The sequence below is a fragment of the Acipenser ruthenus genome, chromosome 13 (assembly GCF_902713425.1).
Source record: "Acipenser ruthenus chromosome 13, fAciRut3.2 maternal haplotype, whole genome shotgun sequence".
Classification (NCBI taxonomy): domain Eukaryota; kingdom Metazoa; phylum Chordata; class Actinopteri; order Acipenseriformes; family Acipenseridae; genus Acipenser; species Acipenser ruthenus.
The window spans coordinates 615369-755078 of NC_081201.1; the positions used below are offsets into that span (position 1 = coordinate 615369).

At 42.0% G+C, this 139710-nt stretch overlaps 8 protein-coding genes across 13 annotated transcripts; 2 read left to right on the plus strand and 6 right to left on the minus strand.

Annotated features, from left to right (window-relative positions):
• Nucleotides 1-31082: 31082 nt before the first annotated feature.
• LOC117418625 (transmembrane protein 104-like) lies at nucleotides 31083-45371 on the minus strand. 2 transcript variants are annotated; one of them, XM_059035362.1, is made up of 10 exons: nucleotides 44445-45371; nucleotides 42718-42768; nucleotides 40940-41061; nucleotides 40703-40793; nucleotides 40262-40354; nucleotides 39405-39522; nucleotides 38005-38104; nucleotides 36448-36553; nucleotides 36217-36310; nucleotides 31083-34051 (listed from the first exon to the last, which is right to left on the minus strand). In XM_059035362.1, exons 2-10 carry the CDS (start codon nucleotides 42745-42747, stop codon nucleotides 33297-33299), a joined length of 1509 nt encoding a protein of 502 aa, XP_058891345.1. In that variant the 5' UTR covers nucleotides 42748-42768; nucleotides 44445-45371; the 3' UTR covers nucleotides 31083-33296. The 2 variants fall into 2 exon arrangements, with proteins under 2 accessions (XP_058891345.1, XP_058891344.1); XM_059035361.1 differs by having other exon boundaries at nucleotides 39405-39525.
• A 1287-nt stretch (nucleotides 45372-46658) lies between these two features.
• LOC117417953 (HUWE1-associated protein modifying stress responses) lies at nucleotides 46659-52976 on the minus strand. The gene is made up of 4 exons (XM_034030392.3): nucleotides 52468-52976; nucleotides 51235-51315; nucleotides 49898-50161; nucleotides 46659-48430 (listed from the first exon to the last, which is right to left on the minus strand). The coding sequence occupies exons 1-4, from the start codon at nucleotides 52667-52669 to the stop codon at nucleotides 48189-48191; spliced, it is 789 nt and encodes a 262-aa protein (XP_033886283.1). The 5' UTR covers nucleotides 52670-52976; the 3' UTR covers nucleotides 46659-48188.
• Nucleotides 52977-59397: 6421 nt separating this feature from the next.
• LOC117418244 (ubiquitin carboxyl-terminal hydrolase 7) lies at nucleotides 59398-76526 on the plus strand. Of its 3 annotated transcripts, none has more exons than XM_034031058.3 (31): nucleotides 59398-60383; nucleotides 63467-63571; nucleotides 64364-64562; nucleotides 64654-64792; nucleotides 65605-65693; nucleotides 65821-65929; nucleotides 66261-66391; nucleotides 66544-66598; nucleotides 67495-67575; nucleotides 67674-67764; nucleotides 68285-68367; nucleotides 68618-68727; nucleotides 69066-69234; nucleotides 69516-69660; nucleotides 69967-70097; nucleotides 70247-70381; nucleotides 70805-70906; nucleotides 71212-71317; nucleotides 71505-71597; nucleotides 71688-71755; nucleotides 71855-71955; nucleotides 72042-72195; nucleotides 72346-72413; nucleotides 72640-72742; nucleotides 73016-73093; nucleotides 73363-73463; nucleotides 73781-73880; nucleotides 74209-74328; nucleotides 74411-74482; nucleotides 74720-74810; nucleotides 75130-76526. In XM_034031058.3, the coding sequence occupies exons 1-31, from the start codon at nucleotides 60302-60304 to the stop codon at nucleotides 75234-75236; spliced, it is 3318 nt and encodes a 1105-aa protein (XP_033886949.1). In that variant the 5' UTR covers nucleotides 59398-60301; the 3' UTR covers nucleotides 75237-76526. The 3 variants fall into 3 exon arrangements, with proteins under 3 accessions (XP_033886949.1, XP_033886947.1, XP_033886950.1); XM_034031056.3 differs by having other exon boundaries at nucleotides 59399-60383; nucleotides 72634-72742; XM_034031059.3 differs by having other exon boundaries at nucleotides 59401-60383; nucleotides 69066-69222; nucleotides 72634-72742.
• Nucleotides 76527-77634: 1108 nt separating this feature from the next.
• LOC117418246 (lipopolysaccharide-induced tumor necrosis factor-alpha factor homolog) lies at nucleotides 77635-81593 on the minus strand. 2 transcript variants are annotated; one of them, XM_059035363.1, is made up of 5 exons: nucleotides 81524-81593; nucleotides 80072-80107; nucleotides 79677-79889; nucleotides 78342-78510; nucleotides 77635-77977 (listed from the first exon to the last, which is right to left on the minus strand). In XM_059035363.1, exons 1-5 carry the CDS (start codon nucleotides 81564-81566, stop codon nucleotides 77869-77871), a joined length of 570 nt encoding a protein of 189 aa, XP_058891346.1. In that variant the 5' UTR covers nucleotides 81567-81593; the 3' UTR covers nucleotides 77635-77868. The 2 variants fall into 2 exon arrangements, with proteins under 2 accessions (XP_058891346.1, XP_058891347.1); XM_059035364.1 differs by lacking the exons at nucleotides 80072-80107; nucleotides 81524-81593 and adding an exon at nucleotides 80159-80935.
• A 1411-nt stretch (nucleotides 81594-83004) lies between these two features.
• zgc:136472 (uncharacterized protein LOC678514 homolog) lies at nucleotides 83005-89963 on the minus strand. Its single transcript, XM_059035366.1, has 11 exons — nucleotides 89706-89963; nucleotides 88234-88440; nucleotides 87482-87615; nucleotides 87171-87308; nucleotides 86932-87042; nucleotides 86403-86528; nucleotides 85704-85901; nucleotides 85139-85259; nucleotides 84126-84307; nucleotides 83492-83581; nucleotides 83005-83136 (listed from the first exon to the last, which is right to left on the minus strand). Exons 1-11 carry the CDS (start codon nucleotides 89893-89895, stop codon nucleotides 83071-83073), a joined length of 1563 nt encoding a protein of 520 aa, XP_058891349.1. The 5' UTR covers nucleotides 89896-89963; the 3' UTR covers nucleotides 83005-83070.
• Nucleotides 89964-90501: 538 nt separating this feature from the next.
• pdia2 (protein disulfide isomerase family A, member 2) lies at nucleotides 90502-96857 on the minus strand. The gene is made up of 11 exons (XM_034031680.3): nucleotides 96277-96857; nucleotides 95403-95615; nucleotides 94740-94873; nucleotides 94382-94525; nucleotides 93900-94016; nucleotides 93501-93626; nucleotides 92965-93162; nucleotides 92361-92481; nucleotides 91666-91847; nucleotides 91251-91346; nucleotides 90502-90898 (listed from the first exon to the last, which is right to left on the minus strand). Exons 1-11 carry the CDS (start codon nucleotides 96482-96484, stop codon nucleotides 90848-90850), a joined length of 1590 nt encoding a protein of 529 aa, XP_033887571.3. The 5' UTR covers nucleotides 96485-96857; the 3' UTR covers nucleotides 90502-90847.
• A 907-nt stretch (nucleotides 96858-97764) lies between these two features.
• LOC117418481 (rho GDP-dissociation inhibitor 2) lies at nucleotides 97765-121556 on the minus strand. 2 transcript variants are annotated; one of them, XM_034031585.3, is made up of 6 exons: nucleotides 121402-121556; nucleotides 106704-106877; nucleotides 103792-103875; nucleotides 100201-100277; nucleotides 99221-99284; nucleotides 97765-99102 (listed from the first exon to the last, which is right to left on the minus strand). In XM_034031585.3, exons 2-6 carry the CDS (start codon nucleotides 106870-106872, stop codon nucleotides 98903-98905), a joined length of 594 nt encoding a protein of 197 aa, XP_033887476.1. In that variant the 5' UTR covers nucleotides 106873-106877; nucleotides 121402-121556; the 3' UTR covers nucleotides 97765-98902. The 2 variants fall into 2 exon arrangements, with proteins under 2 accessions (XP_033887476.1, XP_033887475.1); XM_034031584.3 differs by lacking the exon at nucleotides 121402-121556 and adding an exon at nucleotides 111201-111541.
• A 2918-nt stretch (nucleotides 121557-124474) lies between these two features.
• LOC117417616 (regulator of G-protein signaling 11) lies at nucleotides 124475-139492 on the plus strand. Its single transcript, XM_034925813.2, has 17 exons — nucleotides 124475-124587; nucleotides 125536-125632; nucleotides 125842-125892; nucleotides 127648-127754; nucleotides 128200-128251; nucleotides 128782-128840; nucleotides 129790-129866; nucleotides 131045-131126; nucleotides 133151-133219; nucleotides 134165-134188; nucleotides 134744-134805; nucleotides 135377-135490; nucleotides 136055-136170; nucleotides 137005-137092; nucleotides 137203-137341; nucleotides 137537-137619; nucleotides 138406-139492. The coding sequence occupies exons 1-17, from the start codon at nucleotides 124525-124527 to the stop codon at nucleotides 138545-138547; spliced, it is 1425 nt and encodes a 474-aa protein (XP_034781704.2). The 5' UTR covers nucleotides 124475-124524; the 3' UTR covers nucleotides 138548-139492.
• Nucleotides 139493-139710: the final 218 nt, after the last annotated feature.

The window sequence follows — 139710 nt, forward strand, 5'->3', positions numbered from 1 at the left end:
AATATTTCACTAAGAACCGGCACAATTTATTTGAATAATTTACTGTAGAGTATATGCATCCTAAAAGTTTTTTTTTTTTTTCAGCTAGATAAATGTTTCATAAGTGCAGTGAAATTTGAATGCATTTGTTGGTCTAATTCAATCCTTCTATATTGCCCCTAAGCAGCGTATTAACTCAATTTAGTGAAGTCTGTTGCAACATTTAAAAAAAAAAAAAAGTGAATTTAGCATAAGCATAAGAAGCATAAGAAAGTTTACAAACGAGAGGAGGCCATTCAGCCCATCTTGCTCGTTTGGTTGCTAGTAGCTTATTGATCCCAGAATCTCATCAAGCAGCTTCTTGAAGGATCCCAGGGTGTCAGCTTCAACAACATTACTGGGGAGTTGGTTCCAGGCCCTCACAATTCTTGTCCTTGTTTCTTTTTTCAGGTCAAAAAAGTCCCCTGGGTCGACATTGTCTATACCTTTTAGGATTTTGAATGTTTGAATCAGATCGCCGCGTAGTCTTCTTTGTTCAAGACTGAATAGATTCACTTCTTTTAGCCTGTCTGCATACGACATGCCTTTTAAACCCGGGATAATTCTGGTTGCTCTTCTTTGCACTCTTTCTAGAGCAGCAATATCCTTTTTGTAACGAGGTGACCATAACTGAACACAATATTCTAGGTGAGGTCTTACTAATGCATTGTAGAGTTTTAACATTACTTCCCTTGATTTAAATTCAACACTTCTCACAATATATCCGAGCATCTTGTTGGCCTTTTTTATAGCTTCCCCACATTGTCTAGATGAAGACATTTCTGAGTCAACATAAACTCCTAGGTCTTTTTCATAGTTCCCTTCTTTAATTTCAGTGTCTCCCATATGATATTTATAATGCACATTTTTATTGCCTGAATGCAATACGTTACACTTTTCTCTATTAAATGTCATTTGCCATGTGTCTGCCCAGTTCTGAATGCTGTCTAGATCATTTTGAATGACCTTTGCTGCTTCAATAGTGTTTGCCACTCCTCCTATTTTTGTGTCGTCTGCAAATTTAACAAGTTTGCTTACTATACCAGAATCTAAATCATTAATGTAGATTAGGAATAGCAGAGGACCTAATACTGATCCCTGTGGTACACCACGCTCCATTTTGAGGTTTCTCCTCTAATCAGTACTTTCTGTTTTCTACATGTTAACCACTCCATAACACATGTGCATGCATTTCCTTGAATCCTTACTGTGTTCAGTTTGAGAATTAATCTCTTATGCGGGACATTGTCTAAAAATGCATTCTGGAAGTCTAAATAAACCATGTCGTATGCTTTGCAATTATCCATTGTCAATGTTGCATCCTCAAAAAAGTCAAGCAGGTTAGTTAGACATGATCTCCCTTTCCTAAAACCATGCTGACTCTCTCCCAGGATATTGTTACCATATAGGTAACGCTCTGGCTGGTTGAGTGTACAAGGAAATCATGGAGTCCCATGTGAATAAACACCTGAGAAATCTGTCCAGCGCTGTGTACCACAGAGGGAATCTGATTCTCACTGGGAAAGGTGGGCAGCTGCTAACATTGTAATTGTGTGTAAGTACACATGTATTTACTAAGTAACTACTATGTAAATACACAGTAATTACAGACACAATGTAAAGTCTTACCATTTTTTGTAATAGTTACTTTAAAGACTTGTGATAATTTAAGCTTTCTGGATGGGACCTCAAAAACGTGCTTGATCAGTAAGTGAACTGATCCCCAGTTTAATCTGATTGCACATCTCTGGCCCACTAAGCACCGCAGCCCTGCTGTCAAAACGTCAGCTCAAAGAGTTTGAACTGGAAAATGAATGCGTATCATAATGTGTACTGTGGAATCCTCAGTAGGACCAGCACAGATCTACCCTCTGTTTTTGAAGTTGATGGTTTAGGAATGATTTAAAATAACTGATTGCTAACATGAAAGGAGAAACCATAATGCTTTTGTGATTTAAAAACGGTATTTCAGCAGCTCAAAGGTTATGCTGCTTATTAATAATAATAATAAAAAAAGTTCTGGAGAAAGATCACTTATGTATACAATATTAGAACACCCCATTGCTTCTGTAGTTTTGGTTTGTTGTGCATATGAAATCAAACCACTGGAACTGAAAATCCTGGAATATTGGCAACATAGGCAAACTAGTGATTCTCATGCAGATATGCACATTACAGTAGCTTGGAGGGATACAGAAACATTGTAATCACAGTCTGCTAAAGCAATGGAGTGATATACAGAGAGAAAGAGAGAGAGAGAGAGAGAGAGAGAGAGAGAGAGAGAGAGAGAGAGCAATAGAAAAAAGGAACTATTCCTTTTGTTTGCTCATCTGTGAGTCGTAACATTATGATTTCCCGTTAGTTATTTCTCCCCTCTTCTATTAGCCAGATGGGAGCACAGCAAAATGAATTCCTTTTTTTTTTTACCTTTGAGGGTAACAAGCTCTGAGTGGTTGTTGAAGGGAGAACTCAGTGTACAGCACGCGCTTTGTTAAGGGAACGCAAATAGACAGGGTATAATGTGTCTGAGTGCGGTTCCCCGAGGGGAGGTCGGTTTTAAAAATAAATGCGGTTTCTTGTAAAGGGCATTCGCTCCACGACGCATGTGCTTCCTGAAATCAAAAGGCCCGTTTTGAATGTTTAAAGCTTATCATTACGGTACCTTTTGCCCAAAGGAAGACGGTTCTTATTGTCATTCTGGGGGGCGTCACACTCACGTCACATGGAATGTGATTTCGCCAAAACCAGTGTTGATTGCATTGAATTAATGAATGTACTGTTAACACGGCCAAAGTGAGAGTGAGCTGAACACAATGCTTAATGGGAGAGCACGGTAAACAATACAAACTTAACCCAGCCTTGATTATGTCTGGCCTCTGTGACACTAAATGTTTTTTGTAAATATTCAGAGATTTAGCCTTAACAATCTTCCTTTTTTTCACAAACTATTTTACAAATTTAATTGGATGCAGAATAAAACATTTTTGCAATGCTTTAAAGGTGCTTCAGTAGGAGGCTGTGTGGTCCGGTTGGTTAAAGAAAAGGGCTCAAATCCTGGCTCATTCTCTGACTCACTGTGTGACCCTGAGCAAGTCACTTAACCTCCTTGTGCTCCGTCTTTTGGGTGAGACTTTGTTGTAAGTGACTCTGCAGCTGATGCATAGTCCCTTCTCTGGTTTTTATTTGTAGCTTTAAGACCCAGAGAGGCAGGTAAAAGTGGAACCCGCTCATTGATTGGTATTCAGAACACCTCACCACGTGGAGGTCATGGTTTGGTTTGCAAGCCCAGTTGAACCTGCGTGTCCTGTAATTACACATGAAGATGGGAGAGTGGTCTTCAGCAGCATAACATTGTAATTAAGTCTGTTTATCAGCTTCTAAGTGCACTTTCTTAACTGCTGAACATTTGCAATTAGGCTGTAAAGATTTGCGTATTGCATATGGGAGGTGGAGGCTAACCATCTAAAGCATTTTGGAAAATAACAAATATACAGTACAGCACAGCATGCAGAACTCAAAATCATCTTTAAAACCTGTATTCAAGTCCATATGTCACCTATTTCACATTACAAGCCTTGATTTCAAATCTTGACATCTGTGACGTCGCTATGGGCTTTAAAGGGTTAAGTCTGAATGCAACCAGTATAATCTGCCCTCCCCATTCCTACAGAATCTAATTACACAGCAGACCAGTTATATATTGCATTGTTTAAAAAAAACTAAAAACAAAAATAACTAAAAAAACACCATTTATATATTTTCAAAGAAAACAGTGTACAGCACAGCATGAAACTGATTGCAGAAAGAAGAGAGAAATAATAACATGCCTGTGGCTGCCTAGCTGGTCACTGCACCCACTGATAAATGCCTAATAGTCCCTCAGCACCCTGGGGAATGAGCCCTTTGGATATGCTAAAAGATCACTTTCTTCTTAAATAAAGTGTATTCTTCGGGGAACAGCTGTTGGGTAACAGGAGCACTGTGGAACATTTGTCACAGATAAGTCAATTTAATCCCTGCACAATTCTCAATGCCAGTCAATACCCAAGCCTGACAGCAGGTATGATTTATCTCCTGCCAAGAGCTAGTTTTCTGCTCTAGACATCGCTTGATCTTATCATCAGTGCAGGGTTTCTTTATCAGAGAAAAAGCCTCCTCTGTAGCCATTATTAATCACCGACAGTGTCTGTCGTACTTTAAAAAAAAAACTGCATGAACTACTTATTATCTCCTACCCACAGAAGGGGAAAATTCATTGGTGGGCTTTTAGATTTCATTAGTTACTGAGCCAAGGAGGAGCTCCATCCATGGTGCCTAGAGCCAGTCAGTGTGGAATCTTATTCAGATTCCATTACAGAACGCTGCCATGCAGGGGAAAGAACTTGCTTTGGCCGGAGGGACATTAGCATAACTTTGAAATGTTCAAGATGTATTTTGGGTTGAAAAAACGACACTTTCTAGTATAGCAGTACATTGTAATCCAAGGTCAGTGGTGTAATAATGAGGATTTGAACAAAGGCCTATGCTGAGTACAGCATGCTAGGCAAGAGGTGTGGAGTAGTGGTTAGGGCTCTGGACTCTTGACCGGAGGGTTGTGGGTTCAATCCCCAGTGGGGGACACTGCTGTTGTACCCTTGAGCAAGGTACTTTACCTAGATTGCTCCAGTAAAAACCCAACTGTATAAATGGGTAATTGTATGTAAAAATATTGTGATATCTGTATAATGTGAAATAATGTATAATGTGATATGTTGTAACAATTGTAAGTCGCCCTGGATAAGGGCGTCTGCTAAGAAATAAATAATAATAATAATAATAATAATAAGAGAGATGCCTTCATCTGCATCTAGTTAACAAGGTTCAGATTTACTAAAGTGAGAAATAAAGAACAAACATGATTGAAAAACAACGTTAATGTTGGTGACTATGCAAGTATGTATGGATGTATGTTCAGTATTCTTAAAATGAACCAAGGACGTTAACATTACACACAAACACAGACACACACACACACACACACACACATTTTAATGCTTTGTCTCCAAGCGATCCTCATGATTCATTCAACACCCATTGCAGTTGTTAAACCTGTGTCTCTGAATGGTAATGCTGCCCCTGATGAAGAGCTCCTGCTGAGTTTCAGGTTTCGTATTATCAAGTCTGGAATGCAGCAGTGATTTATGCTTTCTTCATATTCAACTGTCGTTACTAAGTAATTACATTGGTATTAATGTGACTTAGGCTGAACCACCCATAGTCTTTATAATGCTTCAGCTTGACATCCTTAAAGTTTGGGTTTCACAGCAGTGATATAGTACCTTTTTGTGATGCTGTTGTCCAATAGTTTACATCATAGTAAACATAAGAAAATAAAAACTAGATCAAGATACCTTTAGTTCAGAAGTTCAAGACCTGTAAAAGAACTGGATCATGAACACGTAGAAAGGAATTTAAAAAAGGAAACCTTTTGATTGCAACATTTTCTAAATCATATTTTTGAAATGCAGAAGTCTAAATTGCTTATTTAGTTCTTTTTTTTCTGCACCTGAATCTAATGATATTAAAAGCAATGTGAGTGTGTGTATAATGAACTATCAGTTACATCTGCTGTGCCGTGACATTTAGAAAACACAGAAGAAAACCTCTGCAAATAAAGACCTGGGAATGGATTTCACCTCCACATCCAAATTACACATTTTTCCCCAAAACGAATTCCCCACAGTCAACTTTAAAATTCATATAAATCATCTAAATGTTCAGGACTATTAAAGGAATGCTGACCAAGGTTATACAATGCATTTCTGCTCTCTCTTACCAGTGCTAGCAACATCATCAGGGGTCTCTTGAAGATCTTTGTTTGTTTCTTTGCTTGGTATTCAGAAGCTGCTGCTTTTTTTTTTTTTCCTTTTTTTCCAACATACTTGTAACAAACTAAAATATATCTTTATATAAACGCATGTCCGGCTGTATTTATGTGTATTACCATTCACTTGTACAGCACAATGGAGCTCTACAAACTCGTCTTTATGTCACAATAGCATCTATTATACACTGGTGTGGATAGCAGGAATGTGCAAGCGATCTTTTCATATATCTTAAACGGTTTCGAAGGAAAGATAATTAACTCCAGGGGCCTCTTTCTGAGCTTGTTTACTTGCAGTACATTTGAGAGCTGTGATAAATAACAATGTCCCTGACCTGCTTCAAATCTAGCAGAACTGTAAACTTAAATGCCTGTCAAACCTAGAAAACTAAATTGGAAAAAGAAAAAAAAAACACTCAATGCTGTGATATACACAGGAAGCAGAGACACAGAGAGAGAGAGGGAGAGAGAGAGAGAGAGAGAGGGAGGGGGGGCGAGGGGGGGGGGGGGGAGGCCGAGAGACTGTCTACAAGGATACAGAATAAAACCAAAACAAGATCCTGCATTTAACACCCTTTTATGTATTATTATTATAATGCAAATATTGTTTAAACTTGATTTGCAGTCAGTTAAATTACTGCAATCCTGCAGTTGCACTGTCTCTGCTAAATGAGATGCAGACACGCTGACTTCTGCAAAGGTGTCAGATAGAAGGGTGGTTATTTTTGTGATTTATACAATTACACATAGCGTTGTTCATATTCATTTTCCTTGAACTGCAAGAGAAAGGCAAGCCAGTTTGAACAGGCTGCTACAGCAGGCAGTGATGAGGGGCTGCTTTAAGGATGGTTAGCCACGCTTGTTTCAGTGCATTGCTCATTTATCCCTTTCCTGCACGGCAGCCTCATATGGGGACAGATACAAAAAACTCTTGATATGGGGACATATGAAAGAAGCAAATGCATGATAGCCTCATTTGAGGATGCCATTTTCCACCCATATAAAGCAATGGAAAAAAATGTGAATTATTTTTTTATGAAAAATATATTTATTATTATGTGTACAAAATGACTTTTCACAGTCAGTGTTTCACAGTATGGGGAGGGGCAGGGGGGGGGGAGGGGGGAGGCATTAACAGGCAGCAATTTCCTTCTCAGCAAACTCCTTCAGCATTTAAAGCAAAGTTTAAAAAAATAAGTAGCCCCTTTGTAACTTTTAATGCCTAAAATGTGCCTTGAATTTGAGTGAGATTTCCTCTATAGACCTTCCTGCTGGAAGATGAAAGGTATGTGAATGACTGTTTGTATTATTATTATTATTATTATTATTATTATTATTATTATTATTATTATTATTATTAAGCTATACTAAAGTATGTATTACGTATATTATGGCCTGATAACGAAACCCTGAAATTGTAAAAGCTTCTCTTCGAATTCCACAAGTAGCTAATGACGCTTCTTTGAAAATGGCTGTCTGTATGGCATGGATGATTCGAGATCGGTCAGTGACGTTTTGGTTCGTCTTTTTTCAGCAGTCAGTCACGTTGATGCTTGTGTATTCGTGCAGTGATGTCTTTGTTGAAAAGCAGCTGAAACCCTCTAAAGAAGATTAGGAGATACTAAATGTATTTTCAGACATCCTTTACAAACAGTATTCAAATCCAGTAACCTCCTCAGCAGTACTGGAGCAGTGCTGTGGACTGGTTTCAATACAATGCGATTCCTTCATAGGTGTATTGCAATGTCTATTTGCATTAATTGTATGTATGCTCACAATCTGTGATTAAATCATTCGGTTAACATGTTTGTGTAATTCTTTGTGTTATGATGTAGTGTTCATATCTGATTCATTACGAAACACAATAAGAACGTTTTCTTTCAGTGCGGTATGTTATGTTTCTTTAAGCTGAGTTTATAAACTCATTTCATGGCTATTAATTGCTGATTGCATTCAGAATGCCTGTGTGCTTTTGATTCTGTTTCCTTATAAATAAACCTCTCCATATTTATCATGGTCCTCCCAAGTGCAGAATTATTCCATCTTCCCTTTTTATGAAGCTGATGCATGCACTCACACATTGTTAATTGCATATTAATTACATTTTAAACACAGAGCCACATGTGCCAACATGTTTGATTTTATTTTGTAATTAGGCATGTTGTTGGGGCGTTTATTTAAAGTTTTACGGCATGCATAGTTACAATGTACTTAATGTGTAATTCTTGTTGCACAGTATAACCCTAACCCTAATCTGATAGATAACTGTGTACTTACACATATCGTGCAAAATGATTTACACAAATCGATGAGACCTGAGATGAAGTTCTTCTGAAAAAGTCTTGTGACAGAATCTATCAGGAGAGATTTCACATCATTTTAAACACATCTTTGACATCAAATAGATGAAACATTTCTTTCCTCTTGGGGGGCGACTATATCTGGCATTTTAAACAAGAAAAGATACAGTAAATTAATAATGTGTTTGTTTCAGTGCCAACAGCAAGCATGGCATTGCTTTTACAGATAAGGAGAAAATAACATCTTCAATAAAACTTGAGTGATATTTGTTTCCGTCAATAATAATCTTACAAAAATGACTCAGTGCTCTGCTTCTGTGAGGGAGAGTAATGTGTTCAGCTCCAGTTTTACCAATGAGTTATTTAAGGTCATTTAATTGAAGCTATGGTTATAGCAATATATATTTAGAGTCGCAGAGCAGGCAAGCATTCGCTACAGAAAATGTCAACAACACTAAAAATCTAAATTAGCCTTCTTTTTAAATCAAATAATTTGTCATTCATTATAAAGGGCTGTGCATAAGTGTCTTCTTCAACCAAGTGTAAGAATGTAAAGTTACATAAGAATCATGCATTTAAAACAATCAGTTATGAAATCCAGTAGCTGTCTATTTTAAACCATTTATTATTAATACATTACCGTAGGTAATGCAAGTCAACCTTTTAAATTGAAGATATGCATTAATCAGTATAGAGCAATCCAGTGTTTTGAAACAAAATACTTTTTGGTCAGTGCAGTACATTCATCACATGTATGCCTGTGCTTGCCTGTGTTACTGCTATGAAGCATTTGTCTTAGAAAGAGTTTAAATAAAAATATTTATATGATCCATGTACAAGGGTCTATTCTGATAAGTCACCCAAATGAGCTTCACAAGACACTAATGACATTCCTTTAATAATGAATCAGTAGCTGCCTAGAAATATGATCAATGCACTTAGGTGGAAAGCCTGTCGTCTTTAATCATGATTCATATTTATGCTTTTTTTTTTTTGTAGACAATAATGTATGGGTGAGTGATCATTTTTATAAAGTTAAAATCTTGATTTATTCATTAGCGGGATATTTAATCTTGCATTCATTTCTTTTGCAAATAAATCACTCATCTATACAGTAAAAGCGAGTTTTATTCCAGCGGGTTGCTTGAGTCATTTGTGTGTTGTCTGCATCCCGTTACAAGGAAAGCCCGCGTTTCAAAAGTTAGCGCTGAAAATGAAGTTTAAACTGAAGAGAAAGAGAAGAACACAAAGTAAGCTACAGCAAATGATTTCTGAAAACAAACTTCTGCCCTCTCCTTATGAGAGTGCAGTCTTCGAATGATGAACACTTCTGCCCATTCCTGAGATACTAAAAAAGGCTGAGCAACGACTCTGCTTTTAAAGCTGCTCGGGCAGCTCCTGTCTGACAGCCACTCAAACTGCTCAATCCTTTTAAAACTCCCCCAAGCAAAGGGCCTTTATCTTCCATCAAGATGATCTGTTAACTGTGTAAAACTTCCCAACTTTTGATAGGGTAGAATAGAACAATAGAATTACTGTAGAAATAAGAGAAAATAAGTGTACATTATTATTACTCAAAGTGGAAAAATATGCTTCCCAGTGTAAGCCTGCACCCTGAGGGTGTCTTCCCCCCCCCAAACTGACGGATAACAGACTCACTGAAATGCACAAAGCTAGTTAGCCAGTGGCAGGTGATCTGTTAAAGCACTTCTGAAGTCGAGTTTAATACATTCTTTATCATGGCAGCGCGACTTCAAATTAGGAGAAGAAAAATAGCCTCTGTTTTTTTATTTGATTTTATATATACAACATGAAGAGCTGGATCCTCAAACTCAATATGGCTGTTAAAAACCGCTCTGCTTCTGCGGACTGCGTATGACCTGCAGTCCTCTGAAACCCCACTTTCGCTAAATAAAACACATCAAGTGATACCGTGCTGGTCTTGAGGTAAAGGGTTGAAATCGCGGAGCATGTTACCATGCAAATCGAGCTGCTGTAAAAAATAGCTTTTCAAAAAAACAACCGTGACTCAGCTCTGTCCCGGCCAGTATTGACGCAGCTAATTCAATCTGATGTTTGTAAGACGTTTAATTAATTAGCGGACAGAAAACACGTCTGGATAAAGGTTACAGTAATGGTAAACACTGTTGACAGATTACTTCACACACACATAGATCTCACTCCCCGGCTTATGAACTGTTTCTCAAGCTCATGACATATGGCTGTTCAGTTTACCTCTGGACAAATACAAGAGGAGGCTAAGCACCTCAGGTCACTGCCCTTCAACTTAATTACATAATTAAAACCCTGCAGTGCTAAATTAAAATCAAGCCCCCCCCCATATAAGTGTTCCCCCACAGTTAAAGCATAGCACAGCGTACTCAAGCTCTGCTGTCAGAGGTTGACACCAAGACAAGCAGAGCTCTTCAGGAGCCAATAGGCTTGATCAGGTTTTTATGGGACCTGGTCCATTGTTTCATCTCTTGCACACAAGTGAGCATAAAAGAAGTAACTTTTAAAATAAAAACAAAACAAACAGGACTCAACCTAAGAGCACTGGTTTTCCTCTATGTCTCTGCTTCCTTCCCTCCGCTGCTCAGTAGCAAGTGCCTCCTGTCACCATTAGGAGCATGAGCTGCTGGCTTTTATACACTTTCTCCCAGTCACATGACCAGGACGCCCCAAACAGAAAAACTGGGGTTTGAAATAAAACATTTTCAAAGTATATTTTCCATTTGTAGAGGCGATACCATATCCCTCCCACTGACTGCAACCCAAACAAAACACAGGGGTTAAAGTGAGCATTGAAATAGGAATAAAGATAAAGCTGATGGAATAAATATACGCATTTATGAACTGTAGAATATGGAAGCGAATGAAAAATAAGTACCAGTACAAAATAATACATTTACACATAAACAAAACCAAAAAAATGACACCAGTGACATGTGAGTGGGTTTCACCCCATCACACTAGTGACAGCATGGTAAAGCACAGAGATGTAAGGAAAAAAAAAAACTTTCCATGGTAAACTTTTATGAGAAGTGTTCTATGATAAGGCATGCATGCCATTTCTATTAGCTTTATAGGCTGTATGTTGCTCATCATGATGTCTCTGGGCTATCCAAATGTATATTCTGATATCTGTGATGAGGGAGGCTGGGGGATGGCATTGCATCTCTGGCAGTAATGTGCAACTCTCTTGAAAGCGCTTACTTTGTTTTGATATAGCATTTCTATTCCCTTTCAAATAAAAAAAATCATTATAGCATACTGGGAGGCAGTGTGGTCCAGTGGTTAAAGTCCAGGGCTTGTAACCAGAAGGTCACTGGTTCAAATCCCACCACTGCCACCGACTGATTCACTGTGTGTGACCCTGAGCAAGTCGCTTAACCTCCTTGTGCTCCGTCCTGCGGATGAGATGTTAAATCAATGTCCTATTGTAAGTGACTCTGCACAGTTCACAGCCTACCTCTGCAAAGCGCTTTGTGATAGTGGTCCTCTATGAAAGGTGCTATATAAAGATATCATTATATTACTCTTTTCTTACGGAGAGGAGACGGGTAAAGTTTGCATCCCAAACTAAGAAACTTGATGTTCCTTATAAAATATACATAGTGTGGTTCAGTGCAAACTACAATTTAAACTTGCTGTCTTTCTTCCCTGCATGTTCCTCTGACTGATGAGCTGAGTGCAGCCGCATCACGGAGTTCAGGGATTTAAGAACAAAGCAAGCACAGGGGGACTGAAACATGAACAAAGAGTGGTTACTAAATAAATGATAAAAGAACAAAAAAAACGCCAGCAAATTCAATTTCAGCTCTTACTTTGTGCCAGCATTTTAATCACTTCACCCTGCGGAAAATCAATGTTAGGAAATTGATTCCAGCTGTAAAATGCTAATAACTGGGCTGTGCATCCAGGTAATCTACTCTGCTTCCTCATGTTGACTTTCCCACGATGCTGAATAACTTACAGACACGATTAGCAGTGGGTTTGGAGGGGTTAGGAAATGTGCAGGGTGTTGAAAAGGAAGTCTGCTTTTGTATGAAGATGTGCAGAAAATACTGGTTTTATGTTCCCTTATTTTTTTGGTCGCTGTTTTATTTTTTAAACAATCAATGTTAGTTTTATTAGTACTGGAGTCATAGAGACACTGCAAACCTACACAAAGGATTAGGACTGACTGGGGTGTATATATGTTGCTGCATCACATCTAATCTCAAACCATAAGGATTGTTGTAAACAGCATATTGTCTGCATTTGTAAGGGAAATAGGTCTCGTAGTCTCCTTACAGTCTCAGGTGTACAGTAGTGTGGGCTTAGAATATAGAGCACTTTGCTGCTGATTTGTGTCAGTGAATCTAATGTACACAAGACAGAATCACACACACCTCAAGGTAACACATCTTGCCCATGCCACCTTTCTTTTTATCATTGATAAAATGTGCTTTAAATATATGCGTATAGTTTTCTTCCTCGGTGAGCCAGGACGATAAGGATTTGGTGAGCCAGCATTTTTTTTGATAAAGAAGGCGGCGAAAGCAATGTTTGAAATAATTATGAAAGCACTTGCATTACAAAATAAAATTAATGACAGGTGATTGGTCATCAGCCAGTCCATTACTGTTCAGCAAAGGAATGTTAAACATGTTTGTGGAATGTTAAACACACTTGTAAAACATTAAACACGCTTGTAGAACATCAAACACACTTGTGGAATGTTAAACACACCTGTGGAATGTTAAACACACCTGTGGAATGTTTTGAAAACAGGTGCTGCCAATAAATGTCTCAATACCCTGAATAGCATCCCACCAATACAATGCATGGTTAAATACAGGAGCTGTTCTGTCACCGGTAAGTGGAATAGCCTGTCAACAGTAAACACAGTTTTCTTTGACATCTGAAGCTTCACTCATTTGGGGATTGTTTTTTGATATCAGAATTAAATACTGCTCTGTGGCAACACATGGATTTGACAGTGAAGACACATCCCAAGAGAACAGTGGAAGGATCTTACAGCAAGGCCATGCTCATAAATGAATAAATGAGACGGGTGTGCTTTCACTGTCAGGTAAAAATAATAAGAGTCCTGTTTCTTATATAACAGCTTGCAAGCATGTGGCTTCAGTGTTAGCTTCCACAGGCAGCCCCCTTAATGGCTACTGTACATTAATGCAGGGTCCCTTCCAGTGGTTCTGGCAATGAGGATCTTATTGTTAGCAGTTAGCTAGATCAGGGTGGACAGACTAGTTCAATGTTAGAGCAGACACTCAGACACAGAGACATGCAGGCAGTCCCTGTCCAGTCAGGAAGACCAGCACGCTTGTGTTGTGATTCCATCTGCATCATTGAATCAGTGTGCAAAACTCAATCTCAGCTCATATCAAACAGGCTTCAGCACCAGCTCCACCTGTAGCCCGCATTCCAATCTGCAAAGGGACGTGGGACGTGGACGCCTTGTTCTGAGCTGGAAGAACTGGTACTGTGTGCACTTATCTGTTCATGTTGGCCAAATCATTTCAAAAGGGCTTAAAAACAGGTGCTGCTTCGTTTGCAATCTCATTGCATTTGATCAGATTCCAGTGTGATTCTTTTTGGACAAATGAAACATGTGTCAGATTTGTAGTAACAAGGGTTTGCAATAAGTAACTCTTTACACTGTGGGTCCTGTCCTCATGCAAGTGAAAAGGCGAGTTATCGGAGAGGTATAAAATCATTGTAATGGTACACAACTAGGGAAAAAAAAACTGCCCGAATAAAAAATAAATGAACTGCTGTCCCTGCAACGGTTATTTCCCTTCTGGTTTACCAATGTTGTCTTATTATTTTCTTTTACTCGCCTTGTACTTAAAGTGGGGACCCATTTACACAGCAGTAAAGCAGGCGGTAGTGTAATTGTAATGCATGTGTAATTGTGTGTAATTGTAATGCATGTATGTGCGTGTTTAATTAAATCTAATTTTGTCATTTACACGCATGCTTCTATATGTACGTTGCATTGAGAGACGCAATGTGCCTCCGTCATTTCATTTACAGTGCCACAGAACGTGACACGCTCGTAAAAACAGGACATAGCGGGCGCGACCCAGGAGGCTGGGGCTTGTTCCTGGGGACTCCCTTCTTTAATTTAGACCCAAGAAGATAAGAAGCTCAATCTAAAACCTTAATTACAAGGTTAATTGGAATCGGAGAGGAAGCGCAGTGCATTATCTGTTTTATCGGCTATTACAGAGCCCTGTGTGGAAGCTCAGTTATTTGGATTACTTGGTTATTTGGGAGCAGGTGGATGGATGGCCGGACTAATAGATAGATATGCAGGCTAACGGTGCCTGGGACTTTATTAGCTGCCTGGTTGTTCCCTGCTTGATCTGTTGATAACTAATGAATGCGTCGGTACGGGTGTTCTCAAATGATAAGACGCTTGTCTTGCAAGTCAAATTGATTTCCCTGCTCTACACGTACAGTACACAGCCCATCAGAATGGCCCATTATTTGTGCATCCTGATCTTTACACCTTTACACAGATACAGTGGGATTTCCAGATAAGCGCCGCATTTCACAGAAGGAAAGATAGATGAGAGCACTTGTCATTGAAATACTGTGAATTAGCATAGGCATGCCTTCATCAGGTTTGCATTTACAGGAACGCTATCGAAATCTACATCAATTCAAGTGCTTCCCTTGAAGCACCGGCAGAGAGTCCAGGCTGCCCTCCCCCAGCAAGCGCGGCTGCCTTTCATTAACGTATATGTTTTAGAAAGGAGAAAATCCCATGCTATTGAGAAACAAAAAACAACTTAAGAATCTTTAAAGGAATGCAAACCAGCTTTTTTAAATTGTATTAGCACCAGCTCTGTTCAAGGTCTTTTGGTTCTTTGTATGTATTTTATACTTTCATTAAAATATATTAATATATAGATAATGTTTCTGTTTCTGTTTCTTCCTGGTACCTAATTACTTCCTTTTGTGTCGCAGTTCAAACTCCCTCCAATGGTCCGGCTGCAGTCAGACCATGTGACCTACAGTCACTGGTACCAGGAAGAAGTTGTTCTATAGCATTGTAGTAATAGGAGAAAGGAAAGCATTTATTTTAAGGATTTGAATACATTCATTATTCTGTGTCTCTGCTGTAACCTTTCACAGACTCTGAAGATAAGAAAGAAAAACTTTAACAAGAACCCTTAATGAAATGGCAGGCAGAGTCCTGTAGCTGGAGACGGGGGAGTTCAGACTAGTTCAGGGAACGGCCAGTGTCTATTCCACCAGATGCTGCTGCCTTGCATGTCTCAGCCCACCTGTGTGCTGGAACAGCCTTTCTAAAAGTGTACTGAAGTCAAAGCACAGGATACCAGTCCTTACCTGATCTGCCGTCTCGCAATCCCACCCACCTGTGTGCTGGAACAGCCTTTCTAAAAGTGTACTGAAGTCAAAGCACAGGATACCAGTCCTTACCTGATCTGCCGTCTCGCAATCCCACCCGCCTGTCGGAGCCCATGAGGCAATATTCATTTGAATCATATCACCGAAGGGTGTAATTTTACAATAGCTAAAGGAATTACTGCCTGGATAATAAGCGTGTGAGACCAGCATATGGGAACTGTGTGTAGTATTATCATGTTCATCATGTAACAATTTGTAATCACTGTAGTCAAGCATCTTCATTTGTACTATAAGAAAATGTAATATTGCTGTTGATGTAAGTCCATTGTGTGTGCAAGAGAAGTAACCAGACAAGATCAAATCTCAAAGCACCCAATTCAGAATTCAGAACAGAGGAATGTTCTCTAAGCACCCGATTCAGAATTCAGAACAGAGGAATATTCTACTGTATAAGCAAGAGATTGGAATTCAGAACAGAGAAGCGGAATGTTCTGTATGAAAGTCTTCCAAAGGGGAGGGTCACTTTCCTCAGAGATAAGCTGAATGGGTTGTTCTTCAGTGGCTGGACAGGCTATTACTGCAGGCTGACGATAAGGAGAAGACAGTGGTGCAGAGGAAGCCTCAGATAGAGCTCTGCTATACCCTGTCAATCTAGGCAGGCTAGAAAAAGATAAGGGAAATAAGGGATTACTTGACTAGTCTGGAATGGACCGCTGGTGGCATAAGGTTACCCTAATTTAACGTGTATAATGAGCACATTTTTATAGTGCCCCTTTTTCATTCTTTTTTTCAGTTGCACTGAATTTGAATGAGGAATAATGTGCATTACACACAGGTGTAGGTCACACATTGCGCCATGCAGGTTACATAGGCCAACATTTTGGTGTGTATGTAAAAGGGCAGAGGCAGGGAGTGAACCAGCATCCTCTGCGCACAGCAAGCGAGCATCTTAATTCAAGAACAGTTCAGCCATGGGGATAGTAAATTGCACATGTACTATATTTAAATATATAAGGACCCTTTATTAATTCACGGTTTCTATTATCTCAGACAACAAATTTGTTTAAGCCAAATTTGTTTCATTTTTTTTTTTCATACGAAAGGATTGCAACAACTTAAATGCTCCATGATGGGAGTTAATGGGAGGTATCCAGCTGGGTGATTAATGCAGATTAAAAAGGGATCTAATTATAGCAGAAATGAAATCTGAATTCATTTTTTAAAAATGAAGGGAGGGAATCATTTTCCGAGGGTCTAACATGAGAGGCCAGTCAGGCATCCAGATGAAACGGCGGATGAGAGAATCGTATTTAAAACAGAACAAGACCTTTCTGCAAAGGAATTCTTTGTTTTCAGCACACTACAGTGCCACTAAACTGTGCTTTAAATCTTGGCATTGCAAAGAGAAACAAATAAATATTTATAATGAGCCACTAACCCAGACCGTATCTGGAAAACCTCCAGATTCCACAGAAGATCAGGGCTAACCATTAACCTTCCCAGTACACCTCCCTGCAAATATAATTAGAAATGCTCAACTTTACTGGATGCGCCACTCGGGATTCCGTAAATGCTCAACTTTTTAAACACTTTGCATGCAGCTTCCCTGAAGTTTACTAAGGCATTCATAATGAATTTCAAGCAGCACAACACGACACAAATGAATGATATTTAATCCCTTCCAGTTTTGCTTCATCAAACAGGAAAAATCTGCAGAACTATTAATCCTCTTAACTCCAGATTTAAAAAAAAAATAATAATTTGATATTTACTATAAATCCTTTTAAAAAAATTATACATAGCAGAGGGGCTGGCCTGGTATAGGCCTGATGGCGAGTCATGCAGTCTGGGGAGCCCATGGAAGTGTCCTGGCTGTGCCAGGTTGATAATCTTGGCTGTGGATCCTATGGGGATTGCTCCAGGCGCTCCCATGGGGTGGGAGAGGTGAAACTGGCAGGGAGTCCTTTCCACACCGCACTAGAGCGGCCCCTTCTACACCAGTCTGTATTAGTAGAGACAGCAATGAATTAGACTCTGTCTGGACATCAATCGAATTTAAAACATTCAGTGCTGTACACACACAGCAACAAACACAAAACTAATTCTAACACATCTTGATTGAACGAACGTGTCGTATGCCTGGAAATGCACCATTTCATTTAATTTCAAGAACAAAAGCCTGAATAATTTAATATTATTTATTTATTTATATATAGCATTATTAATCTTCCCAGAAAAATGCTGGCATTTTACTTCTGCTGTCGTTCTATTGTGGGCCTTTTGCATCGGTTTTAAAGCAACCTTTTATTCCGAGTTCTTACTTTTTCGCCATATGCTTTCTATTATTCTAAGATCTCTCTTTTGCTGTGCTAGTACTGGGGTGTAGCAGGATTGATTGGGGCGAGATTTAGACAAAACCCATCTCTTAAGGGCCATGTTACACCCGAATGTCAAGTAATGAGTATAATAAGTCTATCTATACACTGCGGTGCAAATCAGAGTTTTGTCTTTGCATTAGTATAATTATAATTATTATCACAACCTAAAGAAAAGAAGGCCACTCGAAAGCTAAATTAAGCCTGATGGTGTTTTAATAAAAGAGCACTGGTATGCTATTCTGGGCGGCCCTGTTATTATGAAGGAATAGAATGCACTTTCTATAGAAGGCCTCCTACGTTTATGCTTCATGTTTCCTGTTCTTCAACCAACTGCTCTGCCATTTCCACAGTCACTGAATGCCCAGTAATGCTGTGAGTGGGAGTGCCTCAACGCACAGCCTGCGATGGCATTCTAGTTGATGTACTGTGGCTGACATTATGAAAGTGAAACTGCCAAATTCTCTATTCCCTAAAAATGCATCAGTTAAAACAAACTTTTTAATTAATAGGCATCATAAAAGACTGTCACAAATGCTGGAGGTGAGCCAATGCTGAATCGCCTGGGTATAACCATTGCCTGCCAGCAAAGATCATATTTACAGTAGATGCTCTTGTGAGAGAGAAGAAGTATGGAGTGGGGTATAGGGAGAGGGATTAAAAGACATTCTCAAAGATATTTACTCCAATTTTCCATTAACGCAGTAAAGGAAAATCACAAATTATAAAATGAATAAGAAGGTACCAAGCCCCTGAATGAAATGGTTCAGTTTTCATATTGGCCGTCTTGTGTGGCTGAGACCACCAACTTCTTCACTCACACCTGACCTGATCCCACCGTGGAGCAGAAGAGCCCCTTACAGACAGCTTGGCGAATAGCTGAGTTCAATCCCATCCTCGGGGCTCTTGTTCATGTGTTAGAATGGATGTCTGGAGTTTGACCGACGTTATCGCACACCCCAGGATGCAGCAGCTCATCCATGAAATCCTAAAACGCTGTGGTTGATCCAGAGGTTGTTAAATCCAGCCGGTTTAGAGGAAAACTAACCTTGACATTAACCGCTGACATGCACAGCCACCCCTGGGAGTCACCTGGTCATGGGCTGCCTGCACACAGCCCAGAAGGAGAAGTGGGTTACTGTGTGAGCCGGCATGTCAGAGAGAAGCTCTTCCAACATTCTGCATGAGCAAAGCAAGCGCATTGTCAATACAGGCCACCAGGAGTGCACTACACCCCCTGACGTCTACAGGGGAATGACATGTCTGAACGATCCCATCTGGCAGTGTTTGCTTTCATCGGATTTCAATGCCGCCAGCAATAAACAAACTGACACAACATGAGGGTCAGCTCAGCAGAGATGTGCAATGTCGGGATGCACAACATTGCTGGAGAATCGCGAATACTAGAGGGTACGTGGAGGAAGATATGCAAAGGTAAAAATGTCTGACAGAGATGCTCTGTGATGCACCGCTTGGCCATCGGAGGGCTGGTTAACAATGTCAAGCAGAATTGAAAATAATGCAAAACAACAATGTTGGGTGAATTACGAATCACCCTGTTTTTCAAAGATAGGGCCTCAATTTTTATATTTGACGAATGCCTCACAAAATAAGTATTGATACATTTATAACTATTGATCATTTGCACATTCAGGTTTACTAATGTTTATGCTTTTTTTTTTTACTGTTACTCAGTTTCCTTGCAGTGCAGGGTTTTTTTAAAACATTCTCACATCTGCAGTCCAGTAGGCTGTGCTCTCCTGCTCCCTAGATCACTTACTGACACAAAAGCAAGCCCTTCCCTCAAGAAAGGCTAAATACAAGGAGAGAGGGGTCACGGCTGAGAACACAAGTGCACCACTGAAAGGTGCATTGCAAAATACATCGAGGCAACAAGAAACAAACCTTACATCGCTTAAGCTGAATGTCATTCATCTAAATATCAGGGCAAGACCTAGAAGAGAAATGTCCTCCTCACTCCTCCTGCTATTAAAGACAGGTCATACTATTTGGAAACTAGTTTCCTTGAAACTCAAATGCTTTTGTGCATGTACAGTATAAGGAGTCAAGGCACAATTCTTTTTACTTCTCTTTATTGCTAGCAGTCGTATGCCTAACATCCACAATCCATTAGTAAAGCAACATATTTTTCCAGGCTCTCTCCCAAACTTTAAACTCTCTCTCATTTTGAGTTTTATGGTCTTCGGTTGCTGAGTCAACACTCTGCCGTTGAACTACATGGTTAAAGAAAACCATGAGTTTGAAAAGTCTGTTAACAACATGTGATTAACAGCTGATGAATGAGGCACAATGTGCTTTTGTAGTGAGTCAGGAAACACACAGAGTATAAAACTGTAAAAGACAGCAAACGTAACACACACATTACACACAGCCCCTGCTTGAACTTACAAAACCTTGTAAAGCACATTCAATAAATGAAAAAAGACTAAAAGCATCCAAACATCGAAGCATCTTCATCATCTTATAAGCACATCAAATATTAACACCAACACCAACAACAAGTCTTCAATATATTTGAAGGCGGTTTTCAGCTAGGAATGTAATAAACTGCTCATAGATTTATATTTCACCTGTGCTGCTGTTTCTTTAGGTTACAATCAGAAGTAATATTATATCATCTTTTTGTTAAACACAGGAACACGGGAACGAATGACAGATTGAAGAGCGCAGAGTTATTGGTGTCAGCCTCTCGGTAATGATGTGAACTATTTTTGGTATCGCCATAAAAAATTTAACAGAAATACACAAATTATTCTGTAAGATCTCTGGCCCGGTTTAAGATTAGTGTCATGGTTGCCACCTGCAGGCTAAGGGTCATTAATACCAGATCATTATGAAATGTATTGCAGTGCATTGATTCTTTGCTTAACAGCATAGCATACTAATTGTAATATGGCTATACAGTATTGAAATAAATCACAATACTAGTATGCATCTTGGTTCCTAATAAAAACAAGCATGACCTACAATAGTTTACCAAAAATAAATAGACCATCACTCAGTGTAAAGTTCAAGTCCTTTTTTTAACAGAAATAAATGTTAATCATAGGCTAATATTAATCATAGTTTAAATTGTAGCATCGATATATATATATATATATATATATATATATATATATATATATATATATATATAAATAAAATTGTGGCAACTTATAAACATATTAGTTCATTAGTTGATAACCTAATACAGAACAAAAGTAATATTTACCATATCTGCCAAATTAGAATGTTGCTTTTGATTGTAAGGAAATGCAATTAACTCATCTCTAGTTGTGACTTATATAGGCTCAATCTCAGTTTGCTGTGATGCTGCTGGGTGTGGATGCTGGCTACCTTCAGGGGCTGCGTTCCTACACACAGATTATACAAAGTTATATTGAAAATGTAACTACTCTGTAAAGACACAGTAATTAGAGACTCTTAATGTAACGTGTTATAACCCCTATATAACATGCTTTGCAGTGGCAGTGTTTCCTTGAAATGCTATCGTAACGAGTTACTGTCGTTCCCCGTCAATAACCATCAAAACATTTAATTACATGCTTTTTAAACCACCTATACAATCTTCAAGTCCAGTATTACCTTTATTCAGCACAGACAGGAATGATAAAAACAATCACAAATCATTTTCTGGCTTCCTTCGGCCCATCCTGGTTGGTTGACTTGCTGTTATTTGATGCAGAGAATACATAGAAAACCAACATTTAAAAGTTCAAAGGCTGTGAAGCTTAATATTGGCTTTGAGTAAGAAATCTCACCAAGTTAATCACAAGATATTGCTCATTCTGTTACTGTTTTCGTTGTACATACACGAAACATGAGTGGAAACAATAGCTGTGACGTTTTCTTTAAATGTCTGATAATGACTGCTCTCAAAGTGTACAGCATTTATTTTAATTAATTGCCCATATAATGAAGTCATCCTGCTGCAAGCTGTTTTTGTTTATTCATTTTTAAATTAAAAATACTCATCACAGAAATCCGGTGCCTTCCACTGTCTTTAATTAACTCCAAGTAGATTATTTATTGTTAGTTAATTAGAAGTTTTACAATATTAATGATCTCATAAGAAGGTCAATTCTTTGTTATTCATTTAAAGATGTCTCTTCCCACTCTTATTATCTTAATAATTATTTGAATTTTTTAACCAAATCTTCTCATATTCTCAAATTAGGCTTTTTAAATAATGTTGTAAATCAATTGCTGTTAATAGAAAATATGTGTGTGTGTATATATATATAAAAAAAAATACTATCTCATACCCTGCTCCAATGTTTGCCAATACAAGTACCTCCCTTTGTAAGCAGTGTCTCAGAAAGGTGTTTAGTGCTGTTTGGATAAGGCCGTGTAACAGGGCTGGGGCTGGGCGTGAACCGGTGACCCCACGCACCCCAAGCAAGCGTCTGAACCATAATGCAAACGAGCCGGGCTCCTCTGCATTCATGGTTTTAGAGCTTTTAACCTCCTCTCATCTCACCGACAGGGACATGACAGAATTCATGACAGCAGAGAAAACCAGGGTCAAAAACATTGGTGACGACTACATTTAAAAAAACAAACAAACAAACAAACAAACAAACAAACAAACAAACAAACAAACACAGCTTTGCCATATATGAAGGACACCAATCAATCCAATAGTTAAACATTAATTGGATAATAGCCATAGACATTATTATTATTATTATTATTATTATTATTATTATTATTTATTTCTTAGCAGACGCCCTTATCCAGGGCGACTTACAATCGTAAGCAAAAGTTACAGGTGACAATTCCCACCTGTGATAGCATTTATTAATAGAAAATGATTTTAGAATCAATTGTTAATCCAATGTGTTAATCAAAAAGGTTTGCTTTGCATGAATGCCTTCAGGGGCTGAGGAGGATCTCAATGGTCTTATTAGAATGTTTAAATAAAGACGACAGACAGACAGACTGCAGTAATGATCAGAGCCCTGCACATGCCACGCCCAGCACTGTGGCTCATGTTTCTATTGTTCTCTTGGGTATCTGTCAGCTGCTTCGGGGTAGATAGCGTGCGTGTCAGTGCGTGTTAACAGCTCCCTGAGATACAGTTCTACATTGCCATGCACCTGCAGAGATGCATAACGAGCTGTGGAAGTGCAGAGTCGCTTCCCAAACACGGACACACTATTCACACATTGTATTACACCGTGAGAAGGTTCTGACTATCTGTGAGAAGGTTCCGACATCTGTGATGGGTTCCGACTACCCCCTCCCCTAGTATTTCTTGATAGTGCAGACTTGTGTACTGTTTTAAGAGACATGTAAAGTGCATTGAGATACTGGGTGCGCTAAGTAACTGAGGCGCTCAGAGCAGCTCAGTGAAAGAACCCACTTTAACGGCACTGTGGTATCCAAGGGGAAATTGCACGTGACGTTTTATAATATCCGTCTTGGTTCAACAGGGAGAGGAACAAAGAGGAGAAGAGGAGGAGTGTTTCATCTGTGTGCATTGCATGTGAGCCGGCCGGAATGACACAGCATTGCGTTTGATAGCCTGGCTGTGCAATCGCAGAGGTGCTCCTGAGTAATGTTGGTGTGGTGGCATGTCACTAGTGATGATTCATTTTAGAGCTCACAGCTTTTCCATGTCTGGATCGCTAATTGAATTTGCTTGACTCTTAATTCCCTGGGGTGTAACCTGGGTGGTGTAAAAATATATATTTTTTCTCGTGCTGCAAAAAATTGCCATATGGCTCACTGCTTTCTCTAGCTCTAATGGCTTTTTATACCAACTGTTATTTTCCTCTGTCCCCACCCTCACACAGCTAATCTTGTCTTGCAGCAGTCACCCTCATACCCCTCCTACAAACGTTTCCCATAGTTAAAGCAAAGCAAAGTGTAATAAAGCACAGTGAACACATGGGTAATGCAAACCATTTAGGACACCCCCCGTGGCTCCCCTGCTTGACCTCCTTTGTGAATCTCCATTCATAACCCATCCGTTTATTGTAAGACGGAACCTCTGTCATTATCTGCCCCCAGCAAATTCAACCCTGAGAACATTGTTTTAGTACTGTGTCTATCACCATTCATCTCTAACTCATTTCCAGATCCATTCACCCCTGCCTAACTCTGCCCAGAAATCCAACTCAGTTCAAATTGTATACATTTGTGTTACAAATAAATAAAAGTAATTACCGCGGTGGCTGTTTTAATCAGTTTCACCTCTTGGTTTGACCTCCCTTTGCACCAGCCCCATTGGGAACACTATTCTCCTCTCATCTCCAAGCTGCCTGTCACTTCTCCCTCGCTTGTGTGCTTGTGTTTGCTGTGACACTGGGCAATGCCAGATCTGTATTGATGGGTAGCAGTTGTTCTGTAATACAAACTGACAGCACTGCCCAGTCAGACACTGCCACAGACCATCACTGCCACCTACAGCACAGACAGGCTTTGAAGGAGCTCAGCTCCCTCTGGGCCTTATTAAAAGATTTTAAAGACGCCACAGTTCCACATGCATTGCTTCATTTTCTCTCTGAGCTGATGTGGTGGAGTGACACCAACAGGAATATCTCATTCCTCTATGTTTTTTTGGGGTTTTTTTTGCAGTCAGTATTTCACTCAAAGGTTGTCTTCTGGCTTCAGTGACTATTCTAAATGCAGTATATTGTAAGGGACAAACATTGCAGGTGGAAATTCAATTTGTAACAAATGGTGTTAATCAGGTGTATAAGGCTCCTGCTGCCTGGCAATAGTTAAATGCTTTGCAGTATCTATTTTTCACAGGTGCTGGGAAACTCAGCCTATAGGATTTTGACTCAGTCCAAATAAAGCACTGAAATGCATTTGAAGGAGAGGCAGACATGACGTGCGTTCATGTTGGCAGCCCTGGCCATTTCACAGAGCCTCTCTCTCTCTCTCTCTCTCTCTCTCTCTCTCTCTCTCTCTCTCTTTCTTTCTCTCTCTCTCTCTCTCTCTCTCTCTCTCTCTCTCTCTCTCTCTCTCTTTCTTTCTCTCTCTCTCTCTCTCTCTCTCTCTCTCTCTCTCTCTCTCTCTCTCTCTCTCTCTCTCTCTCTCTCTCTCATATCATGAAGCAATCATCTCCAGTGCTGCACTCGGTGCTGCTTTCATTAAAGCCACTGTAATCTCCACTACATTGGGCAGTAAAGAGCCATACTGACATGGGCAACTGCTTTGAACTTCCCAGGGATGTTACTGGATAAGGATGGTCCCTCGTAGGGGGATGGACCGTGTATCAATCAGAACCAGCAGACTGAGAAACGTGCTCATGAATGGAGGGGTGACAGTGGCACTGGGTATACCTCAGTCCAGACCTGAACTCCCCCCGCCAACCTCCTTGCACTGGAGCGGAGCTGGGTTTGAGCCCAGCCTTCCACAGGTGAAATGCATGGAAAGCTGGTGTATTAGCTGACTACGGCATTTCACATTGCTGTCCTCCTGTGCTCCAAAGTTCCACTCCCAACTTGTTGCATTGCAGCTCATTGCATCAGTTACCTAACCTCCCCCTCCCGGGCTGTGATATGTGAATGCCGTGTTGATTTTGTGCGGCCCCAGCAGCTCGGATGAGGCTGTGCTGTATGAGAGGCTTTCTATACTGGTTTGCTTGGGAGACTGCCTCTTCTGTGCAGTGGTCTTTAGCTGGTGCTAATGCATGTAGAGCTATGATACCCAGGAAAGTAATATTATAACCAGGAGTGCCACCATTCACATTGCAGGATTCCAGACTCTGCACAGTGACTTTAATGGACGGTTGTGGTGATGCAGTCTGGTGCAGCACTGGTGCTTCTAAGGTGCCTGTTTCAGTGTAGGCTGTGCTACGTTGTGCCGTCCGCTTTTTAATTAAAAATCTCATCTGCATAAGGAAAACGTGAGTAGCTGGAGTTGTTAATTGTCTATATGTATCAATACATTTATGCCTTCCTCCTTTTTTTGCTAACTGACTGCTTACATAGTGTGTGGCTGATAGACCGGAGAAGAAACTGGGAAGGAAAGGAGAGGGCAGATCATGTCTTAGACTAAGCTTTGGCATATTTATTACCCATTAAAAGGTTATATAGCCTCAAAAAATGCCATTTAATCTTTGTTTTACCCTTCCATTATGTGCATAGCATGAAAAAAAATGACATCAGAATTTTAATCTGCGTTCTAATTGAGATTCTTTTTAGTGCCACTGAACCATTCTGAGTGTCTTTGCTTCCTGATTCCAGAGACACCTTATCAGCTTGTGACCTTTCAACTCGGCTAGAGTCATTTAAAAATATAGGGAACAGGAAGCCCAAATATGGGCATCCTGTTAAGAGACAGGTGGCTGAGTTGATTGTTTCATTGCGTAATGGCTACCATTCAATTATTATTTATTATTGTGTTATTACATGACTGCGTTCATTTCACCTCCAGTTACTAGTTATCTGTGAAAAAGAAATACTATCCAGAGAGAATGATTTCATCAGGATTGAATCCACCCCTTTTTAGCATTCCGGGACAGAGCCAGGCCACACCGTATTCATTAGCATCAGGAGGCTGATAGCAGGTGTCTCTGGCTCAGCAGTATCCCCACTGCGAGACTCTTCAAGGGGGAGGAGCTGCATTATTATAAATGATAGAAAGCCATGCATTCTGAGGTGTTATCTAGCACCTCAGGACAGATTAATAGGATCTGCACAGCCAGTGCAGCTCATCACAGCACACACATCTGAACAGTGTAGGTACAGAAAGAGCAGCTGCAAAACTGTACCGAGCACATGATGTGCTCGTTCTGTCATGTGTTGGGTGACACTTTACATGGTGTCTCTAATCACTGTGTAGTTACATAGTAGTTACTTAGTAAATACATGCATACTTACACACAGTTACAATGTTATTATGCATAGTTACAATGTACTTAATGTGTACATCTTTTTGCACATGCAACCCTAACCCCAACCCGTTCCTGATACAATTGAGTACATACATAGAACGTGTTGCCTTGTCTTAAAGTCCTAAAAATATAAGTACGGTGATTGACAGGAGGAATAATGAATGGCTTTGCTGGCCTGTGGTTAGACCAGAGAGATAAGTTGAGTGATGCTGATTTAGAGGGACTGTGGGTTAGAGTCCCAGGACAATGCACAGTCGATCACACGGACAACAGCATTGTCACTGCACTGTCACCGCCTAGCATGCTTGTTCTACATTCATCTAGAGGCGAAATGTGATTGCGATAATAGATTTAAACAGTGCAATTACCTTGTTCTCACCTGAGACTGGATGCTTCGCCAGAGAATCTCATATCCACCACTTTAATTTGAAGAGAGAATTCTCTTCAGAAGCTGCCTGCTGTGAGAAACAGAAAGAAAAAAAAAGGTTTAGTTTGGGTTCAGGCTTTGGGTCCCCAAAGTCAAGAGATATCTTAATGATCCTCCTCCAGGATGTATTTTAGTTTCCCATAGTAATCTAAATCAAAACTGACAAATGCACAGGCTCATGAAATTCGGTGAGCTGTTGCAAGAGTGAGAGATAAGAAATACAGACTGACTGTGCAGCTCCTCTTCACAGCCACGCAGTTACATGGCAGTGAGAGTCACTGTAAATGGATATGCCCTTTGGACCCCGTCGTTTACAGCAGTGAGGACGCTGTAACGGAAAACAACAGAGGATCTCATAGCCCTGCTCTGCCATGAACATCTTCCCTTGTGTTTCTATTGTATTCACATAGAATTTACAGAACCAGCAGGACTGATGGAGAGTTCAACAGCAGAGGTATTAAGATCTGTCACAGCTTAGATCATTAAAACAGACCGCACTGCATTGATGTCAAATTAAATTCACATAAATTGGCTCCCAGGACAATTGAATAGTGATATGAGATACAGGCAGTTAAATTGAATCCATTGGATTTGTAGTTTGTTTTTTATATATATATATATTAATTGTGCTGCTGGTGATTAATGGCGTGTGTGTAATGAGTTAAATCCGTCACACATTGCCACGCTCGTTATCTTGCTTGGAAGCAACGTGTTTGTAGTTTGATGATGAGGAGTCTTGCCGCTCTGAGCCCGCGGGGCATTGATTTGATTTGGGCGAGGAGGCAGATGAAGAGCCACCTGCAGAGCCAAGCTGCAAGAATCAAAAACAAGCGCCCACACACCTGCAAGGAGGAACCCACAGGCTCCCTGTGTTCATCATGTAACCTGTGGAAGATAATGAGCATACCAATCACTAATGGTGCTGCAGCAGGCTCCGGAGCGTGCTGCGTATATATATAGAGAGAGAGAGAGAGAGAGAGAGAGAGAGAGAGAGAGAGAGAGAGAGAGAGAGAGAGAGAGAGAGAGCAGATTAGCATCAGCAAACAGAAACGATCTGTGTGCACAAGCCTTGCCATCAGAGAGGCAGGCAGGGCTGGGTTAGACAGGGAGGTTCAGCCGATCGCCCGATCCACAGGTTAAACCAAAGCTTTAGACGCGCTTTCTTGTCTTTCTTCTGTTTGTAATTTACATCTTCTAACACTCTCTAGAAAGGGTTGAGATCAGACAAAGGGGATATGCACCAGGAAGGTAACTTTTCAGTGAGGATTGACTGAATACAGAGACTCCACAGTGACATGTTGAACCCCATGGTACATATTCTTAAAAGACTCATGATTTAATTATTTATAAAGCATCTGTAAAATTCCTGGTAACATTTCACATTAAGTGTCTCTAATGACTGTGTAGTTACTTAGCAAATGCATGTGTACTTACACATAATTTAAATGGTATTATGCAGAGTTACAATGTACTTAATGTGTCAATCTTTTTGCACAATATATCAGAAAAGGGTTAGAGGTAGGTTCAGAGTTAAGGTTAGGGTTAGGGTTATATTGTGCAAGATGTTGCACACATTAAGTATATTACTAAAAAGGCGCTATTGCGTGTTATAATAATGTTATAACATATATTAATTACGTGATTTATATAATGACTTAAATAGTAAATAGAATCGGGTTAATAGCTGTAACCTTTAATACTGTAAAGTGTTAGCTAGTCATTCAAAGTTAACAAACAGTAAGATAAAGCATGACGGTGAAAAACGTTTTCAGCGTCATGCAGACTCTGTTTGCTTGCCTGGCTGATTCCTGAAGGCAGGCATGTCTTTCATACAGAGTGGATAGGACACCAAGCCTGCGGCATCGATAGCAGGCAACATTTGCAAGAGGAGACTGAAGACAAACATTATCAAATCAGGGAGAAGCATTCTGATGATACGCAAAGAACGAGACTGCCACTCATAAAGCAACAGAGCTTCAGCAGCCTGTCCAAAATAAAAAAAATGTGTCACTTTCAATTAACAGTTTTAGGACACATGAGCATAGTTCCTATTGAATTCATTTGAAGAAAGAATTTATACAATTCTTATAGCGTCCCACAGGCAGCATTTTAATATCTCAGCATGTTTCTGATGTTAGCGTGAGTGTTTTGGAATAAAGCAATGATTTAAGTTCAGGGTTTAGGCTGATGTGTAGATGCTCTTGGAAGAGCGTTCGACGGAGGGACACGTAAAGATCTTCTGCATTAAAATCAAACGCAATATCTTAAATCTTTACACAGGCAGAGCAAAAAAAACAAGCCTCATTCATCCACCCAGACTGTAATTATAACAACCCTGTCAGAGAATCAATAATGTACACCCAATCAGGGCTCCGCGATTATCCTCCCAGATGGCTACTCTCATCATCACCCGCATTATTAATTCATCCACAGTGAATTATAACAGCCACCAGTCAGCAGTGTGGGTATTTATATTCACTCAGGACTCAGTGATTCTTACAGGACCTGGTTACATTTATTTAGGGACTTTCTGGAAATACTGACATGTTAATGCCAGGGTTAGTGTTTGCTCTACGGGTACTGTATGGGGGTCCATGTAATATAGGTTAAGGGTGAGGGGGTGGTGAGCGTTTATAATACCAGGGTTAGTGTTGGCTCTACAGGTACTGTATGGGGGTCCATCTATCATGCTATAGGTTAAGTGTGAGGGGGTTGTGAGCATTTATACTAAGATGGCATTTTTTTTTTTTTTTTTTTTTTAATGTATACAGTATTTGTCCAGCTGCATGGTTTTATGGAAATGGCCTTTTTTTTCAACACTATCGTATGCCTTTGTGAGGTTTTTGCTGATGTTAATGTTTCTGTAATATTGTGCTATGTATCATTGGGACCAGTGCTATTAAATCTGCAAGCTCCTGCCAAGACTGAAGAGAGAGCTTTTTGATTTGTAATATCTTCTACTCGCTGCCCCAGTTATTTAGTGGGGCTGTTTTTTTCAGCGAAGGATAAGGTTGCATGGAACCAAATCTCGAGGGACATGCAAGTGACCTTTCTTGACACGGAGCGGGGTGCATCTCGAGGGACATGCAAGTGACCCTTCTTGACACGGAGTGGGGTGCATCTCGTCGTAAACAACAGAGACAGGTACTTCCTCCCTGCAGTCCCACGCCTCTCCTAGAACTTCTATTAAACTTTTGTCTTGCCACCCAGCTAGGGAAGTGGGGGATCATCGGCTTGACAGTTTCCCAAATGCAGATTGGAGTAAATCGAAATATAAGAAGCGGTAACGATGTGCAATCCATAATCCGGTGAATCGTTCCTAACGGGACTGCAGTGCAGTGTGCATTAACTACAGTGAGAGCCTGGCGCAGGCTGCAGAGGCTGGTGGCAATCAGTGAGTGAGCTCTGCAGGGAAACACGTCTTGATTTGGTTTCATTTCTTATTAAATTGAAGCATCTTGTTTAGCACGGTCAGGTTTCTCTGTAAATGTGCTTGACCTGCCCTCTAACACTGCAGCTGACAAGGGTGTTGCAATGAGGAGCAGAAGACGAACGACAATTTAGAACCCTGTTCTAAATTGTTTAATTGAACCTATTAAACATCCATCTAGACCCTGGAGTAGTTCATTATATAATGTTACCTGTTAAACCTGGAGCGGAATGGTGCTCCAGGACTGGGATTGGACACCCCTGCCCAGATTCATAAGGATTCCAGTGGATTAGTTGTTATTCAAATGGTGCTCCAAAATACATATGAGCCATTCAGATGCTATTCTTAGGAATTTCCTTAAAAATACATTCCGGGTAATAGTTTCCAGTTCTTCACTCAGCTGGGATGCTTCTGTTACTCTGCCAGCCTCTGGCTTATGGAGGTGAGGTGCCGTGATTCATAATCCAATTTAACAGATGATCATCCTCGCAAACTGCTTCAGTAAAGACCAAGGCAGCACCTGCCGCACACAGGAACGGCATCAGATACCAAATCACCTGCAGCAAGGAGCGGACTTCAGCCCTGCCCCTGATATTAAAGGTTTATTCAGACGCAGACTCCTACATTGATCACCTTCCAAGGCATGTATTATAAATGCTAGTGCAGTGGGATTCAGCGATTCATGTATCACAGTAATGCATCTTTTAAACATGTTTCAATGGCATTGCAATGGCAGGACTCTGTTTACACAAGGATATATCGAATAACCAAGCATCTGCTTTGAGGTTGCTTTCACGCAGCCACCCTTTTAAAATCAATGGCTCTCGTTCCTTTACTAAGAGAGAAGATGTGCTGAATAAATCATCTTCTGAAATGCACCACGGGGGCTTTCATGCTCCTTACAGATGATCTTTTAAAAGCAGCTCCAGCCCAGTGAATGTTTTACACCACACTGATTTAAACAAGAAGCTCTCCCCGTCTCCTCTGACTGCGGGCCCCTCAGTAACATGGGGGCTTTGCGTCTGCTGTTGTTGTTGTTGTGAGGAGATGGACGATGGACAGGAAGGCAGGTCGTCACGCACAACAAACTCCAGCTGAGCGTTGGGTTTAACAAACAAAATGAAAAGAAGCATTCAGACACAATAAAGGCATTTTATTTCCTTCAGGCAGGCAAACTAGCCTCTGTTGCGGCGCTTGGAACAGCACCTACTGGCAATACAATTTGCTACCTGTCCTCTCTCTCATCTCTTTCTTTCTGCAGCCTCGCTTCTACCCACCAGGTGGATTAATTAAAACAATAATTGATTCATTGATTGATTAGTCAACAGGCCCACCGATCAAGGTGTCCGGTTTCCTCCATTCCAGCTATACTCACAAGGCTGGAATGCATAGGACCAGAGAGATCACAGTAAATTTTAACCCTATCCCTGCCACCAAAACACCTCTTTTTGTTTAATGCTCCAGGGGTAACCTCACCCTTCCACAGTGACGTTTCAGGGTTTCATTTGCAGAACGTTACATCTTCCCTGTTATGGGGAGGGGTCCTATTTCCCTGTTTGAACAATCAAACTTTCCAGGGGTAAGAAATGTATGTGTTTTAAATGATTGAACATTAACACAGCTTTAAGCCATCTGAAGGACAAACTAATGTATAGTTAGTTGAAAATGTCCATATGTTGTATGTTTGAATTTCCTTCCGTGCCCTGACATAGCACTGAAACTGTTGTGTAGACCTAAGTGTCAAACTGCATTTGGCATTTACATGAGATCACTGGTAAGGCTTTGGCTAAAAATATATTCCTCTGTGGCCTATTATGCATTTTTGTAAAAAACTCAAAGCAGACAGGGTGTGCATTTACAACTTGTTATACAGGGTGCGCTGACAAGATGAAAAGAACAGGTAGTGATGTGAGAAGAGAAGGAGACCCATTGTGGAGCACATCTGCAAAGGCAAAGGCACGTGTATACAGGAGATTCAAATCATTGTGACAGCAAGGAGCTGGACAGAAGCAGCGCCTTCCTAAACTCCGTCTCCTCTCTTTCATACCGGTGCAGTCCTCTCATTCCATTGCTCTGGCATCAAAATAGGGCCTGCGGACATTTTTTAAAATGCATTTTCCAAAAAATAAATATATCTGTGTGTTTACATCTTATACCAGCACGTGGCATGTGTATTGTTCAGAAATTATATGGATTAAGAAATATAATTATTTTCATTCCCTAATCCTCTTAATTTAACTGCAGAATCTTAAGCCTTTATACATTTTAATTAAGCCAATCCTTACCAGTGAGTCAAGTGGGGGTTGAGCTTAACTTGGCAAATCTGTATAAACTATAGACGTTTATTATTTACAGTCTTACAGGCTTAATATGGGTTATAATATTCAGATGAGTATTATTATTATTATTATTATTATTATTGTTATTGTAATATTAAGGGACTAAGTTAGGGTTTCATATAGCAAGGAATATGACAGAAGTAGAAAAGGTTCTAGGGATCAGAAAGATTTTACATTATCTTAGAAACTTGTATGATGAAAGTAGCTCCCATCTTTTAACTACATCCCTGATGTTCTTCCATGTAAAACCTGAAAAAAAAAAAAGATTGCGTTCTCCGTGCCGACTTCATGCAAGGCTTTTTACATAGAAAACAGTGGAAACCACCAGCCCCACAGCTGCGTACAGCAGGGCCAGGATTATCCAGAAGCCATGCTGAAACGGGGAAGCATGCTTTATCAGGACATCATCCCCAAACCGTGCCCGCGCCTCCTTCCTGCTCAGGTACACCAGCGCGGATGGGGTGACGTACTGGATGAGGTTCACCGTGTACGAGCCGGTGATCCCCACGATCATCTCGATGTTGTGGGTGCCGTAGGAAATGGCCAGCGGAGGCGCGATCACGGCCAGGGGGAAGAGCAGCCTGTCCACTGGCCACGCGTGAGAGCACTGGAACCCCGCAAACATGGACTTCAGGTTGTCGCTTAACGTGACGCCGTTCAGCGGGAAATTGGCGGACACTTTGATAGTCGTGTAGAGGCCGAGAATGTAGATCACGAAAACCACAGGGACAACGGAGCAGGTTGCAAAATTGACGAGGATCACCGCTTGGATGTCTTTCTCCGGGAACACGAACACCACGAAGACGCACAAGGTGAGGTACAGCAGGGTGACCGTGGCAAACACCACCATCACTCCTTGGCACAGGTAGGTTTTGTTCCGGATCAGCGGGACCACAGTGGGGAGGACAGTGTGGGACACAGCGGCCACTGAGCAGGCCCCAAACACGCTGGGGAAGGCGTTGAAATCCGCCAGGATGGGGGTCCCTCTGCCTCGCCCCCTCGCTAGGATGACGACTGATGTTACAAACATGATGGAGAAAACTGCAAAGTGAAAACAACAACAAACAAAGTGTTGGTTTTAAGAGTGTATGGAAAATACCAGACAATGCAGAAGAAATGGCTGTGTGCTTTACAAGTGAGCGAGGGAATGGATGAAAGCAAAGATCCTTCCACTGTATGTGTGTCTATAAAAGTGCTGACTAATAGCCATGTCCTACTTAAATAGCAGATAATCATGCTGATCAGTAACTGATTTAATGATCTGTTCAAGATTGACTAATGAACCACTAGTTACTCAATACAGACTAGTGTGTGTGTACATGTGTGTGTGTGTGTGCATAGGTGTGCATGTGTATGTATGTATGCATGTATTTCATCCATATAACTAGAAAACATTTAACAGAGCTACATTTGGAAACGTTAAAAGAAACTTAATATATTTAAAGGCTAACGTTTCAGTTGACCTTTATTTTACTTTGCTGAATCCCAGACTTCCCAAAAGACAAAGAGCTAGATTTCTGGTTTGGTAAAATTATTGGATGTGTTTCTCCTTTCTGAATAAAAAGAATAAAAAACTGTGCAAATGGCAATTCAGAGTAAACAGCGTTGAGAATTGAACCCAGTGTCTTTGTCACACGTGCTTCAGATGCTATGTTCTGTTGCATTCCACAGGATACAGAAATGTAACTGATCCATTTTTAAAAGGCACTCAATTAAGGCTACAAGGGAATCAATAATTCAGAACTGTTGCACATAAAGCATTTCCAGTTTGGTGATCTTAAACAAAATGCTTTCCATTAGAGACGACCTCAGAGGGGGGGCTCGAGCCTCTGTGTACGGCGTCTCCAGAAAGAGAACCAGCAGAGTGTAGCCAAGCCATCAGTGATCCCTCGCTACAAAGACAAGCAGGGAGCAGCTTTCTATCAGAGCAGAGCAGCACTTTCATTAAACAGGTTCACGAATATCAAAGCATACATCAGCATGTACTGTAGCTGTAGTTCCAGTGTCAGCAACAATATCAGATACTGTCATCAGATGAGTAGCCTAGAAAACAAAATATCCACTGAATTAGCTGTACCACAATGAATCGATTTGTTTAAATAGGTCAATAGGTTGGTGATTTTAAGTTTTAAATGCTGCAATGCGTTTATGAGAAATGTACCTATTCCTGTCTGAATTGGGAACTAAAGAAATACCATGTAAATGCACTTTTAAAAGCTTGAATTTTAATTCGGCTTTTAATTCCCCCACACGGCAATATTTTGTGAGGGGTAGCTGAGGCAGAGTGGATCCTTTCATATGTTAGGCAGAAACAGGCCGTGCCGGATGGAGCCCAGAGTAGCTGTGTGCCTCTGTGCCGGACTCCAATGCTGCCTGCAAGCACGTTAAGGTAATGTGTGACTGGCTTCTCACAATCAAACTGATTTCTCTGGGGGGCTGTTCATGCCAATTTCTCATAACAATATTAGATCTGAACAAGCGTGAGGAACAAGTATGAAAAACTATATAAAAAGATGTGGAATATCTGCCTTGTGTAGGACGCTGGTCCTCAAAGTGTGGGCATGACAATCAAGGCATGATACTCCTTCTCTTTAGACATTTCACTAACGGTTTATTACAAACCAACACCAATTAAACGTTGAATGACGAATTGGACTAAACAGCTTTGAGAATTTAGCCCTGCATGTTAAGTAATAACACTGTGTGCTTCTGTGTTTTGTGATGACCCCGTACCCACACGTGCAATCCTACTCCAGACAGAGGCACATGTTGAGCTCTGCCATGCTGTAATAAACCCGTCTTAACCCTTTCCGTGCTGGCATTGAGGACTGTGTATATACACTCAGCTAGCACCCTTCAGATTCATTAAGATACATGATCACTGTCCCTCATTGAGTGATGCATCCTGATCACAGCATCCCCTAATCGCTACCTGTAACTGATCTGCGGGTGCAAACAATTCAGACCCTTTAGAGCAATTACAGTTCATGGTAATCATTCATTCCAAATGAAACGCCTTTGAGCTCCAGGCAAGTACTCTCTCTACCAGGCCTCTGTATGCATATCTTCAATCTATAATTTTCCAGCCCAGTGTTTTGAGATGCAGTTGTCAGCATAAAGCCTATCTCAAGAGCCCTGGAATAAATGACCCTATCAGATGGTGTTTAGTGCCATTGAAGGAGAGAATTGTTCACGCTTTTCCTTACCCACGAAGGACATGATGGAGGCGAAGACTTGGATGTATTTATTCTTCTGAACGGAGAAAAACACAAACGGACCGACCAGCAGGATAAACAGGGTCTGTGGAAAGAAAAAGACTAAATATTGTGTGTAAAGCAAAAATAAAAAAATAGATTTGCTTGTACTTTCTTTCCTAAATCACAGTTAAATAAATAATAAAATCAAATCAATAACAGATAATCAATAAGAATGAATACCAGGAAGATTCTGTAGACGCTGATTTTGGTGAGGGGCCCCCAGCAAAGACCTTCATCAGCGATGAAGGAGAAATTGCCGAGTTTGTTGCAGTCTGTTTCAGGTTTGCTACCAAGAGAAAGAAATCTCGTCAAAAGTTTTGCCACAACACTTGTTTCAAGCTGCAGTGTGTACATGTATATTCTAACGAGGCGTACTGTACTGTAAGGCTGGGAGCTTCTACAGTAACTATCGACTGCCCAATAAAGTGGGTCAACCCCGTTGACTCTGCAGAGAGTTGATACATGGTGCTTTTTCAATAAGCAGGGTTTGCATGTGAAGAAGGAGGCTGATTCTGAAGCACAGCAGCGGTGTGTACCAGTCTGTGAGTGAAGAAGAGAAAAGCAGGTCTGCAGTGTCAATGCACAGTGCAATGGTCCTGTACTGAGGTCTGCAGTGGCAATGCACAGTGCAATGGTCCTGTACTGAGGTCTGCAGTGGCAATGCACAGTGCAATGGTCCTGTACTGAGGTCTGCAGTGTCAATGCACAGTGCAATGGTCCTGTACTGAGGTCTGCAGTGTCAATGCACAGTGCAATGGTCCTGTACTGAGGTCTGCAGTGTCAATGCACAGTGCAATGGTCCTGTACTGAGGTCTGCAGTGTCAATGCACAGTGCAATGGTCCTGTACTGAGGTCTGCAGTGGCAATGCACAGAGCAATGGTCATTATCCATATTCTCTGTTATAAAGTAAAAGTTTTTTTCCTTTTGCCCTTCTGTCGACAGATTCAGTGCCTCCCATCTCCCGGGCGAGGTCTGAAATGCAGTCCCAGCATTTATCACTGGGTAGGGGTCTTGCTGAAGCATTAGTGCTTTGATTGTTGAGAGCCGGCGAGGATCTTATCTCCAAATTGCTTTTCCTCTGTGGGCTGCTCTCCTCGCATTCAGAAAACAGATGCCTGTGCTGTAGCACTGCCGCCCTCTGCTGGAGTCACGTGGCAATGCCAGCTGAAACACTGAGCCAGTAGAAGCTTTTGGTTTCTAATTTCAGAAGCACCTTGCCCTGCTGAAAGGCACCTTATCTTTCATTCAGCTGCCCTGGGCATGGCGCGCAGTGCCTGGAGAGATAAAGCGTTGCTATGGTGACTTCCTCAAGAGCGAAACAGACCTAGGCAAGGAAAGCAGCTGTGGATAACGCAGTTTGGGTCGATGTTACTAGACAGTTGAAACAGATTTTCCAAAACCAAAACACAGTGCAGTGACCTGTCATGACAGGGGAGCCTGTGCAGTGAGCTGTCGTGACAGGGGGAGCATTTCCAGTGACCTGTCATGACAGGGGAGCCTTTGCAGTGACCTGTCATGACAGGGGGGCATTTGCAAGCTCTAGTTGTGCATTACCAGAACTATAGCAGGCTCCGCAACACAGCTGCTTGAGCAACAACAAGGGAAACAGTTTGGACCGAAAACAAAACTTCCACGACAATGTATCAGCATCAGCTCGTTCAAGCCCGGCGACGTGGGATCAGAGATGCTGTCTTGTTATTTAAAAGGAAGTGTGAGAGCTGAAGAAGCGTACTAACCACAGGAGGTTTGCTAAGCTGAAGGGCACCATGGTCAAGTACATCAACAGGGAGCCCCAGATCGACAGCAGCAGGACAATGCGACTCAGGATGTCTCCAACTAAAACAAATAACAAAATCAAAACTGCTGCGCCACTGCCAGTGTGCAGCTTTATCTGTGAACAGCCAAGAAGAGGAAGAAGAGGAGGAAGAGGAAGAGGAAGAGGAGGAAGAGGAAGAGGAAGAGGAAGACAAGAAAGAAGAGGAAGAAGAGGAAGAGGAAGAGGAAGAGGAAGAGGAGGACAAGAAAGAAGAGGAAGAGGAAGAGGAAGACAAGAAAGAAGAGGAAGAGGAAGAGGAAGAAGAGGAAGAGGAAGAAGAGGAAGAAGAAGAAGAGGAAGAGGAAGAGGAGGAAGAGGAGGAAGAGGAAGAAGAGGAAGAGGAGGAAGAGGAAGAGGAAGAAGGAGGAAGAGGAAGATGAGGAAGAGGAGGAAGAGGAAGAGGAGGAAGAGGAAGAGGAGGAAGAGGAGGAAGAGGAAGAGGAAGAAGGAGGAAGAGGAAGATGAGGAAGAGGAAGAAGAGGAAGAGGAAGACAAGAAAGAAGAGGAAGAAGAGGAAGAGGAAGAAGAGGAAGAGGAGGAAGAGGAAGAGGAAGAGGAGGAAGAGGAGGAAGAGGAAGAGGAGGAAGAGGAAGAAGAGGAAGAGGAGGAAGAGGAAGAAGAGGAAGAAGAAGAAGAGGAAGAGGAAGAGGAGGAAGAGGAGGAAGAGGAAGAAGAGGAAGAGGAGGAAGAGGAAGAGGAAGAAGGAGGAAGAGGAAGATGAGGAAGAGGAGGAAGAGGAAGAGGAAGAAGAGGAAGAGGAGGAAGAGGAGGAAGAGGAAGAGGAAGAAGGAGGAAGAGGAAGATGAGGAAGAGGAGGAAGAGGAAGAGGAAGAAGAGGAAGAGGAGGAAGAGGAGGAAGAGGAAGAGGAAGAAGGAGGAAGAGGAAGATGAGGAAGAGGAAGAAGAGGAAGAGGAGGAAGAGGAAGAGGAGGAAGAGGAAGACAAGAAAGAAGAGGAAGAAGAGGAAGAGGAGGAAGAGGAGGAAGAGGAAGAAGAGGAAGAGGAGGAAGAGGAAGAGGAAGAAGGAGGAAGAGGAAGATGAGGAAGAGGAGGAAGAGGAAGAGGAAGAAGAGGAAGAGGAGGAAGAGGAGGAAGAGGAAGAGGAAGAAGGAGGAAGAGGAGGAAGAGGAAGAAGAGGAAGACAAGAAAGAAGAGGAAGAAGAGGAAGAGGAAGAAGAGGAAGAGGAGGAAGAGGAAGAGGAAGAGGAGGAAGAGGAGGAAGAGGAGGAAGAGGAAGAGGAGGAAGAGGAGGAAGAGGAAGAAATTGTCTAAGACGTCTGGATAAGTGTCCCACTTCCATTTCCTGTTGTTTCTGCTCACCTGGGTTAAAGTACATCGCTGTCAGATCGGTAAAAGATATTGTTTTGTTTATATCAAAAACACTCGGGCACAAATCTGATTCTGAACCAGATCTGCAGCAGACACAGCCGTCAGGCTCCTTCTGAAAGCACAAAAATACGACATTGAGTGAGATCCAATTGAGGCAGCATTAGCACACACCGTAACTAACAACTAATACAAAAACCTGTTTAACTCATGTCACAAAGACCACAGCCCTTTCTCAAAGAGTTTACATTTAATTGGAGCAACATTTGACAACTGGGTAGAGCACACAGACAGCCTGTATAAATGTAAGCACCACGCAAAGGGACAGAGAGACGTAGAGAGAGGCAGATAGGCACCCATCACTTGACAGGTAACCACTAAACAGACAGCAAGCAAATCAATCAATCGCTGGATAACAGCACCAATGCTTGTAGGAAGCAGCCTGCAGAGATGACCCGGGACGGCTCTGACTGCGCTGGGGTCAGACACGGGGAGGCTTTCTATGGTTTTATGAGACGGAAACGTTTAATCTAACAGTACACTGATGATAACAAAAAGTAGGTCAACAATAAAAAAAAATATATGACTACGAATGAATTCATAATAATAATACAAATAAGCCCATAATAATCACCGTCATCATCATCAATTTATTCTGTAATCCCATCAAGTTTCCAGAGCCCCTCCCTGGAATTGCATCCTCATCTTACATGTGCAGTTCAGATGTACTGCATTCATTATAACAATACTTCACAGGATCAAAACAAACACACACAAAAAAAGATAATAGCAGAACCTGTGAAGTTCTGAAATCCATATTAGCATATCTTTTCTTTACCGGTCCAGCTTACTTCAATAAGAGCTTTCCTCTCTTTCCACTCGTCCGCTCCAGCGTTTTTATCAGCCATGGCAATGTTTTCCTTGACCATGTCAGCAGGAGTAATCTACAGATAAAAACAGTTAACAGTGCTCTGTGTTCAGCTTCTCGTTGGCTTCGGTACGGCAGTCAGTGCCCCGGACGAGAGGAAGCATTCGCTTCCAAACGGCTTTGAAAACACTCACTGTGTGTGGTAACGGCTGAGCCTTGACAACTACGAGTATTTATTTCAAGTATTTTTTTGTATAAACCTCCCAATTCAATGTCATTCTATGTCTGCTTTATAATGAGTTTTTGTTATATTTCGTTTTATATGTTGCATTTTGTTTTATTCCACGTTATTTCGTATTTGCAGAAAACACAGGGCTCTAATTATAACTTCAAATATGAAAACGTTTTTGTTTTTTCAACTCACTCGTTCTTTTCCTTCTCTCGTCTCCTCGCTCCCAGCTGTCTTCCCGCAGGCACAGGCGATCACTTCAATCAGGAATGTCACCGTGACGTAGCTGTGGAGGAAGGGGTTCACAGCCAGTCAGTGCCAGGGCCTCAAACCCAATCAGAAGAGACCATTTCAATATCCTTAAATGACTTTCCTTTTAAAAAAAATCATTCAAAAATGACGGGGCTATACCAGTCCAGTCAGGATCATTACCTCAGTGCTACTGAGGAGAGCAGAGTGACGGTGCTCACTAGCCACCCTCCGCTCGCGAAGGCCCTTGGCAGCGCAAGAATCCCGGTCCCAAACATAGTGTTAAATAAGTACGCCATGCCGACCTGCAAACAGTAATAGAAGAGAGCAATCCGTTAACTCCTGTTCATAACAGCGTGATCCTCCCTCCAAGAACATGCAGAGCAACGCAATGAAGAAGAGAAGGGTTACAGGCGGTGGAGGAAAGATAAGGAAGCACTACCATCAAGAACAGCCACCCACAGCAGTTTGATCCATTCCTGGTTTGACTGTGTGTTTAATCAGACACACCTGAGCTTGTTACCCATACACACTGGGGATGAAACCTGGAACGGGTGAAACTGCTGTGCAATAGGAGTCTTATTCCCATCCCTGAAATGTGCTTTAAAAAGAGACAGATTTTTAAATAATGCTTTCAAGTAGTTTGACAATGAGGAGCTTTTCTAGTTCAGACCCCACTGACTCCCCCCTGAGCACATTCCCACCGGATTCTAGCAGGATCCAACAGAAGCATCTGCAATCCCTGAGACTGGGGCTGTGAGGGAGCCTCTACCTTCCAGAGTGAATGTAGGGGCTGCAGCTGCAGAGCAGACTAACTTCCTGTGCTGGTAGGGCCCCCGGTTCTTCACGTTTGCAAATAGAGCTGCAAGAACTGCAGCTATCTGGCATATTATTGCTGTGGAGCCGCGAGGCTGGTAAGACGAATTATTGAAAGAGTTTTTTTCTTATATTACCTACAGTTTGCAGCTGTGTGTTGCTGTGATGGAGCGGTCGGGGGATGGGGGGGGGGGGGGGGTACAGTACTGTGTAGAAATGTATTTAACTTTAAAGAGGACAAGCAGAATAGAAAGTTTATCTAGAGAGTAGGAGCAAAGAGATCATGCTAAATTTAGCAAAGCCTCGCTTGGGGTATTTCTAGACTCCATCAATCTTGTATACATCTCTGCGCATTGCCCCTGTTTAACATTTCTTTTACGATAACAATTCAGATTCACGTAGTTAATCGTATACCAGAAGCCTAGTGCAGTCATTATCTTACACTTCATCAGGATGGCTGTCTTTAACCCTACCAACAGGACAACCCCAGTATGAACTCCCCTATGTCTCCCTGTATATGTATTGTACTCAGTCTACACTGTATGTAGAGCCCTGAAGCTCGTACCTCTGGAAGCATTGTTATCTTGCACGCCGGCATGCACACTACTGGGGAGATTACCCTTGTAAAGTTTATCACAGTCATTTTGCACAGTAATTGCTATGCTTTGCATTTACCACAGGGAAAGCAGATGAGGGTGCCTCTGGCAGCCTGGCTAAACTTCAATCACAGAGACACCACGGCTTCAGAAGCACAGCCTCAGGTGTGTCTGTCTGCCTGTCTGTCTGTCTGCCTGTCTTAATTGACTTAGTCCCTGAAGGGTAATTCAATATGCAGAGAAAGTAATGCCTTCAACGAGCTGTGCAGTCAGTAGTGTTTGCAATGTAGGTGCAGTTTGTGAACCCGCTTTCACAGCCATCCCTCCCCTGCTATTCTCCTGTGCTGTGTGACCTTCGTGTTTACATATGGTCAGATCTGCAACAAGAAGAAGACGACTTTCAAGTTTTAATTTCAAATGTGTATATTTCATAACGCATTGAATATGTAAGGGGTCTGAGTGATACCGCACCCCAGTCATTCTGCATTGATAGATCTGTCCCAATAATCTCACATCTGCTCCAAAGAAGAATATTGAACACATTCTTACCAGGAGGGAGTACTGGCTGTCACTTTCCATCCTTCAGTCTTTGGTTTGTACCTGTACTTAAAAAAAAATATATATATATATATATATATATATATATATATATATATATATATATATATATATATATATATATATATATATGCATCCATAGATTTTATCACAGTGACATGCCACAGTGTGCCTGTCCCAGCCCTTATCTGGTTCTAGCAGATCTTTGTATTGGATATATTTCTCCAGCAGAGGGTGCCATTGTGCCTGCAATACATTACTGTATAGTTCTTGTTGTGGTTCTATGCCATACTGACTGTTCCAGTAAACAAGGAGTCTAATGCCCAGTTCACATACCTACATGATCAGCATGCTGGGAGGTTTCTCAGCTGAGTTCTAAATGCACTGGCTCGACACAGAAGCACAGGAAAGACCACAGCCCCTTCTTCACTGCTGCTGTCAATGGCCAGTGCAAGAGGGCTGGGTTGTGGCTGGAAATTAGACTTTCCAGAAGGACAACCACAACAACAAAGATTAAACAGTTCATTTATTCCCAGTGGGCTTTAAACAGAAGACCAGTTTGGCTGTAACAGGACACATCGGACGATCGATTTTTCAAACAGCAGGGATGGAAATAAGACTCTCGTTTCACAGCAGTTTGCTCCATTCTCTTAGCTTTATTATGATTCTAATAAGACACACCTGAGCTTGTTACCTAAACACTAGGGCTACTCAAGACATATTAAAAGCTGAAATGGATGAAACTGCTATTTCTATTTCCTATTTCCTATTTCCATCCCTGCCCTGTCCTGCAAACTCAGTTTGATTGCCATGGGGAGGTTTCCTTCCACACCTCTCCTGTTTATAACCCCTGCTTGCTGATCCACTCTGAATCCACTGTAATCCCCACTTGTCTAATACAAGGCTAGATCTCTCCCCAGCCCCATTGCTGTGCTTGTTTTTTGTCTACGCAATGTATCACTCAAGGCTTGTGTGAATGATGACAGATCACATTGCATTAAATGCTGGGGCTGAGCTCCCAGCATGAGTCCTGCAGGCTTGTGCACCTGTCTTCTGAATCTAGCCAGGGGCTCTGTTCCCTACTCCCATCTAATAATGAATGCCTCCAGGTCTGAATCCTAGCCCAGGGTGATACTGTACTGTGATCGCCCCCCAGGTAATATTGCTTGCACCCCTATATAAACAAGCACATGTATTCACACATGTCGCTATTTGACAAATATGCCCAAACCTGGTGTTTTCCAGCACCTAATTCACCCTCCAGTGTGTTCACTGAAAAGCATGACCCACTTAGTCCAAAGCATTTGGATCTGCTGTGTGGCTTTTGTCCCGAGAGTGACATAACTGGTTTGTTATGATTTTGTCTTGCGGAAATGTAGTCCAATTAACAGTTAACAGGTAACAGTTTCTGTTGATTTACTGGTCGGATTGATTAGGATCACTTACATTACTCTGTACATCTCCTATGAACTCGCGTAATAAATTAGCAAACACGACAACAGTGCCTTGACAATCAAATACAATTCCCCATGCTTTTCCCACAGTTTACCGTAGTTTTACATATATATATATATATATATATATATATATATATATATAACCATACCTCTCTGTGCTCTACAATGCTTCACTATGCGCCATTACGATGGGCACGGTTGTTTTTTTTTGGTTTTTTTAAGAGCAATGCTGAAATGAAATAAGTGATCTGCGCTACATACCTGAGTTAACTCCCTCCACACGCCGATCCGTTTTCAGTTCAAATGGGTGCCGTGGCTGCATCCTATTCTCCGAGCCCTCGTTTTAATGTAGTTTGCTTTACATACTTATCGAACGAAGAAGGTGAAGATGAAGCGATAGGAGTAAAAAGGCTCCCTTTGTCAGATATGTAATGGGAGCTCAATTATGCAAATATACACAAAGATTACCGATATTAACACACTCGTCTACTGTTACTGAAAAGGCAAAGTAATTCACGTCATTTCTTCCTAGTTGAATAATGTTACAATTAGGCAAACTAACAACATTGGAAAGTTGATTCAGGAAAAAATAGTTTTCTTTATTAACGAAAGCTCCTAAAACGTGACTCATCTTTCAGAAAGGACTTACACAGTAAAGCTATACTGTACAAGAACAATTTGATCAAGTCATATTAAAAAAACACCCGGTTGTGACAGTTCACGCACCGCCTGCGTCAATGTTTCATTGGAAGTGTTGCAGATTTGCGTTCATGCCACAAGATGGCGCCAGAACCGCATTTTTGTTTTTAATGTATTAATATTGCAGTCTGGCAAACGACCAAAATTACAAAGTGTTACAAAACACTTAGTAATGGAAAAGTTTACCGGTTGTTTTTACTTGATTTATTTGAGAATGTATCAATTTTGGGACATCCAGACCTTTGTATAAAAGCAAAATATTTTACTGAAAGGGCATAATACAGTTGGCCTCCTGTACCATGTATATTGCTGAACTTTGTTTAATAAACAGATCCGATTTCTTGCCGTTTAAAGATTAGTCTCCCCCTCTCTTTTGTTCATATACAGGTAAATCCACCGCAATATTTTATATTTGTAAGAGTTTGGAGGTTCAAGACTCTAATAACACTAGCACTGTTGGCCTACTGCAGACAAAGACCTGGCCTGCACAGCCACATGTTTAATTGATTAAGGGTTCATTGTTTAATTGATCATTGTTTTATTGAGCCAGAATCACCTGACACTAATGTAATTAAGTACATCTAACTGGTTAGTCCGTGTCTATGTGAAGGCTACGGCTGTAGACCTGCCAATATCTGAGCAGGTAGTGTGTAATACTTGGAAAAGTACGTGTTTGTTAGCCCGCCAGTTTATAATTAAATGCCTTGCAAAGTTTAGTTTAGCACTCCTGACAGGAGTTAGGCTTTTGTTTGTTTTGTTTATTTTTAATAAATAAATATACAGGTACCGTCCTGTTTGCAGAATACCTGTGATCCAGTGTTCTTTAATACAAGAACAGTGCCGAAGGGTGGCAAAGACAACCCCTCTTTGACACAAGTCATACCAACTGAGATTAATGAAATGGCATTGCACAATGCAGGCACATCATTGTCGCTTGGTATCTATTCCCCCTCCCTGTAACAAATATTACAGCATGTATCTTTAGATATCTTTATATACATCAGGTGATCTCCATTTCAACATGCTTGCAAACAGGACATTTTGACAATGAAAATGTGTTGAGCTTGATCTTCAGGTCATGTGTTTAAATGTGGTATCTCTGTGGAGATGCTAAATTAGATTGCTTTCTATTTTCAGCAACAAGTCCTGTGTGGGCGAGTACTGTGTTCAACCAGAGACTGGGCTTGTAAACAGCAGCTCCGCCTCCAGCACTCTGGAGAAGCGGATTCATCAGAGAACTGCCATTAATATGATGAAGAGAAGCAAGAGAGGACGCTTTCCTTAGCGCAGTCCAAAAACAACATACTTTACAACTAACTGGGGCTTTTAATAGAAACGGCTTGAAATCTCCCAGTGCCTGCCAGAGCGGGCATGATCGCTGCAGTGCACTTTAACTGGAACTGACAAATTATAATCCCTGAATGTTCTTCAAAACCAACTAATATAGACACACACACACACACACACACACACACTAGACTACACAGCAACGCTTGTGTGCATGTCCTACTGAAAATAGAAACAAGCAAATGTAAGTATGTATTCTAGGAAGTATGGCTTTTGTTGGATCTACATAAAAACCTGGACGGTACACTAGCTAGGGAACCAGCCACAACTATTAGTAATGTAGGCTTACATACAAACTATCTATCGCTCTCTCTCTCTCTCTATACACACACATTTAAAAATAAAAAACAGCTTTTTAAACTTGAATGAGATGCAGGAGTTAATACTTGAAGGGCATATTGTTTACTTTGCATGTTATAAAACACCACACACAATTCTATTTTTTTTTATTATTTTTTTTTTAAATAAAAGTTCAAAACAAACCCATACAGTATTTACATTGATGGAATAGTACACAGTGTGTTTTAGTTTTTTCTTTTTTTTTTTTTTAAATGCAACAACAGGATATATAGGATATATTTAAAAGGTAAATTGTAAATATACAATTGATGTAAACACCTAGACAGGAGTTTGAAATTGCAATCTGACCTCCTCTTCCCACACAGGTCTGCACACTGGTTTCCGTAGTCAGAGCTCTGAAGCCACACTGCAAACAATACAAGCAGATATCGAACAAGAGACATTGCAGGTGATGTATCAACACAAATAGTTTAGGCTCTATTACACTGGCAAGGATTAGTGCTCCATTGAAGTACATGTATTAATACAGGAGGTATAAACTGTGAAGGACTTCATTGGAATACCAAATCAAGAGCAGATTCATTGAACGTTTTAGAAGTGTGGTGACCAAAATCCCACCGATTCAGATAAACGTAAAAGGTGCTGAAGATAGATGCAAGCCTTTCTGAAAGCATGCAGGTGTGTGCACTCAGGAAATCAACCCCACCCCACAATGACCCTGTGGTGGAACTAGTTTGCATTTTTATACCGGCTTCAACCCTTCTTGTGCTCTGGAAAGCCAGATTCGTCCTCTTGCTGAGACATGCATTTCCTGTTTTAAAAGCACATTTGAAGCCACCCAAAGCTAAGCTTAGCTTCTTTAATGCAAACATCATTATTATACACTTTGAGACCAACTATTCAATGGTTTGCATTTTTATACAATATGCACTGCATGTATCAGACCAGCACCTAAATGTTAAGTATATCCATTAGATATTAACAAAACTACTGACAATAGCAAAGGATTCTAAGATTACTCAGGGGCGGGAGTAACATCTGATGATTTTGTCACTTTGGAGCACTAAACACACAGAAGTGAATCCGACAGATTATTGTATTGATTCAGCACTGTACGAAGTATTATTTGCATGACCATCATCGCACCTCTTCACAATTCCACGTTCACCAGCTGCTTCAGACAAACAAACCAGTGGAAGGCTTTGCCATGTTGAAAAAGGACTTTCAGCCATTACCCGGCAATACTGTTGAAGCAAACACTCAACACAGCAGATAAATTAATAATGGCAATAAACACCTAACCAAAGTAACGTCAGGGTTACACAGGACACAAGCAAGGTCAGCCTTAACGGAGAAATGCTCACCTATGATCATCTTGCCAAGTACTAAACGAATAATTGAGATGTCCTCTGTCTCGTGAGTGGAAAACACAAAGCCATTACCACAAGAGAGGCATCTAATGTGATGGTAAATTTTCCTTTATGGCAGTCATTAAATGAATTCACGCATCTTAAGCAATGGAGGGGGGGGGAGGGGGGGGGATTCTGATGGCCCTCTGATTCCTTTCAAAAAAAAAAAAAAAAAAAAAAAAGTGTTGAGGGTTAAGTGGCTTAAGCAACACGGTGCATTTTTTATTTATTTATTTTTAACGAATCGAGTTCAGATCATTCGATTGCGTTTATGAGTTGGGGAGTCTGTGATGACATCACACTGGGCTGAGGTCCGCTTCCTAGTGCCACCATTGTCTAAGTGGAGTGCCATTTCTTCTGATATGAAAGTGTTCAAGTCCACATCGTGAAGCCCGTTCCTCCTGCGGCTGGGATTGGACGCCCCACTCACATGGGTCGGGGACCCTGGAGTACTGGAGCGAACGCTGATGCTGGCCATTGCACCACTGAGACCTAAACAGGACGAAAAACATTTTAAAAAGTAACATTAATATTCGACTTGCCTGTACACTCTGTTTTATTACCAATACACTTAGTACAAACAGCCTCCACACAATGACCCTAGAGTGTGCTAAAAGGTTCATCACAATTGCAGTTCTCCAGTACATCTGTACAGACACCAGTCTCCACCATACCCTCGGGTCAGGGATATCTCAGCAGTCCCAGAAGGCCGGTTTCCAGGAATAAAGAGTCCAAGTCTCAATTAAAATGCACCCTTTTTTAAAAAATAAAAAAAATGCATCAAACGAAAACAGTTCCTCTCGGTGGAATCTCAATTCTGACCAGTGAAGAGCCAGAGAAGTGTCCCTCAATCACAGCAGGTCCAATTAGAGGGAGGTTTCTGTTTACTCTGTTTGGGTTACCCACAGTCGTCTTGTTTTTTCTCAACACAAAGCAAAACAAAGGTCTTGAAAGCAGACCCAATCACCATGGACCTAATTTACACTGGCAACCTCTGGGGCTCTAATAAATCAAGTGTTTAAATCAAATCAATCAATAAATAAACTAAAATAAATAAAATCACACCTCTCCAAAGACGAGCATGGTGCTGGGTTCACAGCGACATGCATTTGCATTTTCATTTTTTGAAAATTGCATGCAAAAAGGAGCAGTTTCTACACATGTGGAAACACAGCTCAACATTAACACTTCGATGCAGATCACAGGGCTTGGAAGAATCAATGGCTCCATTTTACAGGGAGTGAAGTTATTTATGACCCGCCTCAATGAAAATGTGAATGGGGAACAGTTCCGTACACAGCGTTTATAAAAAAAGGTTCGTAAACTAACCATAGGAAGGATGCCACCCATCATTGTGAAGTGGCACCAGAGAACCCGTATCTTTACATTGAGCAACCGGGGATAAAAGCAAAAGGCCAACTTTCTCTATATTAACATTTCTAGACCTAGGAGAGCTCTGCCACTGTTTTCAAATGAAAACTATGATGAAAAGGGTAGCTGCCACTTTAACCCTTCCAGAAAAAGTGCTGGGACCACCTTTATTTCAGCAAAGGGACGGGGGGGGGGGGGGACGGGGGGGGGGGGGGGCGGCTGGTATTTTGCAATACAGTGCTGATACAAAGACTCCATGCATTCCACACAGCAATTGTACCATGTGTGTTTGACAGCCATGGGGTGCAGATATACCAGCTATACATTTGTAAAGCTGCTTTTTAACCAACTGAAAGTCCACTGAAAGCAGGTCTGGGACACAAACACTGTTTCTAAAGACAACAAAAAAATGAAGTACATTGAAATCCCCTGCTCATTCTATCCATGCAGTAACACACTTCCACATCAGGTGTGCAATGGGGCTCCTTCTACTCCAAACAAACCCACAGCCAAAACAAGGGTTTTTTTTTCACACCAATTTAAGATTGTTTTCATTGTATGCTGAAAGTGTAAAGGGTTGGAATTTACCATGCAAAGCTATGGCTTCTCGGAAGGGCTGTAAATCAGTCTCTACAGACGAGCTTGTTTCCGTTGAAGGTGATACTACAGTCAGTCTCGGAGGCGCTCTAGAAGTCCTGGGAGGAGGTGCTTTTCCACACAGGAAGCTGATCAAGTCCTCTCTGCGTATTGTTCTCCGGCGCTTTTTAACCCAAGCCAACACATCCTTATTGCGCCGCTGATAACCGATCTGAATTCCGAGGTCGTAGCTTCTGTGGTGTGCGTCCACGCTTTCTGAGAGCAAAAACACACAGTTAATAACCAATCACATAGCTGCTGTGGTGTGCGTCCACGCTTTCTGAGAGCAAAAACACACAGTTAATAACCAATCACATAGCTGCTGTGGTGTGCGTCCACGCTTTCTGAGAGCAAAAACACACAGTTAATAACCAATCACATAGTTCATCCAGAACAAACAAAGATAATTACATATTGCAATATGAATAGTGATTCTGCATAAGTTTCAGGAAACTGGAAATACAATGTTGTTGAATTCTCTTTTACTGGACTTCATAAAATTGGCCCACACTGTAACGGCTGCTGCCTGCTTCAGTTTGTTTCAAGTTAAATCCAAGTACACTACTACAAAGTACACATCGTTTGCAGAAGTCTGAAACAGCTAGCCTATTCACAGAGAGCCTGGTGCTCTGAGGAAGCAATGCATGAGTCATGCAATTGTTCTTTTTTTTTTTTTGGGGGGGGGGGGGGGGGGTATGCAGACGGCTGCAGTCAAGTACAGTATCCCACATGTAAAATCAACAAATATCAAAGTCACCACAGACTAATCAAACGTAGCGATAGTTTCCTGTGTTTAGCACTAGTCCATTATCCTGCAGTTTAGACCGCTCCTCAAAACCCTGACACTGCTCTCCTGTAATACGCTGAACAGCGCTTGTGGTTCTAGGTGGAGACAGCTCGTCTTCCCGTCTAGGGTTGTTATTACGCTGGCTTGCACTTACTGCACTTCAAGAATGAGCCGTTAATATAACTTATATATATATATATATATATATATATATATATCGAGAACTCCTTTCAATTAACGGTTGTGAAAATACGGTCATATTAAAAAAAAAAAAAAAACACACACACACACCTATCACCAACACACACAAAGCTGCACTCAGTATTATGACGACAATGAAATAGATTGACCCCCAAAAAATAAAAAATTCAATTGTCAAACCAATACAGTTAAGGGGAACACAATGCAAGTGCCAGCTATAGTTAAGGGTACACCAACCATATAATCTGCAAAAGCCAATTGATATTTTATTTTTAAAAAAGAGAGAGATATACTAATGTACCTTTGTAGAGGTTAGTGACAGCCGTTGCAGCGTTCTGGAAAGGTACCCAGAGAGACAGTCCTTGCTGCTGACACACGCGGTCTGGAGGGTGGGGTGAAAAGTTACAAGTTAATAAAAATCAACACTCACTCAGCAAGTATTAACACAGCCATGTTTGATTTCGCCATTTTGTCTCTTCTTAAATGAAGGTAAAAAAAAAATTCTACTTTTATACAGCTGGTTAGCGTTTGGACATTTCTACTTCAGATTTTCCATAAGTTGTGTTTTTATATTTTCTCTTTAAACTACTTTATTTTTTTATTTTTTTTAACCCAGTAAATCGATGTTCAGTGTTTATCGGCGTCCTTCCCTTCGCCATTTTGTTTTGCCCGAGCTCTTGTGTGTTACTCGAGTACATTTTAAATAACATGCACCGGTGTCTGAACCGTTTTAAAAACCAGCCAAGTGTTCACTTTCATATACAACCACTTCAGAAAATAACACTTTTCCTATTTGCGAACTATCAGATCTCCCAGAGTCTTTGGCCACTTCGCCATTTTGTTTTGCGTCTGTGTTAGTTTAGCAAGCCATTTAAAAAAAAAAAAAAATTAGACTGCGATTACGGGTTTCTTAATGAGATGCTAAATGCGTTTTCCACGGTAAAAAATCCACTGCCAGAGAAAACTAATTCAAACACCAATAAAATATCCAAGTTATTTTTATCTCGAGAACTCCTCCCAGGACTTCGCCATTTCGTTCCTTTATACTCTTTCTAGAATCCCCCCAAAAAAAAGACTTCACATTACAAAAGTGTATCTCGTAAACATCTTAAATTGTAGCTAAACCATGACCTCGAAATTAAAACGCGTCTCTAAAGGCGGCCGCTTCGTTTGGTGTCTGATGCAAACTGTCCTCGCCTCGATTATTGTTTCCTTCGCCATTTTGTTTTGCGGTCCTGTTTATATTAATAAAGGTCTGTACAGATTAATACAAACTTGATTAATTCACTACCCTTTCCCCCCCCTGACACAATCCCTGTGACAAATCCTGAACAACGATTGTGTTTATAATCAAAGTCAACGGCTTTTTTTTCTCTCATTTGGTTTGAATTTAAAGTGTTCAGCAGATTGTGTGTGTGTATATATATATATTTCACACACACACACACACACGACACAGGTCTGTGTTGTTAATCTGTATTTGGTAAACGAGTCTGAGTAATACAATCTGAAATGTCCACCGTGCTTGGCGGACCTTTGTAAAGCTGTGCCACGGCGGTAGCGGAGTTCTGGAAGAGGTGCCACAGTTTCTTCTGCTGGCTCCCCTCGGCCTCTTCCTCGCTCGGCTCCTCCCGCTCGGCCTCAGCCAGGCACTGCCGCTCCCATTTCGAGAACCAGTGCTCGGGGCCGTGCTCTTGAATCTCCGACTCCCCGTCCTCCTTCTTCTTCTCCTCCATTACCGAGCTCGGCGGTCTTTTTTTTTTTTTTTTTAAAAAAGGGGGAGAACCTTTTTTTTTTTTTATTTTATTTTGGGGAATCTGACCTGGTGTAAAATAATCGACGAGCTCATTAATGCCTTTTGTTTGACACAACACCACACACACATAGATAAACACTCTCCAGCAGCCGCCAACTTCCTCCGTGGACTCCAAACAAACTGAACCAATTACGCCACCGAACTGACGCTATAATGCAAACGCACTGCAGCCTGCTGGCTTTCACATCCCCGCCCCCTTGGCTAAAGTGAGAGGTTTTTGATTGGTCGCGGGGGTCCCCTTCACGGGCTTTTAAATTTGCATTCGAGACTCGATTGGTGAGGGGGAGGCGTCTATCAAGAACGTCACAATAGAGAACACGAAGGCAGTTTGGCAGACTCGGCAGGGCTGGCACAGTGGAGCGGAGTGCGCAGACTCGGGGTTGTTAGACTTTTGACCCAGTGGAAAAAAAAAAAGCGAGCGCGCTGACGTCATATCGATAGCAGTCAGAGACCCCGCCCAACTGCTCTGGAGTTCGAAACAGTCACGTGTATCCGTGCAGGTAAATCAAACACACCTGAGCATGTATGTACAGACCGTAGAGGCGTCGCATGTTCTTAAACCGAGCCTTAACAGTCATTTTAACTAAAGCAGCTTGAGTTACACAGTGCTCTTGTGAAGAAAATAAGGCATATATATTGCAGAGTCATGGCAAATATCATACAGTTTAGTATTATTAGATACAGCAGGAAGTGATTGAAGGGAGGACATTTGCATGGCATGAACGTTTGCTAATTTTGTAATATTATATTATACCCGTTACATTTTTATTGTTTGGGAACTGGAATGCGTGTTTACTGGTTTACTGTTTATTGAATTGGAAAGTGTGTTTACTGGTTTACTGTTTATTGAATTGGAAAGTGTGTTTACTGGTTTATTGATTATTGAATTGGAACGCGTGTTTACTGGTTTATTGCCTACGTTCCCATCAGCACTCAGCTATACATTTCCAGCAATAAATCATTTTCGTTAACCAGCCTATGGACCTTTTGGACTGCATGTGTGTATAAGCTCTTGCTTCTGTACAGGTTCCAAACCCAGCCGATGTTATGAGTAGGCGTGATGTCCTCAGTATGTGTGCACACTGCTTTATTTACTTATTATTCATGCATTTTACTTCCTCATTTATTTCAATGTATTTATTTCATTTCTATAGCGTCTTTCATAAAGCGCTTTGCATGCCAGTTAAAACAAAAGAATGCAATATCAAGCGGGAGCAAACATTACAAAATAATTCTACCATTTTTGCTGTTTGGTTTGTCAGACAGAGATATCGATATTTCCAGCAGCTGGGTGTGATTTAGTATCAAGCGGACGTCCCAGATCTGTCAATAACAGCGAGAGTGATGTCGCGCCTCCTGTGTGCCAGCAAGTAAAGAGTCTTCAAATGCCAATATATTTGTTATTCTTTTACAATATCCTTATGATTTCATTGGTCATTCTTTTATAATATCGTTATGATTTTATTGGCTTGTCTGAAGTACCGGTACTGAACAGCCTTCTTCATTTCATTCAGATCATACGCTGTTTGAATTGTGACATGTTTATTATTCCCATTGCTGCTGCTAGTCATCCACACATTTTCTAGCCATGTCAGAACCACCCCATATAGCCTTAAACAAAAGGCAATGAGCCATTAATCCAGCAACAATTCATTCACATACCAGTTAACTTACAAATACTGTTACCCTCACCCAAGCTTTCTTTGGTCAGGCTTGGATTTCAGTCTCCACCTGATGATGAAATGCTATTGCGCACTGTGTTCATTAGAATTAGGGTTAGCAGCAGCGTCCTTCAGAAGTAGGGGTTTACTTTAGTGAAGGTAAATAATGAATGAATACCAAGTATTCTTTGTATTTATGCATGTGGCTCTTGCATCTTTTTGACTGTGAGATTCTCTTTCAGATATCTGCCGTAACCCACGTTGATCTCTGACATCAAAAACTCTTTTCATAAACTTGTTGTTATTTTTCATTTCTTTACCTGTACAGTGAAATATTATGGACGTGCAAAAGGCAAAGATATCCTTTGCACTCCCCTTCTCCACCACCAGAGGGAGTGGTGTCTCACGAAAGGGAATGGCGCTGCTCGCTGAGCCCGGTATTGGCAGAGGCTTGAGAGAATGCTGGGATGACAGAATTACATGTGGTGTCATCAGCAGCAGGTTACATACAATCACATGTAGCGCATATGCATATAAATGCAATATGATCAATATTAAAAATACAGATTTAAAATCCCAAACCTAACATGTAATACAAGTTTGCAGCCTAGCAAAGCCAACTGATATATTTCTGTATCCTGGCAAAGTTTTTTCAGATCATTCCCCGGTGCCTGGCTGTGTTCATCTCTGTTTCTGAGCCGGTTTTGCACGTTTGCTTTCAACATTCACAAGTTACTGTGCCATCTTTCCGAGGATAGAGACATCGGGCCTGATTCTCACAGATATATTTACTTCTGAATGTGAAAAAAAACACACACAATTCTAAAAACAAATTAGAAGAAGCAAGTTCAGACAGCTTACACGCCCCTAAATTATTATTATTTATTTCTTAGCAGACGCCCTTATCCAGGGCGACTTACAATTGTTACAAGATATCACATTATACATTATTTCACATTATACAGATATCACATTATTTTACATACAATTATACAGTTGAGTTTTTACTGGAGCAATCTAGGTAAAGTACCTTGCTCAAGGGAACAACAGCAGTGTCCCCCACTGGGGATTGAACCCACAACCCTCTGGGCAAGAGTCCAGAGCCCTAACCACTACTCCACACTGCTTCCCCACAATGAAAGAGCTGTTCTTTTCTGGTTTAGTTCCTTATTGGATATGTTTTTCCTTTCAGAAAGAAATTGCATGAAATTATGATTTGGAGTAAGGAGTTGGTGATCCCGCAGTGTCAGACTGAAACAGCTGGCTGGACTGCACAGTGCTGCGGTCGCACTGTCTTGCGCTTGCTTGCCTGCCTGCCTGCTTGCCTGCCTTCCTGCCTGCCTGCCTGCCTGCCTGCTTGCTTGCTTGCTTCTCTCTCTGTTATACGACGACTGTGTTTAACATTCAAGATGCTCACCACTGGACCTGTTCACTGGTTGAGCTGTACTGCACAATCACCATCTGTGATAAGCACCTAAACAGGAACAAAACACACTTATTTTAACAACACTAAACGGGCAGGGCAAGGCAGGGCAGGGCAGGGCGGGGCAGGGCGGGGCAGGCTGGGGTGGGGACAGTGCCTCTCCTGCATCGCACCCTGCGGCTGGTACAGCATGCTGCAGTATGGATATCACACCGCAGTGCAACTTAGTTTCACTGTTCATTTATCAGTCAGGAATTGCAATTAGATACTGTAGAGTTCAGCACTAATAATGGCTGAGAGACGAATGCAGAGGATTCTCTCTCCTCTCTCTCTCCCTCCCTCTGTGCTTCTCTATGCCCCTCCCTCTCTGTCCATCTCCCTCACCCACCCTCTCCCTCTCCCTTCCTCTCTCCCTGCCCCTCTGGTTCTGATCAGATGAGTCTAGCTTTGTGATCTTCTCTCCTGACCTCTGCCTGCCCTTGCAGTCTCCCAGCCTGCCTCTGCAGACATGCTCTTTCTCTTTCAGGAGTATGGCCAAAGCTTACTGTTTGTTTTCCACATTGGTGAATGTACCGCAATGAGCCACATAGTGTGTGTGTGTGAGGGGGTCAAATGAAATAATAACAACACATTGAAATAAAGTGTAGACATGCTGAACAGAGAAAAAGTCTGTCCGTGTGTTACAGTCAGTTGTGTGCAGTGCAGTGCAATACAATGTTAAGTGGACCTAATAAGCCTTATTAAAGTGTACTGTGGTATAGCATGGTAAAACCACAGTGTAGTGAAAGCAAGGTGAATGGCATGCAAGCCCTTTCTATGAGGCAGGCCAGGCTTGCTTATCCTGTCACGTGAATTCTGCCCTGAGCAAGTCCATACATGAACACGGTTATGCAGTGCATCCTCGGTTTTGCAGACTGATCCCTTTTTTTTCTGTTTCCTTCTTTAATGGTAAAGATTGAACACAATCTAACTTCAGAGAATCCTGTCTGTGTGTCAAGGTAAGAGCTCACCCTGCAAAGTGAACTTGTGAACAGAGAAGAAGAGCTTGGAAAAGGGAAAAACAGTGACGGGCTTCTCCCATTCATTGTGTGTGCTACACTGAAACAGCTGGCAGTTGTGCTGGATGCAGGGTATGTGCACTGCACAGCACTGCGGTCGCACTGTCTGTCTATCTCCACTGTACAGTGACAGCTCGGCCGATGAGTAGGCAGGAAAAAGCAGGAGATGCGTTTTCAAAAATAAAGAACAAAATGCTAATTAAAAAAGAGCATGAAAATACAATAATAATAATAATATTTTGTAAGTTGTGTGTCTTGTTCTTGAAGGTTAGTTTCTGCTTCTGTGAATAGTGAATGGGTGAGCAGCTCACATCCCCGTGAACTGAACAGAAAACAGAAAGGATGCAGCTTTGTTATTATTATTATTATTATTATTATTATTATTATTATTATTATTATTATTATTATTATTATTGCCTTGTTGTACCTACTTTAGGGAATATGAATATGTTTTCAGTTTAATATGCATAGACTTCAATGCAAGTGCAACAGACAGCGTCACCACCAGTAAAAGCACACGAACAGCTCTTTATGAAAAACATCTCAAGACTTGTACTGCACCTCTCTCTCCCTAGATGAATCCCAGCTTCAAAGTAAAAGAATATGTGAATTGCCAATCCTACAAAATGAATAACACTGGAGAGAGAGAGAGAGAGAGAGAGCGAGAGCGAGAGAGAGAGAGAGAGAGAGAGAGATTAGGAAATACTCATTAAAGATGTTACAAAGAGCCGACTTCACAGCGTGTCGTGTGTTTAAAATGCCTTTGTCAAGGGAAAGTGTGTTTGAAAACAAACACTGCAGGTATTTATTGGCTTTTTGATGCCATGGTAACCACACATTTATTTCTGTTTAAATCTAATGTCTTTGTGATGTCATTCTCTATGTCGCTAATGATGTAATGATCTACTGTTCCTTTCTATTTAAACCTGCAGGCATCATGGTAGCTAGTCTATTTATCTGTTCCTTGTAAAGTGCTGAACTATTGCTTCATTTTGTTTTTTTATTTCTTGTATTTGATAGGTGCTTCTGTATTCTTTTATACAATGATGTATTTGTCTCTCCTCTAACACAATACCTTCTTTACCAATATATTATTTATTTCTTAGCAGACGCCCTTATCCAGGGCGACTTACAATTGTTACAAGATATCACATTATTTTTTACACATTATTTTTACATACAATTACCCATTTATACAGCTGGGTTTTTTACTGGAGCAATCTAGGTAAAGTACCTTGCTCAAGGGTACAGCAGCAGTGTTCCCAACCAGGGATTGAACCCACAACCCTCCGGTCAAGAGTCCAGAGCCCTAACCACTACTCCACACTGCTGCCCGTATCTATGATCCCTTTCTCTTTACTGTGGACTAAAACAGCCAAATTTGCTTCTAAAAGCTATGATCAAATTTTTTTTTTTTTTCATTTTTATAAGTATACGTAAATGCTTCCAAACAATTTTTGAAATGTTGGGTAATAATGTAAAATATTAATAGTACTCTCTTAACCCTCTCTTCCCTTTTCAATAATCAAGTCATTCATTCCTATTGAGTTTCTCAATAAACTGTTCTTTACATCCTCTTTTTTTAAGATATATTTTGAATTAATTTCTCTGTTGTTTGTAGTCATTTTCATCAGAGCATGGTTCTTTTTGTGTGGATAGGATGTGAAGATGGCAGCTGTAGGTACTGATGTATATCAGTAGGTTTCGGGTAAAAATCTGTTTATATTAAAGATATACTGTATATATCCAAGAGCATTTAAATGACAGTCACCAGTTGAATTGTGTATCTCTCATTTTTCTATTTGGACTCACTTGATGTGGAGTCATGTCTCACCCTAATACTGTCCACACCCTGCTGTGCCAAAGCCATCAATCATGTATATTGTTGGAGCGTCTGATTATGAAAAAACAAATGCTTTTCCTCCCAAAACAAACGTGTTACACTAAATACATATTTACTTACAAATCACACTGCAGGCTCATTTAACCTGCAATGAGTGCATATTTAATCAAAAGCATTCTGCCCAAGAGAATACCTGAGAAATCTTTAGGGAATTAGTAACTGGTGATATTTACTAAATTACAACCACCCGGGGGGGGGGGGGACCGCAGTTATAGAAACGCAGAGGTAATGTGTATGTATTTGAGAGCTAATGATACGGTTCATTGTGCAACCATCAATGCAAACCACAAAACAGGGTGTCCAGCTGTCACTTAACAAGTCTGGGGGGGGGGGGGGGGGCTATTAGAAATTCTTCTGGGTGGGCGACCTTAATTTATTTATCTCTATTTGTATTGCATCTGAAACCCGGTTATTATTTAAAAAATATATATATATATATATATATATATATATACTTTTCACATGAAACAGCTCAAAATGTACTGATACAATAATGCTGTCCTGAACATGCGGATAAATGCAGGAGGACTCTGCGTGCCGGCTGTGCGGCTGTTGACGGCGCTGGGAGTACCTTGACAGGCGCGCTGCTCTGTGTGTGCGTGTGCGTGTGCGTGTGCGTGTGCGTGTGCGTGTGCGTGTGGGTCTCCATGCGGATGTGACATTTCAGAGAAGAGCGCTGCCGCCATTTTGAGTTTTGCTTCAATCTGAACATCACAAACAGGGTTGAGGGAGAGAGACTCGGACCGGGACCGGGTGCAAAGCATAATAACGACGAACATACGTATTTTAATCTGAAAAAAAAAAATAACAGTGTGTATTTATATTTACACATATACGAGAACAAAATATTCCGGATTCCAGAAAACTAATCCACATGCATTTTTTTGTTTTGTTTTGTTTTTTAAATCCATGAATTATCGCGATTCCAAATTAGAATTGGTTTTGAATGGAAATATATATTTTTTTCGCTCTCCCTGGGGCAATCGGAGAAACAAACCGACTTCAAAAATTGCGAGGAGATACTGACTTTGAATTTGGTATTTGCTAACGTATATATATTTTTTAGAATTAAAAAAATAAAAGACGAATTTATATATTTCGGATTTCTGCAGCTCTCCGGTTGGGGGGTTGCGGTGTGAGGTATATTTCTCACCTCCTCTCCTGCCCCGTTTTCAGGGGTAATTACGTGTTGTGGGGCTTCCAGTCTAGGCGGCTTTTGAACCCCCGCGTCCTCAGCGGCTTGTATCCCCTTTAAGGCGCCGAGATTGGGCGAATAGCGAGCAAATACGTCCGCGTTTCTCTGCCTGCTCACCCACTGGCCTCCCCTCCTCAACCTCCGGCGCTGACAGCAGGAAAGGCCGAGGTCGCTGTCGAGCAGGCCCAGCCTCCAAGGCTCGACCTGTCTGCTCCTCCTCTGCCCCCCCAGCCCCGGACTCAGCCCTCTCCCGAAAACACATTAGGAAAGGTCGAGGGGATCGAAGGCAACGGGCACCATCACGCCGCCGTCATGAACCACCATCAATCGCAACAACAGCAGCAGAAAGCCGGGGAGCAGCAGCTCAGCGAGCCCGAGGACATGGAAATGGAAGGTAAAGCTAAGGCCGCAATAGATGTGACATTTAATATATATATATATATATATGGACACACACACACTGATCCATCAAGGCTGCTGTAGTTTAATATATATATATATGGACACACACACACTGATCCATCAAGGCTGCTGTAGTTTAATATATATATATATGGACACACACACACTGATCCATCAAGGCTGCTGTAGTTTAATATATATATATATGGATACACACACACTGATCCATCAAGGCTGCTGTAGTTTAATATATATATATATGGACACACACACACTGATCCATCAAGGCTGCTGTAGGTTCTGGGGGGCGTAAGGGGATGCATTGGGATTTATTAAGGAGAGTAGGTTGTATTGCTGTATCGTTTGTATATGTTGCTGCGAAGTCGATGGGGGCGGGGATTTCTTTAGATCAAATATTTTGACATCCCAGAAATACCTTCGATGTGAGTTCTTAACTCCCAGAGTTAAATGAACAGAAACCAACTAAACAGACACTGGTGCTGGGAACAAACGCAACAAAAAAAAAACAACGTTGTGTTTACAACGGTGTCGTTGCAGCATGGATGCATGCTGCTACACTGAATCGACATGCTGCGTGCATGACTCTGCAAATGAAAACACGAATATCATCATTAGCCAGTTTAAATGAGGGGGGTTTGTGTGTGGGGGGGGCATGCAGCTACGGAACGGTGTTGATTAAAAGCATTTGGGTTTAATGTTATTTTATCACACACCGACCAATGAAGCAAGCCGGTGAAAATCAAATTACATGCGCGCCCCCGCCCCTCCCCCGAATATTTACCGAACAAAACAATGTGTTGAAATGTTTGTTTTGTAAACAGCCTGTACAATCGGGGTATTCGACTGGCAATAGCGTAATGCAGAACGCATAATCGATTTTTATTTTTAGAGACTGCAAACAATACATGCATGTTTAGGGCATTTGTCATTATCATTGTTGTTGTTGTTTTGAATTTATTAATTTGTTGGAAAGGGGAGGTGTTTGCAAACACAACACTGATGAACGGTGGATGTGAGTCGGCCGAATAATAAATGACTCCAGTCGGTAAGGCCAGGCAGTGCATTGCAGGGGACAGAGATGATACGGTAAACAAAACCATTTTAAAATGGACGCTTTTTCCACCCCTCACCTGACCCCATTTTAATGCTCTTTAACTTTGAAGCGTTAGTTGTGGTTGTGTCCGATTCCTACAAGGCCACAGTGTTGTTTTTTTAATTTAATTTTAAATTATTTATTTATGCGGCGAAATCGTTATTTTCCTTACACTAGCATGTTGCATTTTACGATGCTAGAGTGTCTCTGAATTAGACCCCACGCGCGATTTTTTTTTTTCGCGGAACGCACAGAAAGAAGCGTGGTGTTTATTTTATTGACTGTTATCGAGGCCTGTGTGTGTGTCTGATCGGCTGCGTGTCAGGACCGCGTGTTTGTACCCTAAGCAAGCACAGCGCGGGGTTTGTATCCTGCATTGTCCACAACCAATACGAGCAACCCGCGGAAACTCGCCATTTTTAATTATTCGCTTTTATTTCTTTTTTTTTGTCGCACCTTTTTGCAAAGTAGTTTCTTTTTTGGGTGGAAGATAGATATAGATCGATCTATCTAGCTGCACAGAATATTGTAACTATCTGTTCTATTAAATATCCTATTCGATTCCCACACTGGTTTCATTTTCATGCAAGTCATGCTGGGCTTAAGGAGGGGGGCATGCGTGTTGCTTTTTCAGTAGAGATGACATCTTGGTGTTCATGTGATCTGTCTCTAGATCAGTTGGAAAATGTCCAATGGCTCGGTTATGGACGGTGTAACATGTTTGACTGTTTAGGACTGCATGCAAACACCCCACAGTTTTGGCTAATGCAGTACTGTATGGTTATACCTGCATCTTACAGACAGCAACTACATGGTCATCTGCCCTAGGCTTGACAGCCAGGTAACACAAAACTAGACTCCCCTGAAGTAGGTCGATTTGTCCTTTTTAATGTAAATGCCATGAGCCTGTTTATGCTCATTTGTAACAGATGACCTTTTTAATTTCGTTGTTTAGGTGCTGTAGTGTAAGCACCATTCGTGTTGTTTTATATCCATGATATTGATACCTTCACCAAACAGAGAGTGCTAAACACATGTCTCTTACTGTGTCCCTCATTTTCACGTGGCAGCTAGGGTATTGGATCACTGTTGGATCAGAAAGAGCCTGAGCTTTGATACCGTTGCACAGCTAAATAAAAACATCAGTCTTGGAGGAGTCAAACTCAGCTTCCGCAGTGCTGGCGTTTGGGATTCGTCCTCCCCCCTCGTACACAAGATCTGTTCCGTTTGAACCTAGAAACCCTAAAAGAAACCTAATAAACTAATGTTGGCGTTTCCTTCATTACAGCGATCAGTCATCATTGTCTTTGTGTTATTTTTTTTTAATTCAGTACACAGGATGGAGGTATTGGATTTTTTTTTTTTCATGGATCAGATAATTATATTCAGGGCTATGTTGGCAGCCATGTCTAATAGATTTTTTTGGTGAGGTGGGGAGGTGTCATTTTTCACATTTTATTAAGATTGCAGTAGAAGCCTCATGGTCTAGCTGATTAGGTTGTCAGTACTGTATTTGCTGTCGTCTTAATCAGTGCTTCCCAGCTCCTTTCCAGTCTTGCGTGTACTCGGTTACTCATCAGACCATCACACTACTCGACAATAACGGTAGATAGCCTTTTAATGCTTTAGATTTTGTTTAATGTACATCATGTGGTGTGACCGTTGTGCAATTGTTTTATTTTCTATACTGATCCAAAATACACCAATACATCTGCTTCACGTAGAGATGAGAGCAGGATTTATCTGCTGTTAGTAACAGAGTGGTCTATTATTATTATTATTATTATTATTATTATTATTATTATTATTATTATCCCTGCACCTCCATTTTGAGTTATCTAGAGAACCACTTATCCAATGTCTATGAAAGTTGGTAGTGACATTCTCTAAGCACAAGATGACAGGTGAATCCTATGCCATAGACTGATTTCCTCTTCTTCTTTCTGTTCTTCCTCTCCCAGCTGGGGACACAGATGAGCCCCCGAGAATCACTCCAAATCCAGTCATTAACGGGAACGTAGCCATAGCAGACGGACACAACAACACTGAGGAAGACATGGAAGATGGTAAGATCTTTTACCATTCATAGAAATCCGTGCCAGGTAAAGAGAGTTGTTATGTTACTCAAGCTAAGCACTGAGTTTCTGGCAGTGGTTGTGTTGGTTACACAGCCTTCCTTTACACAGTGCAAGATTAGCCAGCCAGCTTGTCACAGGGAATGCTTGTCTTGCTTTTCCCTGTAAAGTTGGTCAACACTGCCGGCTTTGTACATAATGTACACGTCGTACCCCAGGTGCTTAATCTGGTTGAGGATGTATTATTTTTGTATAATTCGTTTTTTTTTTGCTGCAGTTAAGTCTTTTTTAAGGTTGCTGTAGACCCATAAGCAATGCAGATTGTAGTATCATTTTAGATGGACCAGAATCTGTGCAAAGTAAATTGGTGTTAAACTGAAACTGTTTCAGTCCTGGCTTACGGGATATTTGAAAACCAAAAAAAAAAAAAAAAAAACCTGGCTTTATCCGTGCATTTTTCAACAACACTAGGGTGTATTTTGCAATGGGTGTGGGGAGGTGTACCATTATTAAAGGAAGAGATTGCAAGAATTGCAGCTTGCAGTGCTATAATTTAGAACTGTGAACACCTCAGATGTACAAAAGTCCTGCTGTAAGCTTTGCAGTGCTTCTCTCTGCACACTCACTCCCCATGTTCACAGGGTCTCGAACCCACAAGCATGCTGTACTCTACCCAGGAAAGCTTCCTGTGTTCGTTTGATTCGTAAAAGCCACCCTATAGTGCTCCCATTAAATGGTTTAGACCAAATTTCACTTTTTATTAAACATTTTTTCCCTTCTCAGATACAAGCTGGCGGTCAGAGGCTTCCTTTCGGTTCACTGTGGAGCGATTCAGCAGGCTCAGTGAATCTGTGCTCAGCCCGCCTTGCTTTGTGCGAAACCTACCATGGAAGATTATGGTGATGCCACGCTTTTACCCAGACCGGCCTCATCAGAAGAGTGTGGGGTTTTTCTTGCAGTGCAATGCAGAGTCTGATTCAACGTAAGAGATATTGCTTCATGCATAAGATCATTTTAATGTTCTGCCTGGCTCCAGAATGAAATTTATTTGAATTTCTTTCCCCCCAATGCAGGTCATGGTCATGTCACGCCCAAGCAATGCTGAAGATAATAAATTATAAAGATGATGAAAAGTCCTTCAGCCGAAGGATCAGTCATCTTTTCTTTCATAAGGAAAATGACTGGGGGTTCTCCAATTTTATGTCTTGGAGTGTAAGTAGATATTGTTTCTTCTGTTAGCAAGCACATGGTTTCTGGCCCACTGGGCTAGACCGAAGATATAAATACAAGCTTAACCCTTTAAGGTCCTGTGTCGGACCAGGTCCAACATTACAATTATTACCTTCCGGTCCGATGTCGGACCCTTGCCGACATCATCAAAAATACGTCAAGCACAGGTCTCTAGTAGTTTTATTCTCCGGAAAAAGCCTAGAAAACCTTACAAGATAGCTGCTTCCACATCCAGCGCTCAAAGAATATCACAGACATCTGCAGAGCTTTTTTGAGATGTTATAGTGATAAAAGAATGACTTGGATCGCATTATTGAGGAGATTGGTGATAAAACAAGTGATCAGGAGATGATTTATCGGTATGCACGACTATGAAGAGGTATGTGAAAAATACAGCGAACAAGGGGTGGGGCGGGGCTGGAGATGCAGTACTGAGTGTCCTGTTGATATGCAGTGCCTTTTAAACATGTTTTACTGTAAAAAAAAAAAAAAAAACTTTTAAACCGCACATGTGAAATAAACAGCGCGTGTGAAAATAAATTGGACCTGACGCGCTGAATAAATGGACCGCTAAGGGTTAATCTTGAACAAAACAGGTTATCTTATTAAAACACCTGTTTTAACAATTGAAGTATTATTACACATGTAAGAAGCAAACAAGTTGATTGGAACTGGCAATCATGAGCATCTTCCTGTTTCATATTATGTTGGTTGTGTTATATGTAAAATATAAAGTAAAGCAGCGTTTTTCTTTTACACATTTTTTGGTCCTAATAGTGCGTTCTGTTTTATAGGATGTAACCGATCCAGAAAAGGGGTTTATTGAAGATGATAAGATTTCATTTGATGTCTATGTTCAGGCAGATGCACCACATGGAGTTGCGTAAGTATTGCATTTTAGGATTTATTATTATTATTATTATTATTATTATTATTATTATTATTAAAGGTTTTTATGCTGTAAAAAAAGTATTCTTTAATGAGTGCATCCTGTATTTTGTTTTTTTCAGATGGGATTCAAAGAAGCACACTGGATATGTTGGATTAAAGAACCAAGGAGCAACCTGTTACATGAACAGTTTATTACAGACACTATTCTTTACAAATCAGCTCCGCCGGGTCAGTGTTCTCCTGTTAAACAGCTCTGTGCCGCTAATGCGACTGGCTTTGCTCTGATTCAGTGGTGAAGATGAGTTTTGTTTTGAATCTCTGTTGAATCAGGCTATACTATGCAATAAACTGTTTCTAGATTAATCTAGTCTGCTCTCCAGTGATAAAAGGCTGATTTGTACGTTTTCGATCTGTTTCAATGATCAACAGCAGTCTTGTTTGTTTACAGTTTCTGGGAGTTTTAAATAGATGGTATAACCTGGTTATCTAGTCGGTGTGCTCTAATTTCATAACAGTGCCCCTGCAAAACAATCGCTTAAACCATTCATTTCTCTTTCAGGCAGTATATATGATGCCAACAGAAGGCGACGATTCATCCAAAAGTGTTCCCTTGGCATTGCAAAGGGTGTTTTATGAACTCCAGCACAGTGACAAACCAGTAGGAACGAAAAAGTTAACAAAATCGTTTGGGTAAGTCAACCATGAAGGTATAATAAAACTCTGCACAAAAACTGACTGTGTAATAAAGTAGTTTGCATTTGCTTTCAGCCGTATACTGTGTACTGCTTTGAAATTGCTAACTAGAACCTACAATACAAGTAATATTTATTTTTTGTGTAAAGGTGGGAAACGTTGGACAGCTTCATGCAGCATGATGTACAGGAACTCTGCAGGGTGGTAAGTATGTGTTACTTGACATGCAGAGTCATACACAGTACAGTAAGTGTTACTTCTCATACACAGTACAGTATGGCTTGTCATGCACAGTCATACACAGTACTGTATGTGTTACTTCTCATACACAGTACAGTATGGCTTGTCATGCACAGTCATACACAGTACAGTATGTGTTACTTGTCATACACAGTACAGTATGGCTTGTCATGCACAGTCATACACAGTACAGTAAGTGTTACTTCTCATACACAGTACAGTATGGCTTGTCATGCACAGTCATACACAGTACAGTAAGTGTTACTTCTCATACACGGTACAGTATGGCTTGTCATACACAGTCATACACAGTACAGTATGTTACTTGTCATACACAGTACAGTATGGCTTGTCATGCACAGTCATACACAGTACAGTAAGTGTTACTTCTCATACACAGTACAGTATGGCTTGTCATGCACAGTCATACACAGTACAGTAAGTGTTACTTCTCATACACGGTACAGTATGGCTTGTCATGCACAGTCATACACAGTACAGTATGTTACTTGTCATACACAGTACAGTATGGCTTGTCATGCACAGTCATACACAGTACAGTATGTGTTACTTCTCATACACGGTACAGTATGGCTTGTCATGCACAGACATACACAGTACAGTATGTTACTTGTCATACACAGTACAGTATGGCTTGTCATGCACAGTCATACACAGTACAGTATGTGTTACTTGTCATACACAGTACAGTATGGCTTGTCATGCACAGTCATACACAGTACTGTATGTGTTAATTCTCATACACGGTACAGTATGGCTTGTCATACACGGTGCAGCACACAGCATTCATTTGCCAGTGTCGGCTCCTCTTTCACTCCCTTTTTCTTTTTGTCTCTCAGCTACTTGATAACGTTGAGAATAAAATGAAAGGCACTTGTGTTGAAGGCACTATACCAAAACTGTTCAGAGGGAAGATGGTGGTAAGTTGATATTGCCTGCATTGCATTTGTTGCTGAGTTTTGTTTTTGGATTACTCTCCATTTTCTGAAGATGTCCAACCCTCTTTTCTTCTTCACAGTCCTATATCCAGTGTAAGCATGTAGACTATATATCGGAGAGAATAGAAGATTACTACGACATCCAGCTCAGTATAAAGGGAAAGAAAAACAGTGAGTAGATACAGCATTGGGGTTCTACTTCTTCATGGTGTGAATCACCTGCTACAGCATAAACATGGTCAAGTTCGATTTCTGTTTAACTTTAAAGTGCACAGCGTATTCTGATAGGGCATTTTTAAATTGGTTGGGGGGAAATGCATGTTATATGTATTGTAGTTTTTATTTTGTTACATTTTATAAACACTAAATAATGTAAGCACACAGGATTGGGTCATGGATTCTGAAAGTGCTGCAGGATCTTTGCAGCATTCATCCTTCCCATGTGTGTTGATAGCTTGAAAGATTGATTTATTTGCTCAAGATGCAATTGTTTCCTAATACTATTCTGTTCAGAAAGGGAGGACAAAATCCAAATGTAAGCCTGCGGTATATTGGCACTTATTTATTTTTTTAATAATACAAAGTAAAAAAAAACAATGGCTGCTAGTCGCATTAAACAGACATTATTGGCAAGAGAAAGCATTATTATTCTAACTCCCTTTCTGAATAACCAGTTGTTTCCTCCCTGCAGTATTTGAATCCTTCCAAGACTATGTGGCAGTGGAACAGCTGGATGGGGATAATAAGTACGATGCTGGGGAGCACGGTTTACAGGTATGGAAGACTTGACTTAAACTGAGCTACAACTGTGTTGTGAACAATACAGAAATATGAATGGGTATTTTTAGTTTTTTGGTATTACTCAGTTATGCTGTAAATGTAATGCTAAAGGGGTGCTGGGTTTCATTCATTTCTAACTAGACTACATGAGCAGGGATATATCTATTCAGCTGACTATTCAGTCAGTTTTGAATTTGTCTTTAGTCATGTATGTGTTTGAACTCTCGTCTCCTCTGTTTATTAGGAAGCTGAAAAGGGGGTGAAGTTCTTAACGTTTCCTCCGGTGCTGCACCTGCAGCTCATGCGGTTCATGTATGACCCCCAGACAGACCAGAACATTAAGATCAATGACAGGTAATGAACCAGGAGGTCTGCTGCTGATGCATGAAGTTCAAATTCCGGGACAAAGATACGCGCTTATTTTACAATTACCATCTTTGTAACTTTTTGTCCCACGTGAAAAACGTAGCACTAGTATCTTGCTATTACTAGAAAATGGAAAACTTAATGAATTCAAGTTTGCACCAAAATCAATTTCATATCGCTCTAAACTAATCTGAATCTGTTTCTGTAGTAAAGTAAGAAGCTTTCTTGTGCAGCTTTAGTTATTCCAGTTTCTGCAGCATGTTTCCGTTTTCCCTAACTGTTCATGTTCTGCGCACCTGCCTGACAATGTCCTTGAACTTCTTCAGATTCGAGTTTCCTGAGCAGTTGCCCTTGGATGAGTTTTTGCAGAAGCTAGATTCCAAGGATCCTGCTAACTACATACTCCATGCAGTTTTGGTGCACAGCGGGGATAACCACGGAGGCCATTATGTGGTCTATCTAAACCCCAGGGGAGATGGAAAGGTGGGTACAAAGGTCTGTGTCCTCATTTATATACAGCAGGGAGATTGTTCAAGGATTTCTTACTGTGTCTTGGTAATCAATTTGTCATCGTGTCCGTATCTTTTTGCTACTGCATTAACATTTATGTTTTTTAGTTTTATTTTATTTTTTTATATTTTGAAATGTGAATTATTTAAACCTGTCTTACGATTTACAGTACTATTGCTTAATCATTCAACCCGTTTCTTGTCTCTAAACCCCTGCCACACGATTGGCATGCTGCCTAAGTAACTGTGATTTTGTCGTCCCCTCAGTGGTGCAAGTTTGACGATGACGTGGTATCCAGGTGCACTAAAGAAGAAGCTATTGAACACAACTACGGAGGCCACGATGATGATTTATCTGTGCGTCACTGTACAAATGCATACATGTTGGTGTACATAAGAGAATCCAAACTCAGTAAGCAGACTCTAAATATCTCTCTGAATGCAACTCAAAGTATGTTTATTATGCTAGTCAAGCAAAGCAAAAATAATGAGTTTACTAATGAACAGATGATGGTACTGCTTCATTTTTGCAAAGATAGTATAGACCACTTTTTGCTTTTTTTTTTTTTTTAAAGGAAATATGATTGAGCATGATGCCTGTTGTCCAATATTGCAGTTTGTCTGTACTACAGTAGAACCAGCTGTTTAAGAAGTTGACCCACTGTGAAACCAAGCATGTGGGCAGTTTGCTGTATTTGAGTGCTTTTGTCTTTTGAAGGTGAGGTATTGCTGCCAGTCAATGATGTTGACATCCCACAGCAGCTTGTGGAGCGCCTTCAAGAGGAGAAGAGGGTGGAGGCTCAGAAGAGGAAAGAGAGGCAGGAGGCGCACCTCTACATGCAAGTACAGGTAATGAACAAGTTGCAAGAGGTGACAGATACCAAGTGCTTCCTTTTTACTTCACCTTGCCTGTAGGAGGTGTGATCTGTATTGCATCATTCATGTCAGTTTGTCACTTTTTAAAATATTGTGTTTTTTTTTTAAATATATATATAAAGATCGTTACTGAGGACCAGTTCTGTGGCCATCAGGGAAACGACATGTACGACGAGGAGAAGGTGAAGTACACAGTGTTTAAAGTCCTGAAGAACTCCACGCTTGCTGAGTTTGTGCAGAATCTCTCGCAGACTATGGTGAGTATTCAGGGTGTTCAATATTAGGAATCTCAGCATGGAATGGGAAAGAATGTTGATGAATAAGTTGGTTGGTTGGTTGTGTGTGTGTGTGTTTCAAAATCCTGTTTTTACAATGTAGGAGAGGTGTAGGTTTGAGCATGCTGTACATTTTCTTTCTGATTTTGCACATTTCTCTGTATTTAGTAATGGTTAAATTTAATCCACTTTGTTTTTAAATATGTTTTGATGGGTTAGGACGCCGGATTTGATGAACATATCGAGTAATAAGCGTTTTAACAATAACCTTAAATTCTTGTTAATTGTGAAAGATACTGAATACACATGATTTTTTTTTTTTAATGAAGTGTGTCATTTAGAGCTTTTAAGTGACTCTGCTTTGAATAAGCTTCAGATATTCAGTGTTGTGTTGATCTTGTGCAGGGTTTCCCACAGGATCAGATTCGTTTATGGCCAATGCAAGCAAGAAGCAATGGTACAAAGAGACCAGCAATGTTGGACTATGAAGCGGATTGCAGCAAAACTGTGAGTGTCAAATACAGCACCTCTTCAGAGAATTGAAAGAAACCGATCCATGTGTACATTGTCACTTGGTTTGGATTTTATGATGAACTTGTATCTTTCTGTTAAGGACTATTTTAGTTGCTACTGATTTTTAAAACTGTGTGTCAGTGATTTAGCCCAGTAATGTGCTCTGCTGTACCAGTATGTAGTATGCAGCTGTGTAGCATGCTGCGTCTCCAAGCCCGCTTCGAAAGCTCACATGCACGTATCAGCGCACATGCAGGTGCGCTGATACTGGATCCTCGTGGTTTTCTTCTTCTAAACAGATGATTGAGTTAAGTGACAATGAGAATCCGTGGACAATATTCCTGGAAACTGTAGATCCAGAAATGGCTGCCAGTGGAGCAACGTTGCCCAAGTTTGACAAAGACCGTAAGTGTGTGTGTGTGATCTACTAATGTGACTGTTTGTTTATATATTATTCCCTGTTACATCAGAGTGTGGGTATAATTGGAGGCTTGTGTTTCAACCTTGCATAAAGCTGCAGAACCACCTGCCGCCACCACCAGCCTGCCCATTTCAAACTGATTAAACACAGTACGTTTGTTCTCGTCTACAGATGATGTCATGCTGTTCTTGAAGATGTATGATCCAAAAACTAGAAGCTTAAATTATTGTGGACATATCTACACACCTATATCCTGTAAGATACGTAAGTATGCATATTTTTTTCATGTCTTTCTATATTCAGTTTCCAATGTTTTGCAGTAAGAGACCCTAATGGTGTATTTTCTTGTAACAGGAGACCTGCTGTCAGTAATGTGTGAGAGAGCAGGATTTTCGCAAGGAACTAGCCTTGTCCTCTATGAGGTGAGCAATGGCATGGATATTTCATTTGTCTTTTTTATATTGAACTGTAAAGCTTGCTAATATATTGTATTGGTCTATTTTCTCTACTCCTGTTTGCAGGAAGTAAAGCCGAATTTAACAGAGAGAATCCAGGACTATGACGTGTCCCTAGACAAAGCCCTTGACGAGCTGATGGATGGTGATATAATAGTGTTCCAGAAGTAAGTGGTGTGTCTTATGTTCTCTTTTATACCTAAAGGTAAGTCTTGCTGTTTTACTTCCCGTTTCTATTTTGCTGTGTTTGTAGAGATGACCCAGAAAACGATTCCAGTGAATTACCGACAGCGAAGGATTACTTCAGAGACCTGTACCACCGCGTCGATGTTATCTTCTGTGATAAAACCATTCTCAATGACCCAGGCTTCGTGGTTACGCTTTCTAACAGAATGAACTATTTCCAGGTTAGTTTAATGTCTAGTTAAAATGCATGGTGGTTTAAAATGTCCGGTGGCGGGGGGGAGAGAGAGAGAAGTATGGTGAGGTATAATTACCATTTCCCCTTTTGGCCATTTTCAAAATGCACAAATACCTGTTCTCACTTTATTTTTTAGGTTGCAAAGACAGTTGCACAGAGATTAAACACTGACCCAATGCTACTTCAGTTTTTCAAATCCCAAGGGTAAGTGAATCGTTGATATTTGTGACAAGTTTTATTTTTTTGCATGTATGAATTAACTTCCTGACCTTGTTCATTATCATTCACAACTAAGTTCTGTGATCTACTTTCTCTCTTTTATTTAATTCAGAAATTGTTTAGATTTTCTGTAAACATTGTTTTCCTTGCGTTGATCAGTTGTTCCTTAAATACAAAATGTGTAATACCAATGGCTTTGTTTTAGTTACAGGGATGGTCCAGGGAACCCTCTTAGACACAATTATGAAGGTACTCTGAGGGATCTGCTGCAGTTCTTCAAACCCAGGCAGCCGAAGAAACTGTATTATCAGCAGGTAATGTACATGTTGATGCACAGTAGAATGAACCATGTGTTTGTAGCACTGCATGCAGTTTTAATGTGGATAAACTTTACTATTTGTAAGAGACTTGGTACAGCTACAGGCTTCATATCCCTAGCTGAGGAGTCCTTTTACATGCACATATTTAAACATGGGACAATATTGAACTGTTAACATGCTAATAATGCTGTGTTTCAGTGCTTCAGCATGTTCACTCAGTGTATTTTATTCAGGTGATCTTGAGTAATGTACTTCTTCCTTTTACAGCTGAAAATGAAGATAACAGACTTTGAAAACAGGAGGAGTTTCAAATCCATATGGCTGAACAGTCAGTTTAGAGAAGAGGTAATTTTAAATATTTCCTTTTTGCATATGCAGTACGTGTAATCTCTACAGATTTTTACAACAAGGGTCGATTTGTGTGTAAAACAAATTTGAGCTCTGTACATCAATCAGAGCTGCATTCGATTTCAGGGGAGTTTATTTGAGTGTGTCGCCTTTGAATACAAGCTTTGTTTCCAAAGACGTCTCTCTTTGAATACGTGTGTAAATGTACAGTGTCTGTGTGATGCATTTCTGTCGTTGATTCGTCACACTTCTTTTTAATTGCACAGGAGATAACACTATACCCAGACAAGCATGGCTGTGTGCGAGACTTACTGGAGGAATGTAAAAAATCTGTAGAACTGTCTGATAAAGGGTCAGAGAAGCTAAGGTAAAGCCTGACAGCTTTTTAATGTCTTTAACATTGTATATTTGCAGCAAATGCAGAGTTTTTTGTTTGTTTATTCAACTGTGTTGAAAGTGTGTTCATGCAGGATGATATTGATCAGAATTATAATTATGTACTTAAGAAGGCAAAAGCTATAAATGTCCAGCAGTCTTTAATAGTGAACCAAACTAAGTGTCATGTTTCATACTTTTCTTAAATAACAGTTGGTGCCTTATTCTATGTCCTCTGTGTGTGTGTAGATATATATAGATATATAGAGAGAGATATGCATTTATGATTCTTTTTCCTTGTTGCTTCAGGCTGCTAGAAATTGTAAGCTACAAAATAATTGGGGTCCACCAAGAAGATGAATTACTAGAATGTTTATCTCCTGCAGCGAGTCGCACATTCAGAATAGAGGTGCGTGAAACAAGTTGTCTTTGATCAATGCCTGTCTGTAAACACTTCTCTTAATGAATTTCTACACAATTCTGTTGGCCTTTGCTGTGTATCTGTGTATTCATGGAGTCTGGGTCTAGGCCTTTTTAACTGTGTTTATGGAATGCTTCATTGCACTTGATGGTATCGAATTCTAGTTCGTTTTTTTTTTTTAATCTTATCTCCCAAGTTGAAGTTTATTTCTATTTTGGATAAGTTTGTGTGGGTTGATTCCTCAGTTGTTCATATGATCAAAACAGATGTAATGAAGGTAATGATGGGTAAATGTGGAGTGATTTGATCTTTGTAGGAAATCCCTCTGGACCAGGGAGGCCTTGATAAGGACAATGAGATGCTGATTCCAGTGGCGCATTTCCACAAGGAAGTCTTTGGGACTTTCGGTATCCCGTTTCTGCTGAAAATACGGCAGGTAAAGCTGCTTTTAAAACACAGAAATCAGTCACATTGTGTCCAGTTTACCTTTTCTAACTGCTCCCTTTTAACTGTTCCAGGCAGAACCGTTTCGAGAGGTTATGAAGAGGATTCAGACGATGCTCGAGATCCAGGAAAAGGAGTTTGAAAAGGTAAATTCTGAAGTGTGACTGTTGGTACAGGTGTGGAACCAGTGAAGAACAAAGGAGGACTCTGCTGGTGGCATATTTCATATAGAAAAGTATGAAACACTTGCTTTGACTTCTTTGCTTTTGATTAGTTTTACATTGTTTAAACCTGTACAGCATTTCCCAAACTCGTGGCATTCACTGAACAGCTAATGATTTCATTGTGAACACCTGATTTTAAATAACTTTTTATGTCTTAAGTTTAAGTTTGCTATTGTGATGATGGGTCGGCATCAGTACATCAATGAAGACGAATATGAAGTCAATCTGAAAGACTTCGAGCCTCAGCCAGGTAAGACTGATATCTGCTACGCCACATTAATCATTTTTCTTTCATAGCGGTTGCTTCAAAAATACCATTTTATTTGAATTTGATGCCTCTCTGTAACACAGTACTTTCTATTGTCTTTTGACTCTTGGGCCCCTTGCATGTCTGTTTTCTCACAAAGCACTTCATAATCCATAGTGAAAATGTTAACCACTGTATAACACTCAAGTACTATAGTAATGTAAGGCGTTCTCGATCACAGTGTTATCCACCTGTGCAGGAAATGTAATAATTGTCTTATCTTAATGTGTGTCTTTTTATATAATTTCTTTTTTTTTTTTAGGTAATATGTCACATCCAAGGCCATGGTTAGGGCTTGACCATTTTAATAAAGCCCCAAAGAGAAGCCGCTACACATACCTGGAGAAAGCAATCAAGATTCACAACTGACATCCTCAACGACCTAACCAACTGTACTAAAGACTTAACCAAACCCTTTCTTGTGTGCAGCACTTGTAACAGCAATCCCTGTGTACACATGCACCACGTATGAAGTCTTCAGCAAGGGGATTTGCTGGTCGTGCTACTTTTTTATTTTGTTGAGGCTGTTCAGTTTGGCTTCTCTGTATCTAAATAGACTGCCCATTTTGTCTGGAAAGGAGCCAAAAGAGGTTTTATCGTATTTGGAAAGGCATTGTGAACTGAGTGGGGATTTTTATAAAGACTTGTTCTGGTAAGAAACAGGCTGCATTGGGAGTGAGATGAGATGAGATGGGAAGTAGAACAGAAAAGCTGCCATTCGCAAAAGGTTTCTCATCTTTAGAAAACCAGCCGTTGGCATCGATTTGCTAGTTGCCCATTGCGGTTGTCCTAATAATAAATCCTGGTCCGTTTAGTGCAACTAGTTACATTCATGTTTACACGCTTTTTTTTCCCTTAGTTTGGTTGGAGGAAAATTAAATTTGTTTTTCCACGCTAATCCTATAAAAAAAATAAAAAAATAAAAAAATTAAAAAAATACATTTCAATAAAAACACAGCATCTGTATTTCATTTTGCACGTTGGCACTTAACATCAACGATATTTAACATTTACAATTCAGGTAAATGTTTTCCTTTTGTTTTTATTTGAGTTTCATTTTTTTGTTCATTCAAATCTGCTGTGGGTTTCTTACTCTAACTGCATTCTGTCAGCTGGTTTTCTTCTGCAGTTTTACTGTGCTGTGCGTCGGCACTAAGCTAACAACACTGAACGAGTTGACAGGATGTGAGGGTAAGATGAAACCAGTGTTGCTGAATTAATAACTGAAATACAGCCTTTTTAGCACAGAAGGCATGTTCACTAGCGCTTAGTAAGCTGTTGACTTTGTAAAGAAAGAAAATCAAATTGTATATTTAAAGAATGAAGAGTATACCACTCTTAAGATCATTTTGTTGGGTGCGTCTGCAGATTCATTGATGTTGATATTCATTGTGTGTGTGTAGTTTCATTTCAGTACCAGACTGCTTCTGCTATTTGTTTTTTCTTTTTGTTTGTTTTTCTTCAGCTAATGGCAACAGCGTGTCTAGTTTGAATGCAGTACAAAAAAAAAAAATAGAAATACGCAGATCACAACTTTTATTTAAATTTGTCCTCCATTCTTTAATTTCTCCCTGTAGCAGCATTGTACGACAACTATTCCTGTATATTGCCTTTTTGCTGGAAAATGTTGTATGTTGAATAAAATTTTCTATAAAATGTTTTGCTTTAGTGTACAGTATTGACTTATAAAGTCGGTATTAGGGGGGGATTGTATAAAATCTGAAACTACCTTTTTCGGCTTCTGTATTTTAAGGCTTTGGAAAACAAATGCATTTGAAAGTGATTATATATATATATATATATATATATATATATATATATATATATATATATATATATCTCATGAAATAGTGTATTGATAATCATTTTTATGTAAATGAACCTGAGCATTTTTTGTGGGCTGAAAATTAATTAAATTCTGTGTGGTTAAAGAAGTACTGTTTTTCTAATGTTCCACAAACTTTCTAACCCTATGGAAAAGTTACTTCACCAATTGCTGCTGTTTGGAGAGATCTAGTTTTTCAACATGTATCTATATAGAGTGTTTCAGGTACTGCAGCATTCAGAATGGTTTTGATCAGAATTGTGATTTGCTTGGTCCCCTTAATCAAGGGGGAGTCAACATCAAACTAGCTCATTTATTCCAGAACCACCTCCCTTGTGCCATTATTGGCCTAAATGACAATAATTGGTAATGTGGTACTGCAGTGTGGCGTAGTGGTTAGGGCTCTGGACTCTTGACCGGAAGGTTGTGGGTTCAAATCCCATGTGGGGGGGACACTGCTGCTGAACCCTTGAGCAAGGTACTTTACCTAGATTGCTCCAGTAAAAACCCAACTGTATAAATGGGTAATTGTATGTAAAAATAATGTGATATCTTGTAACAATTGTAAGACGCCCTGGATAAGGGCGTCTGCTAATAAATAACAATACAAATCTTGCATCTCGCACAGATGTCCTCGCATTTTCCAGAGCTGTTCATTACTTGTTTTCATAGAAAGGAAACGGGTCTGCAGTCTGTATTAGAAGATGTGCAGCTGATAGATCAGTCAGTGTGTGGTTTTATGATTCCTGTTATACAAGACTTGTTATAATGCAAACCTTTTGTTAGCTTATTGCAATACTGTTTTATAGAATACATAATGACCGGATTGTTGCTGAAGAATGGCTCTTTTGAAGTCAGGTTTCATCAGGGATGAGCTGGATTTACAACTAATTGATTTGTATAAAAAAAAAAAAAAAAAAAAAAAAAGAATGTTGGCAGGATACTTTCTTTATTCTTTCTTTCTAAATGAAAATGCAAGGCAAAATTCTGAGTCATTATCTTTTAATCTTCCATGCAAGTTGTTTAGTATTACAATTGTTTTAAGATACATAATGCACATACTCCCATGTTAATAGTTAACACAGTTATGACGGAAATGAGAATTAAGAAGAAAACAAAATGAAGTGACATACTTCTGAAGCCAGCATGCTCGCAGAACGAGGCCAGCCTGACCTGCTACAGCCGCTTGTGGACATGCAGGTTCTGATGACAGTTAGGGCAGGAGTGATGCGCATCTTTGAAGCCGTCAGCAAAAAAGGGTATAAGGCAGCACCCCAGAATGCACCTAAACAAGAATAGCAACAAACAGTCAATCAGTTCTCATATTGTGCAACAAGGTTTCCAAATATGTATTTGTTTTTTTTTAAACAAATTCTGACCCATGGTACAAAAGAAGTGTTTTTCCTGTCTCGAGCTGAGCTGTGCTTTGCTCTGTGTGCCCAGAGCCTGCCCTGACTGAGACCTAAATGAACCCATTTGCGGGGGACGGCAATGGCAGTCGATGGAACAGCCCAGTACTCAATGACAATGGTTTCCGAGGCTGGTGGGGTCTACCTACCTTCCTCTTGGCTCTCACTGTGTTTAGTTTGATCTGGCTAGGGAGGGAATCAAATTGTCAACTCTCACTGCATTGGAGAAGAAGGACATACCCAAAGAAAATGAACACAAAGCACATGAGCCAGGCGAACCCTCCGGCTTTGTATTCAACCTTGGTCTGCACCTGCTGCTGACAGTTGGAGCATCTCGTCATGCAGGGGGAGTCTCCGAGATTCGTGTTTATGATAACATAGGGCTGTTGAATCTGAGGAGCCGGGTACCCTGTGAACAGAAACACATGATTTCCTGACTGCAGTGCATGGTGCTGCTTGGCATGAAGTCACTGTTACTGATTCTAAACTGCAGTGCATGGTGCTGCTTGGCATGAAGTCACTGTTACTGATTCTAAACTGCAGTGCCTGGTGCTGCTTGGCATGAAGTCACTGTTACTGATTCTAAACTGCAGTGACTGGTGCTGCTTGGCATGAAGTCACTGTTACTGATTCTAAACTGCAGTGCATGGTGCTGCTTGGCATGAAGTCACTGTTACTGATTCTAAACTGCAGTGCACGGTGCTGCTTGGCATGAAGTCACTGTTACTGATTCTAAACTGCAGTGCCTGGTGCTGCTTGGCATGAAGTCACTGTTACTGACTCTAAACTGCAGTGCCTGGTGCTGCTTGGCATGAAGTCACTGTTACTGATTCTAAACTGCAGTGCATGGTGCTGCTTGGCATGAAGTCACTGTTACTGATTCTAAACTGCAGTGCACGGTGCTGCTTGGCATGAAGTCACTGTTACTGATTCTAAACTGCAGTGCATGGTGCTGCTTGGCATGAAGTCACTGTTACTGATTCTAAACTGCAGTGCACGGTGCTGCTTGGCATGAAGTCACTGTTACTGATTCTAAACTGCAGTGCACGGTGCTGCTTGGCATGAAGTCACTGTTACTGATTCTAAACTGCAGTGCCTGGTGCTGCTTGGCATGAAGTCACTGTTACTGATTCTAAACTGCAGTGCCTGGTGCTGCTTGGCATGAAGTCACTGTTACTGATTCTAAACTGCAGTGCCTGGTGCTGCTTGGCATGAAGTCACTGTTACTGATTCTAAACTGCAGTGCCTGGTGCTGCTTGGCATGAAGTCACTGTTACTGATTCTAAAATGCAGTGCATGGTGCTGCTTGGCATGAAGTCACTGTTACTGATTCTAAACTGCAGTGGGCTGCAGCAGGTCTCTACGACAGGGGTGAAGTTTCATTCAGCAAGGCATGCTGAAAACTTGAAAAACTTGCATATCTCAATTACTGTAAAGTCTAAATAAATAAATAAAAACAAGCAAAGACCCAGAATATCTTTAATACAAGAAAAGGGGGACTGTGTGATAAAGCTGCTCATGCTAATGAGGCAAGAAAAAAGCACTTCAATCGGTGTGTCGAGGACGGCAGCTTACCTTGTTGCATTTGTTGCATCTGCACTATTTGGCCGTGCATTGCTGCAGCTGGCAGGTGTCCCACTGGTTGCATTGGTGCTGGTTGCATTGGTGCCGGTTGCATTGGTGCTGGTTGCACCGGTGCTGCAGGGGGGGACGCATGTACAACAAGGTTGATATTCCCCCCCTGATTTGTTAGCTGGGGTCCATTCTGTGGTTTCATCTCAGGTAGAACTGAAGAGACATGCAATATACTGTATATAAATCCCATCAAGGTATCTGTTTTATATTACCGGGGGATGAACTTTAAAAAATAACTACAATAATGAAAGTGTGATGTATGACTATGGTAAACTAAGATGCACAGCAGCATAACGGTAGCCTGTAAGACAAAAAAACAAAAAAACAACACTTACTTCTTGTTGTCGTGATGGTGGTCTGCTGTTGGAAATCTGTCGGGGGAAGAAAGAAAGAAAGAAATACATAACTGATTTAATACATACCAGCCGTGGTTAAAAAGAAGCTTCTAAAGGCTGAACGCTGATATCCCCCTGGACAGGTACGCATGAGCAGAGTGAGACGTGGACGCCATGAAAGCAGTACAGAAACAAGGTACTGTATTAAAACTCATATCGAACTTCTCGGGTTATAATTTTAATATATTCTAAACTGGATGAAAAAGTTACGGTTTGCAATTATTTTCAAGTTCACTGAATTAAAGTGGACTTAGCTTAACTTTGGCAAACTTGGTTAAAAGTTTTTAGTTTAGCGGCGCCACGTTTGTGAGGGGCAGCAATGCCGAGAGGTCGCCATGTGGAGGCGCGGTTCAGCCTTCATTTTTACCGTATTGTACTTACCGTATTTTCTGGGACTGTACCAATGGGGAAGGAAGCACTTGTTGGTTTTAAAACAAATATTTATACAATGGTAATATGTTTTGGATTGATAAGGTTATTTTAAACACTGTTATTGATATCACTGTTATTTATTATTGCTGTGTGGGATTTTAGAAGGCCACTGTTAAGATTTTAAAGTATATTTGTTAATATTTTGGATTAGTCCTGGGCGGGATTTACCTCAGCTCAGGTATATAAAGCCAGAGCCTGGCTCAGTATGGAGGGAGAGGTTGAAAAAGAAGGTTGTGGCAGAGCTCTGCTTATTGTTAAAAACTAAACCCTGGATAATGAAGACAGGTTATTTACCTCTAGCCTATGTATAGGATATTTGTTTTGTTCATCTTGTTTTTGTTTTTTTTTTGTAATAAGTTATTAACTGTTCAAGTGCTGTATTCTATCTACTGATCAGATTAAGTGCAATCATTAATAAAACACCATCACTTTTTGGATAAATTCAATCTGTCTTTTTGACATTTTCCACCAGACCCTGGGTCACCCTAACTATATTGTGCTGTATCAGACTGTTTTTAATGTAATGGCTTAATTGCTATTTTTGTGAGTGGAGCGCTTTGGGATCCTTGTGATGAAAGACACTCTAGAAATGTGAATTGAATTGGATTGTACTGCACTGTATTGTATTGTACTGTATTGTACTGTATTGTATTGTATTGTGTTGTATTGTATTGTATTGTGTTGTATTGTATTGTATTGTACTGCATTGTATTGTATTGTATTGTACTGTACTGTACTGTACTGTACTGTACTGTACTGTATTGTATTGTATTGTATTGAATTGTATTGTACTGTACTGCATTGTATTGTATTGTATTGAATCATATTGTACTGTACTGTATATTTGGTTGCTTTGTGACGGGCTCCACAGGTTTGTCTTTATTCACTCTGATTTGTATTCTATTGGTTTGAAGCATCCTCAGTGGGAATGCATGAGATTCTAGAATATTTATACCATACCTTCGTGCTCACAATAGGCAGGAGGGCTGGAGGGAGACTGCATTGTGTTCTTTTCTTTTAAAAAAAAGATAATAATCACAATACACTTTAGTGTAACTAGCCAGTTATCATTGCACATGCATTATTAAAATCAAATTAAAACACATAACTTGTGTGTATTGGACCATGTGTAGGGATTCGAAACCAAACACCTGGATGTTAAAAAAACAGCAAATAATCAGTCTGTTTTCATAAAAAAAAAAGCTTTGTAAATATACACATGCACACACACACACACACACACTGCTGTGCACAAGTCTTAGATATGTTGCATTTTTCTACTCTGATGCATTATGGGCATCAACAATTTCCTCAAAGCCTCCACTAGTGTTTTCTACTATGATAACAATCTTGACTTGCATAAAGAAGGAAAAACATTGAGTGAAATAGCTCGCATCGCTCGATTTTCAAGGTGTGGTATCCGAAGCACAGTCAACAAGTACAGAGAAACATCATCTGTAATTGACAAACTCAGGACTGGAAGACCCTAAAAGCTGTCTAACAAGGATGAGCAATACTTGAAAATAATATCTTTCAGGAATAGAAAGAAGACAAGATAGAAAGATAGATAGATAGATAGATAGATAGATAATTAAACCAAAACATAATGCTAAGAGCGATGTTTTTAGTTAAGGTATTTAAAAAAACAACTTAAATAAAGCAGATTGAATAGAATAATAATATAAGCTACAATAGTGTATTAAATAAGCCATTTTCAAATACAATTTTAAGAACGTGCAATTAATGAGCTTATGTTTAAAAACACATTTTATATATGCGTAAAGCTATAATACATTTACATTTTCACAGTAACTGTTGGCAAAATAAACAATTAGAAAATATAAAATAATTCTGAAAAAAGAAAAGAACAATTGATTTGCCAGCTCTTCCTTGTCATTCTGCCTCACCTCAGCAGCTATCTAAAAAAAACCAAAAATTAAATATATATATATATATATATAATCTCCTATTCAACATCAAATGAGCCTAGCTTCCAGTTAAATCAAACAAAGTGAAATGGCAGGTGTTTAAAATGAAGATTGAGGGTTAGGTTTGATTAAATGAGAGTGTGCATCATAATGTAATACTGTTAAGAAAGGGGAGGTGGACATTAAAAGTGTCACATTACCTGTTACACAATCATTCTGGTTTGGCACGTTTTATGGAAATATAACTTCAAGCAGGACCATACCGAAGACTGGTGCCTCCAGTCTCCTCAAGGAGAGCGGCTGCAAGGGGGAGGATGGGGAAGGGGAGGAGATGGAAATAAAGGGGTACAGGGGCACACCCCTGCAGATCTTTGATTACAGACCAGTCAGGTGATTGGTGGGCTTTAAACAAATAAACAATAAGAACATTACATTTGTAATTAGTTGCCTTTAAAACCATCTGCAACACAATTTGCAATATTTTAATAGAAATAAGAAATGTCCATGCAGCAGTTTGGATCTTTGCAATAAAAGCCTTTATTCTCAAAAAGTTTTGTAGGCTGCCCTCCTTTAAATTGGTTAAAGCTCTTCTTTCTCTTTCCCTTCTGACTCTTCGATTGCTTGTTTTCTCTTTTCTTCATCTTCCTACAAAATAGAACAAAAATAAAAAATGGATTGGAAAAAAATTCTGGAAAGCTAGTGATGTTTGAGACTTGACTTGCACTGCCTGAAAATATATGCAACACAGCAACAGCTACAGCATACTGACAGGCTGTACTGAATCATGACTATTACAACCATGGGGGTCAGTCATTCCAGCTCAAGTGGACCAAATCGTGGGGAGGAGTTTCCTCCACTTGTGTTTGCTGGTGATACACAAACCACGTGAAGCATTCTGAATCGCCTGGTGTACTCTACAGGGGATGGCTGGAGGATCCGCTGGTCAGTTCTGGTGCTTGCGCATTTGTTACCAGCTCTAATGTCAGGAAATGGGACCCACCTTTGCCTTCTCTTCCTTCGCTAATTCCACCTGGTTTTCAACAAACTGAACGAAGGCTTCCAACGTCCTTTCACCGGTGTAGGTGACAATCTGTGAACACGAGAATGAACAGCATGTGCACACAGTAGAGGGCTGGAAACAGTTAAACGCATGAATGAAAAACATACATAAACTAAAGAATAGAAGACGCCCTTTATTGAAAAACTTAGAATGAGAAGATCGTCTGTAGTGCTTCAATATGACTGCTGGGTAACACTTTTAATTACTTACACATAATTGCAATGTTATGATGCATAGCTACAATGTACTTAATGTGGAAATCTTCTTGCTCTTTATATGTAAGTACACAATTGAATCAGAAAAGGGTTAGGGTTAGGATGTCAGGGTTAGGGTTATATTGAGTATAATAACATTGTAACTATGTAACTACGGTGTAAATACACTGTAAAGTGTTACTACTGTTTTATACATGGCAATGTGCTGCTCAGACAATGGGAGGGGAGGCAACCCTGATCTTCATCCCTGCTCCACAGTTGTGTTTTATTTATTTTTTTTACAGCTTAGCAGCTGTACTCATAAGCAAACAGTTTATCTGAATGTATGTTTTAGTTTTGACTGGGCGGCTCCCTCGTACCCTTTGGAATGACGTCGCGGGGAAGAAGGTGAACGCAGGGTGGCGCTCCAGCAGGACGGTGTGCACGTCGTTGGCAGTGCTGTCGATCTTACCAATGACCACGCTGGCGTGATCCTCAAACACCTTCCCCAGCTGCTCCCACACAGACAGCAGCTCCTTGCAGGCTGCAGACCACGGAGCATCTTCAAGAGAAAGCACAACACAGATCAGCAGGGCTCTCCCACAATGCAAGGGACGAGGGCTGAGGCTGGGTACAGCCAACACAGGTCAGCAGGGCTCTCCCACAATGCAAGGGACGAGGGCTGAGGCTGGGTACAGCCAACACAGGTCAGCAGGGCTCTCCCACAATGCAAGGGACGAGGGCTGAGGCTGGGTACAGCCAACACAGGTCAGCAGGGCTCTCCCACAATGCAAGGGACGAGGGCTGAGGCTGGGTACAGCCAACACAGGTCAGCAGGGCTCTCCCACAATGCAAGGGATGAGGGCTGAGGCTGGGTACAGCCAACACAGGTCAGCAGGGCTCTCCCACAATGCAAGGGATGAGGGCTGAGGCTGGGTACAGCCAACACAGGTCAACAGGGCTCTCCCACAATGCAAGGGACGAGGGCTGAGGCTGGGTACAGCCAACACAGGTCAGCAGGGCTCTCCCACAATGCAAGGGATGAGGGCTGAGGCTGGGTACAGCCAACACAGGTCAGCAGGGCTCTCCCACAATGCAAGGGACGAGGGCTGAGGCTGGGTACAGCCAACACAGGTCAGCAGGGCTCTCCCACAATGCAAGGGATGAGGGCTGAGGCTGGGTACAGCAACGACGGAGGCTGGTTCCCATCGGAGGAACGCACCTAGGGGAGGGGCGAGGGTGTGGTTCTGATGTTGTCTCTTTCCTAAGTGAAAGTTTCAGCTGCTGCCTTCAGCAGTGCTGGCCGTGTTTGAGGGTATATTATGTTATTTTCAAACACAGCAGGAAGCCGGCGCATCTCTCTCCTGTTAAGCGGATAATGAAAGGTACTTACAGAACATGACAAAAACGTTCCGGTCCTCATTGAAAACGACTCTCTCGAAGTTCATCCCGACCAGCTCCTTCACGGGGCCCTTGTCCCAGTTTTCAGGAATGGGTTCGCTGTCCAGCTTGGGCTGTGGCAAAAAAACAAATAGGAAATTCGTGATACCGGAACTGAGCGACCACATGCTGGACATTCCACTGCGGTGGATTCTTTCCCAGCTGCACTACAGTATCTGGTAACACTTTACATTAAGAGTCCATAAATCACTGTGTATTTACATAGCAGTTACTAAGTAAATACATGTGCACTTACACACAGTTACAATGTTATTATGCATAGTTACAATGTACTTAATGTGTAACTTTTTGCATGACATATTTAAATACACAATTGTATTAGAAAAGAGTTAGGGTTAGGGTTAGGGTTATATCGTGCAAACAAATTTACAGATTAAGTGCATTGTAACTATGCATAATAACATTGTATTGATGTGTAAGCACACATGTATTTACTCAGTAACTCTATGTAAATACACTTCATGTAAAGATACATAAACAAACAAAACAACTAATACCTTTGCTTTCCCATCCAGGTAAGTCCAGCAGAAGGTTCTCAGGTTGTGCGCAGTGACCTCGTCTGCTTGCATCTGGTACTGCACGTTGTCCGTCAGGTTTATAATGCGGACCGCAGGAGTGTCCACTTCACGAACATGGAAAACTTCAAAAATCCGTCCGTTCCTGGTTTCATCAGTGTCAACGAAAACAAACAGCACCTTCGGAAAATGCATCACAACGACGTGAACACCTGCAATAAACTGCTAGCACCTGGTACTGACATTCACACTGCAGTGATCTCACACCGCTAGCACCTGGTACTGACATTCACAATGCAGTGATCTCACACTGCTAGCACCTGGTACTGACATTCACACTGCAGTGATCTCACACCGCTAGCACCTGGTACTGACATTCACAATGCAGTGATCTCACACTGCTAGCACCTGGTACTGACATTCACACTGCAGTGATCTCACACCGCTAGCACCTGGTACTGACATTCACAATGCAGTGATCTCACACTGCTAGCACCTGGTACTGACTTTCACACTGCAGTTTGTTAAGTTTGAACTTATGCTTGAACCGCAGCTGCTACTCCTAGTATATATAATTGTATTGTATAATTCATAGTCATAGATACAGTAACTATTTGGATGAAAACACTATTTATTGGATGTGTCTGTCATGAGCTCCCAGTTCAAGTCAACAGGACTTACCTTTCCCCTGAATTCGACAGCAGCACTCTGGAATTCCCCGTGGAGTTCTCTGAAGTCGTCTGCTGTCTTGTTTGTGAACAGTAGAATGTGGCTGGTCACCAGGGCAGTAAAGATTTTCCCAGATGTCTAGCGGACAGAAAGAGCGAATAAGCATTGCCTCCGACAACACAAGAGTGTTGAACACACAAAGCAAAACTCTAATTTCAATCCCTTAGAATTAATTATACACATACACACACACACACACACACGCATGCACGCACACACACACACACACTGACACACACACATGCACACATGCACACACACACGCACACACACACACACGCACACACAGACACACTGACACACACACAGACACACACAGACACACTGACACATACGCACACACACACACGCACACACACACACACGTTGCTAGCAGCATCACACTGGTATTCCTAGTTACACAGCTACATACTGATCCCCAGTCACTATCCTGTATGCATCAAGTGCGGCTCATTCTTTAATGTATGTCAGTGATACAAACCTCCCTGTTGTACTCTGTAACGAGATCCATTTCAAACGTCCTTATAAACCTCACCAGACTGTCTCTCGATACTTCACCAGACATTTCATATGCGACTGGCTTTTCTTCTGACTGTAACAAAGCCGGAGATGGGTTACCCTTAATACAAGCACAGCTAAGTATAATAAACCACAGTGAAAGCATGGTGAAGCATAGGCAAGCACTGTAAAGAATAACAAAGCATGGTAAAGCATCTTTACCTTTTTAAATAACACTACAGCGTTTTTTGTGATGTCATATTTACTGAACACGTTTTTATTTTTTGTGACTCCAAAGGGCAGGTCTGGAATATCTTGCGCTGCCTCATAGAATACTTGAACTTCCCCCTTCTCCAGATCCTGTTTTAGGGTGAGAGGAAAAAAAGAGAAAAATGCTTTTAAAATCCCGTTGTAATATGGTACCTGCTACGCGGGATATTTTGAATAATCTAAGTCCTGCAATGGATTTCAATGCAGCTTCTTTACTCATCCCTGTTAAGTATTGTTTCCATGTCTCTGCAAAGCTGGCATACCTTGAAGAAGCCAACGATGACCACCTCAGCTTCCTCCACAAAGGCTTTGGCGTGATCCACGTCCTTTATCAGCACCGCACTGGGGCCGGTCCTTCTTTTGAGCCAGGTGACGATGGCCGAAGCTGATCTCAAAGCTGTGCAGCGTAGTCATATAGCATGATACAGTAAACAGTATAGGAGCTACAGTGAGTTACTAACAAATACCAATACATCGAGGGCTTCTGTCTCAAACCACGAGAGCAAAGCTGCAAACTGAAATGTCACAGAACCCCGGGTGCAGCAGTCCCTTTGTTATTTTATTTATTTGCACAGACTTTAAACTATTGCTCTATATATAGACAGAAAAAGTCGGACTGCAAGGTTTTGACGTCAAAACTGTGCTACACGACAACTCTTTGACGTCAAAACCGTGGAATTCTTTTCATGGGACAAGATGCAATTCTAGGTGCAATCCGTGTAATACAGAGCATTAAGTGGTTAATGCTGTTAGATAAACACAGAGCATTTAGAGGCATTTGAGTATGCAAGCCCCTTTACGAGCTGAAGAACATTAGTGAGCAATGTCCATAGTCTCACAAGCTGCTACCATTTGGATCAGGTCTATATAGCAGAGGCTGTTTAAGGCTGGTCCTAAGACACTGCTGTGGTTCTCTCTGTTGATAACACTTTACACCAGGTGTCTCTAGTGGTTGTGTACTTTCAACACTAATGCATGTTTAAGCACATAATGATAAGTGGGTTACAGGATGTACCTGGACATGTTACAGGGTTCTCCCTGTCGCCCGAAATGAAAAACCGCAGCGCCGGGAAGTCTGTGACTCCAAGCTCTTTGGTGAGCTCCTTCTCTTTGGAGACGTCGATGGTGCCCAGCCGGATCTTAGAGGACTCGTTCCTCAGCTGGGCTGCGGCGCTCGCAAACTCCAGAGAGAGACTCTGTGACTCTCCAGACAGGGGGGCGTCTGGGAAACGCAGAGCAGGAGAGAGATTAGAGTACCCAGAGAACACACCCGTACACACCCATCTACAGCAGCAAGACAGCGGCACAGCAAAGCATGGCAAAGTGTAATAAAGCACAGTGAAAGCATAGCAAAGTGTAATAAAGCACAGTGAAAGCACAGTAAAGTGTAATAAAGCACAGTGAAAGCATAGTAAAGTGTAATAAAGCACAGTGAAAGCATAGTAAAGTGTAATAAAGCACAGTGAAAGCATAGCAAAGTGTAATAAAGCACAGTGAAAGCATAGCAAAGTGTAATAAAGCACAAGTAAACCATGGTAAAGTGTAATAAAGCACAGTGAAAGCATACCAAAGTGTAATAAAGCACAGTAAAGTGTAATAAAGCACAGTGAAAGCATGGTAAAGGGCAGGTATAGTAAATCATATACATAAACAAGGCAAACCATGATCAGCTATGGTAAACTACATCCATAGCACTATGGGGGTGGCTCAGTCCACAGTACCATTCACTAATGAAATCAAAGGAACAAAGTGATAAGACCCCAGATAACAGATAATAAAAGGCTCACATTTCTGGTGCAGCATTTCAGTGCTGTGTTTTATCAGCCTGCGTGTGTGAAATATATTGACTCTTTCACTTAAGCTTTTCAATGAAGTCTTTGTCTGGATAGACTCAGCGGCAGGTCACGTTTGCTTTCCATTTTTGGAAGAGGCTAAGATTGAGAAGTTTGATCTTGCTATTGTAGGTGTCAGATACACCGTGTATAGAAATCAAAAGATATAGTAATCTAGTTTTCTATTGCGGCATATACAATATTTACTATTCCTTGAAAATAATATGAGAAAAAAAGCATATTGTGCTTGTGCAAAGAAAACTCATACTGTCTTTTATGAATGAGTATGAATTATTAACCTTACAACAGGGAGAGATTCCCACCACTGTACCTCAATTTATAACTAAGCAACCTCTTACAGTGCATTTTACAAACCCCACTTTGAGCACCGAAGGGCTCCCTGGGGACTGTTATAACCAGACAGTGGGGCAATCCCATCAGCACCAGAGAGACCCACCTACAGCCAATGGACACACTTCACACACAGTAGAACAACACAGCAGTGACAGAAAGCAATTTCAGTTTCCTCAAGCAAACCCCTGCAGTGATCCAACATGCAACGCACACACTGACACGCACATGCACACACTGACACGCACACACACACGCACACGCACACGCTGACACTGACACTGACACAGCTCCAGGTACTTACGAAAGTTCACCAGCAGGTGTTTATGCTGTCTGAGGGCCTGCTCAAAGTTGCTTTTTTTCAGCTCGAGAACGCCCTTCTCCTCCTTGATTTTTTCCTTCTTCTTGGTGGTTTTGGGAGTTTGGGTCTGATTCTCTGCCAGAGCAGCCAGGCTAACGGCTGCCAACACAGAGAGAAAGAGCAGCGTCTTCATGGTAGCAGAGCAGAGCAACAGTCCCAGTCACCTTGTCAAGTCCTCCCGGCAGAGGAAGGCATGCTTTAGTGATTGCTTAGAGCAGGTCATGTGACCGTGCTAAGTGCCCCTCTTTCCCAGTCTCCATCTGATAGAGGTGTGTACTTTGGTAATGCAGTGATTAGTATTCCAGTGGGTTGGGTAGGAGCAGACAAGGTGACCCCATATACTGCATATGTATATATATATATATATATATATATATATATATATATATATATATATATATATATATATATATATATATCCATTGCAACAATGCTAGTTTATTGCAACATCATAAATATCAGGAGGGAATGTGTGTTCAGAGAAGATAATAACTGGACCCCAGATCTTGTTGCAGCACATGCCTGTTTTTAAAGCTCAAGCAAGGGAAAGGTTGTAAGAATCTGGGGCACAGTTTTCTTTCCAGAACAAGTATTTCACTGATATGCAATTACCCATTTGTAGAAGTTCAGTTCCATGGTAATAAACAAGCAATAGATAGTCAATAGGGAAATGTAACCATATGAAATAGGACCTCCTGATTATTACAAAACTTAATAAAGCAACATTACCAACCCCCAGTTATTCATTTATTTATTCATTTATTTATTTTTTGTAAAACATAAATAGGCACTTGTACAAATCACTTCATTGTAGGAGAATTACAACACATTTATAATTGGATTAAACACAAGGTTTTATAGTCTTGATATCAGCAATGTACACAGAAATGTCTTTAGAGGACGTTTACTCTGCCAGAAGAGTGAGGGATTTGAGATACTGGTGACAGATTACAACTGGAGAGACCTGTACTAAAGAACATAGAGATTGGTACAACAATACAGCTGGGCACGTGAACATCAACTCCAGTCTCCTGCTCCATAAAAAAAATAACTATTTAATGGATTCATAAAAGATTTTATACAAATTATAATTCATCCTTTTCCATATTGGTCTCTTCCTCAGATTCTTTCGAGTCCTAAAAAAAAATGAAATATATATTTTTTTTAAATTAATAACACAGCAAAGTCAAATAAATCTGCACTTCATTGTGTGGGGCGAGGGTGGGGGGTATATGTTCTAATTAAAGGTTATCAACTCTTAGATTGCTGTACGTTCTTTCTATAAGCAGGTGAGGTTTTTAGTCATAGAATGCAGTTGTGTATAAGCCAGTCTTACACAGAAGGTCAAAGTCGCTGGCACGTGTGGCAGAAGTGTCCTGTAAATACGAAGCCTGTATCTCATTGTTTTTAAATCACATGTTGTGTTCATAGTGCTGTTCTTTCAGTCCTTCATTCACTATGTTATGTAACCTAGAATAATGCAATTACCAGCGACTCTTCATGTGATTCCTCGGGCAGTTCCCCACCATTATCCAGAAACCTGGAGAGAGTCTCCAGATCTCTTTTGCCTTTAAAATCTACAATCTGCGTGCGAGAAAAAAAAACAAACAAACCCAGGACCGGGTTAGGATTAGGGTTAGTTCACAGAGCTTTACCCCCGGGGCGATTGAAGTTACTATGAAACCTGTTTCTCATTAATTCAGTTATGTTCAGTATGCAAAGAACTTCTCCGGACTGTTGATAAAGAAACCAAAAGTAGTTTAAAACAGTTTTATTAATATCATTATAAAAGGAGCCTTCTATCCAGACCATGGCTTGACATTGCTCACCTATGCTTTATTGCATTTTGCTATGCTGTCAGGGGTTGGACGCCCTGTGGTAAAATACTCTTAAAAAACCTCACTTTTCTGTCGGGAGTCGCAGGAAAGTATTTGATTGTGGGGAAGCCGGTGACTGTGACTGCTTCCACCTCGTTGGCAGTGGCGTCCATGTTGGCAATGACGATGCCCTCCTGATCTTTATATTTCTCTGCCAGCTGCTCCCAGATTGGAGCCAGCTCTTTGCAGTGCCCACACCAGGGGGCATCTGTAAACAAAGAAATATAGAAACTAACCGACAGTGAATAAGCAGTGCGCCTTCAACTCTTTTAACACTGTGAAGAGGTCTAAGAAAAAAGACCTGCTCAGGGTATCAACCTCTTAGTGCTGAACGAGATCAAAAACAATTGACATAACAAAAGAACAACTGTGTTTTTTTTTTTATAAATAGCGCATCTGCAATCTCCCCACAGGCTTTTCCAGTTCAGGGAGATGTGTACCTAAACCACAAGACCTCTTCTGGGAAACGATGCATAAGAAACAGCCTGAACAGGTCAGGTGGCATTTTCTTGTAGCTTCTACAAGCCTTGTCCCATCGCTTTCTTTGATCGCCTTTGAAAATCATGTAATTCTCATGTTTAAAGGACCCCCAGACAGAGAGAGGGGAATGGAGGACCCCACACTCCTCCTTCTCCCCCTCCCTCCATGCTTTTCTGTATCACAGGCTGATCTCATTATTCGCTCTCTTGTGTTTGAGTTTCTCGTGTGCATGTTTCCTTACAGAACTCCACCAGGACGCTCCTGGTTTCATCGAAAGCCACTTGTTCAAAGTTCTTCCCGACGAGGACCTTGACAGGGTTCTTGTCCCAATCGACAGGGATTTCTTGACTCTTTAAGTGAGGCTGAGAAACAGAGAGATCACAGATCACGTGTCATTGCAGCACAGACACTGAATACAGATGCACACACGCACAGCATAATAAATATTCTTATGCATATTTATATGTATGTAATTATATGTAATTACACAATTGTATCAGAAAAGGTTCAGAGTTAGGCTTAGGGTTATATCATGCAAACAAAAATGACACATTAAGTACATTGCTACTATACATAATAACAATGTTATTATGTGTAAGTACACATGTATTTACTAAGTAACGACTATGTAAATACACAGTCATCAGAGACACTTTATGTAAAGCGTTACTTCTACCAACATAAATATTTTTATTTCAGAAAAGCAATGCAACTTTGATTCAGTATTAGGTGTTACATAGGCTTGTAGAAGCTATATTGAAAAAAGGGTCAGAGTTTGCAATAAAAATATATATAGCAATAATAAACACAATAGCTTCTTCTTCTGCAGCGGTGAGTTGTGATACCTGCTGCGCTCCGTCCAGCACATCCTGGCAGAACTGTCTGACATTTTCAGTTGTGATCTCTCTGTCCGGCATGGTGTATTTCTTCTCAGTCTTCGTGTTAATGAGACGCACTGTGGGAGCGTCCTCACTCTTCACGCCAAAAAAGTTTAAAACATTCTGGAAGTCTCCATTGTCGGCGTCAATCAGGACAAAGATTACCTGCAGTATACAAGGTGCCTGCATGTCAAACTGGCTGGCTTGGTTTATTTAGTAAGGGTTGCACGTCGTTAGGCATAACACAAAAGTTACATTGCGCTACATCGTTGAATTATTTAGGCTATTATTAACGTGAACAATACATTCATAGCACAGGTAGAGCATTGAGGCTGGACACATAGTAGGCATACACTATAAGCATCACAGGCAATGTGTATTTTCTGTGTATGGGAGCTGGGTGGCACATCAGTGACTGGACTGGTGGCGCTATGCTTCCTGAGTATAATGAAGGGTAGAATAGGCATGCCAGGGGAAGAAACCTGAGCACAGTTAGCCGTTACCTTTCCTCTGAACCCTGGAGCGGCTCCTCTGAAGCTCTCCAGTAACTGGGCGTGGCTCTCCTGGGACTTACTGATAAACAGCAGAAAGTGATGTTCGATTCCGGCTTCAAAAATCTTTGGTGAATTCTGCAAAAGAGATTACGAGTATTGAAAGCGACGTCAATGGATAGTTCATAGATTCAAGTTACACAGTGCAGGGTAATGAGGCCACTTAATAAAACTGAAGCATTTGGTTTCACAGCATATCTCATTTCATAGCAGGGTCGACCGTTCCAGTATTTATTTCCACCTGAGCTTGTTACCTGCACACACTGTCTAATCATTCTCACAGTAAAACCTGGAATGGGTCAAAGTGCTGTGCAATGGGAGTTTTATTCTCATCTTGCTGACGTACTGCACCTCCACATTAAACTCAACGACCAGTTCGAGTCCGTTCCGTTTAATGAACTCAGACAGCTCCTCCCGAGTCACACTGCTGCCCTCTGCAACCTGCAGGTCAGCACGCTGCTCATCAAACTGCACAGAGAAAGCAGAAGAAAAAAGCACTTCAGTTAACTGTCTGTTCAAGCCAGTGTTAGGAAGAACAGTAGTGTGTGCTTGGATACACACTGTTCAGAATCAGAGAGGTAAAGAAGAGTGAAAGAAATAATACATTACAGGAAAACACTACTAAGAATCAACATGCCTTTCAGTCATTTAAAGGCTTTTAATTCTTATTGTATATAACAAACTTTGTATTTTAGGATTTTGTATATTTAAAAGTAACTCTAAATAAAAAAAATAAAAATATACATAAATGCTTGCCCTGTCATGCACATTCTTCGGTCACCTCTAGGGGGAGCCCTCCACAAGTGGCAGGCAGCTGTGTGCTCCTTTCCTACCTTTTTAAACATCACCACGGTGTCTTTGGAAATCCCATACTTCTGGAAGACCTCAGCATTATCTGTGACACCAAACGCAGGGTCTATCACAGAGTCCTCCCTCTGCACTTCAAAAAACTCTTGTGCGCCTTTACCTTCAAGATCCTAAAAAAAAAACAGACAGCAGATCCCTGTTTTAAAATGAAAACACACCCGTGCTGTAACAGGTGCTTCTGCGCATTTGAGACGTATGCAGCTTGTGGAAGTGCTAAATGGGTAAGATTCATGGGGTTGTGTCGTTCACTGCAGTTACTTTAAAAACAGGGGGCGCACTTTGATGATCTGGCTCACAGCGTGGTAGTGTTTGGACAGCAGTTACCTTGAAGAACCCAACAACAGAGATGTGATTCGTGCTGATGAACTGCTCGGCGCTAGCAATGCTATCCAGCACTGAGGCACCGGGGCCGCTCTGTTTCTTCAGCCACTGCACGATGCCCCGAGCTGTGTTCCTTCCTAATGAAAAAGAGATTTTACACTTCGCATATATGATTAGAATATTGCAAACAGTAGGAGTAAGTACACTACCTGGAAAAAAATATAGTCTTCATTAGTGAGTTCTAAATTCCCTTGAATCAATTGCATTGCTCTCATTGTGCTGTGGCAGTGAGCGACTGTATCGTGTAGAGTTTGTGGGTCTCACTTTTAAAGGGTTATCCTATAGGATCCTATAGGAGAGGCAACCTTATGAAACTCTGTAGGATAGTTATTGTGAGGAGTGCTATAGGATAGTACTATACTACAGGATATTCTGAAAGACAATCCTCAGGATAATTGATCCAGTTTACTCTAGGGCACCATATCAGATATGCTATTGGGTTTTTTAAATAGTATTTTTGTATATTGGATTTTTTAGTAATGTTTGAGGCCCAAGGAGGTTGATAGAGTTTCACTTGAGATTGGGCATTGGGTAATTCTAAGGGTGTGTAACTCAGCAGTGCTCCGTCGAAGCCCTGTGGGATTCACACCACGCATTTACGCTTACCTGCACCCTTGAATGTAGTGAAGTTCATTCTGTCACCGTGCTTGAACAATATCAGAGCTGGAATGCCTTGGATTTTAAATTCTGAAGCCAGTTCCGTTTCCGCCGTGGTGTTCACTTTGGCCAGTTTGATTTCAGAGGATTCGTTCTTGAGCATCGCTGCAGCTGCGGCATACTCCGGTTCCAAACTCCTGCAGTGTGCACACCATGGCGCATCTGGAGCAAATATAATACATACAACACGATTCTCATGCATCGTTACTGTCCCCATTCCTGTCCTTCAGGCAGACAAAAAGCAAGTGTTTGACTTTCCATGTTAGCTGCATGTTCAAACTCAATCATGAAGTCATCATACAAAAACAAAAACTCTCTCTTTGACCTTCTCATAAGTTGCACCTCACAGTTTTGTATCTATGCTACTGCATTCAACTTGTGCTTGTTGTATATTACAGACATAAGCAGCTATGAGAAAGTGTGCACCTGTTTCAAGGTAACAAGGTTAATGGCAGATAACCCGGGTCCCCTTTCAAACATTTGATCACAAAAAAAAAAAATCGTAACCAGAATTGTGTCTGTATATAAAGAGGGTAGCCTATGTTTAGTTCTAATATTTTAGTGCTTTAAAAATCTTACCGAGTCTGAATAATTTTATACATATTGGCTAAAGTTATTTTTTTAACCTATTTAGAGAATAGTTTTAATTTTTGTTAAAACAAAATTTTAAAAAAATCGAAGCGCTCAAAATATATGAAGACAAATTCAATCATATAAAATGACGGGCTAAGAGAATAATGTAAGATACTTCCATTTCCTTTATTAACTTTTAAAGTTTTAACCCTTCGTGTTCTGTAGCGCTGTTACTTTTAGTGCTACTTACAAAACTCCACAAGAAGCCACTTGTTCTCCCGCAGGGCTCTGGCGAAGTTGTGTTTGTTGAGGATCAACACGTCACTGTGCTCCGAGATATCGTGTGAAACGTCGGTCTCCTTTTCATCGGCTCCTTCCACCTTCTCCTCTGCTTTTGTTGTACCGACAGCAGCGGCTATCGCCAGGGCAAAGCCGAGCACAGTTAGATACAACTTCATGTCTTCACCACCTTAGAAGAACGCGTGGGAGAAGAACGAGACGGAGGCTGCTGTGAGAGTGCGCTGTCCAGCGGGACAGGGTGCTGATATGAGACTCCAGCCAGTGACGCCTCGTCCACCTACAAGCGTGTAAGATTGCTACTGGTTTCAATGGGGTTGCGTTGTTTACATGGATGGGAGTAGCTACACATCTCAACATGACACCACCTCCCAGTAGTGTAACGCTGGGGGTGCATTTCATCCAGAAAGTGTATTGTACGTTTTTGTATTTATTCATTATCTAAATCGCGAATAAACTCTTTGTGAGACCGACGCTTCGTTTACGGTGTCCAGGCAAGTCGACCAGCAGCACAGCAATAATTTCACAACATCGCTCTAAAAAACATATCGTCATACATTCAATCTCGAACCAATCTGGTCATCATAAATGTATTTATTGTCTCTATGTTGACTGTAAACTGCATAAGGAATTGATCTCAATGCGCTTGTTATATTAATTATCCTGGTACTGACTGTAATATATATATATATATATATATATATATATATATATATATATATATATATATATATAATCATTATTTCCATTTAAAAATGAGATATGGCACTATGGAACATATTTATGGAAATATAGAAATATATATGACTAAATCCTTACAAATACAAACCAAACGTCCAAGATACTATTGTGACAAAAAAAAGAACTTTGCATTTAAATTCCACATCATCGCCTCTGAAGTAATCGGCTTTTTTTAGACGGTGCTGAATCATGCTGCTGAGGGCATGTATTCTCAGAAACGGGGCGGAGTAAAGCACCGATCGATAGCCGGAGAATGGCGCTGCAATGGGAGTCTGCCAGCTCGTGAGAGTTGCACCAGCTGCTGTTGCTGCAGCTGGCTCGAGCACGTTGTATTCCACGCTTATCTCGACCTTTTAGTACACGTGGCACTGCAGCGACTGGTCAGGCAGGGCAGCTGGATTAGACAGGCACAATCTTTAATACAGTATTGCTTGATACTCCTGTCAAATGTATTTGAACACTTCTATATATATATTTTTTTTTATTCCCACCTGCATGAAAACCTCTGGGTGTGATAATTTCAATTCTTTGGCAGGTAACATGCCTTCAGACAACACAGATTACAGTTTAAACTGATTTACAACTTGCAGTGTGTGTCTGGTGCTGAAATCCACAAACCATGTGTATTGCAATGTTTTATTACTCTCCCCTCCTCTCCCCCCAACAGCAGTGCTGCAATGCGACCCAAATAAAAGGCAGGTTCAGTCTCTTTACTTTATTCAAAGTTACAAGAAGACAGACACAGACAGATTCTAAAACACATGGACTTCGCTGAAGCAAGAGAACATGGACTGATTTTATTTGTATAAAAACACCACAATCCATTCATGTAGCAAGTCGATAAGCACAATTTTAACTCTCTGCACAATCTTTTTTCTTTTCACTGATTTACAACAATTTGGCCAAATGCAACAAACTAAAAAAAAAAAAAAAAAAAAAGAAAACAAGTTTTTATTAAAACATGCAGCAAGTCATGAAGCATTAGATAAAACTGATCACTGATATTCTCGGGTGATGGATGTACCTACATCTAGACGCACGCTCACAGTACCTTTTTTTACTGTTACAATATTATTGTTATTTTTTATATTCTATAATATAACTCCCTGTAAGACATGAGGCATTGTTTCTGGGTCGAGCTTCACTGAGACAGTGCATTCTCCATGACTACAGGTCCTCTGTCTTTACCTTTGTTCACATCACACTTGGAAGCTCATATAAAAATGCATGGAAGTAACCAAAAGGACAGCCCTCATTGTAAGTGAGTCACCCACCAAGACTGAGGGGGACTGGGAGGGACTGGGAGGGACTGGGAGGGACTGGGAGGGACAGCAGGACCTTTACTGCCAACTGCAGTGAGGCGGCTGCATTGGGTCTGAATCTGTGGGGCTGAGAACCAGCCGAGCCCAGGGGAAGGCAGGTTCTGAGCTCCTGAAAATAGTCCAGCATAGACCAAGATATTGACACACTTGTGTTGCCAAAGCCTGAGTCTGCATGATGAATCACAGGATCAATTAAATGCAGAGGAATATTTTAGTCTATGCTGTACTGGTATAATAAAACACAGTGAAAACAATCCCTGAAATACCATGAAAGAAAACATGAGTTCTATACTTAAACTACCCTCAGGTCTGCTAGAATTACATTACAATGCTCCTAAAGGAATAAAGAACATTTAGCTTTTTTTTTCACTACAGAAGCGAGTCATTACACTTTAAATCAACAAGCAAATATGTATAACTGGGGGGACATTGCTATGCTCAGTCTAGAGAGCATTTCACACCAGCTAAGAGAGCTACTTCAGAACTCCTGCAGTCAGCCCCCCCCTCCCCCCCTCTCTAATCGGTCCACTCCTTCTTTATGTTCAGATTCCACTCCCAGGAGAGGTGGTCGGTCTTGTCATCGTCAGTGAAGTAGGACTTGATGTGGTAGCCTCCGCGGACCAGCATGCCTTTGGGCGCCTCCTCCACGGGGGTCATGAACTCATGCTCCTCGACGCGAGGCCCATAGCTGCCCACCATGTAGACCGCCTTGTCCACTGCCAGGAGGAAACACAGCACTAAGCACAGAGGCGCAAATGCACACTCCTGCAGAGGGGAGGGGAATGTTAGGGGGAGGGGAGGGGGGGGGGATTATAGATATTTTATTTTCCTTACCTCGAATACCTTTCCTGTAGGTATGATGCACATACTTCAAGCCAGAGACTATCTCCTTGTTGACCTGATTTAGAGAGGTACAAAAAAATGCGATTAAAACATTCCCAGCCATTCAAGTCAAGGTAAAACTTAAAATAATGTTTTGGTTTTATTCTTTCTGTAGTAAGAGGCTGTAGTAACAGCTTAAAACCACAAGAGGGCATTTGTATTTCTTGCATGCGGCCTCCAACACAATGATGAAACATACAACAGCACGTCATCCAAGCACCTTTAAATTAATTTACGAATCCAACGAGAAAACAGTCAAGGCTGGTGCCTTCCCCATGAAGAGATGAGAATCCTGCCTTGCTATGGATGAGGTATAAAACTTGCAAACATTTTGGGTTTAATTAAAAGCGACAGATTTGTGTCGCTGAAGCAGGAATAACAAACAAAATAAACAAGCAACTGCTGTGTTGAGGAGGCCACCCTTCAGCCTGCAATCTGCACCTCTGATTTCTATGGATAACATGTTCAAATGCTGCAGACACTCTCTGGGCATGCTCAGATTCTCTCTGCTGGGGATCAGCCCCTAAACTGCCCATTTGTTCTCTCGTCTCTCTACCCAGTTGTGCCTCCAAATCCCTCCTGCAGAACTGCTGTCAAAGAGCATCAGTGCAAGAGATTGTTTCCAAATCGCTACGCCCTCGGCTCACGCAGGTTTGACATCGAACTGATCAAGTAAAAGAACACGAGCTGAGAGCAGCAGCAGCAGCGAGGGTCTGCTTTTGAAGAGCCTGCCCAGCGCAGTGCCTTCCTGCTGAGCCCACAGTGCTGTCTGTTCCCCCCTCTTCTTGTGCAAAGCAGCGGTCACTGAATCACTAATGGAATCCCAGACAGAGCCACTGCAGCTGTGGCTGGTTCGTGCGAGTAAATAGACAAAGACAGGACATGCAAGCTTGGGAGTTGAATGTCTGATTAGAACGAGTTTCAAAACCAACCTTAAAATGGATTTTAACTCTGTAGTCGACCCCTTCCATCAGCACGAAATTCTGCTTCTTCAGGGCTTCCAGATCACCTGGTGAAACACACAAGCAAGAGCATGATGAAGAGATCCAATACTCATGACAGCATGGGAAGAGCTCATGGATATGTACTGCCAGACTGGGACAGGTTTGCTGCTGTGCAGACTTCATTCAGAGAAGAGCATACTTTCTGCCATTACAATATTGCATATCTTCCTTTTGCTCTTCAGTGAGATGCTGGTTTTCGCATTGCATGTCGCATTAACTTTAACCACCGGCATTTTCCACTCAATCTAATTGGGGGTGGGGGGGGGGGAAGGAAAATCGAGTGCATTTTCCATGCCCATGTACCATGTACAAAAACACAAATTCATTTATATAGTCTGACCCTTCACAAACCCATCACCAGGTAGAGAAGTCATACTGTAATTGCTTTTTAATCAAATGCCACTAGGAAAAAATGACCAAGATGCAAGAATCACTCGAGATGGAGAAGTCTTTAAAACTGAGCCAAACAGCATTACTGTCATCGAGAGAGAAGAGAAAATAGACTGGGCTTAATAACAACAAGACAACGGCTGCCAGGAAGGGAAGCAGAGAAACGTCCTGGGAGACCGCTTTTCAGGAACCCGAAGAACTGGGGCTAATTATCCAGCAGAGAAATGTACAGTGTGTGGGGGAAAAGCATGGCTTGCAAAAGTCAGGCAATTTAGGTGGCAGAGAAATTGTCTGCTCCAGTGATTATCCAAGGCACTCTGATCCACACACAGATTTCCTCGGAGTAACAGGGCATTGCTGAAGATCAGAAACCACCCCAAGGGCGGAGAGGAGATGAAAAGGGGGGACTAGCTTACTAAATAAAAAGCACACCGGCGAGTGGAGCAGCATAATCAGTATTCTCAAACTGGAATTTTCATTATCATTTTGAATTCCCAACACAACCAGCCCATTACACATTCAGCTCCAGAAGTGCTCCAGTTCTACACACTGGCACACAGAAGCACCGGGAGCAAACTTCAAACAGAGATCAGAGGAAATATGCCACGGCTGTTTGCATAAAAACCCAAGTGTAATAAAATGAGAAGAAGATCTGCTGAGCGCTCAGCTTATCATCTCACTTTCAATGCAGCTTACATGCTTGTTTAAACAGAATTCTGGAACCAGAGAGATTCCAGTTCTAGATTTAGACTGTATTTAGATTACTGAGAGAATGTTGCCAGCATGAAGACGTGCAACAAGCAGTTAACGTGCTTTAGGGGCTACTGGGTGCTTGAACACATGAGAGCTTGGTGGCCATCGCTTTGGTGCCCTCTGCTGCCCAGTCTCATTGCTCGGCGGTCACTGCGTTTTGTTTTATTTCATCCATTCTTTATGTACAATATGTCTCTTACTTGTCCCTTTAAACAGCTTGTTACTGATTCCTTTACTTTTCTCTTTCTTCAGCATGAGCAAGTGGAGAGAGAGAGCTCCTGAAGAGCGCTGAATCACAGAAGTGAGTCGTGAAGGGCTTCTTTCCAATGATCAGTATCCAGCGTCACACAGGAGACTGTAACCAACGGGCTTTAAGAGGAGATCAAATGGAAAAGCTGTCCCGATCAATGACCGGTAAATATCACTTATATACACCCACCCTTTCTGCTCGTTGCACATAATACTGCATTAGTACAAGGAAAGAACGTGTACTAGAGGCTGGAGCCAAAGCACTATCGAACGAGAACCCAATCCTTCACACATTTCACACTGAAACCACATGGCAGAAGTGGGGATACTGTTACACTGGTACATGCACTGACAAAGACACACAGCAATTGCTTATTAAATTGTAGTAACACAGGATGTGCCCATGTCAAACTCCCTGAGTGCTGACATGACCCGGTATGTTTTTTTTAGTTTTTTGTTTAAAGATACAGCAGACAAACAAACAAACAAAGAAGCTTCCAACATCAATAAACTGGAACTTTATTCCAGAATCCCCAGAGAAGAGGAAGCCCACAGCACTCTCTCCAGGGTTCAGACAGGATGTTCTATTCAGCATCGTGACTCATCACTGTGCACTAGACACTTGACCCTCTGCTTTGAATGCTCTGAAAACCGTTCTGACAGGCCGGCTAGCATCAGATCTCAGCACACAGACGGCTGAAAGAGGCTTCCCTCTGGGGAACTAGGAGCACTGCAAAAAGAATCAGACCTTGTTCTCTTTTTTTACTAAGCATATTGCTTTCACTTTGTTTTTTTGTACCTCTTTTCTGGAACGCATGTCTCCTCCTTCCATGTCCCCTTAAAGCGCCGTGTCCGATTTCTTACTTGTGACTTCGATAGTCGTGCTGACCCCTCACCTGCAATGAGATGCCGTGCTGCAGCTGCGGTGCTCCCGCACCTCGGACACGGATCACAACCCCTTGATTTGAATTTCTAAAAGGTTTATACATTACAGAAAACCTCCCAGCTCCACGAGCTGGTCCCTCAGCACTCTGTATCCAGAGGGGACCAGCGCCAGGCACATGCTAGTCAAAGGAACTGCACAGAAATAAAAGGTCAAAAGCAGCCTGACAATGGAGAGCTGACTTCACTCACTCCTGTAAGAACAGTTCGGCATTCAGCGTGTTCTCATTGTTTAAAAGCAATGCACGAGTCCAATATAATTGTATTGCAAGAGCAAGCCATGCAGCTCCTTAATAAGGCTCAACACAGTTCATTAAACAAATCAGTCCTTTAGAGTCTTTCCTCGTATCATTCTCAAATCTCAAACAGTGTTTATTACCCACAGCTCAATCGTCAATGTCGAGTGCATCTGTCCTCTAATAAACTAGCTCACTTCTGAGTGCAGAAAATTCAAACTGATCGCAGAGTAAAAGCATGACTCTGGAGACAGAAAACAACTTGACTGAGCAGATCGGGGGCACAGGTTCTGGTTAAGCAAGGCTTAGGGGGTGTGGATACAAACTACACGATTCCCCCGAGTTTCACAGCAACATTAAGCAGTTTAATTAAGAGCTTGTCAAACGGTAGTTCGAGTTTCTCCGGGAGGGTTAATGGCTCTCTTGCTCTGCGGCGCTGACAGGTAGCGTAGAGATCCGCTTCATCGCCTAGCAACCGGGTGACCTTTTCCCGCTACAGCGCCAGTGTAGCGGTGGATGGCGGCTGGTCAGATGTTGAACAAGAAACACATGCAATTACTGGAAGCCGTCAGTCCTGCAGCACCACGCTCCCCTGACAGGTACAGAGGCGAACCCAGGTTTAGATAGGCAAGGCTCTCTATCGCTCTCGCTCTCGCCTCCCTTTGTGTTGTAGCTGACATTGGGAGCTCTCAAAGGGAATGACTTCATCCTGCATGAAGAGTGGCTTAAAGCAATAACACAGACGCACAGCCCCGGCGGGAGTCCAGGCAAGCAGCTTCCACTAAACAAACACATCTTTCTACTCAGAACCAAGCCTGCCGGCTTTCCGGGGCTTAGCCGGGAAACGGGGAATAGCCACAGTCCCCCAAACGTTAAGCTCCTCGTGCGGAAAGCCACGGCGCTAACCATGCCAGTGGTTCAGCTAGTGCCGCGGCACAGCAGTGTTTACCTGTCAGGTCCATCGTGATGGGCGCAGGAGCCTTGTCACACACCAGAGTTAGCCTCGTGACTTGAACATTGGGCACGGAGGGATCTGAAATCAAAAAGAAATATCCAATTAAAAAAATAAATGGAAAGAGATACACATGTCCTAGCGGTGTTTAGACACTGATGCACTCTTGGTACAAGATAAAATACAAATCAACAGGAGATTGCATGCAGGAATCGCGCAGTAGATTGTGTTGTGAACTCACAGAACTAAAGCATTACTACAGTGAATAAACGAAACAGCGTCTCTCCTGCACTGCCACAGTGAAGTCCTGTGCTTCCATGCCAGCACGTTTACACACGTGTAAAATATTTAATACTGCGGTAAAATACAAATCTTTAAAAACAAATGGTTTCACACCGAAGAGCAACGAGAGGCAACTGAACTCATTAGTATTGTAGCGATCACTTGAGCGGGTGCTTATTCTGTATGTCACGTTCCAGGCTTCTGTACAAGGCAGTGAATACAAAACAGCCTTAAACATCACCCTTCTTGTTACTGTAAGCATGTTAAAATCTTGAAGCAGTGCGATTTATTTTGCGTTTTTTTTTTTTTTTTAAGCTACCCGAATGTTCCGAATGGCGTTTCCTGATTGGTGGATTGGAGAGTTTCGAAGTTCCTAATCCGTGTTTACTTCTGGTAAAGCTGCTAAAAGGTGTGTAATGAGTTTTGAAATAACTAGTCAGCCCGTACACTGGACGGATTCGTTTTGTGGAGGAGATGGCGTTTGGAATTGGTGATCAAGGGTTTGAAGAGCTTCAGCAAGCTTCATAGGTCTTTGTGCTATGCACAGTAGAACAACATTAGCCCTCCATCCCAACACAATAATTACTCTGTATAAAAGATGGTGGGAGGGTTGATCTAGTTGGAAAGTGAATTGTGACTTGAGTACAACACGCTTAGCTTCTATTAAATAGAGTTTTCTTTGTTATTTGAAAACTTCACTGCAATTTCCGGCTGAAGCAGACTATGTAATCCTGAAAGGAATAGGAATCGTCTTTCTCCATTCTTCTCTGTGTTGTCAAATACTTTAAAATGTACATTCCGATTTAACGCAGGGATCAGTAGGGTCTGATCGGAGTCCCTGTGCCACTGTGGACTGATCGGAGTCCCTGTGCCACTGTGGACTGATCGGAGTCCCTGTGCCACTGTGGACTGATCGGAGTCCCTGTGCCACTGTGGACTGATCGGAGTCCCTGTGCCACTGTGGACTGATCGGAGTCCCTGTGCCACTGTGGACTGATCGGAGTCCCTGTGCCACTGTGGACTGATCAGAGTCCCTGTGCCACTGTGGACTGATCAGAGTCCCTGTGCCACTGTGGACTGATCGGAGTCCCAGTGCCACTGTGGACTGATCGGAGTCCCTGTGCCACTGTGGACTGATCAGAGTCCCTGTGCCACTGTGGACTGATCGGAGTCCCAGTGCCACTGTGGACTGATCGGAGTCCCTGTGCCACTGTGGACTGCTTCAGGGAAATACAAAAAAAAACAGAAAAGACTGAGGAGAGAACCTTTAGAGCAGACTGCTGATGAAGAGTCCTGATGGACTGTGTGAAGAGATTTGAAAACATACCCCATCCGTCATGGGAAACCAAATGGAGAAATGGGAGAATTCTCAACAGCGTTTTTAAATTCATAAAAAATAATAAATAAAAAGTATATATATATATATATATATATATATATATATACAGTGTATATATGTGCACACTCTAGATTTGACAACTTTGATGTAAGACATCATCATACACAGACATGCAGCTTTCCTCTCCTGACAGCGCTTGCACCTTCTGACTGCACTGCTAAACAAATAGCACCCTCTGTATTTATGATTGGCCAAACCTCACCGGTGCATTGTAAAGCGCTTTGTGATGGTGGTCCACTATGAAAGGTGCTATATAAAATAAAGACTGATTGATTGATTGGTTAGGTACTCTGTCTCTATCAGTCCCTTCTCCTGGGTCTTGTACCAACCAGTTGCATAAAACACTTATGTAGATGATAGTGTGTATTAGGTGCAGTTTGTGATGTAGATGATAGTGTGTATTAGGTGCAGTTTGTGATGTAGATGACAGTGTGTATTAGGTGCAGTTTGTGATGTAGATGACAGTGTGTATTAGGTGCAGTTTGTTATGTAGATGATAGTGTGTATTAGGTGCAGTTTGTTATGTAGATGATAGTGTGTATTAGGTGCAGTTTGTGATGTAGATGACAGTGTGTATTAGGTGCAGTTTGTGATGTAGATGATAGTGTGTATTAGGTGCAGTTTGTGATGTAGATGACAGTGTGTATTAGGTGCAGTTTGTGATGTAGATGATGGTGTGTATTAGGTGCAGTTTGTGATGTAGATGATGGTGTGTATTAGGTGCAGTTTGTGATGTAGATGATAGTGTGTATTAGGTGCAGTTTGTGATGTAGATGATAGTGTGTATTAGGTGCAGTTTGTGATGTAGATGACAGTGTGTATTAGGTGCAGTTTGTGATGTAGATGACAGTGTGTATTAGGTGCAGTTTGTTATGTAGATGATAGTGTGTATTAGGTGCAGTTTGTGATGTAGATGATAGTGTGTATTAGGTGCAGTTTGTGATGTAGATGACAGTGTGTATTAGGTGCAGTTTGTGATGTAGATGACAGTGTGTATTAGGTGCAGTTTGTGATGTAGATGACAGTGTGTATTAGGTGCAGTTTGTGATGTAGATGATAGTGTGTATTAGGTGCAGTTTGTGATGTAGATGATAGTGTGTATTAGGTGCAGTTTGTGATGTAGATGATAGTGTGTATTAGGTGCAGTTTGTGATGTAGATGACAGTGTGTATTAGGTGCAGTTTGTGATGTAGATGATAGTGTACAGGAGCGAGGCAGCCCCCCTGACCTGCGATGACGGGCCCAGCCCCCAGCAGAGCCTGCTTGTACTTGTTCAAACTCTCGTCCTCCTTGTCCAGCTCCTGGATCTCCTGCAGAGACTTCTGGGCAGGAGGCTGGTAGTTGAGGTCAGTCTCCTCTTCCTCCCCGACAGGCTTCTCTGCTTCTTTATCTGCCATGATGCCTGAGGAAGAAAAGCCATGGAGGTCAAACACTAGAATAAAACAGTGTAGTGCTGATCGACGTCATTATTGATGACCAGTCTAATGATTAGCAAAGCTGAATGTCATGAAAACGAATACATTAGTCACTGGCATCAGGGCATAGGCATTAGGAGACTTCTGAATTCTGTGCCAGTGCTGTGGGGCGGGGGTGGCCACCACGGAATTCAATGACTATTTTCACCTCCAATGAGCTCTGTGTGTGTGTCAGTGTGTGTGTGTGTGTGTGTGTGTGCGTGTGGTGTGTGTGTGTGTGTGTAAGTGTGTGTGTGTGTGTGTGTGTGTGGTGTGTGTGTGTGTGTGTAAGTGTGTGTGTGTGTGTGTGTGTGTGTGTGGTGTGTGTGTGTGTGTGTGTGTGTGTGTCAGTGTGTGTGTGTGTGTGTGTGTGTCAGTGTGTGTGTGTGTGGTGTGTGTGTCAGTGTGTGTGTGTGTGTCAGTGTGTGTGTGTCAGTGTGTGTGTGTGTGTGTGGTGTGTGTGTGTCAGTGTGTGTGTGTGTGTGTCAGTGTGTGTGTGTGGTGTGTGTGTGTCAGTGTGTGTGTGTGTGTCAGTGTGTGTGTGTGTGTGTGTGTGTGTCAGTGTGTGTGTGTGTGTGGTGTGTGTGGTGTGTGTGTGTCAGTGTGTGTGTGTGTGTGTGCGTGTGTGTGCGTGCGTATGTGTGTTTAAGAAAGCACTCCCTCCTATAGCCTACATCAGGTTCTAAAGTACCATAAGGCCATTTGTCATGGTGACAGCATCCCTGGCCTGTCTAGACAGGTTCTTGATCCCCAGCAGAGATGCATATCCCCAGTAAGCAGGTCACAGCACACCGTCTCCAGGTCTCATATCTTGAGAAGAGCTCGTCCAGGGGTGGCAAGACTGCGCGGGCACTCTCTGGCACCAGTTCTAGTGGCTCATAGATTCCAGGTCACAGTGACCCACGCGGTCAGTAGTTCTGGTCCCGGACGGGTTGAGATAATTCCTGAATTTGACAAAACTTTGCTTCGTCGCAAAAGGTTACCTACACACCTTATTGAGTAACTGCCTGTGTGCGCTGGATCCCCGGAATATTGAACACTCACTGGAGCATCCTTAATAATCAATTGAAATTTTTTACAATTTTTAAATAAGTTCCCTGCTCCTAGAAAAAGCCAGTCCCTTGAATATACAGCAAAATGCAATTCCATAATGGAATGCCAGGCTTACAAAAGCATCCCTAGCTTGATCAATAGTGATTTCAAGGCCATTATTTTTCAGTGTACAGAGAGATAACACACACAGCACAGTGCATGCAATTAGTTATTGAGTTTACCAAGAAACAGAGCTCCAGTACCCCCCCCCCCCCCCCCCCCCAACAAGTACTGGGACAGATGGAAAAATTGGACACTAGTTACATGTTTTACCCTACCGACGTGACGGCACTTTCAAAATGTCATGCTTACAGTACAACCAGCCTTCCCTTCTTCAAAAACACATAGAAAAAAAGCTGCAAGAATCCCTAAAAAAAAAAAAAAAATCCGAAACCCTCCCTCCCTGCATGCAAGCACTAACTGCATGGTTAATAACTGAAGAAATAAATAAACGACTCTATAAATAAGCAATTAAAAAAAAAGCATCATTTACAGAAAGCTTATCAGGAGTCGTTTGCAGCAAGTGGCTGGCGAAACGCAGCTACTCATTTCAGAGTATCACGTTGCATGCAAAGCAGAGGTGCTGCGTTTTCTATTGATCTCCTTATCGCCTCTCCTGCCTGATTTGTTTGATAGCTGTGCCATTAGCTATGAAGCAGCCCATCTGACAGCCTCTCAAACTGCTCAAAGAGGCATTACTAATTCTAGTTAAGAGGAAATGATTTTCCCCATCCAGAAATGAATCTCCTCCAACATTACAGGATACTATAAAGCAGCTTTGATCATGGAGACAGTGCAGGCAGTGGAGGCAGGTAGCAGTACAGAAATTATTTTAATACAGTGATGAAACCTCAGACCAGTATTGAAAACCAAGCAGTGGAATATCCAGAATATCTCTACTAATTGGATTTTTTTTTTCTTTCTGGAAATTAAAAAAAAAAAGAAAAAAAACTTGAAATGTAACAAAGTTACAGTGCATTCGGTTTTAGAATGCTGCAATGATTCACTGAACCCTTCTTTATATTGAAAAGCTGGGTTCAAACTGAGGTTACAAAGTGGTGTGAGGGGGGTTCTACTCAATTAATGAAAAAAGCTGCAGATCTAAATACCATCACTGTTCAGATTAACAGCCCTCACTTTTCTGCATAAGTTTTACCTCTGATTGTGTGACCGAGTATTTGAGGTTCTGCATGAATCTGTGCAAGCCAGCTCGGTCTGTCATTCATCTCATTGTTCAGCCCTACTGCATGTGAGTCTTGTGGACTGAGAAACAGAAATTGATCCAATATGGTGGTGAAAGTGGGTTCAGAGCTCTCTTCATCATCATCATCATCATCATCATCATCATCATCATGCATTAACAATTAAAGCACGTTTACAGGATGGAAAAGGATCGAAGCAAAATATTTAACAGTCACTGTGTTACACTGAACCATGTATAAAACATTGAAATTAAAACCATGCTTTCCAGTCCACTGACGTGTGAGATACCAATCTAATGATGGCGCGGAGAAGAATTTGTTCTGTGAAGATAAATGGCAGGATCTAGCTTCCATTTCCGCTAAGGCAGGTACTTACTGTGTACTTGAAGAGGATCATCTAGAAGCGTGACCGAATTGAAACAGGAAAACAACAACAACAACAAGAGTGGTGAAGCGCAGCTGTGTAACTTGATTGAGCCCCCCCCCCCTCCTCTCTCTTTGATGTTCCCCCAAGTCACATTTACAACACTGGCCTAAATATTCTTCCTGCAAGGGGAGGGATTAGAGCAACAGCATGCTAATGTAGTTTCATTACTGCAGAACAGATTGCACAGGGGAATCTCCTACACAATATCACACACTTGTTACACGAGGCTGTTGCAAGCACTTTGCCAACACATGCACTGCTAGTCTAACGAGAGAGAGAGAGAGAGAAAGGGAAGCAGAGAGAGAGAGAAAGGGAAGCAGAGAGAGAGAGAGAGAGAGAGAGAGAAAGAAGCAGAGCGAGAGAAAGGGAAGCAGAGAGAGAGAGAGAAAGGGAAGCAGAGATCCACTCCACAGTGACACAATGGGTTTTAACAAGGCTAAGGTACAATGCAGGGCAGGCACTAGCATACAGGGACTCATCTGTACATCATGAAAGGGGTTCAACTCCATTACGGAATGCAGGTTTAACATAAATAAATAAATAAATAAATAAATAAATATGACAACATGACAGCTGGAATGGATTGGCCAGTTTATTGGTAGACAATGTAGTGCTGTGAGGTCAGTGCATTCGATACACTGATGAACAAACAGCCTGTTCACACTACAAGTCCTTACAATCCATTTGAAATGCGTACGGACCATTATTAAGGTGGTGTGAGCCAGGGAGACGTGGTTTGTAAAGTGGCGCTCGCTCTCTAGAGTGAGTCTCACAAGCTCAGCAGCCACACCTGCTTTGGGACCGATAAGGAAACAGCAAGCAGAGCGCCCAGCTTTCCTGACACCAGGGTCTAGGAAGAACACTAATGAACTGACATCAAAAATAAACCATTTCACACCTGCGAAAATGTTTAAAAAGTAGCAAACTCTAAAATGGCAATACCAGAATTATCTTGCTGTCAAAAACAAGAGCCGTGGCCAGTTCCCCAGTTAAACTTCCAGACCATGACCACATGTGTTAGTTGTTCCATAGGCATCTACTAGTGTTAATCCTAATGAATTCTCTGCATTGGGCTTTCGCATCTCAACTGCTTGTCAGATTGCATATTGTAAAATAAATTCTAAAGTAAAATAATAATAACATAATAATAGGTGCTGTCGAGTATCACGGGTTATGCATCACTGCATACGATTGCAAAACAAGCAGTTTTAAAAAAACGTTAGGATAGGAACCATGCATTCATATTTAATAAAGCACTATAATACACTCACACTACAGCTCTAGGCTGGAATAAAAATCACGGTGTGCGAGGTGCTTAAGTTTAATTGCAGGATATAAAACAATCTACCGTAAAACAACATACAGTAAATCACAAAGGACACTGCAAAAGCCCCTCACACATACAGCACACCCTGTTCACAATGTAATCCTGCTTTCACCAGATGCAGTTATAACAACACCAATGCAATCACCCACAGCCACGCATGATCCCAGATTGCCTTGTAAAAAGCACATCAAAAGCCCTGGATTAAAGCCCAATCGATCCTCACCTCGGTAGCACACGGTCAGCCACATTAACTCCAGCAGCTGCCCCCCAAACTCGCACACGTCCAAGCCCAGCATCGCGTCTCCCAAAGCCTTCTCGACCACCACCACCCCAAAAAAAATATAATAATCACCGCCCCCTCCAGAAGATACAGAAAGATTCAAGAAACAGCTTTAAAAAGAGAGAGAGAAAAAAAAAAAAAAAGTAGAAGATGATGATCAGCTCCAAATCCTTGCCGGTTCCATTAAACTAGAGAGTGCAGAAACCAATGATCTCTTAGTAATCCACGCTGCTGGACGGCTGCTACATGCTAAGCTGCTCCTGCAATGAGAAGCAGTGATGTGAGAATCGTATTCCTGTCTGCAGACGCTAATGATTTGCAAGCAGGTACCGAACCCCCCGCCTCAGTGCTATGCTGCTCAGAGCTCCAGCCCTCATTAGCTGAGAGACTGCGATGATCTCATCTCCTTCCAAACAGAGGGGCGGCAGCAGCAGCAGCAGCAGCAGAGGCTGCAGAATACTAAACAGGAGCTTCCCTCCCAGTGCAGGTGGAATACGTAATGCTTTCATCTTCCACCAGCCTGTCTGCCTGCCTGCCTCCCTGCCTGCCTGCCTGGAGATTTCCCAATGGTGCTGGAGATAAGACAGCCAGCCACTCTGATCTACGCTTTATAGGTGGTGATGATGAGGATGATGATTAGGATTCCTTTTCTTTCATCTTCGTGTTTGTAATTAAAATGGAATCACGGGACCGTACGGATGGAGAGAGCGGAGTTAGATTCTTGATGACACTAGACAGACAGTAAAAATAAATTTATTGCAAATTGATTTTCAGTACGGTAGGGAAAAAAAAAACATACAAGGCTTGTTCTTTTCCTACTGTGCAGTGAGTTTCCATTTAATGAACAAAATAATCTCTGGTGCTGTGAACCTCTTTATAGCCGACAAGTAGAGATTTCATTTTGGTGACTGAGTGCAAGCAATATTACACAGTATAGGGCAATTAGCAGACTTTTAATTTGAGCAATTAATTGGAAATGAACTAAAATGAATTGCATGCTAAAAAAAGGGGGGGGATTTACAATCATGGAGCTAGCAGACAATCTTCTTTTCAATTTTCCTGGGGTAATATTTACGCATGGATTTCTCTTGTAGAGATGCACAGTATAAACTACCGGATCACTTTTCGGTGAGTTTGAGCATTAAGATGAGCTGCAGAGCTACATGCTGCAAATGCATTAAAAGGAACGGGATACCAAGAGCAAACAGAGAGTCTGCAGATACAAATATATACTAAAGAAGCTTTTTCAGCTTTGCAGGTCTCTTCAATGCATGTTTCCAATTGCACACACACACAGACAGATATTAATTATTAATTGACACATGCACAGGGTAATGTGTCAAAGCAAAGACTCCAAATCCAACAGCTGGAGATTTTGTTAAAATCTTGTGAATTTGCAGTAAGAAAGCCGCTTGCACCCAAGGCAGTACAGCCCCCAACTTCAGACAGGTTCTTATAATGCGAGGCAGCAGGGTTACAAAACTTGTTCTGCACACGACACAGAGCCTGGAATATGATCCAATGAAGCTGGAGTGACCCGTATCCTTTACAACACTCACAGAAGAACACGTTTATATTTGCATGTATTTATAACACCTGCTCAATATAAGACCACCTCATGCACACAATATCAGAACTCACTTGGAGGTTTTCAATGGCTGCTCCAGTGCTACTGTCCTGCAGGCATGTGGCACTACAGTATCTATTTATACAGCACTATCTGGAACTGTAGACTTTCTCTTTGGACTGCTCTTTGCACTAGACCTGCTTTATCAACACCAGTAACAGAAACGCCATAAAAACCAGGTACAGGTTCCTGGGAACCAGCTTCTGTAAAGCCCATAGTACCCTTTAACCTTTTAACTACTCTTCACAAGCCATCATCACACACAGCGCTGAGCAACCAACCTCCAGAAACACTTCCTTGATTTATTCAACAAATATCAGCACACTGAGCATTTATACTGCCAGCGTAAGCAACACAATGTATCTTTCATCTTATTGCTGCTTCACCACTTCCTTTTTAGCAGCACGGCTCAATCACTGAAGTTTGAGATTTTTACAGTGCTACACTGTGGTACGAAATGAGAAGCCATGAATCACACGTTTGTAGTCTTCTTGAACACGTTCCCAGCTTGTGCAAGAGGGGAGATATTAACGTACTTCAGTTGTATATCCTTCAGGGTCAATTCACTTTTATTGCCTTTTTAAAAAGGTCGGAAAACAAATAAGCTACCTGAAAAAGATCAGCCCCTTTGAGAAGCTCATTAGTGCACTAATCTTCTAGATGAAACCATTCAGAGGAGATCCGTTTTCATTGCAACCCTTTCTCTACTCCACTGACGCATGGCGTACGACGTACATGAATATGAATGTGCAGTCCTGCAAGTAAACTGAACGATGTTAGGAATACTATGCAGTGTCCAATTCAAATAAAGCGATACTGAAACATCTCTATCCAGAACCTAATTTTGCAGATTTTGCACAGCGTGATCCTGTAGCCGAGCTTACAGGACAGTCAAGACAAGTTATTGAACTAAGAATAGAGTTCCAGACCCGGCTGCACACAGCAGCGTTCACACACACACACACACACACACACACTCACACAGCAGCATTCACACACACACACACACACACACAGCAGCATTCACACACACACACACACACACAGCAGCATTCACACACACACACACACACACACACACACACAGCAGCATTCACACACACACACACACACACACAGCAGCATTCACACACACACACACACACACAGCAGCATTCACACACACACACACACACACAGCAGCATTCACACACACACACACACACAGCAGCATTCACACACACACACACACACACAGCAGCATTCACACACACACACACACACACACACACAGCAGCATTCACACACACACACAGCAGCATTCACACACACAGACACACACAGCAGCATTCACACACACACACACACACACTCTCACACACACACACACACACACAGCAGCATTCACACACACACACACACACACACACACATTCACACACACACACAGCAGCACACACACACACACACACAGCAGCATTCACACACACATTCTCACACACACACACAGCAGCATTCACACACACACACACAGCAGCACACACACATTCACACACACTGACACACACAGCAGCACACACACACATTCACACACACACACTGACACACACAGCAGCATTCACACACACACACACTCACACACACTAACACACACAGCAGCATTCACACACACACACACACATTCACACACACTAACACACACAGCAGCATTCACACACACACACACACACACACACTAAGCAGCATTCACACACAGACAGCATTGACACACATACACACACACAGAGCAGCATTGACACAGACACACACACACACACACAGCAGCAGCATTCACACACAAACACACTGACACACACACACACACACACACACACACACACACACACACACAAGGGGATTCACTCCTCATTTATGTCTCTCACACTGCCATGTGGAAGCTCAGCTACATTGAAAGGCCTCAGGGCTTCATTGAAAGGCCTCAGGGTGTCAGGGCTTCATTGAAAGGTGTCAGGGCTTCACTGAAAGGCCTCAGGGTGTCAGGGCTTCATTGAAAGGTGTCAGGGCTTCATTGAAAGGTGTCAGGGCTTCATTGAAAGGTGTCAGGGCTTCATTGAAAGGCCTCAGGGTGTCAGGGCTTCATTGAAAGGCCTCGGGGCTTCATCGTCGTCTGCAGGAAACACGCTTCCAATAGAAACTGACCCGCGTAAGCAGGAATGACCCGTTTCCTTTACAACACTTGCAGAAAAACAGATTTATATTTGAATATATATGCGCTTCAGGCTCAATACAAGAGCATGCACACAATATCAGAACTCACTTGGAGGTTTTCAATGGCTGCTCCGGTGCTACTGTCCTGCAGGCATGTGGCACTACAGTATCTATTTATACAGCACTATCTGGAACTGTAGACTTTCTCTTTGGACTGCTCTTTGCACTAGACCTGCTTTATCAACACAGGGGGGTAACGGGGGAGAGAAGGAAATCATATAAACACATTACAAACACACCTGTGCTTGCTGAACCTGTGAGCACTCCTTCGAAACCCTGTTCTCCTGAACAGATTCACAGGCAGGTTTCCATTATTCAACAGGAACACAGAAGTAAATGCAAACGTTCCTGGGTTCTTTCATTATCCGATAGTGTGGGTGGTTCGAGTCCAAGGGGTTAAGGATAAAGCACTCAACAGCCAGCCACTGATCTCACTAGGTTTCTACAGCACACGGGATGTGGAACTAATTTTAAATGCTGCTGTTTTGCTAAGAAGCCCTTGAAAATATGAGATTGAGTTACACAAGAAACTTTTCCATTGCTAAGAGGTCATTTTCAGTGCAGCTGGTGTAAAGCACACAGAGCCACACAATTAATCCAGTATGTTATTTTTTTCAAAAGGTATTAATGAACCCAGTTTAATGATGATATTTAAATGGGTGTTAGTGTGTGTGTGTGTGGGGGGGGGGGGGGGTGGGGTGGGGGGGGGTGAATTGAAAGATAATTAAGTTAAAAGGGTTAATGGGTTACTGTTAATCAAACAGGCCTGTCACATTTCACAGCTACACAGAGCTCATAGTCTCTCTTCTCTAGTTTAATTTATAATGGGGCAGTGGTAAAAAAAAAAAACTGAAACCTCTAGTTTGAGGAATAAGGGTGAAACATTTACATTTGCTTGTATATCAAGTTGTAATCTTATCTAATATTGCAAAACCATTTCAGATGGCTTTTCAACAGCCATAAAAGCTGCCCCACCTCCTTCACAGTGTCAAACACAGCATGTGCCTCGAATTATTTCAGTATGAAGTTCCCCTGCTGATGCTAACCACAGCCCTGGCAGGGCCTGTGTAACTGGTCTGCTCTGTGGAGTGCAGTGCAGGAGTCTGCTGCGTTTAGGAATGAGGAAGCGACGCAGACTTGCTGGGAATCGGTTAAGGCAAGTTACTGGCATGGCAACAAATCTGCCTCAGCCAGAAGAACAATACAATTACCATCGCTCGTTCTGAAGCGATTACATTTTCAAACTGATAATCAATCACATTGTACTGATCAGCACAGAACTGGAATTGTAACTATGGAGAGATCAGCAGAGTATCCGGGCAGCTGTACTGCACCTGGCTTTTACAAAATAGAGGAAGAGCAGGAGATTTATTCATGAGTCATTCCCCTGTGCTGCGCCGAGCCCAGTGCAGAGAGCATGTGACCTTTACAGTTCAGAGAAACAGAGCCACTGCTAGGAACCACTCTGCTTTCCCTTACCTGCAGTTCAGCAGTCCAGCCCCCCCTCCCCTCTACTCTGTAAAGTCAATGCATCTCTCTCGGTTTTCACCTGGAGAGCACGGTTATTCAAAGCAGGTGTTATTACTGAACCCTGCAACCCTCCTGTCGATTTCTAGCCAGTCGAACAGTATTGATTCTAATTTAAATATTAAATATTCTAATTTTGATTTATTAAATGGTACAAATGCCTGCAAGCTACAGCAGAAGCAACAGTCTGTAGGTCTGAAATACTAAGAGCTCTTGTATGACAGATATATAGGGATAGATACACATATACTGTATATATGAATTCATTATGTAAAGATAATGAATCCTTCGGCTCCACTGCTTGGGAAGCAGAACAGACATTTTAAAAAGCGTTGCGCTATACCACAAGCACTTTCAGGAAATGCTTGCAGCTCACTGCTGTTTTCAACATGGACTTATAAGGCAGCATCCTGTTTAAACACAGAGCCGGGTCGTTTGCGGTTGCAGCGTGATGTTAGAAAGGTCTTGGGTCGGGCTGAACGGGTTCAAGAAAACTCTGCAGAGAATGCGCCGATTCTTCACAAGTTTACATTCATTTCAATTGTTCAGAAAAGAAAGAAATCATTAAAAACAAAATCAGTACTGATCATGCATGTGTGTGTTCTGCTTTACTGATTGGAAAGCTTTTATTTCAATGCAGAATTGTGTGAGTGCAACAGAAGAAACGCTGAGTGTTACTATCCTGGTTGTTGCAATAGAGTCTGACAGCGACACTTGATTTTACAATGCAATCTGAATATATGAATACACATTGCGCGTGACGTTCTGCTGTCACAGCGGAAGACAGTTCTGTGCCATGCCTGCTAATTGATTCGGCTGTTTTAGAAGTCTACTGCTCTTTGGCTCACGACAGTAATATTTCCTATTCATTAAAACAAGGCAATAAAATAATGATGGGCTTCGAAATATATATATATATATATATCGAATGTAATTTCTTTACTGACTACATTGACCTTTGGAAAAAAGACTCCCATTGCATAGCAGTTTGATAAGACACACCTGAGCTTGTTACCTACACACTGTGGCTACTCAAAACCTGGAACAGGTGAAACTGCTGCTCAACAGGAGTCTTATTTCTAGCCCTGAAAAGAGACCACACTGCTCTACCTTCCAGCCCATTGTCATGTTTCACCCCATTGCAGTGCCGTGACTAACAGGCAGTCACAGAAGTGGCTGTTGAGCTCGGAGATAAGGTCTGTTGTCTTTCCGATAAGGAAGAGGAGGTACTGCAGCTATCAAGCGTTTGCTGTGGCTGCAGAACATAAATCACCAGCACTTGTTCCTGGTGGTAGAGAGCAGTTCCTGTTCTTTAACTGCAATGTAAGCAAATCGCAGACCGGGGTTTGAAGAGAAAAAGCACTAGAATACAGGCATGACTGCAGAGCAAACTGCATGTGCGACACAGTGTAGCCGTTCTCTTCAGTGCAAAAGAACACACTTCACTCTAAAAGTGTGGCCCTTTTCACAACAGAAGTCATTATGAGTGACGTCCCCATTGGAACCTATTAGCAGAAACCATGCTTCGAATTCCCCGCGAGTGTAGATCTCACACTCAGAATGCCAATGACAAAGCATTCTAAATGCTCAAACCACAGCAGGTTCTATAAACACATGAAGCACGTCCACATCACGTCCTGTCTGGTTTGTTATTTAGATTTAATGACTTTATAAGATGTTTCTTAGGGTTCGGTGGCTACCTCTAATCAACTTGCACTCTTTGTATGACACAGCAAAGAGTGTGCGAGAAACACACTCAACTTGATTGACCACCGAACACTTAGAATGTTTGCAGGGCTGTGTGAGTGAGTTCATGTACTCCTCTGAAAAACGAAACAAGGACCAGGGGTCACAAATGGAGATTAGAAAATAGGAGGCACTTTTTTAAACAGAGAATTGTGAGGGTCTTGAACCAACTCCCCAGTAATGTTGTTGAAGCTGCTTGATGAGATTCTGGGATCAATAAGCTACTAACAACCAAACGAGCAAGATGGACCGAATGGGGCCTCCTCTCGTTTATAAGCTTTCTTATGTTCTTATGTGTCCACCCCTACCCCTGCTCCTCAGAAGCACTCCAAACAAACTCCATGGCTGTCCTGTACAAGTACAGACATGCTGGCTATTGCTGCCTTCAATCAAAACATTTTCAGCAACAGAGCAAAAAAAAAAACAGCTCTCAAGGGAGACACACAGGGCTGAAATTTCAAGAACTGAAAACATGCAGGAGAAACGAAACAGCTAATCAGAATTGCAATTTGGATTAACTAGACTGTCTTTCTCAAAATGAAAGACTTCAGTCTTTTCAGACCAGACTGTTTCAGACTGTGCAGTGCAGCAGCCCTCTGTCTACAGTGTCGAGCATGGCAGCAGGAAAGCTCTCACAACAACCAGTTCAGTGAACAGTAGCTATCATCTGTCCACACAATGCTAAGCAGCCTAGATCAAGCCATGGGTTGGCTAGACATGGACACAGTAATGCCCCCCCACCCACAATTGAACCCAGGCTGGCCCTCATGAGTGCACAGCCCCTCTGCCACACACAGGGGCTGGCAGGGCAACACCCAATTAAACTTAGAGAGCTGCAAACCCTGAGCGACAGCCTTCCTGCTCCTATTGCTTTATATCATGCAGTGTGCAGCTCACTCAAGAGGAAGTGAAGCCGGGTGCTTTTAGAAGCATTGAAACAGGGCTCGATTTACACATTTCCGGCTGTTTTTTGGAAGCTGTAAAGGACGGTGCACATGACAACACGCTGCACACAGTTCTCTCTTCCTCATCCCCTCAGGGTCTCTGCAGACTGAGACCTGCATCAACCTGACTGCAGGCTGGATTCCTAATGACTGCCCATGCTTGCTCTGAGGTTGAGGCTGGCTCTACAGTATCACAGTGTGAATTACTATAGTCCTTAACATGGAGTGCTGAACATACTGTGAGCTGCGGCTGCACCAGTACCGGGCTTGTGTCTGGAGTGAATAAGGGTAGCCTGGTCCTTGAGGTTCTAGATCTGCAAACACGATACTTTTGAGAGTTTGTGTGTCTGATTACTACACCTTAATATGTTCTCGCAAATTACAAACCTCATGTAGTGCATTTCATTTGACCTGTTTTTAAATGTTTGTTTCAAATTAGACACTCAGGGGTCTGATTTCTTCCCCCAAGTATTGTTTCTCAGGCTGCGTGTGCACGACCTGACATGCACGGCCATGCTTCAGAAACGGGATTTTGCTGACAAGCTGTTTAAGAAGAGGAGAAAAGGATTTCAACCCCCTAGCTGTATTCCACACAGCATCCCCACACAGTGCGATTTCAACCCCCTAGCTGTATTCCACGCAGCATCCCCACACAGTGCGATTTCAAACCCCTAGCTGTATTCCACGCAGCATCCCCACACAGTGTGATTTCAACCCCCTAGCTGTATTCCACGCAGCATCCCCACACAGTGTGATTTCAAAACTCTAGCTGTACCCCACGCAGCATCCCCACACAGTGCGATTTCAAAACTCTAGCTGTACCCCACGCAGCATCCCCCACACAGTGTGATTTCAAACCCCTAGCTGTACCCCACGCAGCATCCCCACACAGTGTGATTTCAAACCCCTAGCTGTACCCCACACAGCATCCCCACACAGTGTGATTTCAAACCCCTAGCTGTACCCCACACAGCATCCCCCACACAGTGCGATTTTTTAAAAGTTGCTTCAGATGCCTAATTAAAGCACAGAGTGGTCTAACATTTTCACACAGGAGTGCCTACTGTTTTTATATCACTGGTTAGTACTGACTGAAAATGTAAATTCTCACACCCTGAGGTTTTCATGCAGGCAGGTATATAAAGGACATCAATGACACATCTGGAGGTGTTCTGATAAAATGCGCACACTGCTGTATATTCACACGTGCAAAACTGTTACACCACCTGGCAATGATATGACTGTATTGATTTATAGAAGCACTTTTACAATGGCAGCTGACCCCGCTACGCCTAAAAAAGACTAAGTTAGGAATGCACGCTTTACTGGAGGAGCAGCGTCGGTGCAAGCAGGATGCATTTAGACGACATTTTGAAATACTGAAGCACAGCCGAAGCAGAATTAACTGCCATTCTGCGACTTCGCGGAGAGGAAGTAGAGCACACACGTAAAAACAGAAGTGCGTAGGTTTGCCGTGCACGTTAAGACAGCGCATCGGGTAATGCAAATACCAGCACTGTAACACGTTCTGCAGAACACCACACGCCCGAGTCATACGCATAACTAAATGATGGGACCGAAAACTTTTCCTTTTAAAAAAAAAAATCACAAAAACGTCAGTTTGAGGTAGATTTACTTTATAAATAAAGAAAGAAAGAAAGAAATTTTAAATTGCACCAGGCATCAGATCTGACATGAAAGTACAGCATCTAACCCTTTTTTTAATGAATTAATTGCATTTTGATCGATCGGTTTTGATTCCCTGTTTTTAGATACACAAAACACTTTTAGAAATAATATTTCTTATTTTTGCTATTTTTTAACTGTTTCGAACAGTGTCTAGTAAATGTAGACCCGTTTGTCCACTTTTTTTTTTCAATAGGCAGTTGAAAACGCACAATGATCCTACTGTTCAGCTCTCTCTCTCCACATAATTTTTCTGCATGTTTGTTGACGTCGTTTCAACTATAATAACTGCAGACCCGAATCAGTATACACTATAAGCTTAAACTGTTATATGTATTTCAATTGCATGAGAAAGAAGCGCACTCACCTAGTTTTGGTTTGAAGTTGCTCAGCCTCCGATCACTTGAAGTAACTATTTTCCCTCAGAGCGTCAGAGTACTGCTGCAGCAGCTAGCCAAAAATCAGGAACTATCTACAGCCAATCACAGCCATCGCTGCCGTTCAACACCGGTGCAGTGCTAATGTATCACGCTGTCATGCCCTTAAGTTATATAGATACTACATGCCCCTAATTAAATTGAAATAACACCTTTTATTGATACCTTTTCTGTTCCTTTATTTGCAACTGGACTTTTAAACTCAAACTTTTTATTCAATAGTTGGGTGTGAAAAGTCAGACCGACTGCAACTATGTTGTTACCCGAGCTGCAAAGGGGGCTGCAATGCTGGTGTTTGGCACTATGTGGCGGTAGTGTTATGCATGGGCAGGTTGCAACAATTTTATGGCCGAGATATTTGGTTTTTGTTAACCGTTGCTTTAATAGCGATAATAGATTTGAATATTTGATTAGAAAAATCTGCTAGATTCACTTTCAAGACCTCAGAAGTCTCCCGATGTGAGTGGAAATGTAAATAAATATGTTTTATTGTTTGCATTTGCATATCAGAAGAATTGTCAGCATTTATGATGAACCACATTATTATTATCATTATCGTATATTATTAGTACAGTACTATCACAATACTAACTGTCCCGGTCATAACCCTTGTTTGCAAAAGCTTCAGTATGATGAGAGATTAAGAAAACTGTTTCCTCTCATTTAGTTTAGAGCAGTGCTGCCCCCTAGCGTTCAATATTGAATTAGGACTGGAATTACATTTTTAATTATGGAACCACAATTAAAAAGAAAGATACAGTGTGGGGGGAGGGGGAGATATAATAAAAACTTTTTTTTTTTTTTTGCTGAATCAATGAATGTCTGTATTTCTAGGCGTTTCTAGGCGTTTGTATACTTTAATGCAAGACTGGTAAAAGCTTCATAATAATAGACGTGTTTCCAGACACAGTCCTCTGCAGCCGTTATCTTCAGCAGTTGCAGCTAACGCCAACAGCTAACTGACCAATGTCTTATATCACTCAGCTTCTTGGCATAAGATATGTTGAAGCTATATTTCCTAATCGTTCCTAGACCACGCCCTGTAGAACCGTGCAGCACTCGAGTACGCGCTGAAATATACCCCAGCTCTCTCTCCTCCCCTCTCCTCTCCTCTCCTCTCCTCCTCTCCTCTGCTCCCCTCTCGTCTCTCCTCTGCTCCCCTCTCCTCTCCTCTCCTCCCCTCTCCTCTCCTCTGCTCCCCTCTCCTCTCCTCTCCTCCCTTCTCCTCTGCCTCTGCTCCCCTCTCGTCTCTCCTCTCCTCCCTTCTCCTCTGCCTCTGCTCCCCTCTCCTCTCCTCTCCTCCCTTCTCCTCTGCCTCTGCCTCTGCTCCCCTCTCCTCCCCTCTCCTCTCCTCTCCTCTCCTCTCCTCCCTTCTCCTCTCCTCTCCTCCCCTCTCCTCCCCTCTCCTCCCCTCTCCTCTCCTCTCCTCCCTTCTCCTCTGCCTCTGCTCCCCTCTCCTCCCCTCTCCTCTCCTCTCCTCTCCTCTCCTCCCCTCTCCTCCCCTCTCCTCTCCTCTCCTCCCCTCTCCTCCCCTCTCCTCTCCTCTCCTCCCTTCTCCTCTGCCTCTGCTCACCTCTCCTCTCCTCTCCTCTCCTCTCCTCTCCTCCTCTCCTCTGCTCCCCTCTCGTCTCTCCTCTCCTCTCCTCTCCTCTCCTCCCTTCTCCTCTGCCTCTGCTCCCCTCTCGTCTCTCCTCTCCTCCCTTCTCCTCTGCCTCTGCTCCCCTCTCCTCCCCTCTCCTCTCCTCTCCTTTCCTCTCCCTGGCTCTCACATGATGTCCCTCCTCAGCTTTGATTTCCTACACGAAGGCTCAGGTGATCAAAGCCTCTCTCTACACACTTCATTCGTCACACAGCTCAGAAGACAGTGTCCCGCCGCTTTGAACTACAGGACATACCTAGCCAATGGACTCTGATTTTTTTTTTCTTTCTTTCAATGGATAGAGAAAGGGGGTAGATTACATATTAATGATCCAGATTTAGTGAAAGCATGGCGATGATAATGCAAACGCAAACATGGAGGTATGGTAATGCATGGCGGAGAAAAAAACACACAAAACACATGGGTCTGAAACATGTAGCTTGTTGTCAAGGGTCACTGCACTGACCACAGCCAAGTCCAGCAAACATGTGACTGGAAGGGCTTAGCAAATGATCCCCATCTCAGGGACTCGAACGGGCAGCTCCCCTCTTCATCTGACAGCCCTAATGCTCCCCTTGGCCAGCAGCCTAATCATTGCCCATTAGCAACAGGATGAGGCTCTCAGCACTCCATTAGCAGCGCAAACTAGCGAGCATGATGTATATTTCATGTTCCACAGCACGGCCCAGGGCGCTATTGTTTTACTATGGTCTATAGCTCAGTTTCATCAGAAGGCAGCACCTGTTTGCATTCCAGTTTGTTTATGTTATCTGGAAGCTGCATTGGGACACAGGCTCTCTTTCCTATTGAAATCTCCAGCGGGACACAGGCTCTCTTTCCTATTGAAATCTCCAGCGGGACACAGGCTCTCTTACCTATTGAAATCTCCAGCGGGACACAGGCTCTCTTTCCTATTGAAATCTGCAGCGGGACACAGGCTCTCTTTCCTATTGAAATCTGCAGCGGCACACAGGCTCTCTTTCCTATTGAAATCTGCAGCGGCACACAGGCTCCCTTTCCTATTGAAATCTCCAGCGGCACACAGCTGCTCTCCTGCTGCCGCTGCAAATTGATGTTGAAGCAATCCAATTAAAAAAAAATCTAACATGCAGCTAGTCGTTTGTTGATAGTTCTGTACCATTAGCGGGTTGTTGTAACTTTTACATTTAAAAAAAAATCTATACATTTTAGCGGTAAAATTGTTTTTGTTAAAATACGTGCATATATGTTTTCGTGAAATGCATGAATTTGCGAGATGATGCCTAAATGCATTGCGCTGCGCGTCCAGCAGGTGGCGACAATACGGTGGTTTGATCATAGAGTTAAAACTGTGCCACTGTTACTTAAATACCAGCCTGCGCTTCCAACTTCAGAAAGCAGGGAGTAAGAGGACGCGTCCGAACGCCTGGCTAGTATGACAATCAACACCATAAACCAAGGAGGACCTTACAAAATGCAAATGCCGTGCTTTAGCAAGGTAAAAACGGGTTTATCATGTCTGGCTTTTAACAGATTACAGTTTGCAAGAGCAGAGAAAAGCGATTCCTCGTAGCTGACGCTGTTTAGTTTGCAATGAAACTGTGTTGATTTGATTGTGTTCTGGCAGCAAAGTTCTCTGTGGGTTTTCAAAAGCATTTAATAGTACAAAACCCCGAATGCATTATTGCAAGCTTCTGAACTATACCGTTTATTTCTTAAATTCATTTTAACGCAGTTGTGTTTTTTGGAGAAAATAGAGCTGCATGTCAATTCAGTGGGCTTTAGTATAATTGTGATTCTTATTATTAGAGAGTTTGTTTGAAAGCAGTGTGTTTTGTTTTTAAGTTACAATTTATAATCTCACAGCAGGAAGCTATGATCTTCTTTTTCATCCTAAATTGAAAAATGAAGTATCTAACTGCAGTATTTCTACCCGCCTCAGTGTATTATTATTTATTTATTTCTTAGCAGACGCCCTTATCCAGGGCGACTTACAATTGTTACAAGATATCACATTATTTTTTTACATATAATTACCCATTTATATAGTTGGGTTTTTACTGGAGCAATCTAGGTATAGTACCTTGCTTAAGGGTACAGCAGCAGTGTCCCCCACAAGGGACTGAACCCACGACCCTCCGGTCAAGAGTCCAGAGCCCTAACCACTACTCCACTCTCCTGTATTACAAGAGGTAGCTACCGGATCGGTATTGTTTTTGGAAAATCTAGTAAGTGCAGACAGGAAGAACGCGCTCATTTTCTGAAATTCTGGAAATGCAAAAAAATGAGGTCTTTGCTCGTGTCGGCTCGACACGAGTCAATGTTAAATATCTGGTGGGGGGGCTTTATTGACTTTTTACATTTTAAACAGAAGACAGAAAAACACAAAGCACAGCTTTCCAGTTGCGTGATTTTAAAAGTGAATTTAAAGCGTCTCTCTTGTCAGATGGAGCGAGTAATCGTAGCCATGCAAGACCCCGATGTCGGGATAAAGATGCGAAACCAGAGACTTGTGATCACGGTTATCCCGCACGCAATCACCGGTAAGACGCATTTGTGTGTTTGATCTCGCATCCCTACACCTGCTGCACAGACACCTGTGCTTCGCGTAGAGCAGGACTGAGTCCAGTTATCCTGACGCGCCTCCAGCCTGTCTCTCTTGCTTCTTGGCTTGTCATGTTTATGCACCATTACTGCCTTGCCCAAACTCCCATCGATTTTCACTTGTGGCTTGTTTTAATTTTCCCCCCAGGAAATGATGTGGTGGACTGGCTGATGCAGAAGTTTAACATCAGCGAGGAAGGTAGGTGCAAAAGCAGTTTGTTACCTTCTGCTTCCTGGATTTCAGAGGCTGGTGCAGGCAGGGCTCCCTTCCACTGCCAGTCCTGTAAGTAGGATTTAAAAATCAGTCCTGAATTTAACAGGAAGCCAGTGTAGTGACCGACTGTAACCAATAGAATCCCATTGCACAGTATACACAGTGCAACATGAAAGTGTGTACCAGCCTGCATGTGGTGTTCACCACGTAATTGCACAGTCAGGGCTCCCTCACATGAGCACAGAGACGCGTTGATCTCCTGCTCAGCTGACGTTTGCTTGTCCTTGATCTGCTGTGTGGACTTCCCCTGGAAGAGGGTTTGGTTGTTGATTGCCTCCTGTTGGTCCGTGTTGTTCTTTGTCTGATCAGTCTGTTGAATTATTGATCTTATTTCTGTAGTGGAGCAATTGCTCTAGTCCATTAGACCAGGCCATGTTAAATAATGGATGGGGATCTGTGCAAGCGGCTAACGTCTGAAACGAGAAGATCGATGTGCACAGTGATGGGAGATACGAGGCAGACGGACCCCGTGTTAACAGGATGGGGTTCAGTTCATAGTGGAGCCTTGTTTGTAGGAGCTGAAGACAGTGTACAGGTGGGAGCTGAACAGTACCATACAGAGGTGTGGTGGAGTGCTGCAAGGCTCCATGCATTGGCCTTGGGTCAGGTAGACATCCTCCTCAGGGTCTCCTGCTGGACTGCATTCGCTTGGAGTGACTGAAAGGTTATATATATATTTTTTAGTCTGTTGAAATAAGTTGTGGTGGAGACAGCAGTCAGACAGAAAACTCAACATCCTTCTTCGTTCATTTGTGAGGTCTTAATGAACCCTTCTTGTCACGTCCCTTACTGAATGGTCTTCAGTGGTAGCGGTGCAATGAGAAGAGGCTGCCGTTGGTAGAACGGCACAGTTGCCGTGGTAACATACTGTATTGTATTCATGTTTTGAGTAGGGACACTGGATTTTCATTGCATTGGTAATTGCCGTGGTAACGTTTCAGAACCAGTGTGCTGCCCCCTACAGGTCCACCGCGCTGTGCGGTATTTGTTCTAAGCCATCGCTGGTTATGCTGTGGTGGTCGGTGGCCCTCTTTTGGGTAGCAGCTGTGTAATTTGTAGGCTACCTTAACGAGCCTCATCATGTGATAAACACCGCACTCCCAAACAGGCTCTCGGGTGTGTGTTTGGCCTGCATTGCACGTAATCCTTCTCGTCTTGGGCTTTCTGATAACAATTAAACCTGTAGGTTTTTCCCTGCGGAGCCGTTGTCGTGCAGATAATAAGAAGCGTTGCGATCTCTCCCACAAGAGCGTTGAGTTTTACTGGGAACGAGGGCCTCCCGAGACATGCAATGAACCAGCGGCACAGCTATTGAAGCACAGGGCTTTTCAGGAGCAGCTGGTAATTCACAGTGATCTGGAAAAACTGAAGGAGACCTTGTGCCTAGGATGCAGGTGCACTTTTATAATGAACATGATACGATAGCCATGAGCTAAATAAAGATCAGGTACATTATGAGTAAACATTTCACAGGAAGTGTTGACCCCCTGGGGGGGGGGGGGTATTCCTGGTGACGGGGATATAGCAAAGAAGTGTGTGTGTGTGCGTGCGTGCGTGCGTGCATGTGGTTCCATACTAGAATGAAAGCTTCAACAACTTCTGAGTCATTTGAATGTTTTCTGTGAAAGTGTTTCTTAATATCAAAATGAAATGTAAAGTAGAAATCCTCTTCCTTTGCAGAGGCGCTGCACGTGGGGAACCTCATAGTGAAGTACGGCTACATTTACCCACTGAAGGAGCCCAAGAACCTGGTGCTCAAGCCTGACGAAACACCCTACCGCTTTCAGGTAACCCGCTCTCTGCACGATTTACAAATGCAATGCAACACAGTTTGCTCTTATATAGGTCTCTTCATGCAGAGCATCCCAGAGTGGTTTACAGTACAAACTCTAACCAAAAAGACGTGGGCCCCTCCTGTTTTTAAACCACTTCTAGGAACTACCAATAGTTCAGCAGTCAAATGCAAAGACAAACGTTTGGACTGCTGTAGAAGTATTTTTTAGTCTATAATGCGGACCACATAAGGAAGCATGTAGGTGGCTGGTTTGTTTTGCATAAAATTTGTACCGAAGAGAAAAAAAATAGGCTTTGAAAATAAGACTTTGAAAGCCTCAGTCGAAAAAGAAAAACCAGACATTCTGGCATTGTTGAATTCCATAGAGGTGACTGAGTTGCCTAAGTCAGCTCCTGTGATAGTGAGTACAGTGACACACCTCTCTATCTCCCTGACAGACTCCGTACTTCTGGACTACAAGCAAGTGGCCCTCCTCGGAGCTTGATTACGGTAAGAATGAGATTGGTTTTAGTTTCAGTAGCCTGCTGCTCATATACAGGTCTGTGTAGCATCAGGCATGACAGTCCTCTCCAGAAAGAGCCGCTCTGCAGTTTCCCAAGCCCTGGGATTGCTTGTGCTTCTGTCTCATGCATAGGTTACTAGCTACTGTACTGTATGTTCTCATCTTAGGGAAGCATTGTAAAGCCCTGAGACCTATTGAAAAATGGCAAATCATTTTCAAACTGTAAATGCACAGTATTTTCATAGGGGTGGAAGGGAAGCAAGAGTGAAGTGCAGATCTCCTGTGGTGAACTTTTGTACGGGGACTGCGTTGGATTTTCTCTCCGGATTGCTTCCCCTGCCTAGCCGTTTGCTTTCATAACTGAAGTAAACTTCAGTAACTCAGTTGCAGCCACAGCGATTGCAGGGGACTGGTTAAAAGCTGGCGAGGGATGGGCAGGGCTGTACTGAAACAATTGAATTGACAGCACATGCCGAATCTCCTAATCCTGCTCTCCACGGCTCTTTTAATTTTCTAGCGATTTATTTGACAAAGAAGAACATCTGCAAACAAGGGGATTTGGTCGAGTACGAGAAGGTAAGCAGCCAAAGAGCAATGCTGTTACCTTTTATCAGGATGAAAAACTGAGCTTTATGTCATAAACAGAACAGCGTTTGTTGATTTTCTTATTTTTTAATCTGCTGGTTATCCCTGCAATTGTGGACAATGCCCCTTAATTGCAGCTTTACATACTGAAGTATATTAAAGCATGCAATTTGAAAATAAATGGTATTTCAGAGCAAAAATAAAGGTGTAATTCCAGCATGTGGGATTGTAGTGTAATTTTCTGACCTTCCTAAATGTCCTGCCTTATGTTTACAGCACATGGCCCAGATTCTTTACCGCTGGTACACAGCTGTTTTCTATGATTCTCAGTCTAGCTCCATTACCAGTGTGGTCCAGTAAAAATGAACCCTTTCTCTGCCGCGTTGTTTAAACCTCTGTCCTTGTTCTGGTTGCAGTATTGGTGTCATTTCTGTGACAGGGCTGTGTGGAGGGTCACTAGTTAATCTCCAGCTTGTGAAATGCACAGCAGATTGTGATGGGGTTGTGGCAGATGGAACATGCCCTGTTTATAGCATTAAACCGAGAGGTTAATGCACTGCCATTTATCAGCATCTCCTTTTGACAATATGACTGCAGTTTTACATATACCTGGGTTCTTGTGTTTCTGCATCCTTAACCTTGAGGAATAACATGTGCTCTTCTAGCCCAAGAGGAATAACATGTGCTCTTCTACTCAGTCCTGGTATAACTCTGTAGTCCTCTCTACTGTCAGCCTGCGTGTGTTCAGGTACCAAATGAGTTTCTTCCACTGTTTCCAATTCCACTTGTGTATTGCACTCCGCATGCTAGGAGCCAGGCTTCAGGAATAGCACTGCCAGCAATACAGCTCATACTGAGCAGCTTATAAACATCCTGGTGTGCTGGTCTCTTTAATATTGCTAGTTGTCTTGCACTGAGTGTCCCTGTTTCTCCCTCACAGTACAATTACAATCTGCTGCACAAACGCATCAACCACACGTGGGACTTCGTGGTGATGCAAGCCAGAGAGCAGCTCAGGTAAAAAAAAAAAAAATGTGCATTTGGCTTTTTTATTTTTTATTGTACAATCGATTTTGTTTCCATTGTAAATCTTAAAAAAGGGGGGGATCATATTTATACAGTCCGAATACAAGAAATTGTACCTCATTTAGAGAGTGTGCCACCAGGGTTCAATATGCTGGTGGAGTGCTGAAATGGTAACACAGGATGGTTTAAGAAGATCAACACCGGGGGCTGCCGAGTGGCACATCCAGTACAGGCGCTCTGTGTGGAGTGCAGGATGCGCCCTATAGACTGGAGATCGCAGGTTCGAATCCAGGCTATGTCACTGCCAAACGTGACTGGGGGTTCCTAGGGGGCGGCGCACAATTGGCCGAGCGCTGCCCGGGTAGGGAGGGATTAGGTTGGCAGGGGAATCCATGGTTCACCCGCACCAGCGACCCCTGTGGCTGATAGGGCACCTGCGGGGAGCCATTCAGATCTGTGTTGTCCTCCGGCACTATAGATCTGGAGGCTTCGCTGTGGATCCGCAGTGCGAAAAATGACGGATTGGCAGGACCCCCGAGTTGCCGGGGGGTTGCAGCGGTGAACCGGGAAAAAAACAATTGGTCATTCCAAACTGGGGAGAAAACCGGAGTAAAAAACCATTGGCGATGACTGACTAAATTAAAAAAAAATAAATAAATCAACACGCATCACGGAATTATAAACAGATCCCAAATGTAATATTCCGTGAAGTCAGGAGGTATACAGTATTCCTTTAAGTAAAGCAGTTGATAGAAGGCAAAACTACAGGCTGATAAACACTCAGCTGGGGGAGTTTGCGGTTGAGTTGCTGTGTTCTCTGGTTCGACTGGGGGAGTTTGCGGTTGAGTTGCTGTGTTCTCTGGTTTGACTGGGGGAGTCTGCGGTTGAGTTGCTGTGTTCTCTGGTTCGGCTGGGGGAGTCTGCGGTTGAGTTGCTGTGTTCTCTGGTTCGACTGGGGGTGTCTGCGGTTGAGTTGCTGTGTTCTCTGGTTCGACTGGGGGTGTCTGCGGTTGAGTTGCTGTGTTCTCTGGTTCGACTGGGGGAGTCTGCAGTTGAGTTGCTGTGTTCTCTGGTTTGACTGGGGGAGTCTGCGGTTGAGTTGCTGTGTTCTCTGGTTCGACTGGGGGAGTCTGCGGTTGAGTTGCTGTGTTCTCTCTGCTCATTGACAGGGTGGCGAAGCAGAGGAGGAAAGCTGATCGAATTGTGCTGGAGTGGCAGGAACAGGCCTACTGGCTTGTCAACAGACCTCCGGTAAGTCAGCTGTGGATGTCCGTGCATTTTTATGAGTCTTTGATGGTAACATTCAACAGTGCCTTGCAGGTTTGATTGTAAAAGCACCCTCATTGCATCATTGCTTTAAACCACACTGACAGAGCTACAGAATTTGTTTTAACATTTAGAAATATAGAGAGACCTTTGGTCGCCCCCTGCCCGAGTGTCAGGAGACAGACTGTCTGGGGTCTGGGCCTGTCCTGTAAAATTCATCACCTTTGTATACATTAAATAGCGTCTGCTGTAATAATACAAAATAAACACATTACCTCTTGTGTGAATCCCTTGATGGTTTTCATTGGGTTTTGACCCTTTTTAAAGGTACATTTTCAATCCCTTCCCTTCCATTCAAGCTCTTGTTTTAAAGCGTTAAACTTTTAAAGGTAATGCGGGCCAGGTTCAGCCTTCTGTTTCAATGCAGTCATACAAAATTCAGATACCAAGAAAGCCAAAAAAGAAAGAAAATCCTTTGTGGGGATAAACCACTGGGAAAAGTGAAGGTCAAAAAAGCAGAATGTTGCTTCATAAATAATCCAGAATCTCTGAATAATATAAAAGACAAAGGAAGAAACAGCCATGTGGTGCTGAGACGAGAGGACACGCGCAAATACCTTCTCCAGAAACGGAGATCAGGGGGTAACTCTTCACATGGTCAGTCACTGAGACAGTTCAAAGTTTAAACCCTTTTAAAAGCATCGCATGACTGACTCTCAGAAAAGCATGCAGTTGTCATTTTTTTATGATCTGTGCTCTTCATGTGAACCCTATAAAGAAATGTGAATAACGGGCACAGATATATAAAGACTATAATAGATTGTACAGATTGCTTCTGCCGGGGGAGCTGCATGCACTCAGCTGTTCTGTAAAGTGCTGCACAATCTCCACACGCTAGGCTAGGCAAACTCGTTTAAAAGAAGCTTTTATCCCGGAGCAAAGTAAGTTAGGAGCCATTAAGTTACAGAGCCCAGATGCACTGGGAGGGGGGGGGGGCGGGCAGTGTGTCCCCCCCACCCCAGAACTGGAGTCTTGAATGGCTTCCCCCCCAGGACTGGAGTCTGGAATGGCTCTGTGCACGGCTCTCCCTGGAGGGGCTGGTGGGGTAAACACATTGCAGACAGAAAGCTTTTATTGATCACTGGAAAAAAAGTATCCATAATTACAGATCCATTTGTGCTATTTTTGGCTCCGCTATGTATCTGTCATTGAATACTTTAAAATAGTTTAGTGATATATATATATATATCTAATATATATATATATATATATATATATATATATATATATATATATATATATATATATATATATATATATATATATATGCATACACATTTATTGTATGTACAGTAGCGTGTACTGGTGTGTGTTCAAATCCTTTACCAAGAGGACTGCAGTTCATGAAGCTTGTTGTAATTTACAGGGTACAGTGTGCCTCACACAGGCACATGATAGGTTTCATTTCAGTTGAACAGCGTTGGTCTCTAGCTAATAGACTGGCATTATAATCCATGTTGACATGTAACTCTGTGTGGAGACAGGGGAAGAAGTGTCTAGTGTGCAGCACAACGGCAGCTACAGTTCAAAGGGAGAGCCGTTGGGAGAAGTGTGGAGTAGTGGTTAGGGCTCTGGACTCTTGATCGGAGGGTCGTGGGCTCAATCCCTGGTGGAGGACGCTGCTGCTGTACCCTTGAGCAAGGTACTTTACCTAGATTGCTCCAGTAAAAACCCAACTGTAATTGTATGTAAAAATAATGTGATATCTTGTAACAATTGTAAGTCGCCCTGGATAAGGGCGTCTGCTAAGAAATAAATTATATAATTACATATAGAAGTGAAGCGCGATGCTCGCATGTAACGCTGCGCAGTTCCAGATTGGTACCGTTTTCAGGTGAATCAGTCGGGGCAAGGCAGTGAATGGAGTTGCCCAGTTGTATAGCTTGGTTTGAACGAAGCTGAACTGCAGCTCGTTCTAACGGCTGCCGTTTTCTTTTTCTTTTTTCTAGCCAGGCACTTTCAACATCTTGGAGCACGGCCCTGAGCGAGGGAACTGTCTGCACTCCCGAGTCCAGCTGGTAGTTTGAACTTTTAGAGGCTCTTAAATTCAGAGTCCTGTGGCTGACTCTGAAATGTAGCATCTGATGTCAGTTCGGTTTTGCTGTAGTTCACAACGTGTGGCAAAATGATACTCTGTATGGTTTTGCAAATCGACAGCCTTAAATTGTTTTGACGATCCTGTTTTCAGGAAACATGTTTTTACTGTGATCTACTGGAAACATTGCTTCCTGACTTCCCACAGCTACGCCTTAGAGTCGCAGAAAAAAACCAAATAATAATAGAATAGGTTACAAATGTTTATGTAACAAAAATTAATTCATGCTTTCATTGAAAAAAACTAATCTTACCCTTTTTACTTTTTTGCATTTCATTCTCATAAAGTAAGTATTACTACTGGTTTTAATTTCCACCCATAAAGTGCTGCACTGTGTGTGCGTGTGTGTGTGTGTGTTTGTGCTCTCTATACAGAATATCACAGTTTACTATTCTGTTCAATATTATGGTATTATAGTATTGAGGGCAGCAGTGTGGAGTAGTGGGTAGGGCTCTGGACTCTTGACCGGAGGGTTGTGGGTTCAATCCCCAGTGGGAGACACTGCTGTTGTACCCTTGAGCAAGGTACTTTACCTAGATTGCTCCAGTAAAAACCCAACTGTATAAATGGGTAATTGTATGTAAAATAATGTGATATCTGTATAATGTAAAATAATGTATAATGTGATATCTTGTAACAATTGTAAGTCGCCCTGGGTAAGGGCGTCTGCTAAGAAATAAATAATAATAATAATAATAATAATACTGAATAGCACACAGTGACATCTGCTGGTGTGCTGCAGTTGTTGCAACACGCAAGGCAGTATTTGATTGGGATAGGAATACACTGTGAATGATTGGTTATTAAATGTCATTTTAAATTAATTTAATGACAATATTGTATTTATTTATTTTTTTACCCAGAAAAGAACAGCGAATACTTCAAAAAACAGGTAAGAGCCAAGATGCATGATGGGAGCAGCCCTGTATCATGAAAACATAAGAAACATTACGAGCGAGAGGAGGCCATTCAGCTCATCCGTGCTCGTCCGGTTCCTAGCAGCTGATTGATCTCATTGATCCTAATGATTCAGCAGCACTGACAGGGATAGGTAACCCACTCCGTACCCTTGCCACTCTGTGTGAAGAAGTGTCTTGAGATAACTGACCACATGGGTAGGAACAGATCAGCAGAGTGGTGCTTTATGCTGGCTGAGGTCAGGAAAGGCTGAAACAGCTGTCCCTGTTTTTATCTTGAGATATTGGTCAATACCGTACTGCATCTTCAAAGCAAATCCTTTGCTGTGTCCTGATGACCCCAAACACACACAGTCCGTTCTCATATAGCAGCAGAACACAGTCTAACCCAGATGGTTCTGTGCACAGTGAAAGGCTGTCCTCATTGCAGTGTGCTCCCTCTTGTGTTTTTTTTCGGAGTAGTAGATTGACGTCTCCTAACTCGTCTCTCCTGGTTTTCTTTTTGATTTGCTGTGCCTGGTGGGATCCAGATTGAACTCGCGAAGAAAGCCTTGATTCGGCCGCGGGTCAAGTCTTCCATCTGCCTGGAGTGGTAAGCAGAACCAGAGCAAGCCTTTTTATTTTATCACTTTTTATTCTGAGCTAATGCCTGACATGCCTGGGACAATCATTGTGTGTCTGACCTTTGAGGTGTGTGTTTTTTTTTTTTTAAATGTAGTCGTCACCAATGTTTTTGACCCTGGTTTCCTCCCCAATTTGAAATGCCCAATTATTGTTTTTATCCAGGTTCACCGCTGCAACTCCTGCGCCTCGGGAAACAGCGGCAGGCACATGTGTCCTCCGAAACGTGTCCTGCCAAGCCGTCTTTTTTCGCGCTGCAGGTCTGCTGTGAAGCCACCAGACCCGTAGTGCCGGAGGACAATACAGATCCGAGTGGCTTCTACAGCAGACCCGCAGGCGCCCTGTCGGCCACAGGAGTTGCTGGTGCGCGGTGAATAATAGATCTCTGGCACACTTGTTGCAGCCTTAAAAAGACCCCTGTGCTAGTTTAGCTGTAGGACAACAGACCATTCCATCCCTTTTTACTGAACAGTAGGTCACCAGTTCTTTTTAATACACCTCTCTGCTGCCCATCCTAATGTGTGTGCTTTGTGGTCTCTCAGGTTTATGAAGTTCACTGAACAGTATCAATCCCATGATCCCATCATGTCAGGATGCCTTCCCAGCAACCCGTGGATAACTGATGACATCATGTACTGGTCCATGAACGCCAGCGAGTGAGTATCCCCTCCGAGTGACCTGGCTGAGCTTGCGCTGGTACAGAACACCCTGCAACTCGCTGTCCATGCAGCCTGTGCACTACTCAACAGTCTACAAAGAAGCGCAACCCTGCTTGTGAAATTCTAGTATCATTACTTGAATAGCATCGTGCTACTAATATTAATACTGTAACTGCAGTTTAATATCTGTATTGTACAGTAACTGCATCAACGCACGTTGAGACACGGAGACACCCTTATAAAAGTGTTGCATGCTATTCTTCCAGTTTTATCATGCATTTACAATAGCTGACCCTTGTTTGCCATGTTTATTAATATTATTTACCATACCTTGCTATTCTTTACAATGCTTGCCTATGCTTTATTACACTTTTCAATGCTTTTTACTGCAAGAAGCTTTTATAAGGGCAGGTTTGGTTTGCTTGGTTCTTGTTTCATTCAATGAACAGGTTTCTCTTTTCAATGCAAGTGAAATACAGAAGCTCTTTGAGAGTGTGCCCCTTGCTCTCCTGTGTTGTGTGATCTTGTAAAACCCAATTCTTTCCCCTCTCCTCCCCTCAGGGTGGCGACCCCAACCAAGCTGAGGGTGGAGCGCTGGAGCTTCTCCTTCACGGAGCTGCTCAACGACCCACTGGGACGCAAAGAGTTCATGCAGTTCCTGGAGAAAGAGTTCAGTGGTAAGCAGACCCGACCAGCACAGAGACTCAATGCTGCACATGCACAGACCCGACCAGCACAGAGACTCAGTACTGCACATGCACAGACCCGACCAGCACAGAGACTCAGTACTGCACATGCACAGACCCGACCAGCACAGAGACTCAGTACTGCACATGCACAGACCCGACCAGCACAGAGACTCAGTACTGCACATGCACAGACCCGACCAGCACAGAGACTCAGTACTGCACATGCACAGTGCAGACCCGACCAGCACAGAGACTCAGTACTGCACATGCACAGTGCAGACCCGACCAGCACAGAGACTCAGTACTGCACATGCACAGACCCGACCAGCACAGAGACTCAGTACTGCACATGCACAGACCCGACCAGCACAGAGACTCAGTACTGCACATGCACAGTGCAGACCCGACCAGCACAGAGACTCAGTACTGCACATGCACAGACCCGACCAGCACAGAGACTCAGTACTGCACATGCACAGTGCCCTCCAGTGCAGTGAGGATATTCTAGTATGCTGCTGCCGTTGCATAAACAAGGGAACATGCAAATGAAATCCTGTTTGAAACCATTTGGTCTTTTACTGAAGGATGGGTTTCCAATGGAAATCGAACTGTAACACCTTTGAGGCACTTTACATAAACCTGCTGAGTTACTTAGTCCTAGTGTGGTAATACTAAGTTTTTTGTGATCCTTTAGAATTTTTTTTCTTTTAAAGAAAGGTCCAAGTTGCACTTTGAGTTTTTCGGTTTGTTTGTTTTTAACTGAAGGAGGATTATTTCAGTGAGATGCTGATTTTTGAATAAAGAAAGTGTTTTTTTCATCAGCTGAGAACTTGTGCTTCTGGGAGGCGTGTGAAGACCTGAGACACGGAGAGCATTCAAAGATAGCGCAGAAGGTGGAAGAGGTATACCAGTGAGTATCCACAGCAAGCCAATGGCAGTACAGTTAATCAGTGGTTTCATTTGCTGTAACCCTTTTGTAAAGTGAAAAGAAGCTCATCTGTTTCACATTCTGCTCCCCAGACAGTTTCTCGTACCCGGGGCCAGCAAGTGGGTGAACATCGACAGCAAGACGATGGAGAAGACGCTGGAGGGGATCAAATCGCCACACCGCTACATCCTCGACGACGCACAGATGCACATCTACTTCCTGATCAAAAAGGTGAGCTCACGAGACCTGCTGCACGCTGTACAACACAGCCAAGCAGGGGAAAACTGCATGCGTTTACCACAGCAAAGTGTAATAAAGCATGGTAAAGCACAGGTAAGCATTGTAAAACCAGTGAGAGATGATCAAGCATATTCATAAACATGGCAAACTATGGTAAAACACAGATTTTTTTTCCCTGGTTTTCAGGACTCCTATCCGAGGTACATGAAGTCACAGATGTACAAGAGCTTGCTAGCCAGAGCCATCGTGCCGCAGGAAACCAAGAAAGGGTATTAATCATTTTCATTTCCGTCTTGCGTTTGTCAGGGTAGGTCCTTAGGCAGCAGAATTGTAGGGGCTAAATTCTTAATACTCCTCATTGGTGCGTTTTTTTCGTAAAGGAAAAATGCACCCAATAAAAGTACCAAACTAAAAATAAATGACTCAGACATTTCATACCATATATAATGTGTATACAGTACTGTGCAAAAGTTTTAGGCAGGTGTGAAAAAATGCTGTAAAGTAAGAATGCTTTCAAAAATAGACATGTTAATAGATTATATTTATCAATTAACAAAATGCAAAGTGAGTGAACAGAAGAAAAATCTAAATCAAATCTGTCTGGGATTACATGAAGATTGAGAAGCAACTGAAGCTGCCTAAATCCACAGAAGAACTGTGGTTAGTTCTCCAAGATGTTTGGGCCAACCTACCTGTCGAGTTCCTTCAAAAACTGTGTGCAAGTGTACCTAGAAGAATTGATGCTGTTTTGAAGGCAAAGGGTGGTCACACCAAATATTGATTTGATGTAGATTTTTCTTCTGTTCACTCACTTTGCATTTTGTTAATTGATAAATATAAACTATTAACATGTCTATTTTTGAAAGCATTCTTACTTTACAGCATTTTTTCACACCTGCCTAAAACTTTTGCACAGTACTGTATGTGTTGAAGCCTTCACAACAGCAGACCCTTGTTTGCAGAGCAGTGTCCTCACCTCGCTCTCTCTCTCTCTCTCTTGCTCTCTCGCGCTCGCTCTGTCTCTCTCTCTCTCTTGCTCGCTCTCTCTCTCTCAGCCTCAGTATGTTTCCCTTCATGAGAAGGCAGCGTCACTCCAGCCCGAGTCCTGCCGTCCTGACTCAGCCCGGAGAGGATGCTGGGAAAAGCAAACCCGCCACGATGACCACGCCCGGAACTGTCTCCCAGGTGGAGGAATAAAACAAAGCCGGCGCTCCGCACTCGCTGCTCCCCACCTTCTCCTGAGCGAGAGCTGTCCCGTCTTCCAGGTGCTGTGCTGTTCCCACCACCTGCGCCTCACTGCAGCTGTGTGTGTGTGTGTGTGTGTGTGTGTGTGTGTGTGTGTGTGTGTGTGTGTGTGTGTGTGTGTGTGTGTGTGTGTGTGTGTGTGTGTGTGTGTGTGTGTGTGTGTGTGTGTGTGTGTGTGTGTGTGTGTGTGTGTGTGTGTGTGTGTGTGTGTGTGTGTGTGTATCTGTATCTGGACCAGCAGATCAATAAGATGAATGTGTCGGTGCCCCCCATAGTCAAACATTTGGCACTTTTTTTTCTTTTTTTTTTGGAGCGCAGGCACCAAGAATGTACAGTGAGAGTGGATTTGAGTGTGTTATGGCTAGGGATTAATAAAATGCACAGATAAGTAGATCATAAAATGGCCACGGATTAAAACAGCAGTAACAGATGCCCAACAGAACTGTATGCTGCGCTCCTGCTATGAAATGCATTTTAAAACCTGAAATGAAAACGCATGTTACCCCAACGCTCAGCTACCGTGAAAGTGAAAAACAGCCAGGAGGAGCCCTGACCTGGTTCAACAGATAATGCCACTACTAGCATGCTCGCTGTAAAGCGATTATTTTGGGTCAGGAAATAATGTTAGTTTTATAACTGTTTACATGTAATTTTTTTGCATGTGTAGTCAGGAATTAGGAACCTATTACCTGCCTCCAGTATTTCAGGGGAACCATTCTCATGGGACACACCCTTGAGAGGCAAGGTGGGGGGTGTCTGTGAGCTTGTGACACAGAGCAGCGGGAGTGAGTGAGGGAGTGACGTCAGCAGCGTCGGAGCTCCATGTATATTCCTGGGAATGTTACTGATTCTACCCATGCTGATGTTGTTGTTTCAGCTTCTGAATAATAAATGACCATCAACTGATGAACTGAGTGCTTTCATTTTACACACACACAACACAACGCAGAGTATTCCACCATGTATAATATTCCGTTCCAATTACCATCTCAGTTATTATACTGAGTAAGCTGTGTACAATATTCAACCACGCTGATACAGGGGTGTAGGGAATACAGTAATATTTATTATTTCTTAGCAGGCGACCTTAGCCAGGGTGACTTACAGTTGTTACA

Bases quoted from the DNA above. Each gene is read 5' to 3' on its own strand.
- LOC117418625 (XM_059035361.1), bottom strand. From the start codon at position 42,747: ATGGAAAGTGACAGCCAGTACTCCCTCCTG. The intron at 41,062-42,717 runs GTAAGAATGTGT...TACTGTTTGCAG, and splicing joins ACAGCCAGTACTCCCTCCTG to GTCGGCATGGCGTACTTATT. The intron at 36,554-38,004 runs GTTAGTACGCTT...TTCTCTTGGTAG, and splicing joins AGCTTAGCAAACCTCCTGTG to CAAACCTGAAACAGACTGCA.
- LOC117417953 (XM_034030392.3), bottom strand. From the start codon at position 52,669: ATGGAGGAGAAGAAGAAGGAGGACGGGGAGTCGGAGATTCAAGAGCAC. The intron at 50,162-51,234 runs GTACATTAGTAT...TTTTGCTCTCAG, and splicing joins TGTCACTAACCTCTACAAAG to AAAGCGTGGACGCACACCAC. The intron at 48,431-49,897 runs GTAAATTCCAAC...CGTCCTGTTTAG, and splicing joins AGAAGCCATAGCTTTGCATG to GTCTCAGTGGTGCAATGGCC.
- LOC117418244 (XM_034031056.3), top strand. From the start codon at position 60,302: ATGAACCACCATCAATCGCAACAACAGCAGCAGAAAGCCGGGGAGCAG. The intron at 65,694-65,820 runs GTAAGTATTGCA...TGTTTTTTTCAG, and splicing joins GATGCACCACATGGAGTTGC to ATGGGATTCAAAGAAGCACA. The intron at 70,382-70,804 runs GTGAGTATTCAG...GATCTTGTGCAG, and splicing joins AGAATCTCTCGCAGACTATG to GGTTTCCCACAGGATCAGAT.
- LOC117418246 (XM_059035363.1), bottom strand. From the start codon at position 81,566: ATGCAGTCTCCCTCCAGCCCTCCTGCCTATTGTGAGCACGAAG. The intron at 80,108-81,523 runs GTATGGTATAAA...TTCCCCCGACAG, and splicing joins TGCCTATTGTGAGCACGAAG to ATTTCCAACAGCAGACCACC. The intron at 78,511-79,676 runs GTAAGCTGCCGT...TTCTGTTCACAG, and splicing joins GATGCAACAAATGCAACAAG to GGTACCCGGCTCCTCAGATT.
- zgc:136472 (XM_059035366.1), bottom strand. From the start codon at position 89,895: ATGAAGACGCTGCTCTTTCTCTCTGTGTTGGCAGCCGTTAGCCTGGCT. The intron at 86,529-86,931 runs GTTTGTATCACT...TCTGTCCGCTAG, and splicing joins TTACAGAGTACAACAGGGAG to ACATCTGGGAAAATCTTTAC. The intron at 85,902-86,402 runs GTAAGTCCTGTT...CATTTTCCGAAG, and splicing joins CTGTCGAATTCAGGGGAAAG to GTGCTGTTTGTTTTCGTTGA.
- pdia2 (XM_034031680.3), bottom strand. From the start codon at position 96,484: ATGAAGTTGTATCTAACTGTGCTCGGCTTTGCCCTGGCGATAGCCGCT. The intron at 95,616-96,276 runs GTAAGTAGCACT...TATTTGCTCCAG, and splicing joins GTGGCTTCTTGTGGAGTTTT to ATGCGCCATGGTGTGCACAC. The intron at 93,627-93,899 runs GTGCAGTACGTC...TCTCTTTTGCAG, and splicing joins TCGTTGAGTTTAATGTGGAG to AATTCACCAAAGATTTTTGA.
- LOC117418481 (XM_034031584.3), bottom strand. From the start codon at position 111,273: ATGCTGGGCTTGGACGTGTGCGAGTTTGGGGGGCAGCTGCTGGAGTTA. The intron at 100,278-103,791 runs GTAAACACTGCT...GTGTTTCACCAG, and splicing joins CATCACGATGGACCTGACAG to GTGATCTGGAAGCCCTGAAG. The intron at 99,285-100,200 runs GTTGGTTTTGAA...TCTCTAAATCAG, and splicing joins GAGTTAAAATCCATTTTAAG to GTCAACAAGGAGATAGTCTC.
- LOC117417616 (XM_034925813.2), top strand. From the start codon at position 124,525: ATGACAATCAACACCATAAACCAAGGAGGACCTTACAAAATGCAAATG. The intron at 125,633-125,841 runs GTAAGACGCATT...TTTTCCCCCCAG, and splicing joins TATCCCGCACGCAATCACCG to GAAATGATGTGGTGGACTGG. The intron at 134,189-134,743 runs GTAAGAGCCAAG...GGTGGGATCCAG, and splicing joins GCGAATACTTCAAAAAACAG to ATTGAACTCGCGAAGAAAGC.